Below are 144179 nucleotides of genomic sequence, written 5' to 3' on the forward strand. Positions count from 1 at the left end.
TCAAACTCTGCCACTGCTTTATCAACTAAGTTTACATAATATTTTAAGTCCTCTGTTGTTATTTCAACAATCTTCGCAGCATCTTCACCAGGAGTAGATTCCATCTTAAGAAACCACTTTCCTTTGCTCATCCAAAAGAAGCAACTCCTCATCTGTTCCAGTTTATTGCAGAAATTCAGTCACCTCTTCAGGCTCCTCTTCTAATTCTCATTCTCTCGTTGTTTCCACCACATCTGCAGTTACTTCTTCCACTGAAGCTGAAATCCTTCGAAGTCATCCATGAGGATTAGAAACAACTGTTTCCAACTGCTGTTAAATTAGATGTTTTTACATCTTCCCATGAATTATGAATGTTCTTTCTGGCATCTAGGATGATGAACCGTTTAAGGAGCGTGTTCAATTGACTTTGCCCAGATCCCTGGGAGGAATTGCTATCTATGGTAGCCAAAGCCTTACAAAACATATTTCTTAACACAATAAAACTTGAAAGTCAAAACTACCCCTTGATCTATGGGCTGCGGAATGTATGTTGTGCCAATAAGCATGAAAACAACATTAATCTTGTATATTTCCATCAGAGCTCTTGGGTAACTGGGTGCATTGTCATTAAGCAGTAATATTTTGAAAGGAATCTTTTTTTCTGAGCAGTAGGTCTCAAGAGTGGGCTTAAAATATTCAGTAAACCATGTTGCAAACAGATGCACTGTCATCTAGGATTGTAGAGCACAGAGTAGATTTAGCATAATTCTTAAAGACCCTAGGATTTTTTAAATGGTAAATGAACATTGGCTTCAAATGAAAGTCACCGACTGCATTAATCCTAAGAAGAAAGTGAACTTGTCCTTTGAATATTTGAAGCCAGCCATTGACTTCTCCCCGCTAGCTATGAAAGTCCTAGATGGTACCTTCTTCCAATATAAGGCTATTTTGTGTACACTTGAAATCTGTTTTTTAGCATAGCTGCCTTCACTAATGGTCTTAACTACATCTTCTGGATAACCTGCTGCAGCTTCTACATAAGCATTTGCTGCCTCACTTTGCACTTTTACGTTATAGAGAAGGCTTCTTTCCTTAAACTTTAAGAGTCAACCTCTCTTAGCTTCAAAATTTTCTCCTGCAGCTTTTTCACTTCTTTCACCTTTCATAGCCTAAAAGAGAGAGTTAGGGCCTTGCTCTAAATTAGGCTTTAGTTTAAGAGAATGTTGTGGTTGGTCTGATCTTCTATCCAGACTATTTAAATTTTCTCCATCTCAGCAATAAGACTGTTTCACTTTCTTTTTTTTTTTTTTTAATGTTTATTTATTTTTGAGAGACAGAGAGACACAGAGTGTGAGCAGGGAGGGGCAGAGAGAGAGTGAGACACAGAATCCAAAGCAGGCTCCAGGTCCTGAGCTGTCAGCACAAAGCCCAACGTGGGGCTTGAACCCACGAGCTGTGAGATCATGACCTGAGCCAAAGTCGGACACCCAACTGACTAAGCCACCCAGGTGCCCTGAGACTGTTTCACATTCTTATCATTTATGTGTTCACTGGAGTACCACTTCTAATTTCCTTCAACAACTTTTCCTTTGTATTCATAAGTTAGTTTAACTGTTTGACACAAAAAGCATAGCTTTCAGCCAATCTCAGATTTCAACATGCCTTCCTCCCTTAGGTTTAGTCATTTCTAGCCTTTGATTTCAAGTGAGAGACATGAAACTTTTCGAGTTTCATTTGAATGCTTCGATGCCATTGTAGTGTTATTAACTGGCCTAATTTCAATATTACTGTTAAGTTCACTGTCTTATTCGGGTGCAGTTCATTGTGCCCCAAAACAATTACAATAGTAACATCAAAAAGCACTGATCACAGATCATCATAACAAATATAATAATGATGAAAAAGTTTCAGACATTGTGAGAATTACCAAAATGTGACACAGAGACATTAAATGAGCAAATGTGTGGTTGGAAAAATGGCATCAAATGACTTGCTTGATGCAGGATTGCCATAAACTTTTCAATGTGTAAAAAAACAAAAAATCTGCAAAGCACAAAAAAAGAGGTATGCTCGTATTTAACCAAATCCCTATTGAACACCGCTAGAGTTAATGGATTAATTCAATTAATACTTGACTCAATGTATGAATGCAGAAGTTTTTATCTACTATTCTCCTGTTGTATATTTAGCTCTTTCTAATATTTTTCTGTTGCTTAAAAAATGTGTTAAATTCTATTAAAAACTAGAATGGATTTTCAAAAATTAGATATGCCCCCATATTTTACTTTCTGTTTTCTTAAATTTTTCTTATATTCTTCACCTGTAATATCTGCAAAGCACAAGAAAGAACAGTAAAGAAAAAAAAAGGTATGTCTGTACATAACCAAAGATACAATATTTGTTTATGATTATCATGATTCCATCCTAGTCCAGTATCCACTTGGACAGCCATTTTGGTAGAGTAAGGTAGACAAGAACTGCCTAAATATTTGCATTTATTAACCAAATATATACGCATTTTTGTGATTTTGATCTTATTATCTCTGCCTGGGGTTTGATCTGTAGCAGTTGAATACAAACTTTTATCAATTCCTTTTACCAAAGCTATATTTTTGCTCTCTGCTCAACCAATGACCTATGATATTGACACACGGTTTTGTTCAGGAAACACTTCATTATTCTGAACCTATAAAAATATTAGGTGGTATTTTCTTTAAAATTCAATGCTAACTTCTTGCTTTTTATATTTTAGTATTTAATGACACTAGAATTATTTTGCATATTTATGACATAAGGCAGGAATCTAATTTTATTTTATTTTTCCCATCTGGAGAGCCAACTACATAGCAACATTTATTAACATGTTCATTACTTAAAAACCAATCTGTTTTGGCATCTCTATCATTTGCTAAGTTTTCATAAATATATGTACCTGTTCTTGTCTATAACTCTGCAACAATACTAAACAATATTACTAAATTAATAAACAGTAAATTAAACACAAATACTAAACCCAGCTAAGGTACTGTTCTTTAGAATTAACTTTAAATAAATATTGATACTTCATGAGTGATGCTGCTACAATTTCTTATTTTTCTTCAAAATTTTCATTTATTGTTGACCCTAATTCTTTGATATAAATTTATTAAGTTGATTGCTCCTATAGGTCCTCAAATTAAATTGAATTTCTAGATCCATGTCCTCAAAACTAATATCTGTATGAAGTGCTTCATTTTGTTTGATGTTTTCTTAGATATCTTTTATGATATTAATGTCCCCTTTAATTCTAGTTTGCTAGGAATACATATAAATTTCTACATGATTTAATAATTTTTTTTCATTAACCCTATTGGTTCTTATTTTAGTTCTGTATTTATTTATTCATTCATTTATTTATTAAATTCAAGTTAGTTAACATACAGTGTAGTTTGGTTTCAGGAGTAGAACCCAGTGATTTATCACTCACATCTAACACCCAGTGATCATCCCAACAACTGCCCTCCTTAATGCCAATCACCCATTTAGCCCATCCCCCCTCACCTCTCCTCCAGCAACCCTGTTTGTTCTCTTTATTTAAAAGTCTCTACGGTTTTTTATCCTATTTTTCCTTCCCTTATGTTCATCTGTTTTGTTTCTTAAATTTCACATATGAGTGGAATCATATGATATTTGTCTCTGATGGACTTATTTCACTTAGCATAATACTCTCTAGTTCCATTCATAATTCTGTATCTTTTCTTTCATGAATTCTTGTTCTATTTCATGGATGTTATTCCTTCAGTCACCACTTCAAACTCTAAACATTCTTATTCTAAAGATATTTTCAAGTTGCTCATTTTTTAAATCCTATCTAGGGTGAAGTCATATTTTTATGATATGTTTTTACTCATTTTTAAATGATTCATTCTATTCCCATGCTTTAAAATTAATTATACTGGCATACTCATCTTAAATAGCATAATTTTAGCTTTTCTCTGACATGGTTAAAATTTCATTTTGCTGTGAGGGACACCTGGGTGGCTCAGTCAGTTGAGTGTCTAACTCTTAATTTCAGCTCAGGTCACGATCTCAGTGCCATAGGATCAAACCCCACATCAGGCTCCGAGAATGAAACCTGCTTAAGATTCTCTCTCTCTCTCTCTCTCTCTCTCTCTCTCTCTCTCTCTCCCCCCCCCACCCTGCTCCCTCCCCTGCTCCCTCTTTTTCTTGCTAAAAAAGAAAAAAAGTAAAATAAATTGCATTTTGCTGTGAGTGAAGAAGAAAACAACTGAAACAACTGAAGGGTTTGTTTTTCTCACATAACAAGATGTATGGAGGCAACCACCTCTGGTTTTTAAACCACCCCTGGTATAAAGCCCACGATGTCATCTAGAAAGCTGGTTCTATCCATCTTCATGCTCTGTCATCCATGATGTGTGGTTTCATCCTTATGGTTCCTAGACAACAACTGCACCTCCAGATAGCATGTTACTTTTTCAGGGAGAAATAATAGAATTGTCCCAACGATTTTCCTTTAACAAGATTGTTTGGGCCCAAAAGCATTCAGCCATAACTAACACTTCTACATCAATGACTAGAAAGGCATCATAATCTAGCTTTAAAGGAGTCTGAAAATTCAAATATTCTTATATAAAATTATATAACTAGTAGAAAAGAAAGTTAAGGAGAAAAGGTTTAGAGTGGCTGTTAAAGAATTCAGCCTAGGGACGCCTGGATGGCACAGTTATTTAAGCATCTGACTCTTGATTTCAGCTCATTATCTCATGGTTCATGAGATCAAGCACAACATGGGGCTCCATGCTGACAGCATGGAGCCTGCTTGGAATTCAATCTCTCTCACTTTCTCTCTCTCTCTCTCTCTCTCTCTCTAATAAGTAAAATTTTTAAAAATAATCTTTTTATCTCTTTTCTCTGCTTCCTTATTTCACTGACTGGATTCATTGCCTTACTCATATGAAGCATTACTCTTTCCCATGACCCTGTGCTAGCCACCTAGACCTATTTCTAGACTCAGAGCTCAGTAGGCCTGTGGTTCAGCCCTCTTAACCACTTCTCTTTTCTAGCTTTGATCCAGGAGGAGATTTTTATATTTTGGGAAGTTGATGTTACAATTTGTGTAATTTTTATATTTTACCTCTCATTTTAATAGGCTTAGAGTGATGAGAACGGTTGTTGAATGTTCTTATTGTACCAGCTTAACTAGAAGCACACTGTCTTTTTTTGAGATAATTTAGTCATATATAATACATCCAAAAACAGCATGCCTTTTATCCAGCTTTTCCTTATGTTAATACTGTACAGAATCATAATTATCATCAATAATAAATTAGCCTTGAGGAAATATCATTAAACCATAGAATTTCTTTGAATTTCATCTTTTTGTCACTAATGTCCCTCTTCTGTTCCAAGATTCAAGATTTCTCATTGCCTTCTTGTATCTCTTCAGTCTCTTTAAACTTTAACAGTTCTTCAGTCTTTCCCTGTCTTTGACAAGGATATTTGTCAGTTATTTTGTAGAATGGCTCTCAAATTGGGCTTGTCTGGTGTTTTCTTATTTTTAGATTGAAGTCATGTATTATCAGGAAAAATACCACAGAGGTGACGTGCTGTCTTCGGTGCACGATTTCTAGACATACAATGTCCATGGGCATTAGTGGTATTAGTGGTCATGTTAACCTTAATCACATGGTTAAAGTGGTATCTGCCAGAATTATTCCCTGTAAAGTAACTATTTTCCCCGTGCTGATTACTGAAGATTTAGGGAGAGCTACTTCTAGAGTACACAAATATCCTTTTTCTGTTTAACTCCTGCCCCCTAATTTTAACATCGGTCAATGGATCTCGTCTGCAGCTACTATGGTGTCTTAGTGGTGATTTTCTATTTCCCTCATTCTATCAACATTTTTGAATTGAAATTCTCTATCAGGAAGAGCTATCTCTACTCCCCACTTGTTTACTCAGTTATTTATAAGTGTATTGATTCTTCTTCTTTTTTTTTCTTTTTAATTTGAGGTTTAATTCAGGACAATAGTTATTCTGTTGCTCAAGTTGTTTCAGTTTTGGCCATTGAGAGCTCTTCCATATGGGATCCTGAACTCCCTTCTCTCTCTCTCTCTCTCTCTCTCTCACACACACACACACACACACACACACACACACACATATACTGTCTCTCTCTGCCCCCCTCCCCCCCCAGCACTTCTTTATTTTCTGGAGCCACGGAAAGCTCCAGTTACATCTTGCACTTTTCCTGTCTCAGTCCTGGGGTCCTTCTAGATCTCTAAGAAGCCTTGTGTACTTGCACTGGAGAAAGGTATTCAGAAACCAGGTTCTAGGTGCTAGAAACGCTAATCATTACTTGGGTGTCACTGCTTCTACTTCTTGTTAGTGGATAGAGCTAGAAAATATGTTTCTGTAGATTAATCCATCCACATGCTCACTCACACACACATGCACACATCTGCAGTTATCTCTGTATCTATTTGTATGTATAATTTTTACAACAGTCTGTATTAATAGCTCTGACTCTAATCCAGCGCCATAGAGTTTTTTAATAGCCTTTCCCCTTATTTGAAATTTCTTTCTCAGACCATGAAAAACCTGGCTCTCATTATCTATTTGTTGGTTTAACCTTAGGATACAGTCAAAGCAGTTTCAGATTTGCCAACACATATCCCTGTGAGAAACAAATTTACCAATTAGAGTACATTATTTGTGTATAATGTCCAGTAGCCTTAGAGTATTCACTGAAAACAATTACAAAGTCACTTAAGTCAGCTTCTTTCTTTCCCATTCCTTTCAGTGTGATTTCTAATACAGTTAGATTCATTTGGGGCAGTTAGTATTTTACCACTCCTGTATCATCCTAGTTTGTCTCTTTTGAAATTTATTCAGCACAATCCACTCTTTATGATGTGAAGTTCTATAGAGTTTTGACAAATGCATAGAATGAAATATCTAAAACCACAGTTTCATACAGAACATTTCCAAACCTCCCCCAAACTCTTTTCCTTCATAGGAAATCATTGCCCCAACCCTCATCCCCTGGCAACCTTTTTCCTGTTTTCCAAGTCTACATTTTCTGCCTCTTCCAGAGTGTCAGCTAAATGAAATCATAAAATATGTAGCCTGTGGGTTTGGCAAAATGCATTTAAGATTTATTCCCATTGTCGTATAAATCAGTGTTTTATTTCTTTATACTCTGAGTAGTATTCCATTCTATAGATGGAGCACAATTTCTTTACCCATACATCGATGGAATGACATCTGGATTATACCCAATTTGGGGAGTATGTAAATAAAGGTATTATATTCATACATAGACTTCTGTGTGAACATAGCTTCTTATGTATCTTATGTATACATCCAGAAGAGGGATGGCTAGATATATGATAGATGCAGGTTTATATAAGAAACTGCCAAGCTATTTTTGCAAATAGCTATACCATTAGATTCCCCTCCAACATAGCAGAGCGTTTTAGATTCTCCATGTCTATCTTCTCCATATCTTAGCCAGTAATGAGTATTAAAAAAATTAATTTATTTTCATTTAAATTAATTTAGTTTTCATTTTTGTTGTTTTTAGTTTTAGCGATGTCAAAAAATGTGCAGTCATATATGTATACCATGAGCTTGGACTTTGGTCTACTATTCCCTGGTGTTATGACCTTGAGCAGGTCGTGTAGTCTATTTCAGTATCCTGTCAAGAAGGATTAATAATAGCTCATCCCTCATAGATATTTGCAAATTAAACGAGATTATGAACATAAAGTCCTTAATATTGTCTGATACCTATGCCACAAAAAATTAATTCTTCCCCTTCCTTTCTCTTCTTAATGTCTTTACATTTACTCTCTAAATCATCAAGTTTGCCAAACATTTAACATTGGACAAAAATAGCATTTTCAAGTAAATGAAATGATTTTTGTCTTATACTCATAGGTTTTTTAGGCTTTGTACACTTGAAATTGTTGGTTCCTTCTTGCTTAACATCACTATATTTGATATCACTAGATTTGATAGAATCTCTTGTCTTTTTCTAAAATATCTTTTTTTTTTGCCTTTCACTCTAATTATAAGTTCCAAGTCCAACTCTACCTCTCCTATTCTGATATATTCCAAGCTTAGATTGTGCCTTTCTCTAAACTATTCTTATTTAAGATCAAAATTGATGGAAGTCCTTTCAGAATCATCTTGAGAACCTTTTCAAAATAGATATGCTTACTCCTGATTTCTATTGTAGCCTCTGGTGATCAGTGTAGAGATTTTTTTTCAATTAATTTTTTAATGTTTATTTATCTATTTTTGAAAGGGGGGGGAGAGAGAGAAAGACAGAGAATCCCAAGCAGGTTCAGAGCCCAGAGTCTAACACGGGGCTTGAACTCCTGAACCACAAGATCATGACCTAAGCCAAAATCCAGAATCAGATGCTTAACCTACTGAGCCACACAGGCACTCCGAGATTTTTTTTTAATTTTTGTTTTTGAGAGAGAGAGAGAGAGTGAGAGAAGGGGAGGGGCAGAGAGGGTGAGAGAGAATCCCAAGCAGGCTCCATGTTGTCAGCATAGAACCCAATGCAAGACTCAATTTCATGAACCACAAGATCATGACCTGAGCTGAAATCAAGAGTCAGACACTTAACCAACCAAGCCACCCAGACACCCCTAGAGATTTGTTTTTAAAATAACCAATTGACACAATGTCCCTTCCCTTACTTCCCTTTCAACCAACTCACAAACCATGATTTAGGATGTGAATGTCTTAATAAACACTATTCCATTCTAGTTCTTTTCATATCTAAACATAAAATGCAGTGACCTTTTTTTCCTCAAGACTATTTTATGCTAGCTTTAGCAATTCTGGAAGATATATTTTCAAGCTGCTTTTTAAAATTCCTAAATGATCTGGAAATTATGACTTTCCATGTGAGTTTGAAATGTATTACTAGAGAGTTTGAAATATATTTCTGGTGGCCTCTAATTTATCTGACCCTGATAAAATTAAGGGGAAGGAAATGTTTACTATCCTATGTAATCTCTTGGAGCAACCCACAAAGCAACAAGATAATTTAAATTTTTTACTTTTTCTTTAAGAAAGATGTATTTAAGGACAAACAAGAGAGTAGGTCCCTTGATTGCATAGTTTTTCTAAGAAATTTGATTCACATAATTAAATCAACAGAAGTGCTTCTAAATTGTCAGCATGGGGCAACTAGGTGGCTCAGTCAGCTAAGCAGTTAAGCATCTAACTTCAGCTCAGATCATGATCTCGTGGTTCATGAGTTTGAACCCCTTGTCGGGCTCTGTGCTGACAGCTCAGAGCCTGGAGCCTGCTTCTAATTCTGTGTCTCCCTGTCTCTCTGCCCCTCCCCCATTCATGCTCTGTCTCACTCTCTCTCTCTCTCTCTCTCTCTGTCTCAAAAATAAATAAAATAAACATTAAAAAATTAAAATAGTCAACAAACAAAATTAGTCTTGACTAAAATTGTTTAAATAATCTTAAGAATAACCTTACACATCATGATTTGAATATAAAATTGGGAAGTTGCTAGCACTCCACAAATAATCTGGAAGAAGAGAGTTGCTCTTTACTGATACGGGCAAGATTTCTGAAGGAACAAGTTTGGGATTACAGCAGAGATGTAAGAACAGAGATAAGGAGTTTGGTTTGCAATCCATTAAGTTTTAAATGACTATTACCATTGAATAAGTAGTTTGGAGTTATGATATCTGGAATGGAGTTTCAAGTTCAGAATTATCACCTAATATGTAGTAATGAAAGCCTCTCTGTGAAAATGAGTAGAGAAAGAAAACAGATCCAAGGACTGAATTTGGGGGCACTATAGTATTTAGATCTAGGGTACTGATGTGGAAAGTAACAACTGCAATGAGAAGGAAAGGAAGAAAACCAGGAGCATTTGGTACTGTGAATTAAAATAAGAACATGTTTTAGGAGAGGCACTTGGGTGGTTCAGTCAGTTAAGTGTCCAACTCTTGATCTCAGCTTAGATCTTGCTCTCAGGGTCATGAGTTCAAGCCCCATGTTGGGTGTAAAGTCTACTTTAAAAAACGAGTTTGAGGGAACATAGGTTAATAAATTTATTAATGAAGTGCTATGGAAAATCCCACTTAAATGAAGATCAGGAATTGTATTTAGCAATATAAAGGGTTATAATTACCTAGACAGTAGTGATTCTCATATAGCAGGGTAAGTGAAACCATGATTAGAGTTGGTAAATAAAAAAAAAAAAAACTTAAAAGAAGTATTTAGAGCAATCATAACTTTAAAATTTTTTTTTAACATTTATTTATTTTTTTTTATAAAAAAAATTTTTTTTCAACGTTTATTTATTTTTGGGACAGAGAGAGACAGAGGATGAACGAGGGAGGGGCAGAGAGAGAGGGAGACACAGAATCGGAAACAGGCTCCAGGCTCTGAGCTGTCAGCACAGAGCCGGTCGCGGAGCTCGAACCCACGGACCACGAGATTATGACCTGAGCCGAAGTTGGACGCTTAACCCTCTGAGCCACCCAGGCGCCCCAATCATAACTTTTTTTAAATGTGTGAATGGGCAAGTAAAATGGGCTGGAAATGGAGGAAAAAAATTGTTTCCTTTTTTATGATAATAGAAAATACATTAGTTTGTTTGCTAATAGGACAAAAATTGAGAATGGGAAGAATTGGTCATAGAAGGGACAATTGGTAGATAATTATCCCTTTGCAGCTAAAAGAAGGTAGATTAAATGTATAAAGGGAAGAGGCCTTAGATCATGACACAGAAACCTGAGACAGAGTGCAGTGCATTTGTTGAGAGTGAGAATGTCCAAGGAGAAGAAAAGGTATCAGTTATCCAGGAGAGGAGAAAAAATGATGGACTTTGGACAGCATTAAAGGCTCCTGTGATGTTTAAAGTGAGACATATCAGCACATTCTCTAACCACATTCACCTGCAGAGATGGAAGTTTAGAGGTAGAAAATTTAATTTAACAAGGATTGGAGTTGTCAGATAATTACAAGAAAATAAAGATGTGGTGAGAGATGAGGGTATAAGTAATGATTTTTATAATGATAGATTATGAAATTTAAGCCAGTTTAGGAAGGCATCAAGGACAAAAAGACAATGAAATGTTTTTAAGAACATTTGATTGTGGTCCCAAAATACAGTTGGAGTGAAAGCACTAAATAATTAGTGGGGTGCTGGAACCTGAGATTTTATGGAATGTAGTAACAGAAAGATCTAGATCCTGGACGTGCTTTTGAGAGGAAAAGGAGCAGGCACTATGGAGAAATCACAGAGATGATTACCTCAGGATATTGCAAGAGTTGTAACAGGAGTATTGAAGAAGATAAAAGTAAGCCAGAATCCAAAAGACACTGATGCCACATTCAGAAAATGACTAGAAAAAAAAAAATGAGATATTGAGGATACAGCCATATGACATGGCATTTACACCTGGGATGAGGGGATGGGAATTAAAGAGAGAAAATGGTTGGACATACCAATGGGCATCAAAAGTGAAATTTCCCTATTTCAAAAGGAGTGATATAAAACATATTAAAGAACTTACTCAAGGGATGCAGCATCCTCAGAGGAGACCTAGATTTCAACCATTTAGATTACTCGGAAGGAACTGATCAGACAAGAGCTAAATGTGGGTCCAGGAAATTGTTCTGAAGACTGACCATACTGTGGGGCTCAGAGGAAGGGTTTTGATATGTGGGTAGGGGTGAGAAAGAGGGCTAAAACAGGAGGAGAGTGTTGGCCAAGGGTGATTATGACCAAAGTTATGGATTTTTCTCAATACTGACTGAAAAAGCAATTGAGATGAATCCTTACAGCATCAAGGCAATAGCAGTGAGGTAATATGCCCATTATATGTACAATATAATCCCAAATATTTTTAAAACAAATACAACATGTCTGCATTTGCAAAGGCAAAATATGGAACAATATATTATAATCTTCTGTGAATTGTTTTTAAGAGGGAAACATAATGTTGGATTTCTATAGTATATGTTTGGTTATTTTCTAAATTTTTATAAGCATTCACTACTTCTACAATCAAAATTTATAAAACTATAATAGGAGCACATAACATCAAAGTATGTACATAGTGATGCCAGTTATGTTTTTAAAAATGTGGGAGAATTGGGGCACCTGGGTGGCTCAGTCGGTTAAGCATCTGTCACTTGATTTCTGCTCAGGTCGTGATCTCACGGTTCGTGGGTCTGAGACCCACGTTGGTCTCTGTGCTGGCAGCTCAGAGTCTGGAGCCTGCTTCAGATTCTCAACCTCTCTGACTTATTTATATTCTAGACTATCACTGTCCAATAGAGATAAAAGTGAGCCACATAGATAATTTTAAATTTTCTAGTAGTAGTATTAAAAAGACACTAGTAAAATTAGTATTAATAATATTTTTATTATTTTAATAATATTTTTAACATCATAGATCCAAAATATTATAGTTTCAACATGTCATCAATATAAATAGTATTGGAGTGCCTGGGTGGCTCAGTTGATTAACCATCCGACTCTTGATTTCAGTTCAGATCATAATCTCATGATTAGTGAGGTCAACCCTGCCTCGAGCTCTATGATGACAGTGCGGATGGTGCCTGCTTGGGATTCTCTCTCTCTCTCTCTCTCTCTCTCCCTCTCTCTCTCTCTCTCTCTCTCTCTCTCTCTTTCTCTCTCCCTCTTTGTCCTCCCCTACTTGCATGCACACGCTCTCTGTCTCTCAAAATAAATAAATATTTAAATATAAATATATATAAATACAATTAATGAGTTATTTTACAGTTTTTGTGCCATCTTCTATGAAATTTGGTGTATGTTATCCTTACAGCATGTTTCCATTTGGATGATAAGTTTTCATCAGATATATTTGATCTGTATTTAAAGTTGCTAAATGTATAGTTTAAAAAAATACATTTTTATACACAAGTTGTCCTAAATATATGTTCAATGGTTTCAAATAACTGAATCAATTTCTAAAAATTATGTTAGAAATCTTTTTATCTAAATTAATAAAACTGGTTCATCTTTTATAGAATAATTTTTTTTCCGTTTTGGAGCAAAAGCATACTGGTTCCAAAACTATGTCTGTCCAAGTTAAATATATTTATTAACTCTTATGTCAATTCAGCATTCATGTTCTTCAAATTTTTCTTTTCTATTTTGAGAAGAGTTTACATAATGTTGTCAATTATAATTAAAATCTGCATATTGGTTCGTGTTGGAAAATGTTCAATAATTACTATTGGCTTGTATTTTGAAGTTTTCATTTCAGCATAAATTCATGTACCTGTTTGGCTAGATCACAAATAAGCTTTTCTTTGATGCTGCAAGTTTTGTTTGCTTATATGGAATGTTACATCAACGAAATATGTAAATCACATTGCCGTTTTTGTCTTTTTGAATATTTGTCAAGCATCCTTTTTGTTTCAAGAAAAATTTGAATTAACAATACAGTAATCCTTAAGTCATTTGTCCACAACTCAACAAGGGGAATTGGCAAAGAACACAATATCAGTGAATTCATTCTCTCTCTCAATAGCTTCCATAAACAGGCTGTGATTCATAGTAATTGCATGCATATATTGAATGATTTTAACAAGTGTGTACATTATATTTTTAACATAATTGTCTCAAAAACTGGGCACAGACATTTTTAATACATATTACAGAGTGGAATGAAACAATAAAGGAAACATCAGTTTTAATTCCAATCAGTATGGAATTTTGACCTAACATAGGTGGAGAACCATACATCACATAGAAATTAATTTTTCCATAATCTAGCTGAATTTTGTCTTTAACAAAAGGAAAAGCTTGAAAAATAAGCTATAAGAACTATTTTTTACACCACTAAATGACCTTTCTATGTCAACTTCAATGTCCTCTTAGGAAAAATCCACCCCAAGCATAGATTGGACCATGTGTCTCATATAATGCATGACTCTCAGTCTAAAGAAAACTGTTTGCAATTTTTCAAGTTTTGAATAAGTGTGTTGTGCTTTTTTTTTTTTTTTTACTTTTTTACTTTTTCAGAGAGAGACAGAATGTGAGCATGGGAAGGGCAGAGAGAGAGGGAGACATAGAATCCAAAGCAGGCTCCAGGCTCAGCTGTCAGCATGGAGTCCAATGCAGAGCTCCAACCCAGAAACACAATATCATGACCTGAGCCGAAGTCTGACGCTCAATCGACTAAACCACCCAGGTACCCCTGAAAAAGTACTTTTTGATATTGATAGAAAGGTATTGTATTCTAAGAGTTGTTACTTGGTGACTTCACTGAAGATATTTCACTTTAGAACTGTGTCATTTTGAGTTTTTCCTTATAATTCGGTAATGGAGTTTCTGAAACAAATATTTTTGTATCCCTGTGTATAAAAATGGTTTTCCTTTTGTGCAAAAATCCAAACCAAGTTAGAGTCTGCCAAATTTACAAGTTTAAAACTTTTAAACTTGTAAGTTTACAACTAACTGAATAAATAAAAATAAAAACTAACTGAATAAATAAAAATAAAGAAATATTGATTCTTTTCATTTTAATTTTCTTACTGGAGATTACTGGAAAACAGTACCCACACTGTTTATTTCCAATTTGACTATATTTAGAATTGCCAAATATATTTATTTAATGTACCTTGTTCTTCATTACCATGTTTGGATTTAGATTCATCACCCTACTTTATGTTTTCTCACTAATCTTCTTTTTAAAAACCAATTTTAAAAAATCCTACCTATACTGCTTTAAATTTGACAAATTTTCTGTATTCTCAATTTATCTTTTTAATTATTTGAAAGAAATATCCTCAGTTCTATCCTTATTGTAGTTGTCCATAAAACTTTAATGTCATATATCTCCAAGGATATATCACAACATCTTTACTTTCCTTCTAAAAATTACAAAAATGTTAAAATACTTAAAGGGTATTAATTGCACTTTCCAGTCTTGATATTAATGGCCAATATTTTAAATTCACCTTACGTTAGTGCCTCCCAAGGTAGTCATCAGGATGTTTTTATTTGTTTTTTTAATAAATTCTACACTGCTTTAGAAAGCAATAGTTTTTAAATGTTTAAAAATAGTTTTTAAGCAATAGTTTTAAAGCAATAGTAAGCTTTAAGTTTTAAAGCAATAGTTTTTAAATATTTAAAAATAGTTTTTAGGGCGCCTGGGTGGCGCAGTCGGTTGAGCGTCCGACTTCAGCCAGGTCATGATCTCGCGGTCCGTGAGTTCGAGCCCCGCGTCAGGCTCTGGGCTGATGGCTCAGAGCCTGGAGCCTGTTTCCGATTCTGTGTCTCCCTCTCTCTCTGCCCCTCCCCCGTTCATGCTCTGTCTCTCTCTGTCCCAAAAATAAATAAACGTTGAAAAAAAATAAATAAATAAAAATAGTTTTTAAATGTTTCTTAGACATTTAACTCCATGTTCTGACAACTAATAGTGTTGACACTTTTTTGACTGTTGATAGAAAATGTACTTGCTGAGAATGTTTCCTAAAATTGTCCATTATATTCTATATAATTTTTAACACAATTAACAAATAAATTGTTGTGCTGCTCTCATGAAGCATACCGCAATTGCTGTTCACCATAAATTTTTGACAAACCTGCAACTCTCTTTTTTCCCATTATTTTAGACATAGTGCAAACTTCCACAACTCCATTTCATTCTGGACAGTGGTACGTTTTCATTTTAAATTTAAAATAGACCCATACTTATTTGTAAACTAAAAATGTTTTTTTTTAGTTTTTTTAATGTTTTATTTTTGAGAGAGAGAGAGAAACAGAGTGTGAGTGGGGGTGGTACATACAGAGAGAGAGAGAGAGACTGAGAGAGAGACACAGAATCTGAAGCCGGCTCCAGGCTCCGAGCTGTCAGCACTGAGCCCGACGCTGGGCTCGTATTCACAGACCATGAGATCATGACGTTAGCCCAAGTTGGACACTTAGCCGACTGAGCCACCCAGGTGCCCCTGTAAACTAAAAATGTTTTAATTGTACTGTAATCAAAACTTTCACAAGAATTCAATTATAAGTTACATACGCATTACTGTACCTCATGCTGCCCATATAAAATATTCAAGTAAACTCATTACAATATTACACCAGTATAAAGGAAATGTAGTCTTACCAAAACTATAACATTGTGTGTATTTTTAAAAACACTTTATACTGCTTCAGTGTCTAAATTTTAAAGTATGGTACAAACCTCATTTCAAGTGCTCCATAGCTACATGTGGCTTAATGGGCACTGAGAGTGCATGCAGTTCTAGGCAGATGAAAAAACGTTTCCTTGACCATTGTGTAAACTTTATTATTAAACTAAGCCCTTCTCTGGATTCCATTTCTCTTCCAGTACATTTGGGGTCATAATATGCTTCAAATTTCACCAGAATATTACAGAGCTCCAGGGAAGATGGCACATTGGGAGTGCTAATCAATAATAATGTTAGTTATCTTTTTAAATCTCCAAAGAATTAGAAGTTCTTTAGATGATTTTTCATGTCCATGATAGTGATATGATCCACTCAGAATTATAAAATTTATAGTAAATATATCTAAGTATTTTACATGGGATCAATTTGAAAATACAAAATATAATCCCTCAAAGAAGTAGGTTCTATTATTATAATTATTAATATTATTGAAAAGTGAAATGGACATTCAAAGAAATTGCAACTGCTAAGAGAGATGAAGGCTAATTTAAATTTTAGTAATTAATAAGAATATCAAGTACCATATACTATGATTCCACTTATATTACAGATTTCAATAGCCTTCTTTCTATTATGAATAATATGCTATGGTCTCACTCTTTAAAAAATCATTTCCAATGTATTACATATATCTATTACATGTTATACTTTTTGTTTGACTAAGGAGTAGCTATACTTTAATTCATTTTCATACTCTAAAGTACTGCAATTAACACTTCTTTACTGAAAGATTCTAACACTTCTGTGTTACCTTTTCAAACACTTCTCACTTTGTAGTGTAAGCCTGGCACAAATCCCAGAATGTGATTCTGACACACCATTTCCTCACTGTGGGAACAAGCTTTGGGGAACTCATTTTCTATAAGCAACAAAAATAGCTCTATGCCCATCCCTCTCTACCTCCTATCTAGAACCAAATAGTTATTCAAATATTTATTATCAAGGCATTTACTAGGGGCAAGATACTACACAATGTAAAGAAAAGAATGAAGAAAATATGCTGAAAGGGTTTAGACTTTCAGGCATTTGGCATCTCAAGGATGAATTGGAAATTGGAAATAAACTGAAAGGATCTATGTATCAATGTAATCAAAGAACATATGCCAGAGGCATAGGAAAGCAAAGAAAGAACAAGTGGTTCACAGAGCAAGCAGGGGTGTTGATACATCGTTAACAGAGATGAGCTTACCTAATGGATAGGATATTAAAATAGATGAGTGTGGATTTTGGATGTTCTAAATGACCCAAGGAGCATTGAGCAAGGTCTAAGAGACAGAACATACTGAGTATATTTGAGAAATTGTAAGAGAAAAAGATTACATGGAATTGAAATGCATTATGGTTGTAATACATTGTGAAAATAGTAGGTGATGAAAAAGAGATTCATACGGACAAAACAGTGGAAGGCTGAAGAGTGACAGGCTGAAGAGTTTGGATTTTGCTCCAGGAACAACAAGCAGCCTTGACCTGAGTAGAAATGGTTATAATGAAATACAGATTTAATTGACAAAAGAGGAACTGTTACGGAGTACTGTAACTGATATTTTGAATATGGTTCTCAGGCCATTATTATCCTAAAGCATCAAAAATGCTTAAGTTCTGTTACCAACTATAATTATTAAAGTACAAAGTGGATGCATAAATGTGAAGGAGGAGGAGGAGGAAAAGGAACAGAAGGAGGAGGAGGAGGGGGAGAGGGGGAAGGAGAAGAGGAGGAAGGAGAAGAGAAGGAAAACAAGAAGGAAGAGGAGGAGGAGGAAGAGGAAGCAGAAGAGGAGAAAGGAGGAGGAAGAGGAGGAGGGGGAGGAGGGGGAGGAAGAAAGGAAGAAGGAGAAGAAGAAAGAGGAGAATTATTTCAAGATAATAAGAATAAAGGTAGGAATGATACTGTTCATTCAGGGTTACTGTGTGCCAGATGCTCACCATATATCGTCCCTCTTTGATGAGGGAAGGTTTTCACAGTGAATGACTAACTTGCCAAAGCTGTGCAGTTAGTGACAGAGCCTGGATCTGAGAGTGTCTGGGACCAAGAAGGTGGAATACATGATCTTTATCCCTGAGTGTTAAAGTGGTATTTTAGTTTTTCAACGTGGAGAGAAACACATACTTAGACCAGAGACATAATACAGTTCTATTTCTTTTCCTGGAAAGAATTTACGGCACAGAGAGTTTAGATGATGTTCCAGACGTTGTCATTTCCTTAGGAAATGACTTCTATAAAATGGACGCTCGATGTTGTGCAAATGAATGGAAGAATGAGCCTAGTTCCACCTTCATCCTAATTTTTTCAGCATCTCACATTTCATGATTTTAAATAATATAAAAAATAAATGGTGGCTTACATGGCTCTTATTATACATACACAGGATCAATTAATGTGATGTGACGATCAATTAATTACATATTAATGTAACTATATAGTTATTACACGTGTTTGAAATCCTGTGAACAAAAACGTGATGACAGGAAGTCTGGTACTAAGTGATTAAGTGAGGAACAGTTTAGATTAGATTTACCTATAATTTTGTATTGAAGAACATTATATGCAAGAATTTGGAAGAATTCTAGGAAACATAAACTTTAACTCTTTTGCTTTATAGATGTATGAGAGGGGATTAATAGAGGCTAAATTACTTGCTGATGATCCTATAGTATGTTAATGTGAGAACCACATCCAGTCTCTTGTACAAGAAATTCAACAATTCACTAGTTCTTTCTGTGGCGTTGGAGGACAGGCAGAGGAAGAGGCAATGGTAGGTGGGAAGGGACTGGAGAAGTCAATGAATTTGACATTAAACTATAACAAAAAACAAATTGAGGAAAACAGAAGAAGACAATGAAGGAGCTTTAAAGAACTTTGTTTTTTCTTTTCCTTTTTTTTTAACGTTTATCTATTTTTGAGACAGAGAGAGACAGAACATGAACGGGGGAGGGTCAGAGAGAGGGAGACACAGAATCTGAAATAGGCTCCAGGCTCTGAGCTGTCAGCACAGAGCCCGACGCGGGGCTGGAATTCACTGACCGTGAGATCATGACCTGAGCCAAAGTCGGACGCTTAACCGACTGAGCCACCCAGGCGCCCCCCTTTTTTTTTTTTTTAAGAATCTATTTGACAAAATATTTACATGGTCTGTTTCAGATTAGGAGAAAAAGAATGAGGGAGAGGAAAAGGAAGAGAGAGGATGTAGGAGGAGAGGGTGGAGAAGGGGAGGATACTAAAAAGAAGACAGGAAAGAGAAAAACAGCACTTTATTTCAATAAAATTCAGTAACTTGAATATTGATTTTTGAAGAAGGATCGTCAACCCAGCTGGCATAGACTCAAAACTTAGCAGGCAGCACACGAAGGAGGAAAAGACAGGGAAAGGGAGAATCTGGTCCCAGCTCCATTCCACTCTCATGAAATGTTCTCCCTTCTTCCTTTCTTGAACCCCCGGGCACCCAACTCTCCATCTTTTCCCTTAGTGATTAATTTTCTTCATCCAGGTTAAGCTAAAAATAGGGAAAATGTCATTTTAAAAGTTAATAAAATGAATTTTATAACCATTTATAAATTAAAGAGTAGCATACTTAAGAAAAAAAATTCCTTCTTTAACCTACTGGTTTATCCTTTCAAATCTTCTTTAAAGCGACTGAAGATCAAAAGCACTCAAAACTAAGGCTGAACAACTATTACTACTGCACATATTGTAAATGGACGGGGAAAATCTATCAACAGTTTTCTTTATGATGTATCCTGTCTTTACTTAAGAGACAAATGTCTCTTGTCAGAAAAGCTTTCTCAAACCACCCTATCAAGAACAGGAGTCAGCAAACGATGCACCAGGGGCCAAATCTGATCTGCTACACGTTTTTATAAAGTTTTATTGGAACACAGATGAACCCATTTATTTACATATTGTCTATGGCTACTTTCATGCTACTGTGCATTGGAGGGCTATAGGGAAAAATGGTTATTAAGGTTTTAATATTATTGTGAAATTATTCTCAAGATATGTCATACCACTTTACATCAACTGATTTGCTGCATCAGCTCCTTTACCAGCCCCAACTCAGAGCTTAGTAATAAGCATTTGAGCTCACACAAAGGACAGATTGTTAGGTCAGCTTCAAATGATCAGAGACCTTGCCTAGTACCAAAGTTTACCCAAATATTTACAAACTACACTTTGTCAAGGGCATAAACAAAGTAGAAAGAAAATTTGGACATTCTAGAATGTACCTACGCTCTTCTTTTCTGCACCCAATATATTATCTCTGTTATAGAATAACCTAGGAGGTTTGCAAGAGACATTTTTTAAGGTACCATATCTACATGTCAGACTTGTAGGAAGTCAAACCACTGTCTCTAGTAACAATCCGTACACAGTGAGGAGCATTTTAAGTTACAAAATATCACTGTCTTATATCCAGGAAATTGTATAGCTTATTTGGCATTCTTTAGTGAGTCTTGCATTATAATTTCATAGTTTACAGTAAGTAGTGATTAAACACAGATAGTTTTGCTAAAGGCATTCCACAAATGAGGACTATTCTTCATATCAAATGCCATTTATCTACTTAAAGGAAATTCCATTACATAAGGAGATAGGATTGAGTCACCTGACTTACTTTCTCCCCAGGCTTGGAAGGAGGTCTCCTTCCCCAAGAAGGATAAATGGATCACGAATCTCAGGCAAGCTACTTTACATTCTTTTCCCCAGGCACTTAAAAGGAATACTTGGTGAATGAATGTATAAAAGGATGATAAGCAGAGTCTTTATAAATCCCCTCTAAGTTTGTCCCAGTTCTGAGACCCAAAGTATATATCAACTAGAAAAACAAACAGATGTTGCACTAATGTATTTTGATATAATTTTATATGGCTAGAGCATATCTACTACCACATATATACCTACAGAAAGCCACCGTTGGAGGAGGAATGATAAGAACGGAAGCATGCAAGAAGAAAGCTTCTCTTATTAAAGAAAAATAGAAAAATAAAAAGTGTGGAGTCAGAAATGTGCCTTATCCTGGGCAGCTAGGTTCTCCAACACAGTGTGCAGAGAAAAGAAGAGATGTTCTAGAAATGCCTGTAATAGTGGTTTTCATGTATTTCAATTTTGAGACATGTCAAATAACTATAAATCTTGATATAAATATTTCATGTTCAAAAGTATTAAAAAAGATTTCTAAATGGTTCTGTAAATACCCTGTAAAACATATGAAAGAAAAAAACATCAATCTAAAAACTGAGTGCCACTGAGAAATATATCTTGGTGATGCTGATTTTTTTTCTTTTAATTAATGGGAGGAAACTAAAAAAATACAAAAGTAGAATTAAAATTACAGAGACAGCAGTCAGGAACACAAATGATAAGAGAGAATAACAGATGTGAAAAACTACTCAAAATAATATCCCAGAACTCAGAGAAGAAAAAAATAATGGTGCAATGAAATAAAAGATACTAAAAACAGAGAATAAAAATCCAACATATAATTAATGAGTGGTCACACACACACACATACAAAAGATAACACAACAGATTACATAAAGCAATTTTCAAAGTTAGAGAAGACAGATTTAAAGAGTGTATGTGTACATACTGAAAAAGCATATCTAAAAGCACTTGCTGGCAACATTTTAAAATTAAAATGACGAACAAAAATTCCTTAAGAATCCAAGCAGAGAAAAATTGATCCAAAAAATGTCAAGTATCAGTAATCTATTTTTTTATTTTTTTTTAACATTTATTTATTTTAGAGAGAGACAGAGTGTGAGTGGGGGGAGCAGCAGAGAGAGAGGGAGACAATCTGAAGCAGGCTCCAAGCTCTGAGCTGTCAGCACAGAGCCCAACATGAGGTTTGAACTCATGGGCCCTGAGAACATGACATGAACTGAAGTTGAAGGTTTAACCAGCTGAGCCATCCAGGTGCCCCTAAATATCAGAGTAATCTAAATTACGAATTACCGAGAAATGTATCCAGAAATTTCTAAGAGTAGTGGAAGGACCAAACAAAAAATTATTGCCTTAAAAATATGGGATACAAATTGTTTAAAACAGTGAAACTATAGGAAAAACTATTCAATTAATTTATAATTCTATAAAAAAACTATCAAGACTGTATAAGAAAAGGTTAGACAGATCATGCCGATAGACTGAATATACAATGATCATGTATAAACATGAACTCTAACCTATAACCTGCAACTAGCAGCCCAAGAAATCAACTCATGATCTGTAGTAACCATCCAAGGAAGCACACCTTCTATTACTATGTTAAGTTTGTGGAAAGTCAGACCATCATCTCTAGTAATGGTGCAGGAAGTCAAACAATAATACCTGAAACCATTCACCCAAATGGCCAGGACATGATGAAATAAGTAACAGCTTCACTAAATTTTGTCCCTGCTTCCACTTTCAACTTAGAACCTCTCAGAGAAAGCCAAATGTGCACTATACCAACCAAGTAGGATGACCCTCTTCTAGTAAGTTTGCCCACAGCTTTGCTATGCCAACTGTTTCCATTTAGGGCATACCTGAATCCTCTTGTTTTCTCCTATAAAACTTTCCTATTATCCCTTCTGCTTTTAAATTTCTGCCAAATACAAGTAATGGTGGCTGACTCCCTTGCTATAACAAGCTTTGAATAAATAGCCTTTACTTGTTCTCATTTGGTTGGTCCTCATTTATTTCTACTTTTGAATATAGATGTATAATGATAGTCAGTTTTAGAAAACTGAATGTGGTAGGGTATAATCACAACATATGATGACCAAGTAGCATTTATTGATAGCGCAAGGGTCATTTAGTATCAAGCTAAACCAAAGAGCATATGTGTGGAATACACATATACAGAATTGCTACAAAGGGGCGCCTGGGTGGCATCATCAATCAAGCATCCAACTTCGGCTCAGGTCATAATCTCACAGTTTGTGAGTTCGAGCCCCACATCTGACAGTGCAGAGCCTGCCTAGGATTCTCTCTCTCGCTCTTTTTGCCCTCCCCCACTCTCTCTCAAATTAAATAAATAAACTTAAAAAAAAAAAAAAAGATGTGTTCTCATGTCTATCCCTCTCAATTTAAGGAGAAAAGCATTAATGAGAGCAAACTTTTTCTAATACTTTTCAGATGATCTTTTTTTTTTAATGTAGTGATTTTTGAGTCCTTCTGCCTTTTGAAAATCTAGTCTGATCTATATAATATTTGGCAAATATTTTTTGGCCCTTCTGGAATGACATGTTTTTCCTCATTTTAAAATTCTATTGGTATCTCAATACAATCTGGGAGAGAGATACGGTTGGATAACCATTGCTTATGCATTTGCCCCATAAGTTTGATGCAATTTTATTTTCAAAGTACAAAACACTGGCTAAAGACTTCTTTTGAAAAAAATTTTGAAAGTAGGCACTGTCATAATTAAGAAAATATAAATAACTGCCAATACACTGAAAAGTTAAGAACAACTAAATCATAGTCCAAAAAAAAAAAAAAAGGAAAGAGTGAAAAGAAACTACAATGAGGTATAAAGTTTAGAAAACAAGCTAAGAGACAGAAAATTAAGCATGTAAATTCTATCAATAAATAAAAATCAGTTGAGCTCTTCAGTTTGACTTAATTCCATAAATATTTATTGAATATTTAATACGTGCCAGGTACCACTAAGCCCTGAAGAGTTAGTGGTAAACAAGATTAACGCAGGACCTCTACTCCTGAAGTTTAGTATACTGGAGAGAGTATTAAACAAGAAATGACAAAAGTGATGTGTGTCATCAAAAGAGAAGTTCAGGATGAATAAAACACTTGTCAAGTGTTTTCTAAAGTACTATCATGGTGAAGGCCATGAACACATTATCACATACATTAACTTTTTCTTCATCATCACTGATAAGCTATACATCAGCCAGCATTACATTTCATACTGAAATACTAGAAAGAAGCACTGTTAACATAAGAAATAAGACAAGGATGACTGCTATCATCAATAACAGTTTTATACATGTTCTCACCAAGATAAAAGGTACAAAGAACAATTCAAACTTATGGGAAAGAAGCAAACTGATGAAATGTTACTTATTTCAAAGAACTAAAAGAGGATGAAGACTTTCAAAAGCATTAATTCAATATCAACACTATTTTAGGGCATGCACTCTATGCCAAGGACTAGGTGAAAAAAATAATAGCACAAGAAGTTTTCAGTATAGTAAGTGAAAACAGATAAGAAACAATTACTTTACGATGTGGTTAAGAGCAGTACAAAGAACTAACACAGTTTTATGATAATAGGGAAGCCAACTAACCCTTATGTAAGTGCATCAGGAAAAGGCTTTCCAGAAGATGTCAAGACAAAACAGAGCCCTGTAGGATAAAACTGCATGTATGGGAAGATCTTTCTGAACAGCAGAATTTTCTCTTTAAGAGTGTAGGATGTGAGGCCAGGGAAATAAAAGCAAAATAAACTGTTGGGAATATATCAAACTAAAAAGTTTATGCACAGCAAAAAAACAATCAACAAAACTAAAAGGCAACCTACTGGATGGGAAAAGATATTTGCAAATGACATTTCTGATAAAGGGTTGATATCCACAATACATAAAGAACTGATACAACTCAAAACCCAAAAAGCAAATAATTCAATTGAAAACTCAGCAGAAAACACGAATAGACATTTCTCCACAGAAGGCATGTAAATGGCCAACAGACACATGAAAATGTTACTCATCAGCAGAGAATTTCAAATCAAAACTACAATGAGATATCACCTTATCTGTCAGAATGACTAAAATAGAAAACACAAGAAACAACAATTGTTGTCAAGGATGTGGAGAAAAAGGAATCCTCCTGCACTGTTGGTAGGAATATAAACTGGCACAACCATTGTAGAAAACAGTAGGTACATTTCTCAAAAAAATAAAAATAGAACTACCCTGTGATCTAGTAATCTCACTACTGGGTATTTACCGAAAAAATACAAAAACACTGATTCAAAGGAATATATGCACATCTATGTTTATTAGAGCATTACTTGCAGTAGCAAAATTATGGAAGCAGCCAAGGTGTCCATCAATGGATGAATGAATAAAGAAGAGTTGATATATATAATTAAATATTATTCAGCTATGAAAAGAAAGATTGAAATCTTGCCATTTGCAACTACATGTATGGAGCTAGACAGTATAATGCTAAGCAAAATAAGTCAGAGAAAGTCAAATATCATATGATCTCACTCATATGTGGAATTTAAGAGACAAAAAAAAAAGAACAGAGGAAAAAAAAAGAGACAGAGACAAACCAAGAAAAAGACTCTTAAATATAGAGAACAAACTGATGGTTACCAGAGGGGAGGGGAGTGGGGCAATGAAGGAAATAGGGGGTGAAGAACTTAACATAATGAAAAATAAATTAAATGATTTTAAAAAATCAGTTTAAAAACAGAGGCCTTGGTACATTCTGTGCATTTTAAAGCAATTAGTATGGCTGAATCATACTAGTTCAATCATAAAAGAAATTTAGACTTTCCCCAGAAAATACTGGCCAATGATGAAAGGACCCTAAGCAGTGGAGTGGCATTATCACATCTGTGTCTTACAACTGTGTTCAAAAGCTAGAAGTGCATGTTTAGGAGTTATTGCAGTAATCCTGGTGACAAATGGTTGTGACCACCACTAGGATAGTGGCAATGCTGGAATGTAGGAATAATAAGGCCATAGAACTCATAGACGTAGAGAGGAGCAGGCAATGAGAAAAAGAGTTAAACATAACTCTGCGATGAATGGTGGTTCATCCCATTGAAATAGGAACATTGGGGGCAAAGGATTATAAATGTAATGACCCGAACTGTAAATGTAAAGATAATAAATTCTGGTGGGTCATGCTGAGTTTGGGATGCCTGTGCCAAGTTCCAATTGGAAATTTCCAGTATACAGTCAGAAAGATGTTTGTGGAGCAGCATTGTGAGTCATTAGTGCATGCAAATGATACTAAATTTAGACCCTGGGGATTGAGATGATCACTTAAGGTGAGTAGGTTAAGACACCTCCCTTTTCTTCCCACTACCAGTAGACCCAGTGGCACAAAACCATTTTTAAAACATTTTTATTAACCCATTTTGGATGTATAGACAGAAGTGATGAACAGGCTTTAGAACCTATAATTTAAATATTGGCCCAGACCATAGGTAAAGTTGTTTGTACCAGTTAGTTATTCTCTCCTGAGATTTGTTAACTAAGGTTGAACAGATCGCTGGATTTCAGAGTGTAGGATCTTAGCATAGAAGAATTTTCCCTAGGAACACATAACTAGAAAGAGATTATCATAACTAGAGAAAACATTCCTCTCCATATACATTCTTATCTATTGAACATGATCTGAATTTTCTTTAGAGATAGGGAAACAGATTAGCATGAATTGGCTCACGGATACTGTCATTAGCATATTCTATGAGGAAAGAGAATAACAATGAGCTAGATACTGTTCAGGGCAAGACAAATGAGGTCTTTCTGGTTTATGGCCAATTATGATTAATTCGTGTAACAATGATTATACAGTGGCTACTATAAGCCGGGCATTTGGTTAAAAACCTGGGATTCAGTTTTGTCTCCTAGGAGATCACAGTCTATTATTTAACTAGAAAATAGACTTAAGAGTATTAGTTCCCCTTAACTAGGTGCTTCGTCAGCTAAAATATACAATCACACTTAATTATTACTAAGAATTTTAATAAGCATGATAAGAAATCAATCTCTAGTTTCAAAGAACTAAGAGGTCAATTGCTTTCAAAGAAACAAAAGTTAATTTAATCAATATTTCTCTCATTTTGAAACTTTGTCTGAAAAAATTTGAACAGCATCTTTGGTCCCTTTGGCCCTTTTACTGTGGTGCTATTCCTCATAGGCCTTGTTCTGGGAGATGGTGGTTGGTTTTGCTGTGGTTTCCCAGTAAGTGGCTGATGATTTTTACTACATACAAACTCAAGCCAGGAGACCCCTGGAGGCAATCGGTGGTAACTAAGCACCTTAGTGAACACACAACCTGAGACAGTAGATGTGGTAGACTCTTTGGAAGGAGGGGGTAAAGAGGGCACAGTTGGAGAAGAAGAGGAGGAGAAAGATGATGAAGAGGAGGAGGAGGATGTAGAGGATGAAGAGGATGTAGGCAGGGACTGCGGCTCAAAATTATTACTTTTCTTCACATAAAGTAGCCAGTCAATAGCCTGGGGTTGTTGGCTTACAACTCTGTCTTCAGAGGCTGCTGTCAGCCCATTGTTCTTCCTATTTAGCTCCTGGGTGATATCAGGTTCAGATGTAGAGAGAATTTGTATCTTTTCCATTCCTTCAAAGTTGTCTTCAGGGATTTCATCAGGCTGATTTTCTTTCACCGAGGATGGAAGACCAGATGAGGGAGAAATCTTTGGTATGGAGAGGAGAAAAACTAATTTCACTTCTATTCCCCTCTCAGAACTGAGCTCAGGTGTTGGGATGACAAATAGCGTTGCGCCATGAGGATCTTTCCTTCCCGTAAGATGGTTACATTGAGATTTTATGCAGGAAGCACAAGCTAAACATACTATATAATTTGATGAAAGTCGGGGACCAGGATGAGGATTTGGCCTTCCCCTCATTCTTCGAAAGAGAATCTGCCTACAGAGATCCCTCTGGATTCTGGTCTTGGAGAGGGAATTGACAATTTTATTTACAACATCATCAGGGACACTTCCACCTTTAACAATGCAGGGATGAATATAATCTAAATTCCATGATATTTCTTTATTTGATGCTGTCTTTGCACAAAGATCAAAGCTGCCTTTATTCTGGAATCTGGAGCCCAATGTTGAAGCAGCTATGCTCCTGATAAAGTGTTTAGAGCTTGATAATGATTGACCTGAGACATTTGGTTTATACTGGGGTGAAGATAAATCTGTGGCCCTGTATTTGTCATTTGGTGAAGAGGTATTCTGAAACTTGGAGTGACAAACTGGTGAGCTGAGGGTCCTGAAGTCCCGATTAAGTGTAAGCACTGTCTGAGATTTAGGTGGGAACAATGGCAAACTCTTAGTCTGGTGGACAGAATGTGCTAAAGGTGATTTCCTTGGTTTTGAATGGGACAATGGTAAGCTCAGAACAATGGAATTAGAGCTCAATGCAGCTGTTGTCTGAGGTTTGGAGTCAGATAATGGTGAGCTCAGAGCCATTTGATTGGATTCCAATGAACATGATGACTGAAGCAAGTCATGTATTTGAGATGTAGAGTTGAGTGATGGTGAGCTCAAAGATCTTTGATTGCGCTCTAATAAAGATGTCCAAAGGCCATCCAATGAAGATGTTTTCTGAGGCTTGGACTGTGGTAATGCTGCGCCAAGCACTCTTTGATTAAGTCCCAAAGAAGATGATTTCCAGAGGACATCTAGGGAAGGTGTTTCTTGATGTTTGGGGGGAAATAATGATGAACTTGAGACTCTTTGATTAGACTTCTGTGAAGTTGATGTCCAGCAAAAGTCTCGGGAAGATGTAGTCTGAGGTTTGGGGAGGGGTAATCGTGAGCTCAAGTTTGTTTGACTGGACTCCAGTGATGAAGATGTCTTATTAAGATCAAGTGAAGGTGTTGCCTGGAATTTACGGTGGATCAAAGGTGAGCTCAAGGCTCTCTGATTAGGCCGCAGTGAAGTTCTCTGGTGGGGGTCTAGTGCAGGTGTGTCCTGACGTTTGGATTGGGATAATGGTGCTTTTGGAGCCTTGTTATAGAAACCCTGTGAAATTGTGTCCTGAGACTTGGCAGAGGGCAATACTGAGCAGCTCTGCACCAACTTCTTAGAGTTAACTGGAGGTGCTGCAAGGTGATTACTATGGGATTGCACTCTGACCACAGGCAGCTTATTGGGTTGATTTAGTTTTTCACCTGTGTATTGATGTGTCAATGAATTGGTTGTGGCCAGTTGGTAAGAGTGTTCTAATGGCACAAATTGTTGATCATAATATGCCAATGGCTCCATCTTGTGCTAGTGGTAGAGGTCTTTTTGAAAGCAGCTGGCTTGTGGGATATTTTAGTAACTGAGTCTTTTAGCTGGATTCCATGGGCAAAGAATATTTTTAAATAAATAGTCTTTGGTAGTTTCCTACTTCTATCTTGTTTCCTCTCTGTTAATTCTCAAATATTACAGAGTGTCTCAATATTGAGGTATAGATGAGGTTGAAAAAATTATCACCATTTGAGATTCTCCTCTATCTTCTCTTTCATTCCCTAGAGCTTTCTCTCTCTCTCTCTCTCTCTCTCTCTTTTGAGGAAATAATACCTGTTAATAAAATAGTGAAGAGAGTTAAGAAGAGATCCTGATAGGGATATTAGTTTTCTCAAACAATTTGTTGTAGTGACTAGAGCATGGGCTTTATGTTAAATCCAAGTCAGCTACTCTATGTGTAACTTTTGAATTAAACTTTCTAAACCCCATTTGCATATCCATAAAATAAATGCGATATTTAATTTACTGAGCTAAAGACTAAATAAGATACAAAATGAATAGCATTGTCCAGGATATAATAGATGCTCAAATAAAAGGTAATAGCCATTTCTGGTACTCTTTTATTGATGGCTTAAGTAAAAAAAAAATCTATGATAAATTTGTTGCATGAAATAAGAAAATCTTAGAGAAAAGTGAAATGGAAGTGCTGAAATGTTGGTTTTCAATTTAGATTCAATTACCTGTTGTTATCACCTTTTAGCTTATTTCCAAAAGTCCATAATTCTAGTTGAAGGTTTACTGCATACCTTTCATACTGTTCTTATTTTTCACCAATGTATCTTTTGAAACCATTGCCTACTACCTTTTAAAACGAATGTCTTTGTTCATGTTTATTACTTTTTTTACTCTGGTGATCTCCATTCATTCTCTCATTTCTCTCCAGGCCTTCACTAAATTATTTTCTTTTCCTCTCACCTCAATATAGTGCTCAGTGTTTCATCACCAGGTCTCTTCCCTTTTTGTTTTATTCCTATGCAATCACACTAGTTGTTTTTTATTTAAAAATGAACTATAGAAACTTCACAAAAAAACAGAAATATATAGCTAGCCGAAAGTGATGCAAGCTCAGAAAAGATAGATGTGTTGCTTTTTAAAAGATGACACATAATAGAACATGACACTATTTTAGTGCATTTTCATGGCCAAGGGTTTGTTCTTCAGGTTTTAAGGCTAAGACACATGATATGACAAAAAACTGACAGTGATTGCAACAGACCTTAGGATCATCCAATAAAGTCATTAGCCCTAAGGCCCTTGAAGATGGGAACTGTTCAACTTTGGTTTCATGATCCTTTCTTATGCTTCCATGACTTACCAACCCAATTTCTGATGGACAAATTTATTCTTCATATATGCCACCTTATCCAATTAATTAACTATCAATTCTATTACTGCTAGAAGGTTTTCCCCTACATCAAGGTGTCTTTTCACTTAATTTTATGTACACCTATTTTAATATACTCTTACCTTATGTACTCTAATCTTATGTACATCTATTTTAAAATATGTCTTGTTGATATCATAATTCACTTGTTTTCAAGTCATGAGTCATTCCTTGTGGAATTCTCCAAGTACCAACAATGTTATTTACATGCCATTGACTTCCTAATCTTTTGTCTCTAGTGCTGGTTTCCTCTTTAGCTTCAAAACTATATTTTCAACTAATAATCAGACTTCTCTACCCCAAATTCCCAAAGACAGTTCAAACACAAAACACATAAAACTCAATAAAGTTACTTCTTCTTCTGGAGAAATCTTTTTCTATGTCTTCTATCTCAGTGTCTAAAGACTAGTTTTCTAATTCAGAATCCTTGAAATTATCCTGGACAGCTTCACACTCCAGAACAATTTACATACTAATATTGGCTGATCTTACCTCTTCCACATCTTAATTTACCTTTTCCTATCCAAAGCTACTATTTCAGTTTATACAATAGGCATATCTTGTGTAGACAAATTTATTACTAAATTAACTTCTATATATCTTTCCTCCATGACCTCACTCACTCTCTTCCATCTCTTCTTCCGGACACTCAAGAGGAAGTTTTTGCTACTGAAATACAGCTCTTGCTCACCTGAGGATTTCCTTCACTTTGCTTATATCTGTAGGAGTAATAAGCATTGAATTGAAGTTATTTGTGGTTGCTGGATTTTGTGTGGTGTGATTTGACACCCAGTTTTTTAAAGACAGCGAAAATGGTACATTCCACTGTGTGCTGTTTGGCACCCTAACATGCTTCTAATTGTTAATACAGAATAACTTCATGACCTTGAGGTATGCAAAGATTTCTTAAACAGAACACAAAAAGCAATAACTATTAAAAATTGATAAATTAAAACTAAGAGCTCCCAATTATCAAAATACACCATATTTAGAAAGAGTAAACGCAAATCAAAGAATGTGAAAAATATTTACGATACATAATATCTGAAAAATAAGGATATGGATATTATCATAGAATATTACATACACGATAACCTCTGCATGTTGCTAAGAAAAAAATACAGTCTGAATCATGTCAAAAACATGGCCAACCACTTCACAAATGAGGATATCCAGATGCTAGTGCTAAAGCTCAGCCTCATTGGAAACCAGTGAAGTGCATACTTAAAACACAGAGAGGTACTACAACACATTATCAGACTATGACTAAAGTAAAATAAAATGAAATAAAAACAGACAAAGTCAAGAATTTGTAACTATGTAGATTAATTAGTATTTATACACGCACACACACAACACACACACACACACACAATTATATTTCATACCTAGGTATAATCCAATAGGCATATAATGAGTGAATATTTGCACCAAAATACATGCCATAGGATGTTCAGTGAACATTATTCATAGTAGCTCAAAACTAGAATTTACTGTCAATCAGTAGCATAATATATAAATAAGATATGATATATTCATTCAATGAAATACCAAACAACAATGAAAATTAGCAGAAAGTCTAGCACCATGCAACTACATGGATGAATTTCACTTACAAAATGTTGAATGAAAAGAATAATATGCACAAAAAATACCTTAAAATTTTACATATGAAAGTAAAAGATAAGGTCATACTAACTATGATCTTAAAAGCCAAGCTAATACATTTGGGAAGGTACAGATTAGGAGAGAACAAAACTTCTAGGGTGGTGGTAATATTCTGTTTCTTGACCTGGATGATGGTTGTATGGGTGAACTCATTCTGTGATAATTGAGCTCTAACACTTACACTATGTGTATTTTTGTATGTTTCTTAACTTCAATAAAAAGTTAAAAAATGCATAAGTTGATGCTAATTTGAAAAGACACATCTGAAACAAAATTGCACTGAAAGGTGAAACATTAAAGGATGAACCAAGATCTGGCACCCAGATGTAATGAGAACTTGAGAAAAAAAAGAAGTAGAAGAATGTGATGTGGAAATCCTGCTATCATATGTAGAGGAATAAAGAAATTCAAAACAAATGGAACTAACAAAAATCTATTTAAGACAAAAACCAGAGAAAAATAGCATTTCTGAATGTTTTTCACTTCACAGCACTAACACAGCAAATGGCACTCTCATTTTAAAGAATGTGTTTTTCTGTAACTATGGAAGAAAATGAATACCACTTAAGAAAAAATTAACCCACAAATAGTCTTTGTGCCCAAATTCTCTTTACAGTTGGGTTCTTTCAAACTTTCAGTGAAATGATTCACATAGTGTTATATAACCCTTTCCAGAATATAATAAATACTGAAATAGTCTAAGTTTGTTCTGTGAAACTGCTGTACATAATTCTAATATTAAACTGTGACAAAAAATTTCAAAGAGAAAAATAAAATGTCACTTATTTCATATGCAAAATTCCTAAATAGAATAAAAAATTTAATTTAACATTACAATAAAGTAACAATAAACTATCACCAACTGGATCTTATTCATACAATGTAATGATTTATTAGTAAACATTATAATTCATCATGTTCATAATTCAAAATAAATACTAATAGATGCTCAAAAAGTCACTTTATAAAATCCAACCTCCCCTCCTCATTAAACCCAGTAAAGCTATTAAGAAAAAACTAGTTATTTAATGAAAACAAACTTCAATCTGAAAGCACACTTAAATCATTCAGTTGATATTGAACTATGAGCTAGTCCCACTATAGGCTGATAATAGACAAGCATATTAATCATGAAGTCACTATTACACTTTTACATTATTTGGGAAGATCTAGCCAATGTAATAAAGAAAAAAAAATAGGAAAAAATCTATTGAAAAGGTGAAAATTATATTATCTATGTATATTATATGATTAAAAATTCTATTTAGAATAAAGAAAACCTGACTGAATCGAGAATATATTAAAATTCAGAAAGTTCAATGAAATCAGTTTACTAAATCTGTACATATGAATCAAGAATTTTTCTAAATGTCAACACTTAACAGGATATATGATGACCATAGACACTTTATATATAATTTGTTCTAATAATTCAATAAAAATACAAATATCCTATTGCAAAAATGAGCAATTACTTGAAAATTTTATAGAGAAGAAATACAAATGCCTAGTAATCAAAGAAAGCCAACAGTTTACTGCATCTGCTTCTCTTGTATCTTTCAATTCTTTTTCCAACGCACAGATGCTCCATGCTCCTTCATTCTACTTCCTTTTTCAAAACATGTTTCGAATAAATAGAAAAATTACCATTGGAAATTTCAGTAACCTTTTCATTAATGGATAGAAACAAGCAGAAAATCAGTAAGATTTTGTATTTCAAGATTTGAAAAGACACTATCAATTAACTAGACCTAACTGATATTCATAGAACATTTCACTCCAAAACATTTTTCTCAAGTGCACATGGAATATGCACCAAAACTTTGTGGACCATACAACAAATTTCAATAAATTCAAATGGGTTTAATCATACATAATATGTTCTTGAATTTGGCAATGAAAGTAATTATAATCAATAACAAAAAATATATGAAAAAATAACCAGACATTTAGTATAAAAGAATATATTTCTAAATAACCCATGGGATAAAGAATTCAAAAAGGAAGTTAAGAATTATTTTGCAATAAATTAAAATAAATATAGGCTATATAAAAATGTGTAGGATGCTGCTAAAGCAGAACTTATGAGGGGGATATATCTGTAGCATTAAATAACCATATTAGAAAAGAAGAAAGTTTTCAAACCAAGGACATTAGCTTGCTTGTTAAGCAAAGAGAAAAAAAGAATATTAAGCCAAAATTAAGTAGAAAAAAATATTAGAAGAGAAATTAATAATATAGAAACCAGAAAATCAAGGATACCAAAAGCTGGTTGATTTCAATAAAACTGAAAACATTTAGTCAGACATGTCAGGAAGAAAAAAGGAGAGAGAAATAAGTTACAAATACCAGGAATGAGGTGATATTACTACCAACTGTACAATATTGAAAAGAATAATAATGTAATACTATGAATATTATGCCAATATATTAGACAAGTCGGATGAAAGAAACATACTCTTGAAAGACACAAACTGCCAACACTCACTCAAAAATAAATTCTAAAACTAAGGATCCCTATATTTATTAAAGACATTGAATTTCAGTTTAAAACCTTCCCACAAAGAAAACTTCAGACTCTGATGGCTTCATTGGTGCACTGTAACAAACATTTAAGGAAGAAATAATTCCAATTCTGTACATACTCTTCTAGAAAATTAAAATGGAAAATTTTCTTCATAACTCATCCTATGAATCAAGTACTACCCTGACACCAAAACCAAACAAAAACATTACTAGACAAAAAAAAAACAAAAACAAAAACAAAAAAACACTGTATACGGATGTTATTGAGATAAATGCATAAATCCCAAACTTTTACCAAGTCAAATCCAACAACATAAAAAAGATAATCCGGGGCGCCTGGGTGGCGCAGTCGGTTAAGCGTCCGACTTCAGCCAGGTCACGATCTCGCGGTCCGTGAGTTCAAGCCCCGCGTCAGGCTCTGGGCTGATGGCTCAGAGCCTGGAGCCTGTTTCCGATTCTGTGTCTCCCTCTCTCTCTGCCCCTTCCCCGTTCATGCTCTGTCTCTCTCTGTCCCAAAAATAAATAAACGTTGAAAAAAAAAATTAAAAAAAAAAAATAAAAAAGATAATCCACGTTCCCCAAATCCACGGTCCCAATCTTATCACAAGAAAACATCAAACAAGCCCAAATTAAGAAAAATTCTATAAGATATTTCACCAATACTCCTTAAAACTGTCAAAGTCATGAAAAAAAGGGGGGTAAGATAGAGAAATTATTACATACTAGAAAAAAATCTAAACATAATAACTAAATGCAATGTAGTATCTGGATTGGATCCTGGATCAGCAAAAAGACATTAATGGAAAAAATGGTGAAATTCTATTAAAATCTATAGTTCAATTAATAATATTGTACAAATGTTAATGTCTTTGTTTTGATAAATGTGCAATGGTAATGTAAGATGTTAACATTAGGAAAATCTGAGTGAAGAGTTAGAATGCAAAACAGCTAGAATAGACAAAACAGCTTTGAAAAAGAAGAAAATTGGAAGGCCAACATTACCTGACTTCAAAACTTATTCAAAAGCAACAACAGTTGGGGCGCCTGGGTGGCTCAGTCAGTGGGGTATCTGGCTTCCACTCAGGTCATGATCTCACGGTTTGTGGGTTTGAGCCCCACATCGGGCTCTGTGCTGACAGCTCGGAGCCTGGAGCCTGCTTCGGATTCTGTGTCCCCTTTACTGTCTGTCCCTCCCCCACTCACACTCTGTTTCTCTCGCTCTCTCTCCCTCTTCCTCAAAAATAAATTTAAAAATTTTTTTAAAAAAGCAACAACAGTCAAAATGGTCTCTATGGGCATAAAGGTAGACCAGATCAATGGAACATGAATAGGAAGTTCAGAAATACACCCACATATATATGGATAGCTGATTTTTTTAGAAGGTGTAAAAGCAATTCAATGGAAAAGTATCCTTCCAAATGATGCTGTAATCATTGGATTTATATCTGCAAAATGTGTGTATGTATATATATATATATACACACACACACACATACACACACACACACACACACACACATATATATATATATATATATATATGAAATTCGACCCATACCTCAAATTATACATGAAAATCAATTCATAATGGGATTACAGATCTAACATAAAACCTCAATTTACAAACATTCTAGAAGAAAAGATAGGAGAAAACCTTTGTGACTTTGAATTGGGGACAGATTTTTAGATGTGACACCAAAAACAATGAATAAAAGAACAAATGAATAAATTGAACTCCACCAAAAATTAAAAACTTCTGCTCTTCATAAGGCCCCTTTGGGAAAATGAACAGGTAAGCTAAAAATGCAGGGAAACATGTGCAAAAATATCTGACAAAGCACATGTTATCAAGAGTATACAGAGAAATCTCAAAACACAAAAAGAAAGCAAGTGATCCAATAAAAAAAAAAAAAAATGGGCAAGATATTTGGACAGCTCTCCAAAGATGATATGTGAATGGGAAACAAACACATGAAAAGATACTCAACATCATTAGTCATTAGGAAATGCAAATTTAAACCACATGAGATACAACTAAATATCTATTAGAGCTGCTAATTTTTTTTAAGTTCACCTACTAAGTGTTGACAAGAATATGGAAGAAATGGAACTCTGATACACTGCTGGTGGGAATTTAAAATAGCCCAAGAGGTACCTGGGTGGCTCAGTCGGTTAAGTGTTTGACTTCAGCTCAGGTCATGATCTCACCATTCATGGGTTCGAGCTCTGCATCAGGCTCTGTGCTGACATCCTAGATTCTCTGTCTCCCCCTCTCTCTGCCCCTCTCCAGCTTGTGTCCACTCTCTCAAAAATAAATAAACATTAAATAAATAAATAAATACATACATACACACATACATACATATATACATAAAACAGCCCAAGAAGTTTAGAAAATAGTTTAACCATTTCTTAGAAAGCTAAGTATTACATGTATCATACCATCCAGCCATTCCACTCCTAGTATTTATCCAAGAGAAAAGAAAGTACACATCCATAAAAAGACCTGTAGAAATATGTTCACTGAGCTTTAGTTTAAAAGTCCAAAACTGAAAATTATCCAATGTCCTTCAGCAGGTGAATTAATCAACAATTTACAGTAGCCTCATATAATGGAATACCACTACTTCTAATCTCAGGAATCCCATCTTCAGCTGAGAATTTAGGAGCAAAATTATTGCAAATTGATAGGCAAAAAAAAGTATATGAAACAAAAAGAGTATGACAAACCAACCTCATTTAATATCTCAAATGTAAGACCTCTGAACAAAGACAATTCAATGAGGCAAATGCTTTGTGTTCTCAATAAACCATCAAAATAGAAATATGTGTATGCTCCAAGTTTAAAAAAAAATCAAAAAGGCCTCCAGAAAACCCATACAATAAAAATATAAATGCATAGATGCCTTAAAAATTGGTAAAGATTGGTTTGGCATTTATAAATAGTATTCTTGGTGTACATATAGATTAATATTCCAGCAATTTCAAATTGAGTTAATAAAGCATGCAATAATTGTTTTAACCTAGCATTATTTGTTTTCATCTGTTTAATTGTTTGGTGTCTCCTGTCTGCAAAACTCTCAACATCTAAAATACCCTTAGGCCTATATCATTTTTATAACTCAAAAGATTTGAATTTAGAGAATTTCTTGGAAGTCAAGTCTTCAGCACTAGAGTCAAAGATTGATCGCTCAGAGAGGATAATCCTCTTTTGGGAGCCCACTGCATAAGATGCACTGGTTCAGGTATACAGAAGACTTCAGAAGAAATCTCTGTAATCCAAGGCTTATCTCTAGCCTGACATGTGTATTTGACATTAGTACCTGACATTTCTACTTTGAGCTCAGACATTCTGTTCTCATCTTTTTCCAAATATAAACCCACAAAAATCTCTCAGATTCATACTCCAGGGCTATGTTCTCTGAACTCTGTTATACCTGCATATACATGCACAGTCATCTAGACATATTCCTGATTGTAAACAAGTCTCTCCCCCAAGAGAAGTTTCATAAAAACTAAAAATACGACTGTTTCAATGATTCTTAGAAAAGAAACTTGAGCTACTTTCATGCTAGACAATCTTGTAGGGTCTATACTATTTACATTCCCTGTGAGGAGAAGTAATACTGAAAGACTATGTCCTAATGCACAGAAAAATAAATATAATTCTTGGGCTACCATTTCCACAAAGAGCTCTACAACTCTCTATTCAGAGTAAGAGCTTTGAGAAAATTCTGCCATGTTTTACCTGAAATCAAGGTACTTTTTAGGATGAGCATTATACATAAGTGATGAATCACTGGGTTCTACTCCTGAAACCAATACTACGCTGTATGTTAACTGACTTGAATTTAAATAAATACATTTTTTTAAAAAGCTGTCACCCAAATACACGGATCTGTTAGTGGAGTGGAAATTAAGCCACTCTACCATGAGTTCTACAGAAATCTATCCATCACCATGCAGCTGTATTCAACATTGTCTATCCTCTCTGTCATCATGTTCTGGAAAACTTCAAGAATTATGGGCTTGGTATGCAAAGAGTTGAGTCAGCCCAGTCTAGATATGTTTTAGATAATATGCTTTATAAAAATCCATTAATTTTTATGCTTGTGATTTTTTTTGGTTTCAATTTCAGGAAAACTATTTAAATATTCTGAGGATAAAGGTAATACATATTTATTATAGAAAACTTAGAAAAGAATATGATCAAGAAAATAAAAATCATCCATAATCCCACCATCCAGAGTTATTGTGTGTATATCATTCCAATGTTTCTATGTATCTTCATTTTTACACAAATATAAGGTACTTATTTTCTTTTTTGTTTGGTTAGTGAAATACCACAGATATTTGTATATATTTAACTATTCTTCTCAAACATAATTTTAACTGATGTCCAAAAGTGCATCATTGTATTTCTACTATTTAAAAGCAAGGCTTTGAAGATCATTATTCCAGCCAATATTTTTGTACATCTCTGCTTCTTTTAGATTACTTTTTTAATGATAAAATTTTATATGTTAAGACTTTAAAATATTTTGATAAATTTTCCTCCAGTGAATTTGTAAAAAGTAAAAACAAAAATGCATTCCCATCAGTAAGAGATAAGTGACATTTACTTACTTTGCAAATTCTGGATCTAGAATATTTCAGACATTTTTCTCTTTGCTGGCCTCTACCCCATGACCACTTATTTAAATATCCATATTTTAAATATCAGCTAAATTTTGACTACCTATATTTCTCTATTTGTTAAGTCCTTGGTCCTTTTATTTACCCATGGTTCAGTAAGTGTGTTCATATGTTTGTTATTGAATGTAAGGGTTGTTTATATATTATGTCTACCTTTTGTCACAAATATTGCAAATACTTCCCTTACATAGTTTGCCTTAAAAAATTAATCATACCTGGGAGATAGGCTCTGATCCACCCAATATGATCATTTCATTCAAGATTTATATTTTTAGGAGTCTTTACTTATGACATATGTGAGAATATAAACAGGAGCTCCAACAAGTTAGTATGTACAACAAATCCACAAGATGCCAAAGAAAGTGATGTCTTATAATGTCAAAATGATTAATTATAATAATCATCAAGCTGTTCAACATAAAGGCACAATTTAAAAGTTTTGAGGTTCTTTCCATGTTACCTTCAAGTAACAAAAGCCTGTGTGTGTGTGTATGTGGATGTGTGTATTGTCAAATCAAGAATGTTTTACACTTTCATAGTCATGGTTTTATGAAATGTGTGAACTTCTCTGTTCAGATGAGAAGTCCAGTAAAGCTTCAAAGAAGGAGAGAGAAATGAACTGGATTTTTTAATAATCATTTCACCATTGAAAGTCAGGGGAAAAGCATCTTAAGAAAAGGCACAAAAGTATGAAAGAACCTAAAACATTCAGGGACAATGAGAAATTCACTATGGCAGTAACACAGGTTACTGGAAGAGGGCAAGTGATGAATCTTGGAAAGATGAGGATGGAAGCAGACGAAGAAGGGCTCTGTATGTAGTCCTAAAAACTACAGATCTTATCCTGGAGGTAACTGTTGAGTAGAGGAAACAATCAACTAGAGAAGTGAGACCATTAAGATGAATGTGAATAATCAGACTGTAGACCCCCTAGGTAGGAACCAAGTAGCACAGGGTCTTGCTAATTGGCTTCTCGCTGCTAATACAAAGTTTATTGACGTCAGCGTGTTTTATCAGAAGTGTATATACTTTAAAAGTCAGTTGTGTAATTTGGTATTAAGGTCACAACATTATTGGCCTATCAGTTTTATTTGAAAATCAACATAGCCTTTGAGATTGAGGTTTAAGATATCTCTTCAAAGCCAATAAATCATCTGTAAATCAATTGCCCTGTAACAATATTTCTAACAAATGATTGAATGGAACTAGATGCTGGACTATGCCATGCTATACTCTCTGGGCTAAATTTACATGAACATCTCTTCTTTTTTAATGAAGTCACACTTTAACAGTATATTGGACAATCCAAATATCTAGACTACAGAAAAATTAAAACTATCAATGATAACGAAACAATGGATCGAGTTTTCATAAGATCAAACATTTGTACCAGCAACTTTCTTCTTGGAAATAGTCACTAGGTTTAAAATAGCAGTGACAATAATATAAGGGAAATGTGATATACAGGTCTCTAGAAAGCAGCTGTGCAAACAAAGAGAAGGACCTTATGGAAAACCATGACACATTAAGAGACCTGTTGATTACACTGCATGTCTAATTCAAGATATTTTGCTTATACAAAACCAAGAACATAGCCTCCAATGGATAATTTGGTAGGTTACACATTGCCTTCATATTGCTTGATTTGTGTTTTTCACTTAACAGAACACCCCTTGCTGTCTGAATCTAAAATGATTAGATTTCAGTAATGCAGATTTTGTTCCAAATGCATTAAACTAGTTAATGCATATACATAACATTTCTATATGTTCATGTATTTGACAATAGCCTACTGCTAACCATTTTAAGATAAGAATGAAATAGGATATTTTAAAATATCATATTTGTCAAAAAGCTAGCAATATTAATCTTTTCCAAGTTCAAGAGATTAGTTTTCTCATCATGACAACAAACCAAAATATTGTCATGATGGCAGGTGACATTTCTGAAATTTACTGCATATAAGCACTGCATAACCTTTTCCTTATTTTCATAAGCATAGAAGACTTTTGAAATAAGCTGCTATTAATGTCTTCACCTAAATTTTCACTAGTTTAGATCATTTTTTAAAAAGGCTTCCATGTAAAAGATGAATCTAATTCTTCTATGCCCTTGATTTTATGATGAAAAGATTTTCATCTGAGCTCCAGGGCTACTCTTTGTTCAGAATTTCTTCAGATAAGCTTATTATAAACAAATATAAATCAACTTTTGGTTTGTTCATTTACTTAGTTAATATCTTGTTTTAAGATGTACAAATTTTAAAATTCTTCCTATGAGTCTATCCTGCAACATTGTCTCTTGGAAGCATTATCTATAATATACTACAAAAGGAATTTTGTTATATATATATTTTAAACCAGAACATCAAAAGTATGAACAAAAAAATGAAAATTTCTATTTAGACCTTTGATATCACAAATAAATCAAGATGATTCCATTACTCTGTTACTATTTTCTATCCCTCTACTTCCCAAATATTTCTATTCATCGAAAACTGGAGAGTGGCAAATGAAGTCATATAGAAACTATTGTGGTGAAATTAATAATAGACAGCATTTCCCCAGTTCTTGCTGTATGCATGAACTCTTTTACTCCTCTATAACAACCCTTTTCAGTAGGTATTGATAGTAACTCCTTTTTTATGAAGAACAGTGGCCTGGCCCTGTGGGCCACACACACTAGGTTTGACTTCATGATTTTTCTCTTCAAAGGTGGATAAGAAACATCCTTTCAGGTACTCTCTGGATATAGAAGGACATTTGATTTCTGTTTCTCTATCTTTAAAAGATAAATAACCTTCAGAATCATGATCTCCTCTCTGCCTCTCCCTCGACTGCTGCCAGCATCTGTTTTTAGTCATGCTCTACATACCTTCCAAGGCTTTTCTCTTCATCTTCCTGACCTTTTCTCTCTGACCCGCATCTATGCACCTCTTTTCTCAATTTGCACAACTCCTACTCCTAAACCCTTCTTCTATTTCCTATCAAGCCCATTGTTTTTATATGCTTCCTCACTTATAATACTATCAAAAATTGCTATGTCAACAATTTTAAACATTTGAGGCAAAATCCAGATTTTATATTGAACAGCAGTGCCAAACACCAGAGATTTAACATAAACAATATGTTTACAAACCCACTTGTACTGAATAGAATATTTTTTAACTTATACAGCTTGCCAGAGTATTGAATGTGTATAAGAGACAACAATCATTAAAATCATTAAATCTGAAACATAATGCGCTATATTATTTTCACAACTTCCTTAGGATGGATTTACCTGAGTCTGGAATTTGTATATTAGAATTATTTTTTAAAAAAGCAAACATATATGTAGTTCTCGTTTTACGCAAGTTGAAAGATGTATTATGAAAGCAATTAGGTAGAAAAAAGTTTGTTTATAGTATAAAAAATTACAGTGAAAACATCTCAATTTTTAATTAATTAATCATAACATATGATTACTGATTGAATCCAGGTTTCAGTGTATTAAGATATATAACAAAGACTTTTTAAGAACTCATTGTAATCAGGAAAAAAATATGCAACAGGGTTAAACAATTTTCATATTTTTCCTTTTTTAATGTTTATTTATTTTGAGAGAGAGTGCATGCACCTGTGTGCTCACGCGCATGAGCGGTTGGAGGGGCAGAGAGAAAGGGAGAGAGAATCCCAAGCAAAAGTTGCTAGGTCAACAATTTTAAGCATTTGAGGCAAAATCCAGATGTTTATATTGCACAGTAGTGCCAAACACCCGACATTTAACATAAACAGTATGTTTACAAACCCTGTGCTTATGGCACAATACAAGGCTTGAACTCACAAATCATGAGATCATGAGCTGAGCCAAAATCAAGAGCTGGACGCTTAACCGACTAAGCCACCCAGGTGCTCCAATAATTTTCATATTTGTGATAAGACAGTTTAAAGAAAATCTTGGTCACTTAGCATAATCTAGGTCCATCCATGTTGTCACAGACAAATACTATATGATTTCACTGATATGTGGAATCTAAAAACAAAACAAAACCCAAACACTTAAATCCAGAGAACAAACTGGTGGTTGCCAGAGGGGAGGTAGCCAGAGAAATAGGCAGAATAGGTGAAGGGGTTAAGAGGTACTAACTTTCAATTATAAAATAAATAAGTCACAGAGATGAAAAGTACAACATAGGGAATAAGGTCAATAATATTGTAATAACATATGGTGATAGATGGTGACTACACCTACCATGGTGAAGACTGAATAATGTATAGAATTGTTGTATAAATATGATGTACACCTAAAACTAATATAATATTGTGTGTCAATTATACTTCAATAAAATTTTTTTAAGTCTAGGTCAAGTATATCAAAATTATAGCTCCAACTATGTTGTTTTATAGCTCTATGATCTTGGATAAATTATCTAAATTCTAGAAACCTTAGTTTTCTCATCTGTAAAATAAAAATAGTAGTGGTTATTTCATATTTGCTGTGAGGAATAAATGAGAAGATGTAGTTAAAATATCTGGTAGAATGTCTAGGAAAGCATATATGATTAATAAATTGTCATTTTATTATTACAAAATAATTACCACTGTCTCATTATATGGTGGAAACTTAAATTATGTAGATACCTCTCCCATACCCATTACAGTTGATTTGTATTTGAGTGTTCTTGCCTATGGGAACCCATGATGTTTCCATTAGCTCTGTAATTATAAGGAAATGAAATGCAGTGTTTTGGGGCGCCTGGGTGGCTCAGTCGGTTAAGCGTCTGACTTCGGCTCAGGTCATGATCTCACGGTCTGTGAGTTCAAGCCCCACGACGGGCTCTGTGCTGACGGCTCAGAGCCTGGAGCCTGCTTCGGATTCTGTGTCTCCCTCTCTCTCTGACCCTCCCCCGTTCATTCTCTGTCTCTCTCTGTCTCAAAAATAAACATTAAAAAAATTTAAAAAAAAAAAAGAAAGAAAAAGAAATGCAGTGTTTTGAGATATATGTATGAATACCCAATAAAGATCTCAGAGGCCAAATGCAAATTAACAGGACCTGATTTGTGTGTATGTGTGTGTGCAATGTGTGTATCCTATATATAGGAAATTTGTATATCCTAATATAGCATGACAAGTGTACAAGAGATATATGGGTTTCAGCCGTCCGATTCTGGTGTTAGCTTTACTGTCTAGCTATTTTATTTTTAAATCTTCCCAAGAACTATGGAATTTTTTAAAAACTCACAAACTATTAAAAAAAAAAAAGTTTTGCCTAACCCTTGTTTTCGGCTTTTAAGTAAGATGGTCTTTTTAAAACTGAGCTCACTACATTTTATAAAGATGATAAACAAGTAGCTAAACTCGGGTTGTAGAAAACTCCTGTAAAAACATAGCTACATCCCAGCATTTCACTCTGATCAGTGTACTTGAAGCATGGATTTGGATAAAAATATAAAGTCCACTTATACACAATCAGTTCGCAATAAATGAGAAAGGAGGAACCTATAACAAAATCAAAACTATTTTATGTAGATGTAGCATGAAAACTTCACACTAAGGATAAGACCATTCTTCTTAACTAAAGAGGAAAACTGTGTTCTCCATCTAAAGATTGCCTTCCAATTTATATCAGACTTTTAAAATGTATAGCAATGTTCAGCAAAATATCACACTATTGAAACTGAAGAATTTGACAAGAAACACTTCTGTTTAAGGATTTGACCCAGCTGATAATTAATCATGGAAATACACCATATAACTTTTTTACTGCTTTTTTTATTCCTGGTACAACAGCTGAAGGAAGAAATAACCTCAAAATCAGTTAATGTAGGAAACCAAGAAACATATTCCATTTAATCCATAAGTTTCTTTGTATTTCTTCCCACAGTAATAAAATATCCCACTCTGCAGAAGTTAAATTATTTAAGTGGAAATGTGGACTAGGCAAGTTTCAGACACACCTAAGTCTTCCAAACCCAAACCATGAATAACAACAAACTTTAATCAGTTTCTTGGCAATAGATAAAAAATTAAGCAGGGATACTTTAAAAAGAAAAATGGGTTTACATCTTTCTGATGCTGTGTGATTAGTTAATACATGTTATATTTGCTAATAGAATGTACTGTTCTTTCCCTGAAGGGCTCATAAACTTCTCCAGGCAACACCTAGTTAAATTGGACATTTATTAAATTGTACTATCCTCTTAATTCACCTTTGAACTCTTGGAACAAGTTATTAAATGAAGCAGCCAAAGTTCCCTTTTGCACCTGCAAATAACAACTGAATCTACAATTAAGGATCATTTCCTCTTTTTTGAAATTCAAATAGTGGCATTAAAACAGAATGTAATATTTTTATCTGCATCTGGTCAGGCTATTTCCTGGCATTTGCGATGAGGTAACAGGATGACTATATAAAAATGCTACATAAAGATACGGAGATAATCTCTAGGTGACTTCAGAAAAGCAGGCAACTTCTAGACGTTAGAGTTTACAATATAAAAACAGACCACACACCTTTAAAGTCACTTTCGACATGAAAGACATAGTCTCTACATGAAAACAAAACAAAAATAAAAATTAAATCAATACTAATATTTAAATTGGATCAAACACATTTTAAAAATATATTTTACTAGAACCCTTGGAATTGCTTATCCGGAAATATCTAAAATATTTATTTTTTACTTTATTTATTTTGAGAGAGTGAGGCATGGTTTGGTCTCACCCAACGAAGCATGAGATCATGACCTGAGCCAAAATCAGGAGTCTGATGCTTACCGGACTGAGCCACCCAGGTGTCCCAAAGATCTAAAATATTTAATGCAAACAGACGTATACCCTTTTGTCATGCCCACGGCCTACACACATATTTCTGTAGCAGTTCCTATGCCTTATCTACCAGAGCTATAGACATTTCAAAATCTTCTCCCATACAACTCCTCTTTGAAACCTGAAGATTATGCTTAATATCTATATTAATCTATAACAGGCTATTTTGTGTTACTAACTATTCTTTCTTTATTGCTACTGAACTCTTTTTGAGTTAATCTGAAAAGCATATCATCCTTAACTCTAGCTAATCATTTTCTAAATTTGACCTTTTTATCAGAAGGGTTCTTTGCCCTATCATTTCCTGTATTCACATTTTGCTGAATTTCAAATCCAAAATGCAAAACACATGGTAAAGTATTAATAATATAACAGATTTGCAATACTGCTATAGATTCTATAGCATAATGCACATTTTACAGCTTTCATAAATTTTAGAGATAAAAGAAATCTCAAATGTTTAGTTCAAACTTGTCATCCACAGATGAGGAAACTGAATCCAAATATATTAAGTGGCTTTCCTAAGATCATCTAGCTAGTTAATGAAACCAGGATTTCCCAAGACTGTCCTAAATAATAGTTATCTCATTATCTCCCAAAACTGTCTCAGTTTGGAAGACAAATCATAAGGCCACGTTAGCAAATGTAAATTGGAGGTCAGCTTTTGGTTTAGAACTTTTTCTCCCCATCCCAAAGCAAAAAATTTTTAAAGCACTGAATCCTGGTGCACATGCAGTTATTGGTAGTGGCTAATTCTGATTTGTAAAAGCAACTAAACTAAAATGAAATTGACCTGTTACAATATAAAAACTATTACAGAGCAATGTGTATATCAAATTATTTTTTTTATTTAACTCTAACTTTATACTGTAGGCCTCAAAAAAAAGTTCTATAAAAAAATAAATCAGCATAGAAACATATGGAGCACTGTTCCGAAGTGTCTGCATTCAACTTATTGATAAGACATTATTCAACAGGTATACAGTAATAGTGGTTTCAAAGGGCAGTGGATAGAAAGTCAAAGCCAACTGGGACATGTAAGATACTTAGGCACTGGAGGAGGTTGAAAGATAGAATGGATGGCTATTAGAAAAGATTTCACAGGGCGCCTGGGTGGCGCAGTCGGTTAAGCGTCTGACTTCAGCCAGGTCACGATCTCGCGGTCCGTGAGTTCGAGCCCCGCGTCGGGCTCTGGGCTGATGGCTCAGAGCCTGGAGCCTGTTTCCGATTCTGTGTCTCCCTCTCTCTCTGCCCCTCCCCCGTTCATGCTCTGTCTCTCTCTGTCCCAAAAATAAATAAAAAACGTTGAAAAAAAAATTAAAAAAAAAAAAAAAAAAAAAAAAAAAAAGAAAAGATTTCACAGAGGGGACCCTGGGTGGCTCAGTCAAGTAAGCATTCAATTCTTGATTCAGCTCAGGTCACGATTGTGCAGTTGTGAGATCAAGCCCCTCCTCTGGCTCTGCACTGACAGTGCAGTATGGAGCCTGTTTGGAATTCTCTCCCTCCCTCTCTCTCTCTCTGCCCCTCCCTTTCTCATGCACACACATGCACACAATCTCTCATCTCTCTCTCTCTCTCTCTCTCTCTCTCTCTCTCTCTCTCAAAACTAAATAAATAAACTAAAAAAAAAAAATTTTCATGGGATGATGCCATATTTGTACAAGGCCCTTAAGGGAACACAATTTCAACGACCAGAATGCTGGAGAGGGAGGCAGAGCAGGGGGAAAGCATGAATATGCTTAGGCAATGTGAAGTAATTGAGGCAGATGGAGGAAGATATCAGGGGTATGGGCATGGTAAGACAGAAGTTTGGGGGCAATACAAAGGAATGTGGATGTACAAACAATCATTTTATGTAAACCAGTAGCTAGCCGGAAGCTGGTAAAAGTTTCAGAGAAGTTGATGATAAATACATCTTTGTAATCATCTGATAGCAGTTTAAAGATTTAGAGTAGAAATTACTTTAGAAAGTTGTTGCTGAACGATCTAGCTGTGAAGTGGAGAGAGAAATGCTAAGCCGGAATCAGTAAGAACATGAATTTGGAAATTGGGTCTGGGTTTGAAGTAGTTTCTGCCATTCATTGAGTGTTTTGAATAATTTTCTTAGCCTTTATAAATTTCTTTCCAGAAGCCACCTTTGTAATCTAAGAAAGATTAACAGGGAACTTGCTTTTATTACAATGATAAATAAAATGTAACATATTTAGTTCAGGACCTAGAAAATAATAAGAACTTAATAACTTCTCAATGTTATTAAAATTGATATTAAAGAAGCAAATAATGATGGTACCCCATTTTTAACACTGGTCTGAGATACATGAGTAATAAATCAATCCTTTATAACAGTAATTGAACTTGGTTTTGTTTTTATGTTAAGATTCTTAAAACATTATAGCATTTCTGATATTGGCAATTTTTTTGACTTAGAAAAAAATCGCAAACTTATGTTTTCTAATACAATATATAGCCTATATACAATACGAGATAAGATTGATGGTGTTTAAGAAAAATTTTATAATAATATTATGATTGAAGAACTCCTTCTTGGCCCATAATGAAGGTATTGCACAATTTTCTAGTTCCTGGTAAACTCCAGTTGAACTTGAAATATAGTAGCTTCCATTTAACTGAGGGCAGAATGCCATGAATTCTGAAACATCTGCCACTAATTGAGCAAGACCATTAATGGGATTTGAATTTGTTCTGTTAATGGCCCTCCAATAAGATAAATTCTCAGGTACCCTCAAAGCAGGCTGTGATCTTAGAAGCGATAGACAGATAGCAGGCAGAGACTGGTACCATTAGCATTATATTACTTAGACACCATATAGAAAAATGGAAAATTAAACTAGTATGAAAAAACCAAACTTGGCCTTTACTTACAATTTTGAAAGAGAATAGTTATAGCTTGATAATATAAAGGCACCAATCATTTTTGGATCTAATTAATAGTACATTTATTGAATCAAGTGGTAAATTTCAAATAAATAAAGACTACTTAGTTTTACTTTCAAGCATATTGGACTTCATTCCAACCTGAAGTAAATTTTTCCTGATAATAAACAGTAAGAACTTTGACTGGGAGACAGTGTTGCTCATGCTTTTCTATTAAAAAGTCTGTACACACACACACACACACACACACACACACACACACACAATTACAAACAGATTTGCTCCCAGATTTTAAATACTGACCATTTTATGAAGTCAAGATATTCCGTATAACAGCAGAATACCATGAACTCTAGTTTGTTTGTTTTCTTGCTGCTGCAATGTAGTATGTAACTACCCAGCAAACTGACACATCAAAATCCCATGTGCTGTCACCACCATAGAGGATTTTCCTTCTTCCTGAATGATCAGATAGCATTTGCAGTAGATATAGTTCATCAGCTTCAAACAGCCCAATGTTGCTTTAATTATTTTAATTGTGAACTTATGTAGTATTTCTTTCCTTGAAAAGTTTGTACATTTTTGTATTTTATAATTAAATTTAGATTTTGTTTAAATTTCATGAAAGGATTATGTTTAATGAAAAAGCCATCCTGTTACCATGATATAACTCAACCATCAGTTCGACAATGAAATGTGGCCAGAATTGCCTTTTAGAATCAAAGGAGGTTTTTTAAGGGGGGTGGGGGGGTGTGGGTTCATTTATAACCTTTTTCCAGTCATATCAGCCTCTCTGAATCCTTAAGTGATCCTGGTGGTATGTCACTCGACCTCTCTATTTTGGAATCTCCCTTAATGATCTTGACTTTTTAAATTCCATTTAATCTAGTATTTCAGTGCAGAATAACCGATTAACCTTTCATTCTTGCAAATGTTACCACTTAAAATTCACAAGATATTTGGCATCTGGTAATGCATATTATATAAAGTGATAAAGTGTTTACAAGGTTTAAATATAACATGTTCCACCTTGCTCATTTGGGTAAAGTGATTCAGATTTTAAGGAACATTGTGCTGTAAACATGATTGTCTTTCTTCTTTTTAATTTCCTTCTTTTGATTCTCCCTCCTTCTCTCTTTCTCTTCACCCTTTCCTTGAGGTATACATAACATGGATACTAAAAATTTATCTTAAAAAATCTTCCATATTATTCCATATTTGAAGATGTTCTCCTGATTTAGACCTACAAACTTTACGAACCAGATTTTTTTCATTTAGCAATTTGGACAAGAGAATATCCACAATAAATTACTTTGAACCCTTGCCATATGACAATGAAATTTGAACCATGTCTATATAATACTGTATGTGTTTGAGAATGCTCAGTTAGGATATTTCTTAAAGCTACAAGCAACAGAAAATCCCACTTGCCTCATTAACAAATGATGGAATATTTCACAGAGCATTAAATCCAGAGGGGTAATGGATTCTGGGTGAGGATAGCATCCACTTCTCCGTAAACCTATGAACTGGCTCTGCTTTCTCCCTGTTTTTGGCTTATTCTCAGTTTAGTAGCCAGATGATTTTATAGTAGATATTCTTAGCATCTCATCTTGGCACACATGAAAACATTCAGAGACAGTCAAGAGAGTTTTTCTCTTCTGTCGCTTTCTTAGGAACCTTTAAGTCCTTCCAAAAGCACACCAGTGAACTGCGCATCTCATCTCACCAGCCAGAATCAAATCACTTGTCCATTCCTAAGTGAATTTCTGGCAAGAAAACCAGGATTATCAAAATAGAATTACATATTCAACTTCTAGCTCCTGAAGTTGAGAACAAAAAAGGTTGTAGCACTGGGCTGGAAAGAACAGGGATGGACACCTCACAATATTGGGAATGTTCAACAATATTCATTAAGAAGTAGGAAGTGAAGCAGAATGGATGCTACAGGCAAACAAAAGAACCCGCTTAGAATTCTGCTTTCTGAACCCTCCTCCCCATTAACCTCTATGGGCCCTGATCTCTGCTACGGCCACATCTAAGATGAGACTCAAGAGCTCTAACAGCCCTTTTCCTCTCAGGTGGAATTTGTTAACAGAATTTGCCTTGAGGATTGAACTTTTGAGACTACCATCAGCCTTGGAGTTTCTTTGGCGATACAGAAATCCATACATATCTTAGCAGTTTTTGGTCTTCCCCTAATTTCATGACCTGGTATCCGTGTTCAAAGTGATTGTTATCTAAATTTCTGTGTGTTGCCAGACCTAACTTTCCACAAGGGCCCCTCTCCCTGAATCTCTGCTTTGTAGGAATTGTAAAAATAACTCTGGGGAGGGATCCATCACCTGCCACCTGCTTTTACCTTACAACTGTTGTTTTTGTTTTGTTTTGTTTTGTTTTGTTTTTTTCACAACAACCCTGACTGCTCTTTTGTCAAGAAAGAGAATGATTAAGAGAAGATGCTTGATAGAAATTGGAGAATTTAGGCTTGTTTTTCCTAATGCTATCTCCTTGTCTTTACCTGCCCTAACTTCAGCTTGGAGAATTCAGCTTTCCTTCTGATAGATTAAGCTGTACTACAAAGAAAAAAATTAAATTTAATTAAAAATTAAATCATAATTACTTTTATTAGTAAGATTTCAAGATAGTTTGTTTTACTTTACTGGTTATTGACCCAAATGAGTTTGTAGGTATTGTGAAAATTTTTATTCAGTTCTTTATCTATTAAATTTCAGAGAGATGATAGATAGGTTTCATATTTTCTATTTCCTCCTATATGTATTCTAGATGTAATTTAATTAATTTGAGTTAAACAGAAATCAACTGACATATGAAATTAGATAAATTCCTAAACCTTAGGTAAATATTTTTCTTGGTAATAAAAATCCTTTCCTAAAGCCTTCTTCTAAATTTGAAAATTGAAAAAATATTAAGTGGTTGGGGTCACTAGTGTGTAATTTCTTTAAGGCATATGTTTTGTAAATGAACATAGTTTTGTTTTTGGCAAAAATAAGATCAAGTATATCATTAAAAATTAGAAAGCATCTCAATTGTGTAAAAACATAATCTATTTTTAATAAAATACAAAAATTTTAGAGAAACTGTAAGATATATGTTTAATTAAAATATCCTATAAAATAGCACATTTTTAGAGGAAAATACAACACCACATCATGGAGAAAAAATTAGAACCTTTATCTATTAAAACTATAAAGATATGTTACATGAATTATAGCATGTATTGTCTCTCCTGAATCATCTAATCAATACATAATTGCTTTATTTTTCTAAAAGCATGCCACATACTTGTTTGTTTCGCTTTGGGAATGTTTTCTAGAGCTTTTTATTTCCCAGAATGCCAATTAATTTTCATTTTTCTTATTAGAAGACACACGCCTACAATCCATCAAGAATTTCTAGAATATATCCTGAAAATTGGTTTAAAGTGTCCTAACTTTACTCAAAAACTTCTAACTTCATATTATGAGTTGGACCAATTCATTATACATTTGCTGAATTTGCTGTTATCTTGGAATGTTATGAATCATATTCCTGAATAACTTCCACTAATTCCTTAAGCCCAATCATTCATTTTTCTCAACATTTTTTGGTAGAGTGCATCTCCAGATAATTTTTCTAAAATTTTGGAATCTTAGCTTTATTATCTCCTATTCAATATTGCTAAAATGAGGTCTAAACAGACTTCTAAATAAAGTCACTCCTCTATTTAGAAATAAAGATTTTTTTTTCTGAAATCATTTAAACTGCCAAAAGTTTAAATGCTTTCTTGAATTTCTTGGAAGTCTGAATGTCACTGTTATATAGGTAAGGTGTGTGTATCGGGGGTAGGAATATGATGTGTATGTGGGTGAGGTTTTTTTCCCATGTACTTTCGAATCATTGCTATTTAATTTGGTCCTTTCCATTAGATTGGCTCTTCTAAAACTTGGAATATTTCTCTTATAATCAGTTTCCTCAACGGCTTTATTCTCTCCTTCTGAAATTCTTACTAGCCAGTATTGGGTCCTAATACTGGAGGCTCTGTATTTGTGTCTCTTGACTATTCTCATTTTCCATATCTTTGTCTCTCCTCTGTATGCTGGTATATTTTCTCAAATTTATCAAGTTCTCTTCCTGATAACTAATAGATTTTTTTGGCCTTCTACTGAATGTGACTCTTCAGGAATTTCCTTTTTTTTTTTTACTTAATTTTTAGGAGCACACTCTCATTATATGAGAGATTTTTTGTATACATGTATATGGCAGCCCTCTCTTGTTTGTAGATGCAATATCCTCTCAAATTTCTCTTACAGGAAGAGTTAACACTAGTTAGAGCATTCCTTGCTGAGCAATAAAGAGTCCCCCTAATCCTTCATTGCAAAATTAGCCTGGCATGTAAAAGAATATCAAGATGTCAAACTGCCACCTGAAAATTTTTAGAAAATGCACCTACAAAGGCAAGAGTTTAGAGGATTAATTAAAAGATTGTCAAGTTCTATAGAATTTGGTGAATTGAAAAACCTTCAGTAAAGGCCTACTAGAAAACGATAAGCTTTAGCCCAGCTATTCCATCTGAAACCAAAAGGGAAAGACAGAATCGTCTTGTTCAGAGAGCCATATATTCAGCTAGACTGAATATCAGATAATTTGGAGGTTTGCAAATGATGAATTATCTGCCCTAGATTAAAGTTAGTGTAAGCCAAGTCATAGTAATAAAAAGCACAGCAGGAAATAAGATTAGGAAAGGGAAAAGTCAGTAAAGTAAGGAAAGGAACCCTCACCTGGCATTTCCCAGCTACTTCCTATTGGATTCCTCAAACATGTCCTGCAGGGTACTGCCTGCCTAAGAAAGTAAATAACATCAATATGAAGGCTCCCCTTCAAGGGCTGAGCTGACAGGTATATCTCCCTGTCTCATTGTCCAGGCTCACTGTATAAAAAGGCCTAAGCTAAGAGACACGACAATAAGCAAAGTCAGCTCTGGTATTGGTTTTTAACCATTGGCCCATGGAAACAAAGAATGCAAATAAAGCATGAGCCTCCTGAGGTTGTTAAAAGAAATGTGTAACCAATGGAACTCTAAATCTAAAATTCAGGGCCAGTATCTGCAAACCTTTAACAGGGGTACTGACCTAAGGGGAAGTAAGCTGTACCACAGTTCTGACTTCAGAAGAGCTAATTATTTTATAAATTGCTTAGATACACACAAATATTACAGCAGTCCTCCCATTTTCTTATTTGTAGTTTTGCTTTCCACAATTTCAGTTACCTTCGGTCAACCATCATCTAGAAGCAGATGATCCTCCTCCTGTCATATCCTTAGAAGGTCAACAGTAGCCTAATGTTATGTCACAACACCGGTGTTAATATCATTCACCTCACTCCATTTCACTGAGTAGGCATTTTATCATCTCATATCACCACAAAAAGGAGAGTAAGTACAACACAATAAGACATTTTGAGGGAGAGACGACATTTATATAACTTTTATTACAGTATATTATTATAATTATTCTATTGTATTATTAGCTATTATTTTTAAACTCTTATTGTGACTAAGTTATAAATTAAGCTTTATGATAGGTATGTATATATAGGAAAAATCATAGTATGTATGTATGTGTATGTGTATATATATATATATGTATATATGTGTGTGTGTGTATATTATATATGTGTGTATATATATTATATATACACACACACACATATACATATATGTGTGTGTGTGTGTGTGTAGATAAATACATATATATATATATAGGGTTTGGTACTATCTGTGGTTTCAGGCATCCAGTGGGGGTCTTGAAAGGTATTCCCCACAGATAAGGGGGGAGTACTATATGCTTCTCTGAAGATGTTTTTAGTCAATTATTATGTACCAATTAACTTAGAAAAATAAATGCAGATAGAGAAATGTAAATAAGCTAGGAACATCTAGTCTAATCATCTTGTCTTAGAGGTGAGGTTGCTAAGTCTCATCTAATTGCATTCTTTGCTATACATCACATAGCATTTTACTTGCATATGCAGACTTCAAAACCTGCTTTTTAAAATTTTCAATGTGGTTTTATACCATGGTATTTCCAATAAATCCTTGATCCTCCTTACCTATATGGACTAGTATATAGTGAACATAATAATGACATTGGGGTCTTACTATAATACAAATTCTGACTCACTAAGTCTGGAGTAGGGTCTGAGAATCTGCATTTTTATGTAGCCCTCATTTACTGTTGATGCTGTTGTCCATGGACCACAAATTAAGTAGCAAGACTAGGGAGTATTCATTCTTCCTAGTACTTACACAGACACTTGACATATACACTTAGAAAGTTATTTTAACTCTGCTCACTAGGGCAACATTTAGTACATTCATGATATCTAACAAATATATGGTGATCTTAATTCAAACAAGGCATAAGCAAGTTTTTAAATATTCATTATTTTCTTAGTTCTGTAAAATATCAAGAAACATCTTAGAAATCCTTTTGTGTTTTGTTTGTTTTTTAGGAAAGGACTACTTTCCCTTCAAAATAGGTGTCTGTTATGTGAAAATATTTTAGAATGTCTGTTTTAAAACGTCAGTTCATATATTCCTGGTCCCTCTGCAACTAGCAAGGTGCCCGCACAGTATTTGTGAAGAATAAATGAATATTTAATGAATGCATCACTTACTTCTCAAGATTTCAGCTTCTTTATGGGGTAAAATCAAGACTGTTAAACTTGCCTACTACCCTATAACACGTAGCATAACAAGGGGAATGCAAGTCTCAAAGTTGGAAACTTTGGCTGGAGTTCTACCAAGTAATCTTGGTGGAAAAGCAAACTCTTTGCATCTCTAAACAATCCTCTGTCAAATGAAAATAATAATAATGATTTGAATATTAAATTTCCAAAAGAATATGTGAATGTATTATACAACTGAGAGTGTTATACAAATGCTTATTACATTACATTACTACTACTGCTTTTACTGTTAGTACTATTATTGGTACTAGTATTACCAGCATTTTGTAGCAATTAAGTAACTTTATGTCTGTCACCTAGAACACTCAACATAGGTAGCATTATTGTGGAAAGAATATATTTTCCGCCGTCAAATTTGTATATTACTATACAAAGAATGAGAAAACTGAGTCCATGGAATACAGTCAGTTTCAGTTATTTAGGATATATGATTAGCAGTGATATAAATGGACAAATCTAACTCCAAAAATAAAAATTTAAAAGTTCAAAGTATAACACATGAATTATATCTATTTATGTTTATTGCTTATTTAGACTTGGTACCATCTTAACATTTGGAAAGAAAGAAGAGCGTTTCTTGGTTTACCTTTAATCCATCTTGACGCAAAAAAAGAGAGAGAAGCAGAGATTAGTTGGAATATTAAATGCCACAGAGAGCTAGTTACATTTGATTTAAATGGCATTTGCAAAGTATTTTTAAAAGTAAATCAGCATTATCACATATGTTTTTTTAAGTTTTATTTATTTATTTTGACAGAGACAGAGATAGTGTTAGCGGGGGAGGGGCAGAGAGCTAGGGAGACAGAGACACCCCTGTCATGTATGTTTTAATACAATTATTGCTAGTCTCCAGAAAATGTGACTTTTTTATTATGATTATGTAGTATCTAATTTTTGTCAGTTAATTACATACTACTTAAAACTATTCAGGTGACTAATTCTGTTACTAGAGTAACATCTCTGAAGTGAAATGTTAACGATGTGTCTCTGTGTATACAGATCTTCATAAAAAGTTTCTGCTGTAGTTTTAGATTGATTCTAAAAAGAAATTAAAACTATAACATGCATTTGAAACTCAACCATCTTCATTTATGTCTGCCTCTTTAGGTTCATTCCTTAAGCTGGAAACATTTTCAATTCTCCATCTCTTATATAAGAGCATATAAGAAACTTACATAAACTGTTCCATAAAAGGTTACATAGTTACACGTCTTTAGGTTTATGTTATAGGATTTTCACATGCAGAAAAAAAAAGTTTTGTTAAAGATTGTGGCTGGAAATAAGTAATTCATGAAGGTATTACTTCTTGATACACTAAATCCAGGAAGACCTGGTCCAATAATTCCATGTTCCTTAACTAATAAGAGTTAAAATATAGATATCAACACTTGATGAGTGACTTTTTAAAAAAATTTTTTTTCAACGTTTTTTATTTATTTTTGGGACAGAGAGAGACAGAGCATGAACGGGGGAGGGGCAGAGAGAGAGGGAGACACAGAATCGGAAACAGGCTCCAGGCTCTGAGCCATCAGCCCAGAGCCCGACGCAGGGCTCAAACTCCCGGACCGCGAGATTGTGACCTGGCTGAAGTCGGACGCTTAACCGACTGCGCCACCCAGGCACCCCTATGATGAGTGACTTTTAAAGATGTAGGCATCTACCCATGTAAAAGCCAATGACAGAAATTTGCATACTTTGGGACAATGATATGAAATAAATAATGGAAGTTCTTCCACAGATGTTCTAATACAACATTATATTTTTATTCTTTAAAACATTTATCACTAAAGTTGAAATTTTTAGTCCTTTTTTAAAACTGTGTCCCTCACTACAATGCCCCGTTTGAGTTGCCCTCAGACACCTTTAGGAGGAGTAAAATAGTAACTTTGTATGAGTCATACTATACCAGACAGTGAAGACATCTCCATTACAGCAGCTTTTGACTCAGGTTCATCAACACTCTACAGAAAGCTCACCAAGTCTATTCCTACGGAATTTGCCACATGAACTCAGTCCAAAATGTTACGGCAATTTAAGATAGAAAAAAAAAAATATTTCAGAGTACAACCTTCTTTCAAGAATTATGAACTCAGCAAACAGACATTCATTTAACTAAATATAATAGCCATTCCATAGGAAAAGTTAGGCCTGGAACGAGGTTTGAAAATAGGGATAAGTAAGAGCTGAAATTCTCTGCATAACAGATGAGTAAGAATTTAAAGGAAGAGTTAAGTGAATACAACAGAGCTGAAATGAGAGAGGGACCATCACAGTGGTGACAGTAGCCAGGCCCATGTATCTTAACAAAGGCAATAAGAAGTCCCCTATATTAGTCAAAAGGATGTCAACAACAAACATTCTAGTATATGATTTTAAGTTTCCTTATTTGTTTTTCACTTGAGAGTTATGTGTATCATAATTTTCCCTGAGAAAGAATAAAATTTTTAACAATAAATAAAGTTCTATTACATGGGAAGATTCATTTTATAGTTAATTTGACCAAAGGAACAGTGGATAGACAGAATATAAACCATAAAATAAAAATTCCAAGATAGTAGAAAAACCAAGAATTTAGTGGAGGTGGAAAATAAAAACCAATGACAAAGAGAACCCTTAAAAAGATTATGGGATGTTCCGCAGGGAATTGAAAATTCCTGGTAAATTTATGTGGAACATAAGTGGTTTGTTTACCTAACTGAATTTTGAGTCCAACCCCACTTCAAATTTTGAAAAATAGCAAGTCCCTCCCAGAATTAATTTAATACTTTATTATGACAGAAAAAGTAAGAATCCACAAAAATAAATCGTCTCCAACACTGTCCATGTTGTAAATAAACAAAGAACTAAATAGCATCCATATTGCAAGGGAAAAGGAAAAAACTGTCTTTATTCACCAAAGGTATAATCCTGTATATAGAAATCCCAAGGTGGCTCAGTATATTAAATGTCTGACTTCAGCTCCCGTCATGATCTCAGGGTTCATAAGTTCGAGGCCCTCATCAGGCTCTGTGCTGACAGCTCAGAGCCTGGAGCTTGCTTCAGATTCTGTCTCTCTCTCTCTCTCTGCTCCTTCCCCGATTGCACTCCATGTCTCTCTCTCTCAAAAAAAAATAAATATTAAAAACTAAATAAATAAATAAGAAATACCAAGGAATTCACAATTAACTACCAGAACTACTAAGTTTAGTGAGTGCACAGAAAATAAAGATCAACATAAAAATCAAATGTGTTTCTATATTCTAGCAATGAACATCAGAAAATGAAATTAAGAAACAATCCCATTGGCAATAGCATCAAAAAGAAGAAAACATGTAGAGATCAACAGGAAATGGTTAAGAATTGTACACTGAGAAGTACAAAACATTGGAAAATTAAAGACCAAAATAAATCAAGACCCGTTTTATGTTCATGGATTGAAAGACTCCATATCTGTTATTTTTAATTGGCAATTCCCTCCAATTGATCTATCAGTTCAGTGCAGTCCCTATAAAAAAAAAACAAAAACAAAAACAAAAGCAAAACAAAACAAAAGAAAACCCTCTTCCTTATTTCCCACACTGAAAATTAACATCAACACCTATAGAGTTTTTCTCCCCCATGTTTTTTTCTTCTCAGTTCTAGAGTCTCTCTCAATGGTGAAATCTGGGCTCCCCCTTTTGCGGCCTCATCTCCTCAAAGGTAGATTATTCCAACAAAATTTTCTCATTTAACATGTCCAGAATATAAGGGGTCAAGTGGAAATATAAAAGTATTTTATTACTAGCTTCAACAGCAGTTTCTTACAAAACTGAGAAAACATAAATACTCTAGAATAACACACCTCTCCTACGCGTGCTTAGGCACCCCTTTTGCACTATGATTTCTGAAGACAAGACAGCCTTCCCAGCACTGTTACCTATTACAATCTACAAGTATATCACCACGACTAGTCAGATAATAGAGCAGTTTGAAGTTCTCCAAGAAGTAGAATGAGGGACAAAGATAGGAAGGAAGCAAGAGTAACAGAAAAAAAAAAAAAAAAGGAGAGAAAATTGTAAAACAATCTACTACAGTTTGACCAAGATGCTGGTAAGGTTAAAACTCACATGAGAGAAATATCCCAGTAAGAGGTTAATAGTGACACTACCTTTCTACATTCTGGGGAAAACATTCACCCTCTATGCAAGTAAACTGCCTCTTTTCTAAGAGTGACATGTAAAATATAATGTCTTTAGGGGACAGCCAACAAAGAGTAGCAGGTACAGGAGAGCACAGACACTGGCCAGGTTTTCTTCATAGCGTAGGTGCCTCAGATCCTTACCTATAAAATGAGATTCTCCTGTGCTGTAAGGGCCCATTCTGCTGCTGAGGCCCATTTCATCTACTCCTTGCTGCTGAACACAGTTTCCTGATCTGCCACATAACTTCTAGTCTGTGCCATGAGATGAAAGAAACTTCTAATTTCCTGAAACCTAAATATTCCTGTGTTACAACTTGTAAGAGGCCAAAACAACAGGGAGTAGACAAAAGGGTACCTGTCAGTCTCTGTTTCTCCTGATCCTTAACATAGAGAGGCACTTTCTATATCCTGCCCATACAAACATCAATCGTTGTTTTTATGCTTATATTTTCTGTGAACATTACAGTATGTACTGCATAGGGACAATGAACGAAAAAAGTAAATAAATGAAGGTGTTCATCAATCTACTAATCCATCAACTGTTTTGTTAAGATTGTTCAGCTTGTGGCACAAAACCAGAAATCTAAACAGAACACATTAAAAAAAAAAAAAAACACTAATCGCTGGGATTTTTAAAACCTGTGAGTTGAAACCCTTACATGTATTCAATGTTAGAGAAGATCCCAGATACTCATCGAGACTCTTCACATGTTGTAAGAATGAGAAGTTAAATGGATTAGTTCACAATAAATATTTTCTTGTTTAATGGCTATTTTTTCAGAAAAGTAAAACGTTAGGGTGAAATCTCATCCTAATTTCTAACGCAAAAGAAATCAAGAGGGAAAATTTGATCTTAAAAGGAAAATATAAGAAATAAATCAATGTTTTTTTAAAGGCAATAGAATTTATTTCTATAAAGGAGAAACTAAAGGAGGTGAGACAAGGAACCGCCACTCTCCAGGGCTTCTTGTAATTTGATAAAGCATTTTATTTTCCATATTATCTGAGACTTTTTCAAATTAATCAGACTAGTCTGTCAGTAAAAGTGAGAACATAATTATATGTGCCTCCTCTTATCCAATATCATTTGTAATAAACTATATAAGACCCCAAAATAGAAAACTAAGATCTTACCCACAATTATTTTAGACCACAAGGATTAGACTTGAGGTTAATTATCCAATTTCTAAGACTCTTCTGTGGTTGAGATCTTGATGATTAAAGAGAAAATTGCTTTTTAAACGTTTGAATTTGTCCAACCACTAATAACTAAGTATCTACTTGAGTATGAGGCAATAAGTGCTAGACACAAATAGTAAGCGGTAAACCAGACAGACAAGGTCCCCTGCCCTCGTGGAGTTTACTGTCTAAACTGATTATCTGGTTCTACTATTCAGAACTAAATCCAAAAATGTACATTTCTGTCCCAGTGGTTCAAAGATGGATGAAATTCGAGTTATATTATTTTTTATTGTTTTGCTGTTTTCGAATTTACTTTCAAATGGCTATGTCATTATAAATGCTACTTATAAACAAAAAGGCCTAATAAAAGTTGTTTGTCAAAGCTTGCACAGATTGTCCGTGGCTTAAAATGGTTCAACTTACAACTTTGGACTTTGCAATGGTGCAAAAATGATATGCATACAATAGAATACTGAAAATACTTCAGATTTTGAATTTTGGTGTTTTCCCAGGCTAGTGATACGCAGTAAGATACTCCCCACCATGATCTGGGTGCGCCACAGCTCCCAGTCAGCCACTCCATCGCAAGGGAGAATAACTGATACACTTAAAACCACTCTGCACCCAGACAACCATTCTGTTTTTCACTCTCTGGACAGTATTCAATAAGTTACATGAGATATTCAACATTTTATTATAAAACAGGCTTTGTGTTAATGGTTTTGCCCAAGTGAAGGCTAATATAATTGTTCTGAGCACCTTCAAAGCAGGCTAGACTAAGATGTTCAATAGGTTAGGTTTATTAAATACACTTTCAACTTACAATATTTTCACCGTACAATGGGTTTATTGGGACATAATGCCATCATAAGTTGGGGAAGATTTTGAATTTGAAAGGAACATAGGTCAGAAATGCTAACTTTTCTAATGTGTGTCTTATAAGACCGTCCAGGGGCTGCTAGCCTGCTAAGATGCCTTTATTGCCTGCATTCATTCAACAACAATGGGAGAAGAAGAAAATAAAGGAGCAACAGTAGACCAAATATTTGTTGTGTCTTAGATACGTAAAAAAAAATTAATCTAAAATTTTTCGACATCAGAGTAACAATTGCTTTTTCTGGAAAGATACTTTGGTCTTTCTGATATAGTTGTTAAACTAATACTATTTTTAGATGTTTCATTCCAGGGTTGTACTCATGTTTTGGTTTTGGTTTGATTTGTTTTATTTTGTTTTGTTTTTGTAGGATGGCTATTAGGTCATGGATGTGGAAAAATTTTTATTTTTCTCTCTCAGTAAAAAACAAAACAAAACAAGACAACAACAACAACAAAAACACCTCATTAAAGCCATAAAAGAAAAAGGCAACTAACTAAATTGACATTGTGTTGTAGGAGAGGAACAGAGAATTGACTCTGTGTTTGTTTGCTTGTTTGTTTGTTTGTTTGTAGATAGACATAACCACCCAAAACACTCACATTTAGGTCTAAGAACAAAAATTTAAAGCTATTCAATTAGACAAATAAAGACACACAATAAGTAAAAAAAGGAGGGGGAAAAGAATGAAATGAGGAAAGTGAAATAAAGGAAAAGTTAAACAGATGAACATACAGGAGGATAAAGAGAAAAACGAGTGCTCTGCCCATTGTAGACTACCCAGGTCGTCACATGTGCAGACACACAGAGATGACATAAAGTTCCTTATAAATATTTCACAAGCTCACCCAGGGAGAGCCATGTAGAAACAAAATAAACAGACATACGAAGACACGTACTCAAACATACAGAGAAATATTAACAAAAAACTCTAAGAAATACTAAGAGACACACGTTGTCAGATACAGCAAAAGACAGACCAATTTTCTAATTAAGGAATTAAATAGCTCATGAATTCTTGCTACTGCTATGCTATTACATCTATGCTTTAAATTTTGTTGAAATAATTATTAAATTTTTTTCTAAGAAAAATATACAGATCCTTGGAGTAAAATTGTTTCTAAGATAGTTTCTTTTTTTTTTTTTTAATTTTTTTTTTAACGTTTATTTTTGAGACAGAGAGAGACAGAGCATGAACAGGGGAGGGGCAGAGAGAGAGGGAGACACAGAATCTGAAACAGGCTCCAGGCTCTGAGCTGTCAGCACAGAGCCCGACGCGGGGCTCAAACTCACGGACAGTAAGATCGTGACCTGAGCCGAAGTCGGACGCTTAACCGACCAAGCCACCCAGGCGCCCCTAAGATAGTTTCTATTAAAAGTTGTCCTCATAAGCAAGCTCACAACATTGAGAGGGGCAAATCCAGATGGCTTTTGGGGGTCATATATGCTGGTGGAGTTGTTTCTCACCAGGAGGAAAAGTGCTGTGTTTCTGTAAAATAAAAATAATTTTAAAGTACTGAAAATATAAAATAAAGTCACATTAATTCAAGAGAACCTTTAATTGTAGCAAGACAGCTGTTGCTATATATGGAGGCCGTGCTGCCTTGTGGGCTGATAATATTAGACAAACTTACAGTGAGGCTCCCTACATACATGGTATCTTCAAGGTTGAAAGAAGAAACCAGGATATGGACACAATGACTTTGAGTACAATCATAAAAAGGGTGTTTTCTCACTTACTAAGGATATAAGTTACGGAGAAGTAAAGTATACAAACCAGGTGGATCCAATCCTCAGAAAGAAATTTAAAAAGGAGCTAAAACATCTCTCTTCCAAGATAAGAGGAGTAAAAAAGGATATGATGAATAAGTTCTACATGTACCCTACACAAATTTCCCCTACATATACTCTCTTTAAATATATTCCCTGTTTAAATTTTAGCTTTAATAACAATTAAAAAAATTTTTTTAGTGTTTATTTTTGAGACAGAGCACAAGCGGGGAAGGGGCAGAGAGAGAGGGAGACACAGAATCTGAAGCAGGCTCCAGGCTCTGGGCTGTCAGCACAGAGCCCCACGCGGGGCTCGAGATTAAGGTGAGATTAAGACCTGAGCTGAAGTCTGACGCTTAACCGACTGAGCCACCCAGACGCCCCAATAACAATTTTTATTTAAAATATTTTAACTTAGTGTTAGATGTTTTGCTTATGACTTTAGTGCTTTCCCCAATTTCTATTATTATAAGATGGATCCTATACAAATAAACAAGAGACCATTTCAGATTGGACCAAACAAACATTTGTTTCACTGACCCCTACCAAGTCATTTTGTATTCTTGTTAACTCACCTTTTCCTATCTGTCATCAACATGTCATAACCCAAGTATATACATTTCCATACATAGCCCTTAGTCGGGCACCAAATGCAACTTAAATATCTAATCTTGTTTCTCCAGAATTTTGCACTTGACTCTCCCTCAAATTCCCTTATGTCACCCTCATGAATGAATCTACTCATGATTAAACATTTTTTACTGTAATTTTTTTTAATGTTTATTTATTTATTTTTGAGAGAAAGAGCACAAGCAGGGGAGGGACACAGAAGGAGATGAAGACACAGAATCTGAAGCAGGCTCCAGGCTCTGAGCTGTCAGCACAGAGCCCAATGCAGGGCTCGAACCCACAATCTGTGAGATCATGACCTGAGTGGAAGTTCGACGCTCAGTCGACTGAGCTACTAAGGTACCCCTTGGCTGTAGAATTTTATGACTGTTTATCCCCATTTGTTCATAATAAATAACAAAAATATAGCTTATTATTATACATACTGCAATCAGTGAACACTTAACTTTTATAAATCTCATTTCAAATATCTTTCCAAAGAAATGCCTGGTACTCTAACTTCAGTGCAGAAGTGGTATATAGATTTAATACTACATAATAACTTTGACTCATCGTCATGGCTGCCTTAAATGCAACATGGAGAAAGATTATGATGCTTTATGTAGGCTAAAGGGCGAGTGAGGACAATTAAAAATGCCCACCTTCGATGCAGGAATGGCAGAGTTGTAGCATAGGAAAGGCAGATTAGCCATTCAGTCTTACTCATAAGTGATAGCCAGACATAAGATAAATGGGTACAGTATTAAGTTAGTCATTTATTAACCAACAACCATATTTCTTGGATATAAATAAAGCATCACAACTAGTTAGAGACAGTGAGATGTATCTTCATGGAAGTGCCTAATTCAAGTGTGAACTTTCCAGGTAAAAATTTTTATGTTTATGATGTTCTAAAATAGACTAGTTGCTCCATTCCCTAGCTACACATTAGCATCACTTAGGGAGATACTAAAAAACACCAATGTCCAAGCCCCATCTCAGACTAAAATAGAAATTTTCTGAGAGGGTCCTGGGCATGATCAGTATTTTTCAATATCTTCCCAAATGATTCTGGTGAGGTGTGAGTGTAAGAGATAATGCATGATTTTTCTCCTTTGCCTTCATTCTGCATACTGCCTATAGAGCCTTCTGGACCTCAGAACATCCTTTCAACTGCTCTAAAAGGAACATCAAAGACTTAGCACTTAAAGCAAAAAACTTCTTGTTGGTGTTTGTTTTATTAAGGAGATTTATAAAAGTTCTCTTTGCCATTAAGTCTTCTTCATATTCAAGACAAGAAATTTTAAAGCACAAAGAAACCATAATAATGAACCAAATGCCTAATTTCAAATAACACTAATCTTAGAATTCTCCTTTCCTTTCCCCTCACTTTCCCCTCGTTGACTATAGCTGGGTGTAACTAGTGAAATATGATTTTATGCCATACTAAATGCTGCTAAAAACTACAGGATAAAGATACACAAACGGGTACATGCACACACACACACACACACACACACACACACACGCTCACAGACCTTTAGCTCCCTGTAGACATTTGGAAGTTGTCAGCGGTAGCATAATGACAATCCTAATTATTAAAATTACTCTTGTGTGGAGAGTGGTTTAGAATAAGACACCGACAGGCATGCAATATGTTAACTGCACCATGGTCTTTTTCCTTTCTTTTAAAATGAAATTCTTAGGAATATTCCACTGGCTTTCATCAAAGCACCTCTCATCATCCCAGTGACATGCACCCTCTCACACATTCCAAAGGAATCACCGATGAATTCTGATTTCATAAGAATTCTAATGCTCTAAAAAATATATGCTTTATTATTCAGTTTGGTCAAGAGATTTCCTCACAAATGCATCTACAAAACCTACTATAGTCTCAATTTCTCACATTTTAAAAATATATAATCATATTTTTACTGATTCTCAAATTCTTTATGGTACCACAAAGACGCTGTGATAAAATATTGTAAATTTGAAAACTTTGCACGTATTTTCTTTCAGATCTCAAATAGAGCTAGTCCTTAACCTTTAAGAAAGAATTTCCTATCTTCTATTGTAATGCAAATGTGTAAATACATGATTGTTTTATGCAGTACAAGTCAAAATGTCACAGGGTCTAACATGGACCTTTGTGGATCATAGAAAATGTCTAATAGACAAGAGCTAGAGTATAGAAAATAACAAGGGCTCTTGTATGTTGCTTCAGGAAGAACCAGGACCAACGTGTAGCAGTTACATGGAAGCAAATTTGAGATCAATATAAAATGGAATGAACAATCAGATCTAACTGAAAAATGTGCCCCCTTGCCTATTGTAGTTGGTTCTTGGTATGTCCAATGTGGGAATTTCTCCATTAAAAAAAGTTTTATTTATTTTTGAGAGAGAGAGAGAGAGAGAGAGAGAGATCATGAAGGGGGGAGGGGGTGGGCAGAGAGGGAGAGGGAGAGAGAATCCTAAGCAAGCTTTGCAGTGTCAGCACAGAGCCTGATGTGGGACTTGATCTCACCAACCATGAGATCATGACCTGAGCCAAAATCAAGAGTCAGACACTTAACTGACTGAACCACCCACGGACCCCAGGAATTGCCCATTTTTTAAAATAATAGGGCTACAATGGCTACAAATGGGAGGCAATACAAAGCTGATAAGTTCTCGACTTTTTCTCTATCCCATGGAGGGAATGTCAAACATTCATTCTCAGACACAACCAAGCACCAGCCCAAGCAAAAGCACTCTTATTTCTCTGCACAACAGATTGTATTCTGAACAGGCCAGGAGAGGTAATTAAATATTTGGGTTTTTAAATGCCTACCCTTCCAGCTCCTAGGCAACCTTCTGTTGGGGCCAGATAACCAAGAATAAAGTACATGCTCAAATCTTTATCTCAGAGCACAGAGACAGTAAGAAAACAAACATTAAATACCAACAAATGCAGCTATTTATTGTGTAAATAAACTAAAATGCGTCCCTATTTTTCTGTCATCCCATTTTCCCTGTGCTTCAATCAGTGAAGTATGTAAATTAAGGGCAGGTCTTTGTTAGTTTAAAAAACAAACAAAAAAGGTATTGTATAATCTGTGTCTAGTAATCTTAAATAATGCCACTCAGTTTTGATCCAATTTGCAAGAAAAAAAATATTTGTTTGATATAAAGGACATTGAATAATTTATGTAATATTTAATAATGTCATAAACTAGGGAGAATTCAGAAAGACACTCGTGGTGATCTACATTATTTTCATGCCATACTGTTTCATATGAGCCCATACGCTAAAGACTATTAGCATGGACAATTAAAAAGGAGAAATCTTACCTAATTTGGTAATTAAGCCAACAAAAAAAATCTGTTTTTATTTTGAATGATAATATAACAGCTTTTTAATCAAGCAATTTGAATTGCCAAGTAACTTCTCTTGAAAATAAATAAATTAATGCGTTAGGATTTACAGTTATGTTGTCTTAAGCTGACCATCGTTCCTTCTATACCCAGAAGCTGCCTATGAGAAGTAAATGTGTTAAGGGTGATAAATGTCTATGATTCAGTGATATGGAATGGTAAGAGTCTCAGCTGCAAAGAAGGATAATAATTTCCATCCACCCTCGAAGCTATAACAGTGTATTACTGATTTCTCTCTGTCTTAATTGTAAAGCTATCTTGATCTATTTATCTGAGGTTTCAGAATGCTATTGGGTTTTCTTATCTCAGCTATGCACTGAACTTAAGCCTGTGAATCTATAGGGAACAATCTGATTCACTAGAAAGATGCAAAACCTGTAAACAAAGTGCAAATGCAAGTGGCATTTTCTTGAATGCCTGAGTTCCAATTCTCTGTGCTGGCTGGCTCAAGCCTCTGTTACCCTATTTCATCCAAGCCTCTGAAGAGCAACAAGGCTAAACTTGGCTTCTGTATTTCTGAATTTTGGCATAGATTCACATTAAGGCATCTCAATGAAACTTAAGGTCTAATGGGAAAATGTTACACTCCCAGGTCATCAACACCTGCCAAGGCGGTTCACTTCAGGCTATAAGATAAAAGAAACATGATTCATCCAGGATCTGGAGTTAGGGCTTGTAAAGCAAGCTGTATACATTAGTGTGTCTCTTGAAGTCAGATGAATTTTGCAAGGAACTATGTCCAGAGCACCTCACTGGTTTGTGAAGATTAAGCATGTCAAGTGAATAGCTTAAAGTCTGGAATAGTTGACATTGGATACATGTTGGTTTCTTGCTACCCTTTCCATTCCTTCCCCACTTTAATTATTTCCTTTAAAGATCATACTACTCTTATTTAGGGAATATTGCTCTCAGTTTACAAATGGAAAAATGGAAATTCAGAGGTGTTAAAATTTTCCCAAACTATACCATGAATGATGGACATCAGAATCAGTTTTTACCCAAGTCCATCTGATTCCACCACACCACTATTTTTCTAAGAAAATATAACACCATCCTAATTGTTTACTCTGTAGAATACCTCAAAAGAATAGGAAGACACCTCCCGTGATGCTAAACTCCTACTTTGTTGGTATCTTGAGCTAATCTTTCTTATTAGTTTTATCTTTTGAATCTAGACTAGGAAATAGAAATCATATTCCATTTTCAGAGATGAATGTTGTAATGCTGTTGCTGGGTTTGTCTACATCAGTAAATGAAATGATTGTGAAAAATTTAGAAAAAAAACACCACTGTTCATAATGCTATGAATAACAGCATTAAATAACTACTGTTAGTAATATTTTGTTATATATACTGCCTTTTATGCTTTTACATGGGTATAAATTCAAGGATTTATATACTTTTTAATAAAATTAAGATCATACTAAATACTTTTTTGGAGGGTACACATGCTTTTTCTTTTGAAAACTCAACTAAAAATCTTTGAACACAATCTTAATACATTCATTGTTTCCAGTTGTATAGAAATTACATAATTTATTTTCATAATCCCCTAATTGGGTATGTATTAGTTACTTCTATTTGAATACTGTACTAAGTACCATTTACTATGCATTTATCATCTTGTTTAATCCTCTTAATTTTACAGTTATAACTTCACCATGAGGTAGGCATTTTAAATATTTTCTATTATAAAAATGAGGAAATAAAACACAGAATCTTTAATACTCTGCCTTTAAAAAATCCTGCTTTTAGGGGCATCTGGGTAGCTCAATTGGTTGTGTCTGACTTTGGCTCACGTTATGATCTCATGGTTTGTGAGTTCAGGCCACATGTCGGGCTCTGTGCTGACAGCTCAGAGTCTGGAGCCTGCTTCAGATTTTGTGTCTACCTCTCTCTCTGCCCCTCCCCTGCTCACAGTCTGTCTCTCCATCTCTCAAAAATAAACAAACATTTAAAAAATCCTGCTTTTAAAAATCTTTGTAGATATTTTTTGGATATTTCTGATTTTCGTAGGCTATGTTACTCAAATTTACAAATAGTTTTCTCAATATATTGTACCTTTTTTTTTTTAAGTTTATTTTGAGAGGGACCGAGACAATATGAGTGGGGTATGGGCAGAGAGAGGAGGAAAGAGAGAATCCCAAACACGCTCCATGCTGTCAGAGCTGAGTCTGACATGGGGCTTGAACCCACGAAACTATGAAATCATGACCTGAGCTAAAACCAAGAGTCGGATGCTTAAGCAACTGAGCCACCCAGGTGTCCCAATATATTTTACTTTTACCAGCAGTTGAGAGTACCTGTTGCCTTGGACTATCTCATTACTTCTAATCTTAAAATATTTTATTAAATGAGAGACAAAATCTCTACTTTGGTATTATATTTAAGTTCCTGACTTTGATTATTAGTGATAAATATTTCATAAGGTACTGGCCATTTGTCTTTATTCCTCTGTTGATAACCTACTTATGATAACCATTTTTCTATTAAAGAGGCCATCTTTTCATATTGATCATAAAATTTTCTTACAAATTAGTTCTATTAACCATTTGTCATATATTTGCAAATATTTGTCACTCCTGTGTGGGGAAGGGGGTTAGGATCATCAATTAATCACATTTATTACCCTCTCTGCCACATCCACATAAAAATATCTTATGTATCAATTTTTATTTTGAAAAATGTTATATCCACTGAAAGTATGTTTAAAAAGTTTGAAAACACAGTACCACCTGTTAACATTCTGCTATACCTGTTTTATTTCGATCTATCTACACACACGAACACACACAGACACACACACAGACACACACACACACACTTACACTTGCAAACCTTCCAAAACAGGTTGCAGATATCATTTAAGTTTCAGCACTAAATACCTCACCATGCATCTTCCAAAGAGTGGAATACTATTTCCTATGAAACCACAACATGATTGCCACACCAAAAAAGTCAACAATAGTGTTATCCAATATCCATATACAAATAAATAGTCTCCATTACATTAGATATCTTTTCAAAACCCAGTGGTTCATAGCATTCGACTATTATGTCTCTTTAGTTCCCTCAATCCAGTAGACCCAAATGCTCCTTCCTTGGTCATTTGTGATATTAACTACTTGAAGAGTCCAGGTCAGGCAACTTATAGAACATTCCACTTTCTAGACGTAGCTGTTTTCTCATCATTAAGTTTAGGTCAAACATATCTGACAAGAGCATGTATAGGAGTTTATTTTCCAGTGCATTATATCATTAGTTACTGCTTGCTAAATCAAAGTAAATTAAAGTCAAACAGGCAAATTGGGATTAAAGCACTAGCAGCTTTAGTACTCAAAGGATTCCCCAGGAGAACTAGATTAAGAAATATATACCTGAAAGTTTTTAAGAGGCTAGATCTTGAAGGTTCTCATCACAAAAAGGAAGTGGTAACTATTCAACATGTTGAAGGTGTTAGCTAACACTACAACGGTATTCATATTGTAATATAGAAGTTTATCAAATCAATACGCTACATCTTAAACTTATACAATCATATGTTAATTATATTACAATAAGAAATAAATTTTAAAGATTTAAATTTTATTTTTTAAAAAGTATAGCTTGGAAGTATGGTGGGGCCTCTCTGCAAGACTAGATATCAGGATCCCTAATCCTTCACCATCCAAACCGAGAGGGAATCAAATGGCAGGCAAAAAAGCTGAGAGGCCAGATGCTAAGGAGAAGAAACCTGAAGCCAAGAAGGCTAATGCTGGTGGCAAGGTTAAGAAGGGTAACCTCAAGGCTAAAACACCCAAGAAGGGGAAGCCCCACTGCAGCCGAAACCCTGTCCTAGTCAGAGGAATTGGCAGATATTCCCCATCGGCTATGTATTCGAGAAAGGCCATGCACAAGAGGAAGTATTCAGCAGCCAAATCCAGGATTGAAAAGAGAAAGAAGGAGAAGGTTCTTGCTACTGTCACAAAACCAGTTGGTGGCGACAAGAATGGTGGTACTTGAGTGGTTAAACTTTGCAAAATGCCTAGGAAGGTGTTTGAAGATGTGCCTTGGAAGCTGTTTGAGCCATGGCAAAAAAAAAACCTTTCAGTCAACATGTGAGGAAACTGTGAGCTAGCATCACTCCTGGGACCATTTTGGTCATCCTCACTGGGAGCCACAGAGACAAGAGAGTGGTTTTCCTGAAGCAACTGAGCAGTGGCTTGCTACTTGTGACTGGACCTCTGTCCCTTAATCGAGTTCCTCTGTGTAGGACACACCAGAAATTTGTCATTGCCACCTCCACCAAAATTGCTATCAGCAGTGCGAAAATCCTCAAACACCTCATTGATACTTTAAGAAGAAGAAGAAGCTGTGTAAACCCAGACACCAGGAAGGTGAGATCTTCAATACGGAGAAAGAGAAATATGAGATTACAGAGCAGCACAAGGTTGATGAGAAAGCTGTGGACTCGCAAATTCTGCCAAAAATCAAAGCCGTTCCTCAGCTTCAGGGCTACCTCCGCTCTGTGTTTGCTCTCACAAATGGAGTTTACCCTCACAGATTGGTGTTCTAAATTTCTTACAAAGAACCTAATTAAATAACGGATCCATCCAAAAAAAAAAAAAAAAGTATAGCTTGAACCAAAAGTCAAAATAGGGATATCTACTTCTACCCATTGAAAATTACCAGTTTACTTCATCCATCTTACCATGGGTGGCTGACAAATGACAAACCATGTATTCCCATCCCTTCTCTCAGCCATATAAATTTCATAAATTTACAACTGAAAAAGCAGATTTGCATGATGAAACTGTACTAAGCATACTTAAATAAAGCTTGCCACAAAACAGAAATAAAGACAATATGCTCCTCCAAGTAGAGAAAGATAAAGACCATGTCATAAGATGAGCAAACATTCTTCCTCCAATATTCAAATATTCTTCCTCCAATCATAAACATAAGGTGAGTCATTCCTCTAGGAGAAAAATAATGATCCAGAAGGATAATCCAAATGCCATCCAATTCTAGGTAATGAGCAGGAAGCTTTCCCCGCTAAGGAAGGTAAAAACTGGGGCACCTGGGTGGCTCAGTCGATTAAGCATCCGACTTCGGCTCAGGTCACGATCTCATGGTCCCTGAGTTTGAGCCCCACGTCAGGCTCTGTGCTGACAGCTCAGAGCCTGGAGCCTGCTTCGGATTCTGTGTCTCTCTCTCTCTCTCTCTGCTCTTCCCCCGTTCATGCTGTCTCTGTCTCAAAAATAAATAAACATTAAAAAAAAAAAAAGAAGGTAAAAACTGACTCCTCTAGTGAGCTTTTACTCTTTAATTTCATTCACAATGTATTCTTAAAATAGACACACAGAGGGGCGCCTGGGTGGCGCAGTCGGTTAAGCGTCCGACTTCAGCCAGGTCACGATCTCGCGGTCCGTGAGTTCGAGCCCCGCGTCGGGCTCTGGGCTGATGGCTCAGAGCCTGGAGCCTGTTTCCGATTCTGTGTCTCCCTCTCTCTCTGCCCCTCCCCCGTTCATGCTCTGTCTCTCTCTGTCCCAAAAATAAATAAACGTTGAAAAAAAAATTAAAAAAAAAAAAAAAATAGACACACAGAAATCCACAGACTACTTATTCTATATAGTCAAAATGATCAATACATTATTTATTTCTTCATTTTTCTTAATTCTGATAAAACCATTACTTATCCAAAAATAAAATGAATATTTACCTAATTGTTTATGACTAATTTTTTTTTCATACCAAACTTTTTACTTCAAGTTTATTTTTTTTATTCAGAACACATTATGCTACCCTTTCTCTCGGGGTATTCTAACAGTGTTGTCAAATAGAAATCTGTGCAAGCCATACATGTAAGTTCAAATTTTATAATTACCACATTAAAAAGCTTAACAGAAACATGTGAAAATGAGTTTAAAATTTTATTTAACCCAATCTTTCTAAAATATTGTCATTTCAACAATTAACCAATATGAAATTAATATTTAACAAAATATTTCATTCTTTTTTCACACTGTTGAAGTGTCCAGACTAGGTCTAAGATGGAGGTACTCATGCCAAGCTGCACATCAGCAAACTAAAACTAAATGTCTGTGATCAGCTCTCTCATGAAAGGATGGCCTACGTCTACCGATCAGCACTGGCTCGCTCAGCACAAATCACCTGACCAGCTTCAAAATTCCCTTTGCTCTATATAAGTGTATGCCCAGTGTAACTTCCTTGTTTCTGCTCACTTTGCTCTATAAAACCCTCTCAGTTTGTACAACTCTCTGAAGCTCCTCTCTGTTTTCTAGACTGCCTACTTCCCAATTCATGCATCACTAAATAAAAGTCAACTAGATCTGAAATTTTCTTTTAACAATACCAAGTCTTTGAAATCTGGAATGTATTATATACTCACAAAACATCTCATTACAGACTCTATAGATTCATCTGCAATACTTAGCATGTAGTTAATTTTTTTTAATGTTTAATTTTTTTTAAACAGATAGAGCGTGAGACACAGGGGGCAGAGGGAGAAGGAATCACAAAATCCGAAGCAGGCTCCAGGCTCTGAGCTGGATGAGGGATTCAAATCCACGAACTGTGAAATTATGACCTGAGCCAAAGTTGGACACTTAACCGACTGAGCCACCCTGGCTCCCCACTTAGCATGTATTTAGATTTAATAAACCTACAATAAAAAAAGGAGATTCATATACCTAAGTTTTCCAAAAAAACAAAAAATATTTCAATAAGTGCATCAAGTATCAGTTTTGAAATTAAAATTAAATTAAAATTAAATTACATTAAAAATTCAGTTCTTTATTCACACAATACACATTCCAAGTTCTTAATAGTTACATGGGGTGGGGCACCTGGGTGGCTCAGTTGGTTGAGCGTCCGACTTCAGCTCAGGTCATGATCTCACCACTCGTGAGTTCAAGCCCCACATCGGGCTCTGTGCTGACAGCTTGGAGCCTGGAGCCTGCTTGGGATCCTGTGTCTCCCTCTCTCTCTGCCCCTAACCCACCTGCATTCTGTCTCTGTCTCTCTCAATAATAAATAAACATTAAAAAAATCTTTAAATAAAAAAAATAGTTACATGGGGTTAGTTGCTATAGTATCAAACAAGGACGTCTAGAGAATCCATATCGACTTAGTGTCTGAGTAGAGATTCAGTTTAATGAATATCTTTAATATATAGTGCTTACAATATACTTAGCTTAAGAAAACTCATAGTTGAGGCTGATAAGAATTTGATCATTTAGGAGAGACAAAGTATAAGTGATGTTGATACATGATTAATAGATGATAGATAGATAGATAGATAGATAGATAGATAGATAGATAGAGAAAAATGTACAGTACATTTCATGTCACTTAAAATATCTGGAATTAGAGAAAGCACGATGGCTTACTTTTGCTTCAGAACTAGGACTGTTTTGAGATTTGTTCTGAGCACCCCCCACACACAAAAAGTTAACATTGAAAATTAAAACACATTTAATTAACGTTAATTAAAACACATTTTTAAAAAATTTTTTTTAACATTTATTTATTTTTGAGACAGAGAGAAAGTATGAACAGGGGGGGGTCAGAGAAAGGGGAGACACAGAATCTGAAACAGGCTCCAGGCTCTGAGCTGTCAGCACAGAGCCCGACGCGGGAGTCGAACCCATGGACCAGGAGATCATGACCTGAGCTGAAGTCGGACGCTTAACCGACTGAGCCACCCAGGTGCCCCTAAAACACATTTTTAATCTGACTTCATTCTCTGATGTTTTCCTCATTGGTTTGAATAAAGAGAAAATTTTCATCCTTCTCATTCATTTAAAAATGAGTGATAATTTTATATATAAAATATAAATATATTCAATTGCGTCACATAAGGAAACTTGCCATAGATAATTTAAGGTAACAAAAACCTGTTTTCCAATACTATACCACAAACACTTCTGGGTTTTTTTGTTTGTTGTTTTGTTTTGTTTTTTCCCTCCCCTCTACCACAAACATTTGTAATTTTGTAACATTAAATATGTCTTACTCCATCAGCAGTGAAAATGGGAAATAGCTTCATTTTTGAAGACAACATGAACATTTTATTCCATTGCTATTTGTTTTGCTCCATCTCTCTGAACACAACAAAAGTATTTTATAGATGAGTAATCTTAGGCACCAAAGTCAAGTGTTTATCGCCACAGTTCATACAACAAGCCACCACTGTGCTAACAACTCATTGTGAAGTTGACTTCTTGTCCATAAAGCCAGGAAATAATCAACAGCAGCATTTGCCAATAATTAAATTCATACTTAGGTTTCACATGTTTCAATAATGAGATGGGAGACTAGACATAACAATAAAATGAGTAAACTTATAGGAAACAATTTATATTGAACCTGAAAAGACAAGTTTAGAGGTAGTAAACGATATCTATAATCTCATGAACAGTCTTTCTGAAGATTTATTGAACAGGTTTTTTTTCTTTCTGAGGATTTATTGTCAATCAGATAGCCACAAAAGACAAGTTCTTTAAAGGGCTTCAGTGGCAGGAGAGTTTCATGAATGGACCAATGGTTCATACTGCAACAAATCAAAGGGAAGGCCTGGGCTTCTGTAACTAGAGATCTTTATAAATATCAGACTCCTGGTGATCTCAAGTATGGGTCTGATTTTCACACACCTCCATTGATTTCTACATGTGCTACAAAGGAACAGACCCTTTTCATTTATAGGAATAATTTGCTATATAAAAGAAAACCCTCCCAATTTTAGAAATATGCAGGGGTGGGTCATCTTCAGGATATTCTAAACATTGCAATTTGATTAAAGTTACTGCCCAAATGCAGTTTTCATGATTTCCATTTACAGAGCTTATTTTTTTTAGATCAGTGAACCACATTTTCCCATGAAATAAAATGAACACCCATATGTTTTTAGTCATTTTGTGACAAAATTTGGATTCTTTCTCTTAAAGACTTTGGAGTTTGATTTATTGACCTAGGCTAGATAGGATTTCTTAACTACTGTTGGGTAAAAGTCTTCTTGTGACACACAATGGTCCTAATTCAGGCTCAGATAATGGCCCTAGGACAGCTAAAAATACATCACCCTGATGCATTTGTTACGGAAGTTGGATATTATCAATGCTTGTATAACTGTTCCTGTAGTAAAGGAAGATTTAAATTTTTATTGTTTCATGTTATAAGTGACCAATAAAATGAATAACATACATCCCATTATACAATTGGAGACAAGACCACTGGCTTTTCTAGAAAATAGAACAAAAATACAAATATGAAAAAAGAACCTAAAGGAAACAAAACAAAATGATCTTGTGACTAAGTAACTTGCTCCTTAAATTATATTCAACTTCTATGTAGCTTTGCACATGTGTGCTACAATTTGTCCTAGGAATAATTTTTATCACTCACATTCTGCTAAATAAGCTAGTTTTTTTTTGGGGGGGGGGGGTTGGTTGTCGTTTTTTCTATTTGCCTCACTGTAGTGTAAGTGCCTAACAATTAGTTTTGATTGTAATGTAAGGACATTAAACTGTTGACGCCAAGGCATTGACTTCAAAGCCATCCATCTCAAATAAACATATTGTCAGCTACTATGCAGTGAGAAAAAGAGGCAGGCAGCCCCACTTAGGAGGTTCCCCTTTTAGAAAGCTTTGGGTGACCTAGATAACTGACCCTGCTTTTCCCTTCCCATGCTTTAATTCTTGCTCTTATGTTTTAAATTCACCAACAGCAAACCCAAAAAAAACCCTAGGAATCCCCCCTTTGATCCCAATAAAGGCAGAATTCTAGATCCTTGAATGAGCACCCTGTCTCTACCTGAGGCCTTGCTGTGTGGCCATGAACACATGGTGTACCCTGCAGGATTTTTGAGTAATAAGCCTCGTTTCATCAAAGTTCTCCGCCGATGGCTGCTGAGCTGCGTCTCGCAGTTAGGAGAATCACAAGAGCCAGTCCAGCCACAGCACTGGCGCCAGTCAGAGAAACATCTGTGGGGCTCACCACAAACTGTACGGGCCAAGTGAGTGCTCCAGGCATTGCTAGCCAATAGCATCACTATTGATAGACTGAGACCGACACAAAACACTCACTTTTCTGTAATTTGGTGTTGAGAGCACTTAGAAAGTACATTTTAATGTTTAGAGCAAAGTTTTCGTTTGTACCTGGCTACCTAGACATTTTTTTGCCCCAATCCCTGAAATGACAGAAAGAAATCATTTTCACATATAATAGAGACAACCTATTTAGCAGAGAACAACATGCTGTTGCCTTAGCCAATCCTCATTCTGGGCAACTAATTTGAATAGCTAGTTAATTTCTGCAAGCAGCATCTTCTATTTTCTCAGAAAATGAGGGGAAGCCTGGGTTGGAAGAGGAGGAACGGGAGGGAAAGACAGGCAAATACAGAAATAGAGTGGATAACTGCTGAGGCATGGCTAATCAGAAAGGACACTCCATGCATATTATGGACCCATTGTGATAATAAAATTGGAATAAAATTGCCTACCCAAACCACTTGAGACACTCTGCATCTTTAATTTTTAAAGTTATGAAGACACTTGACACAGAAGGGGATCAATTATCATGAGTTTGCGTGCAAATACTTACTTAAGCAAGGCAGTGGGTCAGAGTCAGTAGGAAAATTGCAGGCTTGCAGCCACGTAATGGCAACTAATTACACTATTCCAGGGCCCCTTTCCAATGGTCTCAGTTGGCATTAATGGTTATGGCTGATTTATTCTGAATCACTTTCAGGGGTCTGAAGTTATGATAAATTTATGTATTTGCTAAAGAAAACTGCTTCTGATAATGAATCCACCAAAACAATAAAACAAAAAGGAGTCCTCCAGTTAACTTGTTAGGTGCTCAAATCTTTGAGATGAATAGTTTGGCACATTTTAATCATGGAACAGGGCGTCTGGCTTAGTATATAGGCAGCTCCCAGATCACAATAACCCCTCTTACAATGGGCAACCTTGAACATACACATTTTGGGACATAAAAATTTAGACTGTCTCCCTGTATGGAACATTAATAGAGTGCTTTATTTCATGTAAAATAAAATAAATAAGGAGCTTCTCTTTGTGGTAATAGTTTTAAGGGTCCGTTCAGACACTGACTTGGTTTCAGATTATCAAGACAAATTCAATTTTTTGTTGTTGTTATACTGTGAAATTAATCAGCTGATTTAATAGAAGTCTTTACACTTCTTTGTTCCATTGCCACAAAATCTGGAGAGATTACCATTTCTGTAAGGTCAAGTCTGAGAAAAAAACAACAACAAACTGGTCTGGTAGACAAGAAAACTGAATTTCATTCCCAAGTCCATTAAATGAGCAGTCAGACATGCAGTGAACAATAAAAATAAGCAACCTCCATTTACTGTCTTTATTCCTTTAAGGAAAAACTCACATCCCTCTAACCCTGTTGCCTATGCAAAAACTACCTAGGTAGATGCAACGTATTTTTCTCTTTCGTATCTGTTAGTAATATGCCCGTTAAGAAGTGAATTTAGTACTGGTAAATAAATTGCTTTTTCTTTCTGTTCTATTGAATGTAATGTTTTAATGTGTATTTAAAATTAATCCATTACATATAAAAGTAATTCCATTCCACGGTATTTCCCTGAATCTCTTCCAAAGTATATCGCCTTTACAGTAAATAAGCTTTGCTTGTGGGGAAAAAAATCCTCTTAACCATTAAAAAGAAAAAAGTATATGTTCTCAGCCTGCATGGCCACCTGTGTCACCACCTACACTGTGGGTGGACTTGATATGCTGTCCTCAATCAGATGCAGTAACCATGTCACCAAAAACAAGAAGAGATTACTGTGAATACTACACATGCCACCAAGAAGCTAATCAAATTTTAATGTCAGCTCCTCATTTTGCTAGCTTGAATCCTTAAAAACATAAAATATATATATTCCCATGTTTAGCATAATTAACATTACATGAAATGCATAAATGTGCATTCAGAACCTCCCTTCCTTTTGCTACCTTTGCTGAAATGTCCACTTTATTTCTTCCTGAAATTTACAATCTATTTGAATTAGAAGAGGAGTGTTGGCACAATACTGGGTAATACCTGGCTCGATATTGAGTAAATGGGTCCACACTGGCATCCTTGAATGCACACACTTTGAAGAGGCAGGACTGAAAAACTACCCCCCTCTATTGATACGTGGATCAATATGGTTAGTAGATGTAGTAGTTTTTCCTTCTTCCATCCTCTTTGTGGTCTACTTGGGGGTGGGAGGCTATTAGCAGTGGAGTAGGAACTAACAGCATTACATGCTACAAAGAGCAATTGCCTGAGCAATTTTCCTAAGCCAGAGCCAAAGCAAAGCAATGTAATGCTCCCCCTCGCCTCTCTGTCAGCCACATGAGAGTGGAGCTGCACGGTGATCTCCACAGGGCAAATTCCGTGACAGAAACTGACTTCTGTGGCCAATTGCATGGCGGCATGGGTCTGTCTCAAGTAGGAATTTAAATATTGAATACTATGTACAGTTTTTTCTTTTCTTTTCTGGGGCTATCAAAAATAAAAACTTTAATAACACAGGTGTGTTTCCTTGACTTCTTTGGAAGAAAATACCTTCTAGCTAGAAAAAGATGCACAATGTTATTTGAAAATATTAGTATTATCATTATCATTTGGTATTTTAATATCATTTGGTATTTTAATATCAAGTCCAGTGAAACAGTGGCCAAAAGTTCCATTTTAAGATTGTTCAAACTTATATCTTTCAGCTAATATATGTACAAAATATTCCTTGAGATCTGACCATTCAATGTAGAGTGTCTCTTTCCCCCTTTTAGAATGTCACATATTTCAAAACACTGTCTCTTCACATCTAAAGAGATAAGAGGCAAATAAAATAGAAAAGTTCAACTGCCAGATAAACCTTCTGTAGGTAACATTTAAAGAATCTGTTCTTCCCATATCCCAGGCCTGAAAATATAAGTAGATTGTATTCATTCAATCTAAAGGTTCAAAGCGCATGTAATCAATGTTCATTAAACAAGTAACTACCTGCACTTAACTTTCTTCTTCCAGTTCTAGCTTTGGATAGAATTTTACTGTTTCAATTTCAAATTCAAAGCTATGCAATTATGATAGCCATTTATTTTGTACTTTTATATTGGTATTTTAATACCTTACTTAGGCTTATTTTCTTCTATTTAAATTTTTACATATGATATAAAAAGTGATCATTTTTTCAAAAAGAAACAGTCTTCAAATAAAGTCACAATAAGGCAAAGGCTACAGTTGAGCAATCAATGAGATTGAACACTATTTATTGCTCATTTTATGAAATCATAGAATCATCAATTCAGGAGATAATCTTAGAGATCATCTAATATAGCTCTCCTCATTTTCTAGAAGAAAAAGAAAAAATAATAAAAAAGTAAGGTTCAGAGGAAATAGGTGATTTGCTTATGACCGCATGACTAGCAGATGGCCAAGATGACACCAGACTGCTTCATTCCTGAAATATTTTTACTCTACAAGATCCCTGAGAGAATAAAGATTAAAATAGGGTAGTAATTACAAGATAAATAAATAAATAGGTATCTAGGACCAACTAAATCAGGAAGGTGTCAAATAAAGGAAAAGTGCCTGAAAGTGGTTAGTTTGATAAGAATCCCAACGGGAAACAGATGACACACTCAAATTGGGATAATTGGATAATAAATGAAGTATTTACCAAGCTGTGGGCCAGATACAAAAAAGTCATAAAAGCTAGGCCAGAGTCCAGGCTAGAAAATCTGAGCTATTCCTATTCCTAGACCAAAACTGAGGAAGAAAGTGTGGCTCCAGGAAGCCAAAGCAAGGGTCCTCTAAGGAGGGCTACCAGGACAGGAGCTCTGACCTGTGGTCAAAGGACAGAGCTAAGGAGAAGTGATCCTGCAGGGAGGGAAGCAGGGGATTGAACTCACTGATGTCTCTCGCCACCGTCTGATCTCTTGCAGCAGACTACTTGCAGTAAGTTACCAGAGGGGAAGAGGACCTCTTGATATATGGTCTATGTAGATCAGTCTCCCCGGACAGAGAGAAGAGTAGGAAGGGCAAAGTGAGGATCCAAAAAGGTACATTAAGGCATGCAGGTAAAATGTGAACAAAGAAAGAAATGACAGACAGATAAAGAGCTTAAAAAATCAATTGTAAAATTAGGAGCAAAAAAGTATTTACTCAAGCAAGGGGAGAATAGTGTAGAATGAGAAAGTTGTATGGGAGAATTAATAGACAGTAAGTTCAGGTTTTGGGAAAGAGGAAAAGAAGAGTTAATGGAGAGGAAGAGGGAAAGTTGAGGGCAAGAGAGAGAAGGTTGATGGTGCGATGGGTATAAACATATTAAAGTTTAAAGAAAAAAATCATTTTTTTCATGTAAACCTGTTCTAGCCTGGGCTAGAGAGAAGTTTCTTTTTTTTATGTTTATTTATTTATTTTGAGAGAGAGACAGCAAGCAGAGGAGGGCAGAGAGAGAGGGAGAAAGAGAATCCCATGTAGGCTCTGTGCTGTCAGCAGGGAGCCCGACACAGGACTTGATCCCATCAACTGTGAGATCATGACCGAAGTCAAAACCAAGAGTCGGACACTTAACCGACTGAGCAACCTGGGTGCCCCAGAGAGAAGTTTCTATCAGACTGTTCTGCTCTAACAATTATACAGTATTAAATATACAGGCTTTATGTGAATATTGAGAATTTCCAAATGACCTCACCTGATGAAATATGTTCACTCCATCTAAAATCCTTTTCCTTTCCTTGCTTGGCATAAAAGACTCTTGAAGCATGTTGTTTGGTGTTAACTTTGCTCCCTTTCTAAGCATTCTCATTTGCCTGTGCTGCTTCTATCTACTACCAGCCCCCCATCCTTCCTGAACAGTCATCTGTGTGCATCTTCATCAAGACTGTCCCTTACAGATGCCGTCAACGTACTAAACCTATCCCTGGTCTACCATTTTCCTTCTGATACTGCTCTATCTTGCTTCTGGTTATTTAGGATTTGATTTCTTCCACAGGAACCCTCAAGCTATACAGAAAACAAGAAAAATACACCAAGTATATGGGACTTATCTCCCAATATAATCAGGAAATAAAAGAATTTGCTTCCCTTTGCTGGGAGTGTCCTTGTGTTTCTTGGCCCCTACCACATATCCATAGCTTTTCTTTTTCTTTCACCCGCAAGCATCATTTCCAACTTTTCTCCAGAATTCTTTGCCAATCAAAAGATAGACTTTCTTTGTTAAGACGTTTACCAACTTGGAATGAAATATTTTGTGCTTCTAATTTAATTTAGGATTATGCTATCATTGACCTAGAGTTTTTATTTTCTTTTGAGATTTCATTGGCCTCTGGAAGTCTCAATCCCTGCATCTATAAAAGATAAATAATAATAGCTTCTTCCTCATAAGTTGTTAAAATGATATGAGATAATCCATGTAAAGTGCTGATTACAGCACAGCAAATAATAAAAGCTCTTTAAATGTTAACTGTTATTATTATTACTCTGTAAATGGCTGTCCATGACGGGCAAATGATTTACTGCAAAGAATAGTAATGTAGCAGCTAAGGGGTCAAAGCTCCTCTCCCAAGGATAAAGATGAAAGAACAATGCCACCCCCATTAGAATCCCTTGGTATCAATGATTAAGATCATCTCTAATGACAAGATAGTCTTTTTCTCAGAAATGGCACATATTTATCCCCATCAATCAGATTAGCCAGTCTAGAATAAAGTTACATTTTTTCATGGTGACCTCATTTTTCCATAGCTTGTGTTTAATGAATCATATTTGGGGCATTCAACTTAATCTTGAAAAACGAATAGAAATATTGCAGAGCAGAATTGTATAGACATTTTGAAAATCTTTGATAAATAGCTTTGTAAATGGATCCTCACATGCATGATAGTACTAGAAAGACCTCTGTGCTAGAAGAACACAATCTAAGGAAGAATATAGGCCAGCTGACTGAAATGAAAAATATGATCTGAGGCTGAAATAGAATTAATGGAACCATACAAAACCACCCAAATTAAAACCACCACCAGATTATTCCTGAGATGGTTAGTATATATGGTGAAATAATTAAATATTATCCTTTAGTTTTTAATTGGTTTATAATTGAAAATACAGAAAAGTAACCTAACAAATACCTTGTACCCACTCTCAGATTTAATAAACATGTTTTCACATTTTCTTTAGGTAATTGTGGAAAGACATAAAACAGTAAAGGTTTGATCCAAGTTCTTCTTGTGTGTGCAGCCTAATTCATTCTATTCCATGCCATCCCCATTACATTCTAAACAAACTGAAATGTATACTTTCCAACCATGTTTTTACACTTTTTACACACAAACGTATAATATGTTGTGCGTGTCTATGTACAACATATATTATTCTTATGTTTCAAATTTTTGAATAACAGGCCTTGTATTGTATGAGTTCTTAAGAGTTTGCCTTTTTCTCTCAACATTTTCCTGCTTATTTTCTTTATTCATTGTGACTGCTGAATATAAAATTATCCACTTCTAATAATGGATATTTATTTTTTTTAATTTTTTTATATAAACAATGTTGCATTGAATGCCCTTGTGCATATTTTCTTGTGCACATATGCAACAGTTTTTCTGAAGTAAATACAGCACTTAGAAGTGGAACGCTGGATCCTGATCAACTTAACCAGATATTGCCAAATCATTCTGAAAACTTGCTGTATCAATTTATACAACCATTACCGAAATATAAGGGTCCCCTTTATTCCATATCCTCACCAGCACGTGGTATGGCCAAAATTTCTTAAATGTTTATTGTTCTGGTGAATGCAAAATCAATTTTTTGTTTAGATTTTATATAAAAGCCAAAATTAAAACAAATTTTAAAGTGAATGCCTTTTAAGCAGTAAATTCCAGGATTATGAATTTGAAGTATCTTACTAAATTTCCATGTAACCCATTTCGTTATCTGTGTAGACTGTTACCATGTGTGATATCCACAGTGAATTGCGCAAAGAATAAGCGAAATGGCAGATTCCCTTTCTTTCCAAAGCAAAGAACAAGGTTTGTTCCATCTCATTTTCCTCAGACTCAAAATTACCTAAACCCTTGAAAAAAAGGCTCACTTAACTATAAATGAGCCTTGAAAGTTAATTTACACTTTCTAGATAGGAACATTCTTAGAAATCCTGTTTTCTTCTCCTTCTTCTCCCCTTCTGCCCCACACCTTCTTCTTTTCCTTTTCCTCCTGTTTGACACTTTTTTCTTCCCTTAAGAAAAGCCTATTTAAATACACTCAGTTGTAAAGTTGGACTGGTTAGCCACTTCTTAAACGTGGCAAAGATTACAACTTCCCACAGAGGTTTTGCATTTGAGTCTTTTCATTAATACAGCCAGCAGGATTTGAGGATTTCATTAACTCTTCATTAGGAGTTAGACAATTCTAATAAACCTATCTTTCTTCTATAAGGCTAACTTACCCAGTTGTTTTATTTCCATTACAGTAATGTTAAAATCTGTTCTCAATAAAATTTTCTGCAAAAAGTACCTTTGTTCCTAAAGTTAGTCTCTAGAAGATATTTATTTTTTTCTTAATGAAATGAAACTTTCTGCAAGATCCCACATACCAGCAAGAACTGTATAAACTAAGGGTTATTAACTAAGGGGTTACTACTTCATTGTTATTATTGATATTCAAGTATGTATAGGGTCATATTTTTATTTAAATAATGACAGTTTGCTGGAGTCAGTCTGATTTTAAAAATTATAAAAAGAATTTAAGCTCTTGTCAAATAATCAAAATATAGCTTTTTAAATATACAGTCTATGTTACTTTATAAGACTCTATATCTGACTTTTATGACTGATATTTTAATGATTTGTTAAAAAGCAAATAGTATACTGGCGCCTGGGTGGCTCAGTCGGTTAAGCGTCCAACTTCAGCTCAGGTCATGATCTTGTGGTCTATGAGTTTGAGCCCCATGTCAGGCTCTGTGCTGACAGCTCAGAGCCTGGAGCCTGCTTCAGATTCTGTGTCTCCTCTCTTTCTGCCCCTCCCCAACTCGTCTGTGTGTGTATGTGTGTGTGTGTGTGTGTGTGTGTGTGTGTGTGTGTCTGTCTCTTTCTCTCAAAGATAAACATTAAAAAAAAACCTAAATAAATAAATAAACAAAACTGTTTTGCCTAAATTTCAAGGCCATCAATAATTTAACCCAACCCATTTGTACTGATTGATCTTGTTATTTCTCTATCCACACTCTACACCTCCACCAAATTTCTTATCAATTTCTTATCTTTGTTCATCACAAACATTTGATATGTTTTCCCTCTGCATCATGGACCTACTATAACTTTTACATGAACACTTTTACATTCATTTCCTATTGCTGATACAACAAAGTACCACAAATTTAGCGGCTTAGAACAATACAAATGTCTTATCTTACAGTCTCATACGTTAGAAGTCCAATACAGGTCTCGCGGGGCTAAAATCAAGGTGTCATGGGGCCTGTGTTCATTTTCCAGGTTTTAGAGGTCACCCTTATTCGCTGGCCTATGGCCTGCTTCTGTCATCTTCAAAGCCAGCAATGTTACAGATTTCTCACCATTCTTCCATAGTCATATCTCCCCATCTCCTACCAATGCTATGGTGGCATCTCCAATTTTAACGACCCATGTAATCAGTTTGACTTTACCCAGGGCAATCACCTCATCTCAAGGTCCTTAACTTATTCACAACTGCAAAGTCCCTTTTGCCATGTACGGTGATACATTCATTGGTTCCGGGGATTAGCACACAGAAATCTTTGGGAACCATCATTCTGCCTGCCACAATTTTCATCTTTTCCTGCCACCTAACAAAGTTTACTTCTTTCCACAGAGAATAAGAGCATGCACTGAGTTGTTCAGACTGAAAAATTTCACTCAATTCAACTTCCTATTTTACAAGTAAGTCCAAGAGTCTCATTGCTGCCAAATGACAGATTATTAGCAAATATTTGTTAAATGCTAAATGAAGTAGGGGCGCCTGGGTGGCTTAGTGGGTTAAGCATCCAATTTCAGCTCAAGTCAAGATTTCACGGTTCGTGGGTTCGAGCCCTGCGTCGCAGGGCAGAGCCTGGAGACTGCTTCAGATTCTGTGTCTCCCTCTCTCTCTGCTCCTCCCCCACTTTTGCTCTGTCTCTCAAAAATAAATAAACATAAAAAAATTTTTTTAGGGGCACTTGGGTGGCTCAGTCAAGCCTCCGACTACTGCGCTCAGGTCATGATCTCACAGTCAGTGAGTTCGAGTATCATGTTGGGCTCTGTGCTGACGACCAGGGCCTAGAGCCTGCTTTGGACTCTGTGTCTCCCTCTCTCTCTTCCCATCCCCCGCTCACACCCTGTCAGTCTGTCTCTCTCTCAAAAATAAATAAACATTAAAAAAATTTTTTTAATGTTTAAGGCTAAATGAAGTAACTTGCCTTTCTAGGCCCAGTTCAGATAATAACACTGTTATGAAGCATCACGTAATTATGTCAGCTTAAATTAATTTCTCAACCAAACTTTCTCTAGCATTTATTATCTGACCACTAATTTGTATTCTATAATTTATTTTATACAAGGACAAAAAACAAGTATTACTTTTCTACTCTTAGAACTATATTTATTATATGTTTCATTTTTTATTTCTATTATATGATCATGTTTTAGACTTTTCCCTTTATTTCATTTTTCAGTTATTCATTCCACTGTGCATTCTCCATATTTTATGTGCCACATTTCATTAGCCTGGGTCAGTTCTGTGCCTAAAGGCAAGATCTGTTCCTTAGTTTATTTTCCTTCTCAACTCACCTTGGTAATTCTCCTTGCCAAAAAACGCACTAAGGCAGGGGGAAAGCATAGAGACAGATTTTCCATGCTTTCTCTACTTTTCCAACATTTCTGACTGTAGCTGGTGTGGCAACTCAGCTTGGATTAGCACCCTGGGCCTAACTGTCTTGAATTTATGAAGAAGTATGAAGCCCCACATAAGTCTCAGGACTATGTGTCAGTTACTTTATTTTTTCTACCAGGAAGAATAAGTTTCACTCTTCACTGCCAGGCCAGTGTCCAGAGCATTCCCTGCATATAGTAAGCACTTCATAAACATTTATCAAATGAATAACTGAAAGGATGAATGAAAGATTGACATAAAAATTAGACTCTGAGTGAGTGTGTCTAATTTTTCAATGCAGGAGCGGAGTAGGTAGGTAAATTTCGTTACCCTATTTTTCTCAACCCACTTTGGATACTTATTCCTGGAAATCCCATGCATTAGGGATAATATATTTTTTTAGGATATACATGTGATTTTTTCAAATGTCAAAAGCCAACACATTGTCTTCTAAAAATGTTAAGGAAAAACCCAAGACAACCATTTTGGCTCAAGAATTAAGTAGTAAAGTCTTGTGTAACAGAATTCAAAGTAACAGAATTATTCCAGAAGTATTTCAAAAATGCTTTTAGTCCTTATGCTATTTTTAAAGAATGCCTCCCTCTAAAATGACTTTATTGAAAAACACCACATCTTATGAAGTTAGTATTTCATTACACTTTTTTGTATGTCTTTCTTCTCTCACAGATCTTGAACTCCTTGGTGTGTTTGACACATCTTTGTATCCTTAGAACCTAGGACAGTTTCTATTTCTTTTTTAAAAATGTAAATAAATGGATGAGTATACATCTCACTTGGTATCCTTTTTTCCTCAGATATCTGTCAAACATTAATGTGTGCAGGAGGAGGAGCCAAGATGGTGGAACAGCATGGAAGTTTCTTTTGTGTCTCGTGTGCATGAAATACAGCCAGAACAACCCTAAACCATCCTGCACACCTAGAAAACTGATCTGAGGATTAACACAACAATCTGCACAACCTGAACCACAGAACTTATCAGGTACACAGCGCTAGAGGTGAACTTGGGGAGCAAGTAGCTGCAGAGGGCAGGGAGGGCAGAGAGAGGATGGAGATGGGAAATGTGGGATACAGGAAAAGCATCCCCCCGAAAGCAGCTGGAGAGAAAGTGGAAAAGTGTAAACAGTCACAGGGACTGAACTAAAAGGGGAGAAAGGAGAAAAGAGAAAAGAGAGGGTTTAAATGCCATTAAGACTGTAAACAAGGGCAGCGCAAAGGCTGTAACTCCGTAGCTCGATACCTGGTGGTGCTCTGGTGGGAAGACAAATCCGGAGGTCTTTGGGCCACACAGGGAGAGCCGGTTCCCCTGCTGGGAGGACACCTGGTAGACGCTGTGTGACTCCCCCAAAGGCAAAGGTGCCAGTGGACCCGGGAGAACAACCACATTCACTGGTGCTAGAACAAGGTTGCTGGGGGTGAAGCCTGGTGCCAGATGCATGTTGTGATTTACCATAATCCCTGAAATGCTGCTGCTGCTACATGATCGCGTGAACTTGTTCTGGGGCGGGCTGGCATCCAGCCACAGTCTCCGAACGTCGGAAGCAGCACGGTCCAGCGAACATTCCTGGGTGTGGCCGGCACCCGGCCATTGTTCAGTGAGACCCTCCCGCAGAGGGGCAGAACGGGTCAAAGCCACAGTCCCTCAGAAATAAAGGGTCAGGAAAAACAGCCACATGTGAGATAAAACTCAGGAGGGTGGTTCTGCCTAGAGCTTGGTCACAGACAGTGTAAAAGCAGTGAGTGGTCGGAAGCCGAAGACAAAGTGAGAGTGCACGATTGCTGATCAGAGAGAGCAGAGTTCTGATACTAGAGACTGGTAGCTGGGTGACGCCATTTTTACCGCTCCTGTGAGTGTGTGCACACACCTACAAGCACTAGAACAATCCACCCCAGTAGGCTAGAAGCGCCATCTAATGGAGAACGGAGCTGTTACGCTAAGCCCCGCCCAACTGGGCCAACCTCAGTCTTCAAGAACACAGGTCTCTGCCTGCTTAGTTTATGGACTATAAACCGCTTCATAGTTTGACTTCTAGGGGAAAACGAAGTGGTATCAGTCATACTTCAGTCTGTTCACTGGTCCATCTATTCAATTTCCTTTCTTTTTTTTTCTTTTTTCTCTTTTCATTTCTTTTCTTTTTCTTGAATACAGAAAAAGAAAAAAATTCATTTCTATTTTCAATTTTTAATAAAAATATTTTTCTTTAATTTTTTTCTACTATATTTTTTACTTTGGTGTAAATTTTTTCAAATTCTATTTTACTTCCATCATTTCATTTTATTCTACTTCAGTGTTCTCATTTTTCAAGCTTTCAAATAATTTCCCTTTTTTAAATCTTTCCCCCTTTTTCTCTAATCTATCAAGCCCCTTTCAACACCCAGACCAAAACACACCTAGGATCTAGCATCATTTGATTTTGTGTGGGTTTGTGTTTTTAATTTTTTAATTTTAATATTTTTCAATTTTAATTTTTTTACCTCATTAATTCTTTTTTCTCCCTTCAAAATGATGAAATGAAGGAATTCACCCCAAAAGAAAGAGCAGAAAGATATGACAGCCAGGGACTTAACCAACACAGATACAAGCAAGATGTCTGAACCAGAATTTAGAATCACGATAATAAGAATATTAGCTGGAGTCGAAAATAGATTAGAATCCCTGTCTGCAGAGATAAAAGATGTAAAAGCTAGTCAGGATGAAATAAAAAATGCTATAACTGAGCTGCAATCTCAAATGAATGACATGGCAGCAAGGATGAGGCAGAACAGAGAATCAGTGAAATAGAGGACAAACTTATGGAGAATAATGAAGCAGAAAAAAAAGAGGGAGATTAAGGCAAAAGAGCATGATTTAAGAATTAGAGACATCAGTGACTCATTAAAAAGGAACAACATCAGAATCATAGGGGTCTCAGAGGAGGAAGAGAGAGAAATAGGGGTAGAAGGGTTATATGAGCAACTCATACCATAAAACTTTTCTAACCTGGGAAAAGACACAGACATCAAAATCCAGGAAGCACAGAGGACTCCCGTTAGATTCAACAAAAACCAACCATCAACAAGGCATATCATAGTCAAATTCACAAAATACTCAAGCAAGGAATGAATCATGAAAGCAGCAAGGGAAAAAAAGTCCTTAACCTACAAAGGAAGGCAGATCAGGTTTGCAGTAGACCTATCCACAGAAACTTGGCAGGCCAGAAAGGAGTGGCAGGATGTATTCAGTGTGCTGAATCAGAAAAATATGCAGCCAAGAATTCTTTATCCTGCAAGGCTGTCATTCAAAATAGAAGGAGAGATAAAAAGTTTCCCAGACAAACAAAAATTAAAGGAGTTTGTGACCACTAAACCAGCCCTGCAGGAAATTTTAAGGGTGAAAGATGAAAAAGCAAACAAATAAATAAATAAATAAATAAATAAATAAATAAATACCAAAAGCAACAAAGACTAGAAAGGACCAGAGAACACCACCAGAAACTCCAACTCTACAAGCAACATAATGGCAATAAATTCATATCTTTTAGTACTCACCCTAAATGTCAATGCACTAAATGCTTCAATCAAAAGACACAGGGTAACAGAACGGATAAGAAAACAAGATCCATCTATATACTGTTTACAAGAGACCCACTTTAGACCTAAAGACACCTTCAGATTCAAAGTAAGGGGATGGAGAACCATCTATCATGCTAACGGTCAACAAAAGAAAGCCAGAGTAGCCATACTTATATCAGACAATCTAGACTTTAAAATAAAGACTGTATGAAGAAATGAAGAAGGACATTATATCATAATTAAGGAGTCTATCCACCACGAAGACCTAACAATTGTAAACATTTATGTGCCAAATGTGAGAGCACCTAAATATATAAATCAATTAATAACAAGCATAAAGAAACTGATTGATAATAATACAGTAATAGTAGGGGACTTCAACCCCCACTTACAACAATGGATAGATCATCTAATCAAAAAATCAACAAGGAAACAATGGCTTTGAATGACACACTAGACCAGATGGACTTAACAGATATATTCAGAACATTTCATCCTAAAGTAGCAAAATATACATTCTTCTCCAGTGCACATGGAACATTCTCCAGAATACTGGGACACATACTAGAACACAAATCAGCCCTCAACAAGTACAAAAAGATTGAGATCATACCATGCATATTTTCAGACCACAACACTATGAAACTTGAAATCAACCACAAGAAAAAATGTGGAAAGGTAACAAATACTTGGAGACTAAAGAAAATCCTACTGAAGAATGAGTGGGCTAACCAAGAGTTTAAAGAGGGAATTAAAAAGTTCATGGGAGCCGGGGTGCCTGGGTGGCTCAGTCAGTAAAGCGTCTGATTTCGGCTCAGGTCATGATCTTGCGGTATATGAGTTCAAGTCCCGTGTCGGGCTCTGTGCTGACAGCTCAGAGCCTGGACCCTCCTCAGATTCTGTGTCCCACCCCCTCTTGCCCCTCCCATGCTCATGCTCTGTCTGTCTCTGTCAATAATAAATAAATGTTGAAAAAATTTTATAAAAAAAAAAATAAAATAAAATAAAAAAGTTCATGGAAGCCAATGAATATGATAACACCACAACCCAAAACCTCTGGGAGATAAGAGGAGAGTATATAGCAATCCAGGCCTTTCTAAAGAAGGAAGAAAGATCTCAGACTCACAACCTAAACTTACACCTTAAAGAACTGGAAAAAGAACAGCAAATAAAACCCAAAACCAGAAGAAGGCAGGAAATAATAAAGATTAGAGCAGAAATTAATGCTATTGAAACCAAGAAAACAGTAGAACAGACCAATGAAACCAGAAGCTGGTTCTTTGAAAGAATTAACAAAATTGATAAACCACTAGCCAGTTTGATCAAAAATAAAAAGGAAAGGACCCAAATAAATAAAATCAAGAATGAAAGAGGAGAGATCACAACCAACAGAGCAGAAATAAAAACAATAATAAGAGAATATTATGAACAATTATATGCCAATAAAATGGGCAATCTGGAAGAAATGGACAAATTCCTAGAAACATATACACTACCAAAACTGAAACAGGAAGAAATACAACATTTGAACAGACCCATAACCAGTAAAGAAATCAAATTAGTAATCAAAAATCTCCCAAAAAACAAGAGTCCAGGGCCAGATGGCTTTCCAGGGAAATTCTACCAAACATCTAAGAAAGAGTTAACACCTATGCTCTTGAAGCTGTTCCAAAAAATAGAAATGGAAGGAAAACTTCCAAACTCTTTCCATGAAGTCAGCATTACCTTGATTCCAAAACCTGACAGAGACCCCACTAAAAAGGAGAAATATAAACCAATTTCCCTGATGAACACAGATGCAAAAATCCTCAACAAGATATTAGTCAACCGGATCCAACAATACATTCAAAAAATTACTCACCACGACCAAGTGGGATTTATACCTGGGATGCAGGGCTGGTTCAATATCTGCAAAAAAAAAAAATGATGTGATTCATCACATCAATAAAAGAAAGGACAAGAACCATATGATCCTCTCAATAGATGCAGGGAAAGCATTTGACAAAATACAGCATCCTTCCTTGATAAAAACCCTCAAGAAAGTAGGGATAGAAGGGTCATACCTCAAGAGCATAAAAGACATATACAAAAGACCCAACTCTAATATCATCCTCAATGGGGAAAAACTGAGAGCTTCCCCACAAAGGTCAGGAACACAACAGGGATGTCCACTCTTGCCACTGTTATTCAACATAAGTATTGGAAGTCTTAGCCTCAGCAATCAGACAACACAAAGAAATAAAAGGCATCCAAATCAGCCAGGAGGAGGTCAAACTTTCACTCTTTGCAGATGACATGATACTCTGTATGAAAAACCCAAAAGATTCCACCAAAAAACTGCTAGAACTGATTCATGAATTCAGCCAAGTCGCAGGATATAAAATCAATGCACAGAAATTGGTTGCATTCCTATACACTAACAATGAAGCAACAGAAAGAGAAATCAAGGAATCAATCCCATTTACAATTGCACCAAAACCCATAAAATACCTAGGAAAAAATCTAACCAAAGAGCTGAAAAATCTATACACTGAAAACTATAGAAAGCTTACGAAAGAAGTTGAAGAAGACACAAAAAAATGGAAAAAGATTCCATGCTCCTGAATAGGAAGAACAAATATTGTTAAAATGTCAATACCACCCAAAGCAATCTACATAGTCAATGCAATCCCTATCAAAGTAACACCAGCATTCTTCACAGAGCTAGAACAAACAATCCTAAAATTTGTATGGAACCAGAAAGGACCCCAAATAGTCAAAGCAATCTTGAAAAAGAAAATCAAAGCAGGAGGCATCACAATCCCGAACTTCAAGCTATACTACAAAGCTGTAATCATCAAGACAGAATGGTACTGGTACAAGAACAGACACTCAGATCAATGGAACAGAATAGAGAACCCAGAAATGGACCCACAAATGTATGGGCAACTAATCTTTGACAAAACAGGAAAGAATATCCAATGGAATAAAGGCAGTCTCTTCAGCAAGTGGTGCTGGGAAAACTGGACAATGACATTCAGAAGAATGAACCTGGACCACTTTCTTATACCATACACAAAAATAAACTCAAAATGGATGAAAGACCTAAATATAAGACAGGAAGCCATCAAAATCCTCCAGGAGAAAGCAGGCAAAAACCTCTTTGATCTTGGCCGCAGCAACTTCTTACTCAACACCTCTCCAGAGGCAAGGGAAACAAACACAAAAATGAACTACTGAGACCTCATCAAAATAAAAAGCTTCTGCACAGTGAAGGAAACAATCAGCAAAACTAAAATGCAACTGATGGAATGGGAGAAGATATTTGCAAATGACATATCAGATAAAGGGTTTGTATCCAAAATCTACAAAGAACTTATCAAACTCAAAACCCAAAAAAAACAAATAATCCAGTGAAGAAATGGGCAAAAGACATGAATAGACACTTCTCCAAAGAAGACATCCAGATGGCCAACCGACACATGAAAAAATGCTCAACATCACTCATCATCAGGGAAATACAAATCAAAATTACAATGAGTTACCACCTCACACCTGTCAGAATGACTAACATTAACAACTCAGGCAACAACAGATGTTGGCAAGGATGCGGAGAAAGAGGTTCTCTTTTGCACTGCTGTTGAGAATCCAAACTGGTGCAGCCACTCTGGAAAACAGTATGGAGGTTCCTCAAAAAATTAAAAATAGAAGTACCCTACGACCCAGCAATTGCATTACTAGTTATTTACCCAAGGGATAGAGGTATGCTGTTCGAAGGGACACATGCATCCCAATGTTCATAGCAGCACTATCAACAATAGCCAAAGTATGGAAAGAGGCCTAATGTCCACTGATGGATGAATGGATAAAGAAGATGTGGTACATATATATACAGTGGAATATTAGTCAGCAATCAAAAAGAATGAAATCTTGCTATTTGCAACTACATGGATGGAACTAGGGGGTATTATGCTAAGTGAAATTAGTCAGAGAAAGACAAATATCATATGACCTCACTCATATGAGGTCTTGAAGACACAGAACAGATGAACATAAGGGAAGGGAAGCAAAAATAATAGAAAAACAGGGAGGGGGATGAAACATAAGAGACTCTTAAATATGGAGAACAAACAGGATGTTACTGGAGGGGTTGTGGGAGGGGAGATGGGCTAAATGGTTAAGGGGCATTAAGGAATCTACCCCTGAAATCATTGTTGCACTATATGCTAACTAATTTGGATGTAAATAAAAAATAAAATTTAAAATCAAACAAACAAAAAAACATTAATATATGCAAAGGACTGAGAAAATGCATGTTTCCTGCCATTATGGAATAATAATGACAACTCCAAATAAAGAATTATCTGTCTCCATATATAAGGCTCTTAGTTATAGACAAATCAAGATGTCCTTCCTAGTATCTCAAGACCTCATAATCAGATTAGCTTTCAATTTGCAATAATTAAATAAAGCCTCCTAGCCGTTGGATATGATATCTATGGTTTCTCTTCATATTCAAAATGCTGCATTCCTCTATTCTCAACAGTAAGCCTAGCTAGGTGGAAAGTGTTGCATAAGGAAAAAAGAAACATATATTTTGGTATATATAGCAGTTAAAAATGTTTATTCCCGTATATACCTAGTTTATTTTGGAAAAAATTATCTAATTGATGCTTGGATTTAAATAATTTTTTATGTCATTATATTTTTGCATTTATATCGGTAGGGTACACTAGCATTATTATTCTTTACAACTTTAAGAGTTCAAGAACAGAGAAAAAGTATACTTTTCATCCTAGTTCACTGATGATGAAACAGGAGCATGAGCCATTTAAGAGTACCTTATTCTAAGTCATATAATTAGTCCCGATTAAAATCACTGTTGGAAATCAAAGCTGTTTGTTCAATGGGTTCAACAATGAGCCATTCACTTTCCTTGGACTTTTGCATAAGTAATAGCAACTCAAGTTTAAGAACAATCCCAGTGGCCATAATATCTATATTCATTCTACATTAGAGGATTTGATTTTCTGTTTATGAATTCAGCATATTTCTCTGAATTGGATGAAGTTCAGTGTTTTATTATAGGAAATTGTATTTTTTCCTGTACGTTGTCAGGAAACAGTTACCCAATTTTACTAAGTTATAACAATGGTTCTTATCCAAAAAACTGTTAGAAGTCATGAAAATGAAATCAATTTACTGGCTCCACTCCCAGATTAAGGATTGCTTTATGAATAAATAATAGATGGCATCTAAAAGGGGAATGGAAAGTTTATATATTATCATACTACTTCTTACTTTTCATATTTAGTAATGAAATGGTTATTATTTGGAATTGAGATGCCTCAAGTTGTGGTGATACTTTACTAACAACAACGACGACGACGACAAAAACCTAGGTATCATCACCATCATTTTAAATAATTAGAAAGCTAATTTTGTAAAATATAGATCTTCCTCAACCTATGATGAGGTTATAGCCCAATAAACCCTTCATAAATTAAAAATATCAGAAGTTGAAAATGCATTTAATACACGGAACCTATAAAACATCATAGTTTAGCCTAGCTACCTTAAAGGGGCTCAGAACACTTACATTAGTCTACTGTTGGCCAAAATTAACTAACACAAAGACTATTTTATCATAAAGTGTTGACTACCTCATGGAATTGACTGAATACTGTGCTGAGAGTGAAAACAAAATGGCACTCTAGGTACAGAACTGTTCTAAATATATTGGTTGTTTACCCTCATGATCCCATGGCTGAGAAAGCTGTAGCTCGCTGCCTCATCCAGCATCACCAGAGAGCAGGGTACCCATATCACCAGCCCGGGAAAAAGTCCAAATGCAAAATTCAAAGTGTGGCTTCTATTAAATGTGTGTCACTTTCATACCAGCAGAAATTCAAAAAATCACAAGTCAAACACTGTCATAAGAAGGAAACATCTGTACTCATATCCACTGATAATTTCAATATTTCATGAATATAGATACTATGACACATGTCTTTTACTTCATTCTCAATTTTTCTTCCCCAGCCTATTCACATTTTATCTTTCTATTGATCACCTACAAAGTAAATATGCCCACTCAGAGGTTTGCTCGACAAACCCCCATCATATGTGAATTTTGTGCATTACATGAGGAATTAGCATTTTGGCCAAGTATTTTCTATCCTTATTCTTATTATTCTGTAGAACTGGATAAAATTAACAAAAGATTAATAATGGTACAAATATAACGTCATAAGTAGACTGTTACAAATGCAAGACAAAACATAAGAAATCAAAGGAGAAAAACTGACAAAATTAGAGATTTTGATTGAAAAAAAGGAACAAAATGAACAGGATTATCTTGACACACTTATAGCTAAAACATATTGCATTAGAAAGAAGAATAGGAACTGAGTGTAGCCCTCCTCTCTTTTCATCCCATAATCCTTAAATAATTTTATCTTCACGTGAGACTTTGATTCATAACTATACTCCTTTAGGCAATGAATGTTTCTCTACTACAAAGACCTCTTTTCTAGTTCCAAACACACTTATCAATGATCTATTTCATGCCTCCTCTTGCTTGTCTTAAAAATGTCACTGCCATGCATTTGATACATTAATAACATCCCTAACCCTTCCCTCTCCTTTACCTGCCACATCCAATCCATCACTAACTTATTACTTGTTTCCTCTGAATTATTTCCTAAATTTATTCATTTCTCTCCATTTACAATTCACCACCCTATTCCAAGCCACCATCTCTGACAATATCCACCTAACTTTTCTAATTCTACTACTTCTCTCCTCTAACCCATTATCCACATGGCAGCCACACTGACCTTTTGAAATGTAATAATAATAATAATAATAATAATAATAATAATAATAATAATGTTATGTTCCTGCCTAAAATCTTTCAAGAAAAAGACAAACATGATTTCCAGATCATGATCAAGCAAGCCACTAAGATAGCTCTCAAACTAAATCTAACATCGTGCTTCTCCTTGCTCTCTCCTATCATAATCATCTCTCAGTACACATCCTCACCTATGCTTCCTCCCACCACAGAATCTCTTTGTTCATGCTCTTTCTTCTAGTTAGACTGTTCTTCACTCCCTTCTTCACCTCATCAGTTCTTGTTCATCCTTCAGAACTCAACCCTCTGCACTTTTATAGGTCAAATTACCCTCTTGGCAAGGTCAAATTGTCTGATTATATGTCCTAAAGATCTAGGCATGTCTCTTTTATTACACTTATTGTGTCACTGTTTTACCAACGTCTGTCTCCTTCAGTAGGCTGAGAACTTGAAAAGAACAAGAGGGCCTATGATTTTACTCATCATGATAATCCCAAGGTAAAGCGAGTAAATGCATATAGTAGATGTTCAAAAAATATTAGTTTAATATGACCACCAATTTAAAGTAATTAACTGCAATAAACAATTACCAAGTAAATTTTAAAGACAATACTACCTAAACAAAAACATGAAACACTTAGAGGTAAATTTAGCAAAGTAAGTGAAGAACCTATACACTAAAAACTAAAAAAAAAAAATTATGAGGCAAAGTAAAAATGAAAAAAAGAAATGGAGACATGCCATTTTAATGGATTGGAAGATTCAGTATTGTTGAGGTGTTAATTCTCAAATTTATTTGTAGATTCAACTCAATCCCAATCAAAATTCCAATACACTTTTTTTTTAAGAAATTGGCAAGCTGATTTTAACAGTATAGAAATGTAAAAGATTTAGAATAGCTAAAACAATTTTGAAAGAGAAAAAGTTGGGGGGTGGCTGGGTGGCTCAGTCAGTTAAGCGGTCAACTTCAGCTTAGGTCATGATCTTGGGGCTCATTAGTTCAAGCCCCGCATTGGACTCTCTACTGTCAATGCAGAGCCTGCTTCATATCCTCTGTCTCCTCTCTCTGCTACTCCCGGCTTGTGCTCTGTCTCAAAAATAAACAATAAAAAAATAAGAAAAAAAGAAAAAGTTGGAAGACTTACATTACCTATAAGTGTATCTAGACTAACGGAAAAGAAGAGATAAATTTTTACAAAGATGCCAAAGTATTAAATGAGGAAAGATAGTATTTTTCAACAAATGTTGTTAAACAACTAGAAATCCATGGTGGAAAGGGAAGGAGAGTGGACTTTGACATTTCACATACTTCTCAAAAATCAACTTGAAATAAATAATAGACTTAAATATAAATGCTAATATTATAAACTTTTAAAAGAAAAATAGAAGAAATTTTTCATTATATTAGGATAAGCAAAGATGTCTTAGATATGAAACAAAAGGCAAACCATAAAAAGCTGATAAATTAGAATTTACAAAAATTTAAAACCTACTCTGCAGAAGATACCATTAAGAAAATGAAAAGACAACTAAGAGAAAATTGTGTGCGTGTGTGTTTTAGTATGTGCGTGTGTGAGCATAAGCACGTATGGCAAAAGACTCTTGTATCCATAACACATAAAGAACCATTACAACTCAATAATAAAAAAAAATTGGGGGGCACCTGGATGACTCAATTGGTTAACTGCCCAACTTCACTTAGGTCATGATCTCCCAGTTCATGTGTTTGAGCCCCGTGTCAGGCTCTGTGCTGAAAGCTCAGAGCCTGGAGCCTGCTTCAGATTCTGTCTCCCTCTCTTTGCCCTTACTCACGTTCTGTCTCTCTCAGTAACTTTGTTATTCTCTGAGAACACCATATCCCTCATAATTTTGTCAAGTAAAGACCATACATTATCCCACACACCATATGCAATTAGACAGAGTTGTGTCAATGTGTCAGTGTCTTCCCTCCCCGTTCCCTCATACTACTTTCAGACTATTACCCTTGCTCGTTTGTGGCTTACATCATTTCAGTTCTTCAATCCTCAACCCTCTGTAGTAGCTAGCAATTTCTTGGTCATTTTTACTTCTGTTTTAATAACTTTGGCACCCGGCTCAACATTGTTACTCTCTGGCCAAACTGTACTACTATTTTTGAATTCCACATTTTCAATATTACATCTGAAATTCTATTACATCTGAAATTACATCTGAATATTACTTCTGAAATAGCATTTTCCTCAATTTCATGTCAACCACACATTTCTATTACCACGGAATAAACCAAACAATCACATTAAACTACTTCAGAAATCTCACTGTCTGACCACAATCTGCTAAAATTCTGTATATGTCACTGTGCTACTATAATTACACTTAAAAAAAATATTGCTGAGTCTCAAACCACTGTCTTTTCTATTATTGTATCTACCTATCCTGTCTATCTATGTCTATCAAAATATTTATACTCCTCTCATCTATTTTGATTTTATCCTTGTTACCCACTATACTCTTACCTAAAATGTCTTTATCCATACATAAATGCCAAATGCCTAACTCCAGATGAATCCACTATGCACGTTCTCCATGCTATAATCTAGGTGGAAAAACATCCATTACACAGGTTGATAGAAAAAAATTTAATATTCTTCAGTTGGGCTTTCAAAATTTCCCATGACTGTTAGTAATAGTGTTTACTTAAATTTCTTTCTTCCCCATGCCCCTTAATGACTTTAAACCTTCTCCAGTATACTTGAAGATAAAACCCTTTATCTTTTCTCATATCCTCTACAGATATGTGAGAGATTTCTTCCAACTTTTACCACCAAAGATGTAATCCAATGTACAACAGACACATACTCCCCTTCTCCTAATTCAAAGGAAAAAAGGCCCTTCATCCTTTTCAAGGCCAATCCTCTTATTTATTCTCTAGATTCCAGTTTGTTCTTCTTTCTCTGAACCTTGTATGGTTAATCCGTCTCTCCTCTCTCATTTGTTTTTAACCTCCATCTCATCTGCTTTTAAGAATGCTCATATTGCCCCATCTTGAAAAATGTATAAGATAAAACAAAAGCATCTTTCCTTTGACCCACTAATCCAGCTAATATTCTATCTGCATTCCATCCAAACTGATAGGTGTTGCCTGCACTTTTCTCCATTTCCACATTCCAATTTTAGTTTCTGGTCCATTCTAATCTGGTTTCAACATCCACAAATCCACTGAAACTGCTTTCATAAAAGTCACTGATGTCTTCTATGCTCCATAATTCAATCTATAGTGTTTGTTCTAACCTTGCTTAACTTTTTGGAAGAATTTGAACTGTTGGTTGATTCTTCTTTTTTGAACTCTCTCTCCTGAATTTTTCTGTCCCTGTAAGTCTCCTATTCTTTTTCTACTATTTCTCTGACTATTCCTCATTTTTCATTGTTTATTGTTCCTTTTCTGCCATTAAATTCCTCAAGATTTATCCTAAGCCTTCTCACTCAATACTCTAGCCCTGGGGCTATCTTATTCCTTCCATTGGGCTTTAATTGCTATTTTGGGGTATAGCAACAGCTATCTTCAGTCCAAAATTCTCTCCTGAATTCTGAACCACATATCCATCTGCCTACTTGACATTAACACATTCACAATTCACGATGGGAAGCAACATCTTCTACTGTTCCAGGCTGCCCTGCACCACCTTCTCCTTTCCTAGTGTTTTAAATGGCACCCCAATCTTCTCAGGCAATCCACCCAGCAATCTGGAACTTGTTCTTGGCTATTCTTTCTCTGTCACTTCTTCCCATATCCAAATAACTACAAATTCCTTTGATCACATATATTAAAAGATTTTTCGGTTTTATTCATTTTTCTCCATTTAAACTATCATGAAGCCACCATCATCTCTTGGATGAAATGCTACAATGGTCTCCTTGTTGATCCCACTGTAACCACCCTCAGTTCCCTTCCTCACCCTCACTACGTGATTCTAGAGTAACCTTTTTTTAAATGTATATATGATCATGTTACTCTTGTTGTAAGTCATCACAGTGTCTTCTCCTGGCTCTTATGGTACAACTGTAGGTCTCTAGCATGGCTTACAGAACTATACACAATTTCATCTTTTCTACTTCTACAACCTGATCTATGGAAGTCCCCCCTTACTGTTTATGCTCCAATGATGACGGATTTATTAGTTTCTTGAAAAACATCTTGCCTCTGACTCTTGGCGCCTGCTATTCCCTGTGCCTAGGATACTCTTCTTCCCCATTCTTCACCTGGATATCTCCCACATAACCATATGGTCTTGTGAAATATAATTTTAATAACAACAACAACAACAACAAAACTATTCTAGCTTACATTTGACCTGCTATATAAGCCTTTATTTTTAAATGTTTATCTATTTTATTTTATTATTTGTTATTTATTTATTATTATTATTTTATTTATTTATTTAATGTTTATTTATTGAGCAGGGAGGATCACAGAGAGGGAAAGAGAGAATCCCAAGCAGGCTCCACACTGTCAGCCTAGAGCCAAATGCTTGGCTTGATCCCACAAACTGTGAGATCACGACCTAACCAGCTCATGATCTAGTCCCCCGTGATCTGGCATGTCCCTCCCTTCACCCTCATCTTTCCCTTCTCTGCTCCACCCATGCCAGCTTTCAAGCTGCTCCTCTAGACAGCCTGACAAGTTCCAGTCTTAAGGCCTTTACACTGCTGTTCCCACACCTTCCTCCCAATAAGCACTGCCCTCATTTTCTCATGTACATGCAGTTTTTAATCAAATGTTCCCTTTTTAGTACCAGAGGCCTTTCCTGAGCACCGTGTTTGAAATGGTGTCTTTACCCTGGTACTGCCAATTGCCACTTGTTCCTTTCCTTCTGTTTTTTGTCTGCCTCTGTGGAACACAAGTTACCATCTAATACGCTCATACGATGTTTTTATTATATAACTCCCCACTAGAATGTAAGATGATGAGGGCGGAGTGTTTCAGTTTGTTTTCTGTTTATTTGTTTCACTGATGTATGCTCAGCTCCTAAAACACCGTAAGGGACACTAGAGATAATTAATAAATATCTGTTAAATGAATGAATCCTTCAATACTATTATTTGGTATTGAATTGGGCAGAAGGGAAAATAATCTTATATATACCCTGCATGGAAGACTCCTTCCATCACTAAACAAAACAACCTTAATTTGTCAGATATTCAGCTAACCAAAAATTAATAATGAAGACAACTTGACCAAATAGAAAATGTGTTTTGTCTCTATGAGGACATAAAGGTTTTCCAGAACAATAAAGGGCAATAAATAAGATAGCAACAAACTGAACAGCAAATCTTATATCTGGTTACTATTAATAAACCAACTTTTTCCACTTCCTGATTTGGATGCATTTATATTCTCTATCGTAGTACTGAATTACAGACTTGCATTTATTAGATAATAAATTCTGTACATTTACACTTCCTGTAAAATAAAGGACCATTATTTTGACCTTTTTAATTGACTTAATCTGCCAAGATTCTGACCAAAGCCTGTAACATTTTGACACTACATTTTGCAAAAAGCTTTTATATATTGAAGCTTGATCAAATTGAATAATATATGTGCAGAGACTGGAAATATGTACTTTGCTCAATATACTCTAATTAACATAATTGGCCTACCACCAAAATGACTAGAAGAGTTACATTTTTTTAAATTTTTTTTTCAACGTTTATTTATTTTTGGGACAGAGAGAGACAGAGCATGAACGGGGGAGGGGCAGAGAGAGAGGGAGACACAGAATCGGAAGCAGGCTCCAGGCTCTGGGCCATCATCAGCCCAGAGCCTGACGCGGGGCTCGAACTCATGGACCGTGAGATCGTGACCTGGCTGAAGTCGGACGCTTAACCGACTGCGCCACCCAGGCGCCCCGAAGAGTTACATTTTTAAAAACAGATATTAAACAGACCACTCTTTCATGTAAGACACTAATAGTATGTGTGAGTTTGTGTGTGTGTGTGATTTAATCAGGAATTTATATGGGGAAAAAAAGTAATCAGCAGAGAAATAATGGGAATTGTTGGAGCCTAAAATAGGAATGGCAAAAGAGGAAGTCTAATAATACAACTGCCTTCAGGGGAGAAAAAAGGATAAGTACTCTGCTGAAATAAATAGGAAAGAGTTAATTAACCCAATCTTGAAAGGAGGATTTTAATAAGGCTTCTAGATTATCTCAAGGCTGTGCTATAGGTGGGAGAAAATGAAAAGAAATAAAATTTACATAGCAATATCATCCTATAGATTAAGTGTAGCAACAATGAGTTACACACAAAACTTCAATGAACTCTCATGAAAAATAAAAATGGTTCAAGAGATAATGGGAGTCAAGCGGGCTACTGCCAGTACTTACAGTGGGATGCAAACAGGTTAGCCTATAAATAGAAGTTTAATAAAAAGCATGTGTATTCAGCCAATTATATTTAAAGGACAATAGGTGTTACAATGCTGACTTTTTTAAAAAAAAATTATGATATTACTAGATTAAGAATAGAGTTTCCAATTTTCTTGCTCATTTTCATCTCCAAGTGACTTCTCACCTCTATTTATTGGTAGACAATTTTAGCCTCTGTTTCACTGTATTTCCATCCCAGATGTTCCAACCATCTCAGTGCTTGGCTTTATTATTGGTGATGTCATTATCCATGTGGATGACCAACCTAAGAACTGATGTCTATTCCTCATGTTTGACCCTTTTCTTTCCCCCCATATCAGCCACATAGTCACACAGCCAAACCCTGGACTTCATCATCACCAAAAACTACACCACATTAAACATCTTGTTCGCTGACTCCATTCCATTTACAATTGTACCCGCACTGCAACATCCAATAACTGACTATGCTCAAGCCAGCTTGAGCTACAGATTCCAACTACTCTTATTTTCTCAAGGATTTTACTCTATTAGTTGCATTCCCTTGTCTGCTGTACAAATTACTCTCCCTTTTTAACTATTCTCAGTCGACCCACCAATATGTTCTAGTAGCATACATATTTTAAAAACCAACTTTCTTGATCCCACATTCCCTTCCAGGTACCATACCATTTTCAACCATTTAAATAAGAAAATAATGAAATTTTAACAGCTTATTTAATGTGTTGTTCACTACTCCTATCTCCAGTTTCTTGTATTCTAATTACCCCTCAACCTCCTTCAATACTATTTCTAACTGTCCAACATGATACATAGTCTTCCTCTTAAGTCACGAAAGACCTGTACATACCCAAAATCAGTGCAATCTCTTTATTATAGTCTAATTATGGCTCACAACACTGAATATAGTTTCTCACTGCCTCTTTCTTAAACACCCCTCTCGTCTTGGCTTCTGTATCACTACACATTCTGGGTTTTCCTTCAGCCTCACCAATGCTGCTTTTTTCCTTTGATAACTATTCCTCCTGTGTCCAGCATGAAATTATTGGATTGCCTTGGGATACCACCTCGAATCACCTTTTCTCTCTCTCTTTTACTTTCTCCCAAGATAATATCATTGCATGAAATAACCTTATGCTATTTCCAAATATGCATTTCCATCTAACACTCTTTCCAGTTCCAAACCCCTGTTGCTAACTGCCTAAATTCTAAATTCTTACATGTAACTGTCCATTTTGTGTCTCCAACTCAGATGGCTTGTGCTAGGCTTCTCCAATTTATCTCATCTCAAAAAAAGAAGTTTTACTTTTTCTCAAAAACTCTTCCCCAATCTTTTGCATCTCAGAAATCAACATAGCATCTTATTTCCTTAGAAGCCTGGCTCCATTCTTTCATTTTCCCCACTGCCTTCATCCAATCTACCACCATGTCACTTTGATTCTACCTAATACATATATCTCAATCTGTCCGTTTCTCTCCACTTCTATTGTCTCCATCCTAGTTAAGTCATCAGTATCTCCTCCACCTGAACAATTACTGTCTCACTATGATCTCCCTGCTTCCATTCTTATCCCACTATAGGCTACAAAATGATTTACTTTTAAAATGTAAATTGGATCATCTCATTTCCTTGTATGAAATGGTTCCAGGAGTTCCTATTGCTCTTTGAGGGGGAAAAATGACTCTTGTCATATTAGCTTTATCTCATAATATATCACCCTATCCCTCTATGACATCTCAGTATGCAATAGCCACACAGGCTTTCTCTGCTTTCCTCATTCTTGCCAAGTTATTTCCAGCCTCTGAGTGTTTTACTTACTAATCCCATGGCTTGCAATTCTCTTCCTCTGGCTCTTGACCTAGCTATTCTTTTTTTTAAACTTCAGGTCTCAGTAAAAGATTGAGAGAGAAAGAGAGAGAGAGAGGCAGAAAGAAGAAAGAAAGAAAGAAAGAAAGAAAGAAAGAAAGAAAGAGAGGGAGGAGGAAGGGAATGAAAAAGAAAAAAATTCCCTCAACACCCAATCAAAAATGGACCCTATTTCCAGTGACTTTAATTAAATATACTATTTCCATCTTACTATTTTTTCACAATCTGTAATTACTTATTCTATGTATTTGTTTCCTGTTTTGTTGTCCATCTCAGGTTACTAGAATGTAATTTTTGTAAGGATGGGATTTTAACTATCTTACCCATTGTAGTATTCCCAGTCTGGAAAAGAGCACAAAATACCACTTCGGTAAGTATTTCTGAACAAAATCAAGTAATGAATGAATATGACCTATTACATAAAGGCTAATTTGGGAAGGTTTTTTTTCTATTTCTGCACCAATACCTACAGTGTAAAAAATAAAGTTGTAGCATGAAAAGAAACATGTTTCCATGGTCTGTTCAAAATGATGAATAACTCCCAGGATAAAGCCTATGACTAAGAAAGCACAAGAAACACCAGTTAGGCCACATGCTGGTGAGTAAACAATAAAGTGGCTCCCTGAATGTCCATCTGGAAAGGGAGCAAACAATAATGGAGAATTAACTGTGTACCAAACATTGTGCTGAATAGCTTTTCTATATCACCCCCTTTAGTACAACACTCTGAAGTATACATTGTCATCACCACTTTACAGATAAAAATTCTGACCTCAGAAAGATAAGAATTTATCTAACATTTCATAAATAGTGAATGATGGAATGATGGATCTCAGATTAGAGAGTATGTCTGCCCAGTTCCAAAGCCTATATTCCTTCTACAATAACACATAACCTCTTTTGCCCTCTATTTCGATAAATTTAGAAGTTAGTATCCTCTGGGGGCACTGGAGTGGCTCAGTCAGTTAGGCATCCAACTCTTGATTTCAGCTCAGGTCATGATCTGACAGTCTTGAGATCAAGCCCCATGTCAGTCTCCATGCTGGGCGTAGAGTCTGCTTAAGATTTTCTCTTTCCCTCTGCCCCTCCCCCACCTGTCTATGCATGTGCTGTCACCCTTTCACGCGCGCTTTCTCTCAAATAAATAGATAAATAAATAAATAAGTGTCCTCTGAATCTAAGAATAAAGGTATAGGCCCAGAAGAGACTTGTAGGAACCCTCTTTTTAATCTCCTGAGAGGAGCAAAGCGGGGAGAAGAAACACTTGAGATAATTTTTGGTCCACAAAGGTAAGCTGTCTTGCAGTGGCATTAAGTTAGTTTATGGGAAGTGTCAGAGTCGAAACTGGTTTCTAGACCTAATCCAGTGCTCTCAGGCAAATAACTCAGTAATATAAACTAGAAATACATAGCTAAATAATAATGTAAAAATACAAGATTAGGTTTTATTGGGCACAAGTGAACCAAATCAACAATAGAATCTATTAGGAAAAAATAAATAAATAACTGATATCAGACCTCTTGGATATGAGCCTTCAAAAGCCAGAATTGCTTTAATCTTGGGGACAAAGATGCTCAGAGCATTGATGAATCCATGATCTGTCTCTCCCGAGTCTTCCATCTTTGGGTCTTCACAGCTGAGCCCAATACCTCTCCTAACCAACTATGCATTCAGACTCATTCAGGAGTATTTTATCCATGAACAGCCTAAGAAGTTTCTAAAGGTTTCTGCAAGATAGAAGTCACAATGGCAGAAAGAGCAGTAAAAATAAATAAATAAATTTTTAAAAAGAATCTTGATAGGAAATATGAGAACTGTTTTAGACATATATTTTTGTAAATGTATTTTTCAGAGTAACATATTTTTTACTGTTTTTAAATGTTTATTTAGTTTTGAAAGAGAGCGAGAAAACACAAGCATGGGAGGAGCAGAGAGAGGGAGACCCAGAATCCGAAGCCGGCTCCAGGCTCTGAGCTGTCACCACAGAGGCCAATGCGGGGCTCAAACTCACAAACCGTGAGACCATGACCTGAGCTGAAGTCGGACGCTTAACTGACTGAGCCACCCAGGCGCCCCAGAGTGATATGTTCTGATTACACATTCAGAAGTGCCATAATATTCTCAGTGCTCAAGGTCTCTAGGAGACTTATTGAAGCCCAATATATTGGCAGCTTCTGACTAGCCATCCCCAATCTGGTAGGGCTATAATAGTATCATCCTTCTGTATTTCTCTATTGCGAATTCATGGGAATCAAGTTACCCTTCAATTTTCCCTGACTAAAGAGGATTGTACCAAGGATCAGTTCCAATTTCAAAGGCAACCATCTTTCATGTAAGAAGCTAACTCTGATACTGCTTAGCACAAGAACCATATTCAGTAGAAATGTGTAATACTGAATAGTGACTGACTAAACAATTTAGATCGTCTCTCCTGAATGTTTGAATGAAAGGGATACAAACCAAGTCCCCATTTGGTGGGAAAACTGGGGGAAGAAGCAGATGGGAGGAAAAACTCAAGAGGACAAGAATAAAGGACCTGTGACCACTTTTCTCAGAATGGGTGGAACAGGCATTCACAGTTCATCCTTGGCTAGTACATGTTATCTTTTTAATTCTAATTAATTGAATAATATTACTTCTATCATTATATCTGAGCTGTTATAGAGTACCACGTATAATTGAATCTCCTTTTACTTTTATAACTCATTTGAGCCCCTATATACCTTATCAGAAGGAAGTCTGAGTCTGATTTCTTCCAACTATGACCCACTCTTGCCCAGGAACGCTAAGGGCTAAACCCAAAGAATGAAAGTCAGCCCTCTACTGCAATCAGGCTTATAGGGATCTCACATTTGATCCTTCCATTACTGCCATGGCCACTCATTTTTTAAATTGTGCTACTGCTCAAGTTTTCTTTTTGATCTTATGGATGCTTATTCTCTGCCAATACAGCCACAGAGGGTCTCTGTGCCAGAGTCTGCCAGAGTCTGAAGATACACCTCTCTTAAGAACAACTCACACGGGGCGCCTGGGTGGCTCAGTCGGTTAAGCGTCCGATTTCAGCTCAGGTCACGATCTCACAGACCGTGAGTTCGAGCCCCGCGTCGGGCTCTGGGCTGATGGCTCAGAGCCTGGAGCCTGCTTCCGATTCTGTGTCTTCCTCGCTCTCTGCCCCTCCCCCATTCATGCTCTGTGTCTCTCTGTCCGCAAAATAAATAAACGTTAAAAAAAAATTAAAAAAAAAAAAAAAAAAGAACAACTCACTTATTCTAGCAATTGTTCCACACAGCCTAGGCTGAGCTTGTGACAGACATCCTGCCCCAGCTCCATGTTGTATCCTAACCAGTGAAACCTCACCTCTCCCAAAACAACAAAAATGTTAGTTCATCGTATACCATCTAAAGAACCAGCTCATACTACTCTTTTCCTATAGGACATTTTATTTCGGGGATCCCCTTGTCCCCCCCACCCTTCCCCCCACCACTAGATCTTGGCCAGGGCCATTCTGATCCATTCAACGTGGTGTCCTATACTAGGAGTTCCAAATAAGATTATTTACAATATTAGTTGACTTCTTCCTTACCAGAAGGCCTCAGGTCTTCATTTACAAGCAGGTATGCCTTTCCTTCAAGGAACATCCTTCCTGACCAAGGAAATTTGAGAGCGGTAGCCTTGATAAACAACATTTCTGCCACACCCTAACTTGGTAGTGGCTGGATCCTAGCCCTACCTTGGCACACTTGCAGCACCACTGAGGTGTCTTTCTGTTTTTAAGGCTTTTTGTCTCCACCTGAACAAGCAAGAGCCTGTCATTTTAAGTATCTTCTTCCACGGGGAACCTATTTAATCTCTACTTTGACTGACACCCTGTTTACACATCTATAAAGGAGATACTTTAAGCCCAAACTTTCTAATATCTAAGCTCCTTGGCAGGAATAAATTAAACACTACCAGGAAGACATTAATTTTTAATAGCTCAACATGTGAAAGGAATAAAAATAAATCCGTGAATTCTTTGCCTTCTAAAAACTTTAGATAGTGAGTCTATACCATTAATTTTCTTTTCGTAGCATAGCTCTTATTTATTTTTCTTCTATTTCTTATAGTTATTATGTTCCTTTCTTGCCTTAATTCTGAATCTATTTTAGAAGTATTAACCTCTTCGCTCCCTTTTACATGAGCATTGCGTCAACAAAAATATAACTTGATAGCCTTATTTTTTAAGCAATGCTATTAAGAAATAGTCAATATTCTTCTAAAGTGGGTTTAGAATTTTTACTAGTGCTATTTAGTTTTCTAAATAGTGCTATTGTCCCTAATGATCTTAATAAGTGATATACAAATCAAATGCAATACTTAAGAAAGACTTAACATGTAGTTTGATGCCCTTGCTACCAGACTCTTTCTGTAAGCTACTAGTATTATTGACATAATAGAATATTCTTTTTGGCTAATTCTTTTGTCTCTTACAACATTGCAAACATTTTCTTTTTAGCATTACTAATTTAGTTGCCTTAACCTACTGTTTAATCTAAATACAATTGTTTACATTTTTTAATTTGAAAATTATTTTTGCTTTCCTTTTTAAATACATTTTTCTAATCTGCCATTTATTTGTACTGTTTTCTCCCAATAAATATTAACATCACCTATAACATTTTTAATAATTTCAGTAGCAGTTTCAAAAGCATATATGTTTTTAAAATCCCTTTCACAAATTTATATCCTAAAAATATACTAATACGTTTTAGTTTCATTTAAATGCTTTACAGACTAAAAGGAAATACTACAAATTTAATGTCTAAATAGTAGCTATAATAGATGAGTACCTAACATTAGGTTGGATAATAAGAATCACTACTGAATATTAGATACCTACATGAGATAACCTTGGCATGCTAAAATAAAAAATAAAAAATTAATAAGCCTCCCTAGAAAATAAAAAATCATAGTCTACATTTCTATCAATAACAACAAATACAACTAGATGCTGAGGAACTTTTTAATATGTACACACACACACACACACACACACACACTTTCAAATGTTATTACTGTCAGCCTAACAATGCCAGGGACTGCCCTCATAAATTTAGGGACAATAATGAAGGTAATCTCAAATCTAACCCTTTTTCCCTATTCTCTTTGAACTGAGTTTACACACTATCATTTGTATGTTTCAATCACTATTAATTTACAGGACTGAAGGGGTGGGGGAAGACCTGACGGTGAACTTGAAGATGATCCAAATAATGCAAACACTACAAAGAAAAGTTTATCTGTCAATTTGAAAGAACTTTAAAGACATTGTGATATGAAGTCGAATTATCACTACTATTAATTGCACAGGCATATTAAAAGGACCCCAGCAAGTGACCTCCTCTAAAGCAGAGAATGTATGTAGAAAATATGTCTTAATCTTCTATTCTACACTTAGATAAATGTCAAGTATATCTACCACCTCAATTAACCATCAGAAAAGACCTGTCAAAATCTAATTCTTTTTTGACAAGGCGTTTATTCTGAAACCAGCAGAGGGAGAAGCAGGCACTTGCATTAGAAAGAGATGAGTGTCACAGGGGTCTGAGCCACATGGGGAGCTTTCCATGTGCAAAAGGCTGATTAGAACCATGGTGAATCTAGGCGGACATGTTCCAGGGTTTGTTGACTGAGCTATAGTAAATCTGGGGCTTTGCAGTCTGGTTGACCTTGAAATTGAGCTTGTTAACAAAATAGATGTTTTCATTTCTAGCAATGTCAGGCAAAAATAAGGATGAACTGATGAAATGAAAGCACTTTACATTAAAGAATCAAATAAGCAGTTGCAAAGATGAAGGCCAGTTGTTTATTATAAGCATTTATTTTACCTCTGTTATCTTGAAAAACTTAAATTATGAAACAGCTTTTGATAATCACTAATACTAACACAATTAAACAAAGTTAACAGATGGTCATCCATTCATTTAGTGACATAACAGCTATTTATTGTGTTCTTTTACATACAAAGAAATGTGCTAGATGCATTAGAATACACACACAAAAATAAAATGCAGATTCTTCCTTCCAGGAAACTATAAACAATAAGATAATACAGTTACATGCTACAGTAACATAAATTTTTTAAATATGTTGGTCATTCAGCAATACCAATGTATTGAATTGGCAGTTTAGAGCTGTACTATCTACTACAGAAGCCATTAGCCATCTGTGGCTTTTTAAATTTAAATTTAAATTACTTAAAATTAAATAAAACTAAAAACTTAATTCCTCAGTCTCACTAGCCATATTTCAAGTGCTCAATAACCATATGTGGTTATGGTTACTGTATTGAAAGTATATTTCCATCATTGTGAAGAGGCTGATTGGAGAGCACTGGTTTAGAATACAGAAATATCCTATCCAGCTTCAGGAATCTATTTAAACTACTTGAGTCTTCACAAGTGGAAAGAATGGACAAAATTTTGACATTCAGGGGAGCCTGCTTGACAGAAGAAGAACATGCAACTCTTGATCTTGAGGTCTTGAGTTTGAGTCCCATATTAGATGTAGAGATTACTAAAAAAATATTAATAAGCTTTAAAAAACATTCAAAATTTCACTTAATAGAGAATTAAAGATAAGGAAATAGCATGAACACAATTCAAGAAACCAGAAGTAGTGGATATATATATAGGGAGGAAGAATTGCATTTATTCATGTACTTATTTTTACCTGTGGAAGAATAAAGGGTAGAAATGGGAAATAAAATTATACGCTTAAAGTAGAATTGTCATCATTAAGTAATCTGAGTGGCAGGCGTGCCTGGATGGCTCAGTCCAGTTGAGCGCTGACTTCAGCTCAGATCAAGATCTCACAGTTCATGTGTTCGAGCCCCATGTCAGGCCCTGCCTGCTTCAGATTCTGTGTCTCTCTCTCTCTCTCTGCCCTTCCCCACTCACACTCTGTCTCTATCTCTCAAAAATAAAATAAAAACATAAAAAAATATTTTTTTAATCTGAGTGGCAAAAAATTTGCATAATAGCATAATGATTTCAACTTTGCTTTACAGATAGATATGTTCTAAAGTATGGCACGCAATATGATTTTAAGTGGTACCATTGATGGCATTTTTCATTTTAACAACTTTATATGTATTTTATGAGTATGTGAAAAAATTTATTAGCACATTAAATATGTTATATCACTCATAATATTAAGACAAGAGTGAATTCTTTTCAATTAAAATACTAAATTGAATCAAATTCACAGATGGTCACTGTGTAGATAATGAAGAATCTTCAAGTTTTATTGCATACTGTGCTAGCTACAACCATCGGATATCTGCTTTAACACTCTGTGACCATGGGCATATTACTTTTTCCTGTGCTTCATGAAGTCTCCTCTTCTGAAGAAAGATATTATTAAGAGTGGAGATATTAAGAGTATCTGTGTTACAATATTTGTGTAAGGGCTAACTGAAAAGCATTTAAAGGAGTGCCTAGAAAGTAGTAAGCACTTAATAAGTGTTTGCTAATATTACTATTAATAGTGAAATTTCAACATTATTAGATCTGTGTTTTAAGAAAGTTAATCCATCAGCCAACTACAACATGGATGAGAGGAGACAATCTGGAGATAACAAAATACAGATTCGATCATTCAAAGGTCAAAGGAAGTGCTGTGCCTGAACAGAGTAGCAGCAATGAAAATGTACAGGAGAGAAATTTATAGATATAACAGAGCTAGAATAAACAGGACTTGATAAGTAATTTAATAGGAAGATGAAGGAAAGACAGAGGTCAAAGGAAATACCAAAATTCCAAAGTCTAGGTAAAGGGGCACCAGTATATAGTGGAAGCAGATGTTTGGGAAGAATGATGATAGGTTTCATTTCAGAAATATTGACTTTGAGGTTATGGCAAGAACTTCAGATTGAAGTATCCAAAAAATCAGTGGAAATAAGGATCTGGATCTCCACAAAAAACTCAAACTGCAGGTTTATAACCATCAGCACACTGTTAATTATTAAAACCATGACACAAAATGAGGTTGCCAGTGGAAAGAGGGTGGAGGAAAGGATCTCTAAAGAACATCTTTTCTTTTCAGGTTAAATGAGGAAACTAAGACAATGACTGAGATGGAGATAGAGAATTCAGAGATGTGGATGAAAACCAAAGTACAAACAGCTACATAAAGGAAAGGAGGAATAAAAGTATTAAGTGCTGTAGACTGGTTGAGGATGGGGAATTGAGAGAGCTTATTGACTAGGAATTATTGATAAACTTAGAATAAAAACCTTGGTATAGGTCAGAATCAGTACTTGACCTTGATGTTAGGGTCAAATATTTGATAGTCTTTCAATAAGTTTAGCTACAAAAGCAATGAGGGAAAGTATGTTAGCTTGAGAAAATGTAAGAACAAGGTAAAGTCCTTGCTTTTGTTTTGAATATATCAGTATGCTGAAAAAAGTCATGAATATAAAGGGTGACTGAAAATGAAAACAGAGAATGCAATTCAAAGAGCTAGCACCTGGAGATAGTGAAATAGTGGATCAAGAAAACATCAAAAAAGCTCAGTCTTGGAGAAGGTGAAGAAACTTCTCATTGGGAAAAACAAAATAGATGAAGGTAGGTAAGAATCTATGCAAATTCAAACTGAAATTAGTCATTTTATGTAACTAAGATCAAAAGTCCTCAATATTCACTCACGTATTCAAAAACATGTGTACTGAGCACCTATCATGTGCCAGATAGATGCTGTTCTTGAAACTGGTGATACAGAAATCAACAACACAGGTAGTAACCTAAACTTATTGAATTAATATATTCTAGAGTGAGAAGAAATACAATGTAAAATAAAAGAAGGCTGAAGTCACATCCTGGAGAGCACAAATATTTAGAAATGGAGGAAAATAAGAAAAAAAAAGGAAATAAAATGCCAATCAATAATAAAAAAATTTAAATAGTGAAATAGTTGTGAAGAAAATTAAATGAGACAATGGGATATAGAGTTATAGAGTAGCTTTTTGGTCAGCAAGGGAAGATAGGGAGGCCTCTCTGAGGATAACATGGCTAAATTCTGAATGCGATCAAACCTACTACATGAGGAGACCAGTAGAAGGAATGCTCCAGGAAGAGGAAATAGCTAATATAAAGACCCACAATGGGAATGATTTTAGCCTAGAGAGACAGGAAGAGCAAAGGGTGGCCATTGCATAGTCAACGTGAAGAAAAAGGCACGGTGTCTTGAGTGAATATGGCTGTCAAGAGTAATTTTTGAGTGTGAAATAGAATTTGGGAAGAAATATAAATAAATGAAGAACACTGGATAGAGTCACACTATTTGCTGTCTTCTTTTGCTCACATCTGCTTCTAAAAGACTAGTGAACCTTAGCAATCTGTTCATAAGAATCTCTACACTTCCATCTACACTCATTGTCTAGATGATCTCATCCAGTTCCTTAACGAAATTTTCTAAATGCTGATGATTCCCAAATCTATGCCTTCATCCAGGATCTCTCCACTGAACACAAGATGGTTCTATCAATTGTTCACTTGAGAACTCAGAAGCATCTCTAACGCAACACATACAAACAAGAATTCTTTGTTATACCCTCACCCTCAAATACACTTCTTTCGCCTATCCCCTATGATAGTTAATAGCTCTCTCATCCACTTAATTGCTTGGGACAAAGACTAAGAGGGCGCATTGATTGTTCTTTCATATCCCACATCTGTCAAAACTCAGTAAGTTCTACCTTGTACCTCTCTGTTACAAAATATAAACGACTCTCACCAAGGCTACTGCCACAAGTCAAATTTAATTCATCATCAATTGTGCACTATTTAAACAAACTCTTACCAGTCTCCCTGTTTTAACTCTTGCTCCTCATTCTCCAGCAAGCAGCGTATAAGGTAGTCATTTTCTAAAAGAATCTGTATAAGACTGGTATTATGTATGTCTCTAAATACTTGATAGAATTTGCCAGAGAAGCCATAAGGGCCTAAAATTCCTTAATGGAAAGATTTTAAATCACAAATTTCAGTGATCTATATTTATTGACATGAGTCTATTCAGGTTTCCTATTTTATCTTGAATCTTTTTTGGAATTTTTGGAATTTTTGTCTTTCAAGAAATTGTCCATTTCATTAAATTTGTGAAATTCATTTGCATTAAGTTTTTTATAATAGTCTCATCTTTTTTTTTTTTTTTTAGTATGCTTCACACCCAGTGCAGAGCCCAACACAGGGCTTGAACTCATGACTCTGAGATCAAGACCTAAGCTGAGATCAAGAGTCAAATGCCAAACTGACTGAGACACCCAGGCACCCCTCATTTTTTATTCTTGATATCAGCAATCTGTGTTTTCTAATTTTTGCTTGATTAGCTGAACTAGATAGCAAATTTTCTCTCGTTTCAAAAATTTAACTTCTGGATTCATCACATTTCTCTATTTCATTCATTTTATCTCTATTTCACTCATTTTATTTCTATTTTCTATTTCTATTTTAGTTTTTATTTTGATTTCTAAGTGTAATTTCCACTCTTACATTTACTACTTCCTTCATTTTACTTACATTAGATGTAATTTCCTCTTCTGTTTTTGAGCCTCTTAAGGTGGAAACTCAATTAACTCTCATCCTGTCTTCTTTTGTAAGAAAAACATTTACTATTACATTTCCCTTCAGACACCACTTTAGCTGCATCCCACAAATTCTGATATGTTGTATTTTAAATTTTATGCAGTTCAAGATATTTTCTCATTTCCTTTTATTTCTTTTTTAACTCATGGGTTCTTTAGAGATATATTATTTAATTTCCAAATATACGAGGATTTTCCAGACACCTTTAATATTGATTTCTAATTTAGTTATATTATGGTCAAAGAATGTACTTTCTGTGACTTTTAAATGTCCTTTGAAATGTATTGATACTGTATGTAGATATGGTCTACAAGCTAAATGTTTCATTTAATTTCAAAAAGAAATATTCTTCTGTTGTTGGGTAGACTATTTTATAAATATCAATCAGGTCAAATTAAATAAGGGTATTTTTTAATTCTTTCACACCCATACTGAATTCCTGTCAACTTATTCTATCAATTACTGAGTGGTAGTATAATCTTCAACTGTAATTGTTAATTTGCCTATTATTCTTTGCAGTTCTATAAAGTTTTTTTTTGTTTTGGAATTCTGTTATTAAATGTATTCACGTTTATAATTCTTATATCTTCCCATTTTACTGACCCTTTATCATTATGAAATCGCTACCTCTGTCTTTAATAATTTTTATGTTAAGTTTATTTCATCTTCTATTAACATAGCCACTTCAGCTTTCATATGTTTACTCTTTGCATGTTACATTTTTTCTATTATTTTATTTTCAAACACACTTATATAAAAATATGAGGGTTCCTTCTTTATTTTTTTTCAATATATGAAATTTATTGTCAAATTGGTTTCCATACAACACCCAGTGCTCATCCCAAAAGGTGCCCTCCTCAATACCCATCACCCACTCTCCCCTCCCTCCCACCCCCCATCAACCCTCAGTTTGTTCTCAGTTTTTAAGAGTCTCTTATGAGGGTTCCTTCTTTATTTGGTGTGATAATATTTATTGATCAAAATCCACTTACATTGAATGTAATTATCAATATGGTTGTATCTATTTCTGACATTTTGCTATTCTTCTTTTGTTTATCTCATTTCCTCAGTTCCTCCCTCCCACTTTCTTTTCTTCATTTTAATGTTTTTTCCTTAACTTAAATTTACTTTTATCTCTTTAGCTGTAATTCTTTATATTTTTAAATGGATGCTATAGGAGTTAAAACATTAAACTTTAAATTATTTCAAACTACTTAAATATTGATGTTCTTTGATGATATATGGGAAATTTGCAACAGTGCAGTTTTCATTTAACACCCCTCAATCCTTTGTGCTATCATTGTTATGCAAAATACATCATCTAGGTTACAAGCCAAATAATACAGTGTTAAAAATTTCCTTTACATAGTCATAGGTATCTTAGAGAAATTAGGATATAAAACTATAAATATATATTTACATTATTTCTAATAAGAAGCCAGCTTGTAATTGTAAGATAACTGTGGATAATGAGTCATTTCTCTCTTGATGCCTTCAAGATTTTCTCTTTTATCTTTGATTTTCAACATCTTAAACATGAGGTGTGTAGGTACAGGTTTTCTTTTCCAGTTTAGGGTACTCAAATTTCAGATGCATTTTACTCATTTCTAAAAATATTTGTCCCTTTCTCTTTCTTTTTGACTGTTGATTCCAATTACACATATGTTGGACCACATGACACTCTCCACTGTTCTCTGCAGAAGCTTTGTTCATTTCTCTCTGATCTATTTTTATTTCTGCCCTTTGTAAGGTATAGTTTCTAGTGAACTATATTCAAGTTAACTGAGTCTTTCTTATGTATTTTGGTCTGCTTTTGAGCTCACCTAGGGAATTTTTATTTTTAGTTATTGTAATTTTCAGCTTTAGATTTTCCATTGGTTTCTTTTATAGTTTCCATTTGTCTCTTAAGAAACAATAATTCAATGTGTAATAACACCTTTTCTTATCTTACAACATATTTTTCTCTAATTCAAGAATAGAACAACTACTTTGAAGTTTGTGCTAATTTAACATCCTGACCCACTCACAATCAGCTTGTATTGATGGATTTTTTTTCCTGCATTTGAGTTATACGTTCTAATTTATTTCCATGGCTAGCATTTTTTTTCTTTTTTTGCAAACTTGTCATGATAGATAATGCCATAACAAACTGCCATAACAAAATACTATAACTGGGTGCCTTAAACAACAGAAAATTATTTTCTAGTTCTCATAGGTCTGGAGGCTAGAAGTCCAAGATCAAGGTTCAGCTGATGAGGTTTCTCTTCCTGGCTTGCAGACAGCCATCTTCTCACTATGTCATCATATGGTCTTTCCTCAGTGTGTATGCCGAGAGAGAGAGACACAGGCAGACAGAAAAAGGGAGTGTGTGTGCTGGTTCTCTAGTCTCTCTTATAAGAGCACCAACCCTTTTGGATCAGTTCCCCACCCTTAAGACCACATTTAACCTTAATTACATCCTCAGAGACCCTATCTCCAAATACAGCTACACTGGCAGATGAGGTGTTAACATATGAATTTGGGAAAGAACATTCGGTCCATAACAGATAATGTTTTGTAGAGACTCTGAAATCTCTTTTCTTCTTAGGATTATTGGCTTTTGGTTCCAGTAAACCACTAGCGTGCCTGGATCCAAACTAAAATTTGTCTTCCCCATGGTGTGGAGAAGATGATACTGCTGGCCAAGTTTTCTTGGCTTCCAGCTGCTGCTTTTTAGCCTAGCCTCCATGTTGCTCTCCCCTGTTCCTATTTAGTTTAGATGTCTGCCAAGAAATTTAGCTGAGTCAATTCTTAGATTTTGGGGGTTCACTCTTTTGGTGGTTTCTTGCCTCCAGGCCCCTCTAGTAAATTTCCAGTTGCTTTTCCATCCCAGAATTCTGTCTTCTGACATATCAATCATACGATTTCTTTTCTCTGCCACCCAAGCTCTCCATGGACTAGGAAATATACTCAAAAAAAGGCCTAACAAACTATAATATTTCACCAGAGGCAAATTTGTCATTCAAGAGCAAACCCATATCTCTTTTCTCCCTGCTTTTTCACCAGCCTGTCTGGGGTATTATTTTATTGATCATCCAGGAATTTTCAAAACATTCTACTCAGAGTTTTGGATTTCAGACCTTTTCTGGTGCTTCTGCTTCTAGAATTTTCCCTTAAATATCCAGTGATTTGGCTGTCTTGCAACTGAGTCATTTAGGCTGAGGTTTTCTTAAAAACCCACAACACTGTACTTTCTACAAGATGCAGTAGCAGTCTTTCAGTAGTAAACTCTTCTCAAGTTTCTACTTGCCTCTGGTCATTTTCCAGTATCTTCAAATTATTGGTTTTTTTTATTATTTTCCAGTTACTGTAATTGTTTTCTGTGGGAAGAATTGCCTGAACTTGTCACACTCCCTATTATCAATGATCATTTTAACATACAAATCAGATCATATAACACACACACACACACACACACACACACACACACACACACACGTTTAAAAATCTAGGAATTGTCTTTCCCATTAACTGGAATAGAATACAAACTCAATATCCTGTAAGACTCTGCAGCATCTACCCTCTGCTTAAATTCCTGGCCTCATTCTTTTCCATCCTCCTTGCTCATTATAGCCATAATACCTGTATCAGATAATCTACAGTTTACCTAACCAACAGTTTGGCCCATCCATCCTCCTGGATTTTTTTTTCATATTCTTCTTTCTTCTATGTAAGCTACCTATCTCGGAAATGTAGAGTACAGTGTTTCCCAGATTCCCAGACATATGCAGAACTGGGTCTGATTTACCTAAGGGCAATTCTATTCCCCTCACCAGTGATTAATTCAGGATTGATCATTTGGAAGATTTTGGTAGCATTTGAGAAGAGGTTGACAGAGATTCTGAGAAAGTTTCTCTCCTCTCTTCTAAGAAACACTCAGAAATTAATTTTCTTGTTCCCTGAACTTGAATGGAGAAGCTCTGACAGCTACTGACATCCATCCTCTAGTCACAAAGTGAACTGGCCTTCAAGGGGCACAGATCGAAGGTTAATGCAAACATATTGGGGAAGAAAACAAATTAAGGAAAAAACTAAGTTCTTGATGATGGGATCTATTGGGAAAAGCAGTCTCATGCTTGCAGTCTTTCCACCCCATCAGCTGCTTAAGGATGGGCCTTGGGCCTGAAATACTTCTCCACCAAGAGATCGAGTCCTCAGTCTCTGCTGGGCTTATTTATTACCTTATGTGGGAGTATCTTTCCCTGTCCTGCTTATCATAAAGCACCTGCATCATATGCATCATATGCATCATAGAGCACCTGAACAAACCCAGTGTTGTATCTGCCTCTTGCAGACTGCAGCACGAGAGGGTGTATGCACTCTCTGTCAGCTGCCAAAAGGGACCAATGAGGACCAATGTCACTAGAGAAACTGTCTTGCACTGTCTCTTCTCTAATAGTTAGTACAGTCCTTGACTGCATGGTTTTCCCTGATGACTCCAATACCAAGATACGGTGTATGGAAATGTTTGAACTTCTATTCCTGATAAAATAGGCAACAGATGCTATATGGTTGACAGGATCAAACAATCTTGAAAACCACCTGACCTTTGCACTTGTGGTTATTTGAGACAAAAAGTGTCCTAATCATTTTTAACCATTGGATTTTTTTTCTTTCTTGTTAAAGCATACTGGCCTTCTTTCCACTCCACAAAAATGCCAAGCATGTTCCTTGCTTCACATTACTTTAATTATTATTATTTCTTTTTAAGACCTTCCCCTAGATCTTAATTTACCTGTATCCTTTTCATCATTCAGATTCCAATTCAAGTTCAAACCTTTCAGATAGTCTTTCCCCAACCAGTCTAGCTAAAGTAGCTTCTTAACTTTGCCAATGTCCCTATTTAATTTCTCCTTTAAACTTATCATGATTTGATATCATACCATTTATACTTTTCTTTTCATTACCTATTTTTCTCAGTAAGTATATCAGTCTAGAAAAGCAAACATTTTCTTGTTCACTACTGCCTGTTTGGTGCCTAGAAGAGGATTTGGCAGCTATTGGACCCTCAACAAATGGTTATTAACGAAAAAAAAAAATAGCAGAAATGAATGAATTTAGTTGGAAATAGTTTTAACAATGAAACTCATTCATTAGAATAGAAATCTTTCAAATGTATATTGTAAAACTGGTTTACTCATAAGAGAAAAATGTCAGTAATATCAGCTTAAGTCCATATGGTTTATCTCATAATTTTTTGCTTCCCATAATTCCTTAGAGATTTGTATTCTCCAAAATATTTGTATACTAATTTTCACAATGGAACAGTCTCTTCCACTTGAAAAATAGGCTTAAAGGTCATTTTTCCATCATTCAAATTCCTGGAAACAAATCTGTTTACTTGGAAGAAGAATCAAATACTATAATCTTACCATTAGTCAAAAGACTTGCATTGTTTTTATTAAATGTTATCCAAATGAGTTTTTTTTCAACCAGCCTTTGCAAATTAGCATTAGTTCACATGCCCAGAGATCAAAACAAATAATGTAGCTAACACTGAAATTCATTACTTTAATATTCAACAGCATCAAAAGAACTATGCATGGGTGTTAGAAAGGAAAGTGTGCATTTTGTTGGGGTGAAGGGTTTGCATTGACCTTTCCAGACTTAGGGATCTGTTGTCCAAAGCACTTATATGCAACAAAGTTAAGGTTTTAAAATCACAGAATATAACTGATAAGGAAATGTAAATATTAAATGTGGAGTTCTCTTGGAATTTTTTTTAAGGTTTTAAAAACACAGAATATAACTGATAAGGAAATGTAAGTATTAAATGTGGAATTCTCTTTGGAATTTTTTTTTATCTTTATTAAAAATACTACGGGGTAACAATACATGAAAAATAAAGCTTAGCATGTCCTAAGCCATTGTGCTCAAACACTACCTTTAATGTATCCTTTCCTTACTACCTGTCTCTATCCCTACCTGACATTTTCTCTGCCTCAACCTTAAATATCTAGTGTCCCATCACCAATTAAGACTAAACTCTAAGCACCACTTTCATAAATGAAGCCTCAGTGTACTCAGCAACTGTTTGGTTCTTATTTTTTCACTTTGGTTTCCTTTTTTATTCCCTCCCGTGAATTAGAAAGCTCCTCTTGAGGATAGCAAGAGGTCAGGCTGAGACACAAACTGTTTTTTGTTTTGTTTTGTTTTGTTTTGTTTTGTTTTGTTTTAACGTTTATTTATTTTTGGGACAGAGAGAAACAGAGCATGAACGGGGGAGGGGCAGAGAGAGAGGGAGACACAGAATCGGAAACAGGCTCCAGGCTCTGAGCCATCAGCCCAGAGCCCGACGCGGGGCTCGAACTCCTGGACCGCGAGATCGTGACCTGGCTGAAGTCGGACGCTTAACCGACTGCGCCACCCAGGCGCCCCTTGTTTTGTTTTTTAAAGAACACTTTAACTTACAGTATTAATTGTGCCTGTTTAAGAAACATTCCCTTGTTCCTTGCATTGGCTCCAATTACACATTTCACTCTGACTTAGCCCCTCATGTTCCCTCTTCAATATAGCTACTACCTATTTCTCTTTTTTAATCCTAGAAAATAATGATCACTTTAACACTCTAATTAAAATTATCCTGTATGTGCCCATTCTCTATTAAAATATAAACGTGTTGCGGGACATAGAATTATTGCTTGAGGAAATTAAGTATTTTGTTTTCAACTTCCAGACTCATTTATAAACCAAACTTTAAGACTCGCTGACATGAAAACTTCAAATCTCTTTTAGAAAAACAAATTTCTCTTCCCTAATTTGCCTTATAGTTTCATTTTATGTCTTCCCCGCCTCATTTGGTTTTTGGTCAACTCACTCTAGAACATGATGACAATGTGATACCCACATACATCTGTGGTTTAACCATTACACAAACTGCCTGCACTAGAATGCCAAAACTGCCTTGTCGCTGAGATGCTTTGAAGCATTTTCATCATCAAACTGGCCACAAATGGAAACCCATGACCCAGAACAGGTCTGTGGGTCCGTGGGACCTCAAAGTGCTAGAGTTTAAAATCCTCCACTGAGGACCAAATTCTGCATAGCAGGAAACCCACACTAAACAAAATCAGAAGAAGGAAAGTATTGCCAAAACGCAGTTACTTTTGGACTAATTTTCACATTATAGTCCTGTTAAGTACAGTATAGAATCCATGATGGTCTCCTTTCATAGGCCAAAATTGGCACCACCTTTTCCTCAGTTGATCTTTTCCACCTCATAAAACAGTCGGTTGTAAAAATAACAGCAAAAATAATGTTATCTTAAAATAATACCATGAGTTAAGATGACATTGGAGAGCTGATATTCCATGAGATTACCTGACAAATATTAAATAAACAGCCACGAAAGTTAGAGATTCTTTAAGTTTTGGCCCTTTAATATACACTTATTCTGGTGAATTCCCCTATTACAGCTGGAAACTTCAGATGACCTTACTCCTAGTATGTGTTAGAATTCCTCTCTGGCAGGGATGAAGTACCTGACCAAGGGGCCCAAAAGGACCACAACATAGAGATTAAGTCCCAAACAATGACATGAAGGCCCTTCCTTGGCAAAGGGCCACATGACTGAGACCCAGATAACTTCAGGAGTCATGATAAGTAGTGGACACCAAAAAAACACAAATATTCCTATTTATTAGATTGTCTGCTGGCAGGTTGAGGACCTGAGAACCTTTCCTGATTGATTAAATAAGGTCTGACACTAGGGTTTCTCAACTTCCTGAATTTTTCCTAAAGGCCTAGAGAAAGCCAGTCAGTATGACAAAATAGGAAAATAAAATTTCATTAGTCTTACTTTCTACCTAAATTCAGCCAGTATCAAGGGTGATTTTAATATCCATGAACATGAATTACCCAAAACCCTGCCTAAACATTCTTAAATTACCTTAACTCTAATTACATTAACTTCAACTCTACTCCAACCACCCACCTTAGATCCAACACCATCCAAAGTAGCTCTGTGTTTGACATCTTTAATGTTAATATCCTGCTTTCTTACCACAACTCTCAATCCTTCCAGCTCTCTTGTGTATTTTAATCCATTTCCATTTTAACCTCATTGGCAATATAGTCAGTGGTTAAGTGTGTGGGCTCTTAAATCAGTCTACTTGGATCCACATCCTGGATCAGTTGCTTCCTAGCTATGCACACTTAGACAGGCTTCAATTTCCTCATCTAAAGAAAATGGAATTATGTTTAATCTAGCAGATACTCATGCCCATCTAATATAGTTTTTATGAATATAAAATGAGAAAATCTGGAACATTAGCATATTGTAGGTAAGGAACATAGTAGATGATAAATAAATATTAGTTTTTTTAACCCATTTAGTCCTAAGATCATTAATTTTCATCTAATTTTTTCATATACAGCCAAAAATCTGTGCTTCGTCATTTTCTTTTCCCCAGATAAGGAACAGGAAAATTTAGTCTACCAGATGTTCTATTCCACACCAAGACTGCTAAAACTTGATGGGAAAATAGATAACTTGGATTGAACCATCAAAACTGTAAGACCTCCAAAAGGAATCAGGCTATTGATATGGTTCAGTAAGCCTTTTACATGTCAACAAACAACAATATTTCTAAATACTGACAGTATGTTTTATAAAACACAGTCTTCAAATATCCTAGATTATTTATTTTCTATAAAAAATTTAGGAATATGGGAGCCTATGTGGATCAGTGGGTTGAGTGGCGGACTTCGGCTCAGGTCATGATTCTGCAGTTCATGAGTCTGAGCCTCACGCTGGGCTCTGTGCTGACAGCTCAGAGCCTGGAGCCTACTTCAGATTCTGTGTCTCCCTCTCTCTGCCCCTCCTCTGTTCACACTCTGTCTCTCTCTCTCTCAAAAATAAATAAACACAAAAAAATTTTTTTTTAATTAAACAAAAAAATTTTAGGAATAGGAGTGCCTGCGTGTCTCAGTTGGTTAAGTGCCCGACGCTGGATCTCGGCTCAGGTCATGATCTCACAGTTCATGGAATCGAGCCCTATGTCGGGCTCTGTGCTAACAGCATGGAGCTGGCTTGGGATTCTCTCTCCATCACTATATGCCCCTCCCCCTTCTCAAAATAAATAAACATTAAAAAAATATTTTAGGAATAATTCCTTTCCTTTTCAGACCTTGTTATTACATCAATTATCTTTCCTTTTTTTTTCTGTTTTAATATTTTAATTCCTCTTTTTTCCATTTTTTTTTCTATTTTAATTCCTTTCTTTTTCCCAGACCCACCATTATATTTGCTGAGGCCAGGGCAACAGTACAATTGCAGGCCCACATACAATATTTTTAAATATTTCAAAATTATGAATCAAGCTAAAAGAACCTTCTACTTCTACCCAAGATGAAGTAACAGCAACCAGATTTACTACCCCACCTAAAACAATCTCCCCTACAACAACCAAAAAAACAGACAAAACATATAAAATGATTTTTTAATCTACAAAACAGTTTTTTAAGACTTTGGACACCAGTCAAAAAATTATAGTGATCATGAAGAGACAGGGAACAAATCAGGTGAGCCCTACAATTTTTTTTTTTCAGTTTACTGTCTTGAGAGAGTTCTCAAGCCACAATATGGGGAGGGAGAAGCCAGGAGGACCCAAATGGACCCCTTGAATTGAGGAGACAGAGAGGTGAGTACAGAAATAATAATGCTCTTATAGTTCACTGGACAGAGTACCAGATAGGACAGAATTTTCACTGAGACAGAACCCTGGATGGCTATAGAGGATCCCCTCAACTATTCAGCAGAGAAATTATCAATGCATGCACATGAGGAAATTACTCAAAACTAGGGAGAAAAAAAATATCAAGAACAATGCTTGGAACTAACACAGGGTCAGAAAGAGTCCTTTTCACATCACTGAGACTAAGAAACCTCATCATTTAGAGATAATGAGGTGGACCACTCAGGGGTCTTGCCTCAATGATAAGGAAAAATAATAACCCTAAATTAGCTCTAGCAAACAAATATAAAAAGGAAAACCAGAAAGCATCAAACTGTTCCAAAGTAACTTAACTGTATCCTAGAATGAAATTCAAGAATATTTATAGAAATACAAAAGATATCCAGCACTCAGAAAGTAACATTCACAATGTATGACCTTCAGTCAAAGATTACCAAGCTTGCAAACAAGCAGGAAGGCAGGACCCATAATGAGAAGTAGAATCAATAAAATGAATTGACCCAGAACTAATCCAGGTGTTGGAATTAGTAGAGAAGGATGATAAAATGGCTTTAATAACTATGTTCAATATGTAAAAATTAAGTAGAAACAAGAAAGATCTAAAAAGATCCATATCTACTTTCTAGAGATAAAAACTACAGCAAAAGTAGTTTGCTGAGATGAAAAATATACAGAATAGAATTAAGTAGACTAGGCACTAAAAAAAAAAACAGACTAGTAAACTAGAGGACATAATAGAACTATTAAAAACAAAACAGAGGAAAAAATAACATTAAAAAAATAAAGAGAATCAATTAACTGTGGAACAAGTTCAAGCAACCTAATATACAAACTTAAAAGATACAAACACTCCATTTAACATCAAAATCCAAATTCTTTTCAAGATCAAACAGACCATTTGCCAATAAAGACCATAGTTTAAGTCATAAAACAGGTCTCAATAAATTCAAAAGCATTCAATCCATAAAAATCTTCTCTGACCACAGTGAAATTAAAATCTGGAGTGCCTGGGTGGCTCAGTTGGTTAAGTGTCTGACTTTGGCTCAGGTCATAATCTCATGGTCTGTGAGTTCCAGCCCTGTGTTGGGCTCATTGCTGACAACTCAGAGCCTGGAGCCTGCTTCAGATCCTGTGTCTCCCTCTCTCTGTCTGCCCCTCCCCCGCTCATGCTCTGTCTCTCTGTATCTCTCAAAAATAAATAAACATTAAAATAAATTTTTAAAGTAATCAATAATAGAACAATCTCTAGAAATCATCACATATTTAAAAAATAAAAATACACTTCTAAATAACCCATGCAGCAAAGAAGAAACTTGAAGAAAAATTAGAAAGTATTTTAAATTAATTTTTTGAAAAAATACCAGAAAGCAATACTAATGGGGAAATTTATAGCACTAAATGCTTATATTAGAAGTCATATCAATGACCTCAGTTTCCACCTTTAGAAACTAGAAAAAGAAAAGCAAATAAAGCCCAAAGCAACTGGAAGGAATAATAAAGACCAATATTCCTCATTATAGGTACAAAAATTGTAAACAAAGTTTTAGAAAATAGAATCTTACATATGGATACAGATATATAGATATATGTAAAGATTCATGTATCATGACCAAATAGGGATTAATCCTAAAAAGGCAGATTGTTATAACATTTGAAAATCAATGTAACTCACCATATTAACAGAATTAAAAAAAATTATAATGTCAGTAGTAGTAAAAACTTTTGACAAAATCCAATATTCATCTTATTCCTGATTTTTAAAAAATACAGCTAATATAAATCCTGCACAAAAACTAAATACTTTCTTTTTAAGTTCAGTAACAAAACAAGCATATTCACTCTTGCCACATCTATTCAACATTGTACTGACATTTCCAGCTACTGTAATTATTCACCTGAGAAAGGCATTTTTATGTAAATAAAGAAATAAACCTGTCTGTTTGCAGTTGATATTGTTGTCTGGAAGAGATTCTGATGGAATTTACCAAGAGCTGCTAGTCATGATAAATTACTTCTCAAAATTGCCAGATACAAGATCAATCTATAAAAATCAATTGTATTCCTAAATAGTAGTAATGAATAATAGAAAACTGATTTAAAAAAACTATTTACAATATTATCAAATGAAATTCTAAGGTATAAATTTGACAAAAGATGTGAAATGTATAATGAAAAAGCAAAATGATGGGGCGCCTGGGGGACTCAGTCAGTTAAGCCTCTGACTTTGGCGGTTTGTGGTTCAAGCCCAGCGTCAGGCTTTGTGCTGACAGCTCAGAGTCTGGAGCCTGCTTCAGATTCTGCGTCTCCCTCTCTCTCTCTGCCCCTCCCTCGCTCACGCTCTATCTCTCTCTCTCTGTCAAAAATGAATAAACGTTAAAGAAAAAATTTTTAAATAAAAAAAAGAAAACGAAAAATGTTGCTGAGTAAATTATTAAAAGATCTAAATAAATGGAAAGATAAAAGTTGTTCATGGATCAGAAGATTCAATATTTTAAGATACTAATTCTCCCCAAATTGATCTACAGATTCAACGCAATCACAATCAAAATTCCATCAGGCATTTTAATAGAAATTAAAAGGCCAATTCTAAAATCTATATACAAATACAAAGGACCTAGAACATCCAAAACAATTTTGAAATGTAAAAATTAATTTGGAGAGTAACACCACATGATCTCAAGACTTACAAAGATACAGTGTTCAAGATAAGGTAGTGCTGGCTTTAAGATAGCCTCACAGAACAATGAAATAGAATAGATCTCTACCAAAAAATAAAAGCAAACAAGCAAACAAACAAACAAAAACACCTGATCTTCTTTGAGAAAAGTATAATAGCAATTCAATGGAAAAGGACTGTCTTTTCAACCAGAGACCAAAAATTTGATCCATTCCTTATACTGTATACATATTTATATTCATGTTTATATATAAACAAAACCTGAAAATGGGACATAAACCTAAATGTGAAACATAAAACTATAAAGTTTCTATAAATTTCTATAAAATGTATGACTTTGGGTTAGGTCAACATTTCTTAGACAAGGACATCAAAATCACCATTTCTAAAAGAAAAAATTAGGTTGAACTTTACTGAGATTAAAAAAACAAAAACAAAACCCTTCTGCTCTTCAAATGACTGTTAGGAAGGTGAAAAGACATGCCACAGACTAGGACATGGGGCTCAAATTCACAAACTGAGAAATCATGCATGACCTGAGCCAAAATCAAGAGAGTTGGATGCTCAACCGACTGAGCCACCCAGGCACTCCCTTCCCCATTATTTACAGCCAAACCTCTTGAATTATGGTCTACACTCACCTACTCTACTTTTATACCACCATCACCCAGCGCTGTTGGATCAGTATCATCCATTCTATACCAAATACAGACTTAGAAAATGATGATAATATTAATTAATGATTATAGGAGCTACCTTTTACTGAGTTTTATACAAAAGTCTACATTTCAATACGGTATTGACTAAAAAGCAATACACTGTCTGAAGACCTGCCTAATTTTTTTAAAAAAATTTTTAAATGTTTATTTATTTTTGAGAGAGAGATAGAGTGCAAGTGGGGGTGGGGAGCAGAGAGAGAGGGAGACACAATCTGAAGTGGGTTCCAGTCTCTGAGTTGTTAACACAGAGACCAATGCAGGGCTCAAACCCACAAACCCTGAGATCATGACCTGAGCCAAAGTCAGACACTGAACTGACTGAACCATACAGGAGCCCCCAAGACCTCCCTAATTTAAAGGCTCCCTGTAAATGTCTATGGAACTCTAAAGGTCATATATCTTCTTAGTCCTATTTCTTTATTTACTAAATAGAAGTATTAAGTCAGATAATCTATAAAATCACCTTCAGTCAGTGTCTTTAAAAAAAAAAGTTTTGATTGTCTACTTGTAGAGCATAAGTTTTTATCAAGTGTTAAACATAAAAACCCTCAAACACGTATTTTCTATATTTTCCCCTACCATCCCTTTTCCCATAACCTACATGCTCAAATATAAGGTAAATTTCTTTTCCTCAAAATGATCCTTCAAAAAAAAAAATCAGTTAGCTTAAAATCAATATTTCCAAATGGTGGTTTCTTAATTTCTTTGTCTTGAATGGCATTTCAGGGCCCCGGAGAAGATATGAGCCCAAAATTGCCTTCATCATTGTTAGTTTAATATATGTATATATTTAGATAGATGATAATAGATGGACAGATGCATAGATAGATAGATAGATAGATATAAATAGAGAGATAGATATAGACAGGTAGTTAATAAGACTGAAATTTTAAAAAATGGAATTGTAGAAAATTAACACATTACCAGATTCTGACCACACAATTCCAAGTGTTGGTGTTGTGGTAAACAAGATCACTTTTAAAAGCGAAATGATAAATGATTATATTGTGGAGATTAACAAAAATACTATAAATCTTAATGTTATGTAAATGAATACTTATATCATGAGATAAAATTTCCAGTAAGCATCATAAACAGATACCAAGTATAGATGATGGGCTCTAAAAAGCTGGTGACTCAAAAGAAAGTCTCCAATGATGAAAAATTAATGGCATTTCATGAAACATGAAATTTTTAAAAATTAGCAGTTTAAAATTAACTTAGTGTTTGCTAAAATATATGATTTTAAATGTCTTTGTAACTAAATAAATTGACCTTCTAATAAGGCAAATGGGAGCTACCTTACATTCAATGTTGCTTTAAATTAGGCATAAAAGCTCTAGTATAATATCATTCTGACATGAAAAAAGACTATATATTGTTAAGTAAAAAGTTTTTTTAAACAGCATAAATGAGGTATCATTTTGTAATAAAAAAATGTCTATCTATACCAAACTTCCTCTTGATAAGATGTTATCACTTGGTGGTAGATCAGTAAAGGTAAGCTTTTTATCTTCTGTTTTTCTCTCTGTACAAATTTTCTATAAGCATTGTAATCATTTTGATATTAGAAAAAAAAAGACAAGACATCAACATCTTTGAAGCCCTGTCCGCTTTGCCCCATTTATTTCATGCCATAAGATGTTATTAATTTGTAGCATCTCACTTTGGTATATTACTTTTAATTTACTCTACTCCATATAACTGATACCTATGTTGCTTTAAATTGGTAATTGAAGGATAAGAAAAATCCTATACTGTATATGTTCAAGTCATAAAAATACTCTTAGTGAACCAGAAGAAGCCAATGATCAACATTTCTTTGTTTTCTAATATTAGATAGAATTTCTAATATTAGTTTTAGTTCTTGTCTTATTTTTATTTATTTATTTAAAAAAAATTTTTTTTTCAACGTTTATTTATTTTTGGGACAGAGAGAGACAGAGCATGAACGGGGGAGGGGCAGAGAGAGAGGGAGACACAGAATCAGAAACAGGCTCCAGGCTCTGAGCCATCAGCCCAGAGCCTGACGCGGGCTCGAACTCCCGGACCGCGAGATCGTTACCTGGCTGAAGTCGGACGCTTAACCAACTGCGCCACCCAGGCGCCCCTCTTGTCTTATTTTTAATTCAACAGAGTTAAAGAGGTTCTGGGTCAATGTTCTGGGTGAATCAGAGAATCAAGCTTTGTTCCCTTCCTTGGATCCTGAAAATGTGAGTGTGCACATCTATTGCAGGAAGGGAGGGGAAAGCGAAGGACAGAGACCAGCAGATCCCTATGGAGGCACAAGGACATAGAGCAGCAGCCTTGGATAATGAAGGGACAAACTGAGTGGCTCCCTGGGTGGGTCTTCTGTTTTGAAATCTATAGCTCTGCATTCTCACTTAATGTCCTCTATGGTTTCTTAATGTTTACTCTGGTTCTCTGTTGTAATTTGTCTCCTAGAGATGAAAGATGAAGATGGCTAGTCTGGTAAGATCCTCTTTCAACATCTGGTGTTTACTACAGCTCTGTGAAGTTTACTTTTTTTCCCTCATCATTGAATTTAGTGTATGTGTTTCCTTAAGTCCAACAATTTTACAGACATTGTAAAAAATAAAATATTAGTGTCCCCAATTTTTTCTCTTACCCATCTCCTGTTTTTGCCCTCTGCCCACCCCAGTAAACACAAAGACAGTCTTAGCAATGAATCCCTCAAAGAAGGCATGTCAATTGATCAACCAATGTATACTTTTCACTGAGTCACTGTGAATTAGACCTTGGTTCACAAGACTAAGATATTTATGAAAACTCAAAGCTAGTTCAGAAAATAACTAAAGTATGAATCAAAACTGAACTGACAACTCAGGGACAGGGAAAAGTGCAAAAAAAAAAAAAACACATCATGATGAATCTGACCTTTCAAGAAAGGGAAAGTTTAATGAGGAAGCCAGCAGGGCATCGTAGGTTGGAGAAAGAGCGCAGAGGTGAAGATAAAGGTGTATATTTTGGCATGCAGTGAACAACCGTGCCTGGAATAGGCTGGGTTTTGTTACTGAAAGATGTGATGAAAGGAAGATTGTATCACCAGCTTTATTGAGGAGTAGTGAGAAGAAGGGGATTAGAGATTATGTATGATCCGGAAGACTAGACCTAAAAGTATGGCCTTGTACAATAGACAATTTATATCCACCACAATATTTTAGAAAACAATGCATCATAATAAAATTATTATTTTATACTAGATTGGCAATGAATTGAAGAAGAGAATGAAAAGGGGAGAGAAGGGTCAAGAAAATGTGTTAGAAAACTTTTGGAATAATTGGCATATGAGGTAATGGAACCTGGATTCTAGTGGTGGTTGATAATGAAGCAGAGGGAGTATGTAAAGAAAGAAAATCAAAACTAAAATTAATAATTGGTGACAGATTGGGTTATGGGAATGGAAAAAGTATAAGAGGTTGGAGATGTCCTGAAGCATTAAAGGATTATGGTACTAAAGACAGAAATGGAAACCTTGGAATGGGACTCATGTCACAGGAATTGTGCTATCTATATTCTTCTTGCTAATTTTTGGTTAAGTAGCTGCCAGCTAGTTCTAAAAAGGACTTTATGGTACTGACTTAGAAGTGATCCCCCCTCCAAAAAAAAAGTCCTGGACACACATTTATAAGAGAGTATCTGCACAAAAGAATACAAAAGAGTTTTCAGAAAGCCTAAAAATTGCATTTTCCAATACAGAGTTGAATATTCCCATTATCTTTTAGATATACCTGTCATGCCAAATGTTACCTTGTTTGTCTTATTTACATGACATTAAAATTCATATGTTCCTAACAACTGTTTTCACTTAACTTGAAATAAAAAAAAATTAATGCACATTTTCTATAGTTTCTTCCGGTTCTACATGCAGAGCCTCTGAATTTTAACAGTCCTTTTGAAGTCTAAGTGAAATAGGCAATACACTGTGTTCACCGATATCATTTTGAAACTGTCTGACCCATTATTACATAAAGATGAGCGTTTCGCTTAATAAAGCCTTAGAGTAACACAATTTGTTACACCATAATTAAAGATGGACACATCTGTTCCATTTTAATTCAAACCCCTTTGAACATAATTACATAAAGCTGCAAGAAGAGAAATTCTCAGTCTTAGAAATTTACTATCAAAAAAAAAATCATTCCTTCTACAGAAACTACATGGTCAAAGGACAATTTGTAAAATGAAGTCAAATAGATGTCTCTCACTCTGTATCAAAGCATGAAATAAAGCTAAGACCCCAGATTAAAGTACTGTCCCCATATGAAAGCCATAATTAGTTAAGGAAACCCAGGTGAAGGACAATCTTTATAGTAAGTCCTAGCATTCCATCCCTGTGGAGGGGTACTATCTTTTATTTTCTGAGCCCACAGATACATAACAAAGGAAGAAACAAATATGAAGGATAGTTAAAGGGGGGAAAACAGGAGATATTCAACATTTATGTGTCATCTTTAAGCCGCCTACTAAATTCTAAATTTTTAGTCATATTAGTCTCATAGACCTTTCTTAAAAAATAGTACATCCTTTTGATAAAGTCCTAGTCATTATATCCAAAATAGTTCTTAGGTTAATAATAATCAGATGTATAAATAAAGAAAGCAGAGGTAAAGGAAACCCTGTAATTTCAGAATGAATTCTGAGAATTTAATAACATGAGTTAAATGGTAAGCCATGCACACAAATATCCCTGAAATGTGGGCTGTTAGTCTGTTTTATTTATGTTTCTATATCCTGAAGATGGCTTAATGAGGAGATGCAATCAGGATTAGCTAAGCAGTGAGAACTTGGAGGGAACAGGGTGGCAGTAAGATTTATATAAATATTTGCAGAGACGAGCAGATGCTCACATAATCCAGACAATGTGTGTGCACTTCATTTTAAAATAAAATAAAACAGTTGAAAGCCAAAATATAATTAATCAGAGGAAATGCTTTAATCAACATCTTCCAATCCTTAAGCACTGCTAAAAAGATTAAAGAAACATAGAAGAAATTAAAATATGATATTCAAAAGGAAACCAGAATTAATCTATTCCTGACATTCTCCTTTTATTTCAGATGTGGGATGGAAAATGCAATTAATATGCATTTTCAATTGCTGCCAACTAGGGAAATTTCCTAGGTGTTTAAGCTACTAAATAAATCACCTAAGACTCACTGTATAATTTACAATGTAGTAATGATAGCTCTCTCTTCATTATTAATTTATTAGGAGTAATGTGTATGCTTGCCCTTATATCCTGTAGTTCTAAACAGGGATCTTTCCAGTGGAATACAAGAGAGCAAATTTAAATGGGTGTCAGTTTGATATTCATAGGTAACCTATAAAGATAAAAAGAAGTTGCATATCAAGAAAGGAATTAGTATATCAAATCCATGTAGATACCCAAATTTGACATTTATCTAACTTTAAACTCAGTTTGGGGCTCAGTTCTTCCAAACTCAGAATCTCTCTTGCAAGTATTTCTGTTGTTTTCTGCCCAAGATTTGACAAGCTGCTCAATATGAACCTATGATTATTACTAAAGTTTGGAGAACATCTTTAAACAGAGGATTTTCAAACAATGTCTCAAGGAAATAAAAAGCACATGCCTTCATGGCAAGTTAAAAATATATAAACATTTTAAGCTCAGAGCCTTTGCCCTTTCCACAAACAAAACTTTATTGGTGAGAGTAAATTATTTCATATGGACCTCCAGAATATTATAAACAGTTTTGAACACAAGATGGACCCCTACAGACAGTCAACAGTTTACTACTGTTACTTTCAAGAATATCTTTTCACTAGAACTTGAGCCTAGTTCTAATTTCTAGCAGAAATATTATTAATATCTACTAAAATTCTACCAAAAAGTCTCTAGCATTTGGGCCTACAAGTCATGAAATCTTAAAAATGTAATCCTGCGAAACACTGCCAAAATTATTCTTATTAAAATGTCAGAGATTGGAATTTCATAGTATGCGTCCTCCTATAAATAAATCTTAAAAATAATAGAGAAGAATGATTGACCTGAGAGATCCATTGTGAAATCTAGACTGCGAAAATGAAAACAACTATGTGACAATTTCTTCTGTGTTCCATCACAGTTAAGGTAACTTTAAAGTTCACACTGTAGTTATTTGCTTCTTAGATGCTAGCTGTTTGATATTCTATTCTAGCAAACGAACAACATACCAAACAGCTAGTATATAACTGAAAAGAAGACATAAAGATTCTTGTCTCAGTCTCTAGATGGCTTTGGACATTTATTTAGTAATTTATGTGCAATGGCCTTTTGACCCCCAAATTACTGACCCTGTGTACTTCATTGTAACATGAATTTGCTATTATTAAAATAGTCTATATTTTATTATCAGAAAATTCTGAAAAGTTGCCCTCTTTGATTTATATATCAATGTCATTCTTTATCAAATAGCATTATGTTATACTCAAATTAATGACTTTCACATAATGAACTCAACTAATGATTTGTAACCAAGCCCAGGGATAATGCTTATTAGGAATATGGCCATTTCTGTCAACGGACTCACTGGAAAGATAAGAAGCAGAGTCTAGTTATACAAATGTCCCCTTTATTCTGTCTCCTTTTTCTCATTTCTTATCAGTGCACCACAGGAAGGGAAATAGAGTTTAATTATTGTGGTTGTTGAAAATCATTATCATCATCTACCAAGTTTATCAATTGTCATAAGGAAGTCAGAAATTAAGTTCTGTTGGGGATTCTGAGACTGGGACACAATATCTGGAGATCTGAGTCTCATCTCTGCCATTATTTGCTTTGTAGTCTTCTGCATGGGCCATGTCTTTAAAATGACAAGATTGGTTTAAGGGTAAGCCACCCCAAGGCACTTGTACTCTGGGCATTGTCAGCAGCAAGCCATAGCATAAACATAACCATATATGAAAATTCCTCATGAATCTGGAATTGTGCTGTCCGATAAGGCATCCCCTAGCCACATGTGGCTGTTTAAATGTACATATAAATAAACTAATACTAAATAAAATTTATAATTCTATTTCTCAGTCACACAAGCCAAACTTCAAATGTTCATAGTCCCATGTGGCTAATGGCTACCAGTAGAAAAGAAAATTTCACATAAATGGCTATCCCATATCCATCAATTCCTGAAACTGGGAATAATACACACCAAAATTATCAACCTGCAAAATTACCAACCTGTATCCAAGAATTAATGGATGTAACAGAGTCATTTATATACAGTTTTGTTTTGTTTTGTTTTAATCATGACTTACTCTTTTTTTCTAACAATGGGGAAAGATGCATGCAAATGACTCAATTTCCTTTTTAATAAAAAAAAATTCTGAATATAATATAGTTTCCCCATACTAAAGGATTTCTTAGTAATCATGCAAAACCCTCAAATCATATATCTATAGAACACTGAAGGAAAGATTTATTCCAAAGATTTTTTACTATGGTATATTAGTTGCTGATGATCCCACAAAAAGACACACACATAAACACACACACACCCCACATCTTTTTAAATAAAAACTATCAAACAAAACCAACACCAAAAATAACACATCTATGATAATACATAAGCAAACAATCTGAGAGTAATCTAAGTTTGGTGATTTAGATTTAATAGTACCTATTTAATGACTTATATGATTTTATATAACCTATTTATTAAGGGGCAGAATAGAGTGAATAAAAATATGCAATATATAACTAATTATAGAACACCACCATTGTTTTCAAACATACAAAAATGTATACATTCAAATAAGTAGTATTCGCCTCAAGTAGTTGCTTTTCAGAAAAATGAATTGCCTTTAGATTTTCTGAAACATTCTTATAAATAACATAAATGGTATCATATCTTAATACTTTGGGGACTTACTTTGTTTTTGAAAATAATTTAAGGTCATCTTAAGTCAAATCTGGATCATAACTTCTTGTTATAATCAAAGTGAAACTAAAAAGTAATAAGGCATTTCTTATGATAATGACAATAACAGTAAGAATGATAATGATAAGGTAGCATTTATTGACTGTCCATAAATATCAAGAGGTGTTGAGTATTGGTAGTCTGCATAATTTTTTTTCCCATCTTACAGATGAACAAACAGCTGTTCATAAAATGTCAAAGTTTGCCAAGTGTCACATGTCAATCACAGCTAAGGTTAATTCTTAATGAGAAATTCCAAAAAATGTTTTGTTTTTTTTTTTATAATTCTTTTTTTCATTCCACATTTATGTTATAACAATTTACATTATATCCCAATTCTGGTCAATATATACTGTACACTTTATGATATGATTTTCTTAAAGGAAAATAAGATATGAACCCAGTTATTCATTGATATACATCTTGATGATTTTTAATGTAGAAAATCAATAAAACCCTTCAATGAAAATTAAAAGTCTTCAAATTATTATTCTTTATAATTAGATATTAGATCATTTGGTGTGGTTTTCGTAAATTTAACATGGCTATTTTTTATCTTAACTGAAACGTAAATATGCGACCATATAAATTTGCAATGTGAAAAAAAATAGGAAAAATCATTTGGGTGTATAAGTCTTAGTATATTTACAAAAGACTGACAAAATTTGATATGAACTACTAAATTTGTTGATCTAGCATACAAACTCTGATTCCAGTGTATTAGTTTGTGAAGTTGGTGCATAGCTTTAAAATATAACTTAGAATGATTATCTCACGTACAATTCAATAAGACAAGGGCTCATATAAATATCATGTACCATTGAACACTATCAATTAAGTATATAAACCTAAGATAAAGCTGTTCATGTGGCATACTAGACAAAGTGGAATTATTACAGACAGTTTGTATCAATTAAGAAAGTTCAAGCAGTTATTTAAATACTTGAGGCTATCCATTAGCCTTCAAAGCTCAAAGAAATCACTAAAACGTAATTATATCCAGCCTGGTGATTTGGCACTTAAGTTTATAAGAGGTTATGAAAGCCTCACAGGTCATGATTGAACAAATAGCTCCTGATCACCGCACTAGTGATATCTTAGAAGAACAAGATTATAGAGAAGACATCCTGGCATTTAAAAATGTCTGTGCTGTTTTTCAAAAGAAAGATTTGAAACGGCAACCATTATGTTAGAAACAATGCCAATAAATCAGCATAAAATATATCATTTGTAAACAATTCAGTTTCTAACAATGTGTGCATAAACCATATATAACTTTTCTTTTTTAAACGGGGGTATGCTATAAATCTCAAATTCAATCTCAGAAGCAGCATTAACCAGTACCTCCTCTCTTAGAAGTTTCCTTTCTAGATGTGTCTTAATCCATTTAATCATGCTCCTAAATACTACCTCCTGACAGGCAATTAAGACTCTGTAAGTATTCAGAATATACATCTGTGTACCCATTTCTTTTGAACCAAGAAAAGAAAATTACTTAGCTATAATTCTTACTCTTAGTGAGTCGTAATTACCATGACTTGAAACCTTTTGAGCTCAAGTGCTCTAGTGCATTTGAGATATATATATATATATATATATATATATATATATATATATATACTCCATCCAGCAAATTTCAAGTTATTTGGTGTCTTCACAAATAGGCAAATGCACCTCCAATTCTTAAAGTCCAAAGTATATCTAAAATTATCAGCTTTACATTTCAAGATGGGCATAAAACAGCTAATGGAGACAGTTATAATGATGACCCAGAGAAGATCAAGAAGAAAAGTGAAAAAACAAAAACAAAAACAAAACAAACAAAAAACCTTCAATAGTTCTCAAATAAAGTGTCTCTCCACTTAAGGACACAACCTTAAGTTTTCACCCCCATAATTGGGAACTGTTCTGATTAACAGTTCTTTTACCCAAGAATTATATGGTTTGTCAATGTTCAAAGATTTACAAAGAGTACTGAATCTATGCTGAAAATAATTTAACTGTGGGTGATTCAGAATTCCTTCAGGATTTTTTCCTGCCTTTAGCATCATCATTGAACACATACATCATAATCATTGCACAATCTTGTAGGTGCAGAATACATAGGAAATGCAATTTTCCCGTACATACATACATACATACTTTTCTGTATGTATATGGGAATAAATCTGCTTTTAATTTACTTACTGAACATTTATCTCTTAGTCATAAAATCAAAGATTGGTACAAAAGTTTATTCATTGGCACGTTTTACAAGTTGGGTTTTCAGGTCAACAGGACTTCAGTAGACACAGAAATAACAACACATGCATGTGTGCATACACACACACACGCACACACACACAGAAAGACTTTAACACACCCTTATATGTATATCATATAAACAGCCATGTAACCAAGAACTCACCAACACACTCTAGCTGCTGAAACTTCCTTCTCATCACTAATATTGTAGTAACTCCTGAGTCTTCATTAATTTTCACTGGTGAGAAAATAAATGTCCAGGATCTCCATTACCCCATTGCTTCAATCCTTGATGCCATGAGAACTTTGATGGCCTACCCTCATTGCTGGAAGATGAGGGTGGGGAGTATGACCAGGAGGCTGTGTTTCCACTCCCACCTGTAAGCCCACTTCACAATGGAAGATGTGTTCCAGAATCTTGGGTTAGAAATTAGAATAAATTTTTCCATAGAAATAAAAGTCTGAAAAGCTGAGACTTCTCAGATAAGGAGTATTACAATTCAGTTACTTTACAGGATTTTGTGGACTGGTCAGGATAAACTACCTCATATAACATCAATGTTATTATAAAAATGCTTGTGGACTGTTGAAATCACTTAAAAAGCAATTTTTAAAACATGTATGGTTCATAATTTGGGACTGTCCATAATTAGAAACACAAAGAAATCAAAGTTACTATTCTATAAAATCATAGAATTTTAGTGGACATATTTTTCAAATATTTGCACTGACAAATGATTACATTGCAAACAGTAAAGCCTCGGGAATAACAAGCTTTGTCCAAGATAGAGGAGATAAGAGAATAAAGCCATATATTCATGTGCATGATTTTTATTCTAACTCAATTGGCTGTATTGTTTTTTTCTTCTACAGACCTGATAACACTGCACAATTCTTTCCCTTCTTATCCAAATTATCACTTTTTTTGTCTATGCTAACTAGCATGTAACGAAATAAAGCAAAACCTTCTCTCGACCCCAGTTTCCACATTAACGACTACTCCATTTTTTTTTACTCAGCAAAACTCTTTGAAAGTTGCCTTTACTTATAATTTTCAATTTCTTTCCTCTCATTCTCTTCAACCCACTCCAATCAGGCCGAAAGCCCACTATTCTACCAAAACTACGCCTGTAAAGATTATTACTGACATCCTTGTTGTTCAATTCAATGGTTGGAATCTGCCCTTGACATAATAGTAGCATTTGACACCGTTGACCATAGCGTATTTCTCAAAACATTTTCCAGGATACTTACTTCTCAGTTTTCCTTCTTTCTTATCACTTCATCTAATTTCTTGGTTCCTCTTCTCTGTCTACTTTCTTAGTGATCCTATGTAGTTCCAGGACTTTATGTTAGTACTTAAAAGACATTGTTCCATCATCTTATGGTGTCTATGGTTTCTGAATAGAAGTTTGTGATTTTACAAATCATTACTACCCTGTAGATAATGAGTCATTTTTCTACTGCTGTTTTCAAGATAGGTTTTCAAAAGTTTGACAATGATGATCACAGTTTGATTTATATTTACCTTGACCTGGATTGCTTAGCTTCTTGAATCTGAAGTATTGTGTATTTCACCAAATTGGAGAAACTTTCAGCCACTTTTTTTTCAAATACTTTTTCTGGCCCATTCTCTTTCTTCTCTTCTGGGCTCCAGTTACAATTGTGTTAGACTTTTTGATACTGCTCACAGATATTTAAGTCTCTCTTCAAATTTATGATCTTTATTTTCTACTTTTTCAGATTGAATAATTTCTACTGATATTTCTTCAAGTTCATGGACTCTTTCTTTCCTTTGTCATCTCCATTCTTCTGTTAAGCCCATCCAGGGAATTCTTTAATTTAGATACACTATTTTTCAGTTCTAGAATTTTCAGTGGATTCTTTTTTTATGTTTTTTTTTGTTTTTCTGCTAAGATTTTCCTTTCATCCAGTACAAGCATCTTTACTTTACCTCTCTGAGCAGTTAAAATTGCTACTTTAAAATCCTTGCCTGCTAATTCTAGCATCTGCATTATCTCAGGGTTGGCTTCCACTGGTTGTTATTTCTCTTTAGAATAGTCACATTTTTCTTATTTTGAATAATTTCAGATTGCATTCAAGGCATTAAAAATGCCACGTCATGGAAGCTGTTTATTTTATTCCTCCAAAAAGTAGAAAAATGTTTTCATCAGAGAGTTAATTTAATTTGACTCAAACTACAAACTGTCTCAGCAGAGGTAGCTCAAATATCAGTTCATTTCTTTTGTCTTTAGCTGAAATTTTTTTCAGTCAAGTATGGCTCAAGTGTCAGCCAGAGATATCTTAGAGTTCATACATAAGGAGTAGGGAATCCTCTTTTCCGGCTCTGTTTCCTCATTCACTTCTTATTCTTCTGTGGTTGCCCCAAACTCTTGTCTTATGATTCTTCAGGCCAGAAAAACTTAACCTTATTGCAACTTGAAACAGTCCTTGCAGAAACCACTGAAGATGGTACTCAAGCTAAAAGCCTTTGTAAAGATGAGGAAACTCACCCCATACCAGTTACTTCTAACAAGTTTCAATTTTCCTTTATAACCCATCTGGTTTGTTAACTGCTCGGAGCCTTTGTAGTAGCTGATTTTGGTGTTTTGTTTAGAATTCATAGTTGCTATTTGTAAGATGTAGATCTGTTAGACGACTACTCAAACATATTACTGGGAGCAAGCCTTCAATTCAACCTCATGACTTTAAATATTATCTCTATGCTGAAATCTCCTTAATTAATATCTCTACTAAAGGTCCTTCCAAGACTCATAAATATGGAATACAAACTGAGGATTACTGGAGGGGTTGTGGGAGGGGGGTATGGGCTAAATGGGTAAGAGGCACTAAGGAATCTACTCCTGAAATCATTGTTGCACTATAGGTTAACTAATTTGGATGTAAATTTGAAAAAATAAAAAATAAAATTAAAAAAAAGGTCCTTCCAGACTCATGCAGCTAACTGCCCACTCAAATTCCAATTGGCTGTCTGATAAAACACCTCAAACTTAATATATCATGTGTCAAAGATCAATCTCCTGATCTTTCATCCAACCCCGTCTGAGGAGGCTGCAACTACATCCTTCCAGTATCTCAAGACAGACAACTTTGTAGTTCTCTTGATTCCTCCCTTTCTCTCATATCCTTCATCCAGTCCAGTAAGAAATCCTGTTGGCTCCACCCTTAAAATATATTCAGAATCTAATCACTTGTGCCCATCTTCACAAATCGTTCCCTGCCTGGATTACAGTAATAGCTTCATTGTGACTATCCTTGCCCCCTCCATCTATATTTACCACAGTTGGCAGAATGATCCTTTGAAACAGCGAAGGATCACTTTACTCCTCAGCAGTTTAATATAGTCTTGTTTTACTCAAAGTAAAAGATAAATTATATAAAAATGAGTTGTAAGCCCTAGTGATCTGCCCTTCACTACCTCTCTGACCTCCATCTCTTACTGCTCCAACTCTTTTTACTTTTTCTAGGACTTTTGTCCTGGCTGCTGCCTCTCTCAGGAATACTCTGGCCCAGAATACCAGGTTTGCTAACCTCCTAATGTCTATCACATGTCTGCTCAAATTTCACCTTAACACTGCAACGTACTCACCCCCAAACCAGTCTGCTAATCACTCTTATCGCCTGCTAGAATGTAAGCTCCATGAGGGCATCAATCCCTTCCCCCAGTGTGTCTCAAGTACATAGAACAGTGGCTGGCACATAATAACTGT

General features: G+C 35.2%; 1 protein-coding gene and 1 pseudogene across 1 annotated transcript; one reads left to right on the forward strand and one right to left on the reverse strand.

Annotated features, from left to right (window-relative positions):
- Positions 1–26265: 26265 nt before the first annotated feature.
- On the reverse strand, positions 26266–104831 carry CSNKA2IP (casein kinase 2 subunit alpha' interacting protein). The gene is made up of 2 exons (XM_047874047.1): positions 104812–104831; positions 26266–29474 (listed from the first exon to the last, which is right to left on the reverse strand). Exon 2 carries the CDS (start codon positions 29172–29174, stop codon positions 26982–26984), a length of 2193 nt encoding a protein of 730 aa, XP_047730003.1. The 5' UTR covers positions 29175–29474; positions 104812–104831; the 3' UTR covers positions 26266–26981.
- On the forward strand, positions 71628–72495 carry LOC125174528 (60S ribosomal protein L6-like; annotated as a pseudogene).
- Positions 104832–144179: the final 39348 nt, after the last annotated feature.

The sequence above is a fragment of the Prionailurus viverrinus genome, chromosome C2 (assembly GCF_022837055.1).
Source record: "Prionailurus viverrinus isolate Anna chromosome C2, UM_Priviv_1.0, whole genome shotgun sequence".
NCBI classification, from domain to species: domain Eukaryota; kingdom Metazoa; phylum Chordata; class Mammalia; order Carnivora; family Felidae; genus Prionailurus; species Prionailurus viverrinus.

Bases quoted from the DNA above. Each gene is read 5' to 3' on its own strand.
- CSNKA2IP (XM_047874047.1), bottom strand. From the start codon at position 29,174: ATGGAGCCATTGGCATATTATGATCAACAATTTGTGCCATTAGAACAC.